Source organism: Lampris incognitus, chromosome 2, assembly GCF_029633865.1.
Source record: "Lampris incognitus isolate fLamInc1 chromosome 2, fLamInc1.hap2, whole genome shotgun sequence".
Taxonomy (NCBI): Eukaryota; Metazoa; Chordata; class Actinopteri; order Lampriformes; family Lampridae; genus Lampris; species Lampris incognitus.
The window spans coordinates 101,345,767-101,489,945 of record NC_079212.1 but is presented as its reverse complement, the minus strand read 5'-3'; the positions used below and the strand labels follow the sequence as shown (position 1 = coordinate 101,489,945).

General features: G+C 44.2%; 3 protein-coding genes across 3 annotated transcripts; all 3 read right to left on the bottom strand.

Moving 5' to 3' along the window:
* Positions 1-73,625: 73,625 nt before the first annotated feature.
* On the bottom strand, positions 73,626-110,660 carry ahcy (adenosylhomocysteinase). Its single transcript, XM_056272918.1, has 11 exons — positions 110,541-110,660; positions 105,450-105,640; positions 104,655-104,730; positions 96,760-96,912; positions 84,834-84,946; positions 83,360-83,567; positions 80,153-80,240; positions 79,900-80,017; positions 76,796-76,918; positions 76,472-76,543; positions 73,626-75,218 (listed from the first exon to the last, which is right to left on the bottom strand). Exons 1-11 carry the CDS (start codon positions 110,566-110,568, stop codon positions 75,087-75,089), a joined length of 1,302 nt encoding a protein of 433 aa, XP_056128893.1. The 5' UTR covers positions 110,569-110,660; the 3' UTR covers positions 73,626-75,086.
* Positions 110,661-114,419: 3,759 nt separating this feature from the next.
* chmp4ba (charged multivesicular body protein 4Ba) lies at positions 114,420-129,536 on the bottom strand. Its single transcript, XM_056272803.1, has 5 exons — positions 129,196-129,536; positions 121,197-121,374; positions 120,682-120,796; positions 117,971-118,097; positions 114,420-117,373 (listed from the first exon to the last, which is right to left on the bottom strand). The coding sequence occupies exons 1-5, from the start codon at positions 129,377-129,379 to the stop codon at positions 117,309-117,311; spliced, it is 669 nt and encodes a 222-aa protein (XP_056128778.1). The 5' UTR covers positions 129,380-129,536; the 3' UTR covers positions 114,420-117,308.
* A 7,241-nt stretch (positions 129,537-136,777) lies between these two features.
* Positions 136,778-143,018, bottom strand: LOC130133226 (uncharacterized protein C20orf85-like; the record flags this gene model as incomplete). The annotated part of the gene is made up of 4 exons (XM_056301957.1): positions 136,778-136,933; positions 139,089-139,190; positions 139,293-139,375; positions 142,997-143,018. Coding segments are annotated over 4 exons (363 nt in total), but the record flags the coding sequence as incomplete, so codon positions are not given.
* Between the last annotated feature and the right edge of the window lie 1,161 nt (positions 143,019-144,179).

Sequence of the window (144,179 nt, the reverse complement as noted above, 5' to 3'; positions counted from 1 at the left end):
CGATAACATTAACCAGCGGTTTTATGTAGTTCTGACGGCTAAATAATATGTTTGTCAGAGGTTGTAAAGCGTAGTTAGAACGTGTTGCCGCCGCCATTTTATGGCGGCAGGCCGGTCAGTATAATGCAACTAAACGTGGCGTAAACGGTTATTTTGGATGTATAGGAGCAGAGGTGCGGAAGAGATACCGAAAATGTGTTGCGTTTGTCTTCTGCGGGTGTGTGTTTTCCTTGTTACATTTTATCATTTCCGTTGTCTCTGTTTAGTAACCTAACCCCCGCGCTCGTTTTACTTTGCCCACCGGGTGGCACTGTTTCCTTTTTTATATTTTTCATAGTTCAATTTGAGTTTTGAAGAGTTAACGAGTTAACGCTGTTGTGGTCATGTGCGAATGAAATCAGACAGCGCGTATTGCACTGATGAGGAGCAGGGGTGCGGAAGAAATACCGAAAATGTATTCTCTTCTGCAGAGTCAATAAATGCAGAAAAAAATGTCGTTGAGAGTTGCCTCCAACTGTGCCCTATCCACATCCGTTACATTGGTGCCGTGACCCTTGGGATCTTCAGACCAGCTTGATGCTCGTCGCCGTGGATGCTGTGCTGCCGTCCAATCTCCATTTCAGTAGTATTGAGTGGTTAGAAAAAATAATTAGAAAGACTGTGGATTAGGGTATAGTATTTACGTAGATAGCTTTTCCTCTGTGAGATTATAACTGTTAACTAACTGCTAACTAATGTGTATGTTTTTTTTTCCTTGGATGCGCTGACTTGATTTTTTTTTTACTTCACGTTGATTCTCTGGAAAAAATATTAATACATAATACAAGTACATTTAATGATTTAAAGCTAATACTAAAATGGAAACGAATGAGTTTACTACTCCCATTTTGCCAAAATGTAGGGGTGATTGGCTATTACGTAAATTGCGTGAACACAACATCCATTGCACGCTGTCCGTCTTGGGAGAGAGAGATCCCTCCTCTGTTGCTCTCCCTGAGGTTTCTTCCTATTTTTTCGCCCTGTTAAAGGAGTTATTTAGGGAGTTTTTCCTTATCCGATGAGAGGGTCTAAGGACAGGATGTTGCGTTGCTGCTAAGCTCACTGAGGCAAATTTGTAATTTGTGAAATTGGGCTATACAAATAAAATTGATTTGATTTGGCTTGGTCGTAGTGCCTGCAGTAGGGATGTGAGACATTCAAGGTTCATGAATGATAACTGTACAGATACAGGGCTAAGTGAGAACTCAGGCTGTACTCCTGTTAGTGGGTTCATGAGGGAGGGTCCCCACTCTCCTACTTCTGGTATTGATGTCGATGCCACAATATTGTTTTGTCCCAGAAGTTGGAGAGTCGATCACCCGGTGCTGTACATCAGTCGTAATTGGCAGAAAGGGAGAGGGGTGTGGGTCGCTGGAGGGCAGACTGTTAGTAGGGAGGCTGGTTAGTGATCAGCCTAGACACTAGGGTGTGACTAATTAACAATCTATGCTTTATATACCGCAGGGAAGCTGGGATATGGTTGGACTGACACTGACGCAAAAACAAGCAGAACAGAGAGACAGAAGAAAGCCTCACGCGGCTCTAAATGAAAAGAGCGAGACAGCGGCTCCAGCACCTGAGCATATATGGAGCATGCTGAGAAAGAGACTTTAAATAAACCGTGTTTCTGCCTAAACTGTCTGTCTAGGTTTCCATCCCGGCAACAGTCTTGCCACAGTCTACTGTAGCACAAGTCACAGAAATTTTAATGATGGTTACAGGAGGAATGTGTCACAACACACAGTTCATCTTACCCTGCTGCGCATGGGGCTGCGTAGCTGCAAACCGGTCAGAGTAACCATGATGACTCCTGTCCACCATCGAAAGCACCTACAATGGCCATGTGAGCATCAGAACTGGACCTTGGAGCAGTGGCAGAAGGTCGCTTGGTCCGATGAGTCCCGTTGTCTTTTAGATCACACGAATTGCCGTTTACATGTGTGCCATTTACCTGGGGAAGTGATGGCACTAGGATGCACTGTGGGGACACCCCTTAATGGCAACGGTATTCCCTGATGTCTGTAGCCTCTTTCAGCAGGATAATGCACCCTGCCACACTGCACACATTGTTTGGGAATGATTTGAGGTGTTCAAGGTGTTGCCCTGGTGTCCATATTCTTCACATCTCAATCCGTTGAGCATCTGTGGGATGTGCTGGACTGATAAGTCCGATCCATGGTGGCTCCACCGCGCAACTTACAGGACTTGAGGATCTGTTGCTAATGTTTTGGTACCATATACTACAGGACACCTTTAGGGGTCTTGTAGAGTCCATGCCTTGGTGGGTTGGCACTGTTTTGGTGGCACATGGAGGACCAACAGCATATTAGTCAGGGGTCATGCTGTTTTGGCTCATCAGTGTATGCTTATTGCATTGAGTAATAGCAGCTATGTCAGATACATTTGCTCCACAGACAGTTAGCAGTAGCTACTTGAGTCTTTGTAGTGCAAAGAAAGTCAGCGATTAATATGTAAAAATTATGGAATACAAGAAATGTTACAAGCACTTTGTTTTTAAAATGAGCTATTAAATTATGAAAGCCACCATGCAGTTTGGAGTTACTGTAATGTAGCATTTTGGGTTCAGCTGACTGAGACGGGATGGATAACGGACGTTTTTACCAATAGGACACAATGAGTAAAGGTCAATGGCTTTCTATCTGACTCCTTGTGTTCTTTTACTTTCTCACCCCAACGGTGTGTTCCCCCATCCCTACTATATATTCTGTATATCAACATGTGCCAGCGAAATCACAATAGGTCCATATTGAAATTTGACGATGACTGGGTCATTGTGAGCCTGTTACATGACAGAGTCAAGCCTTATAGCTCTGTCATTTATGACTTTATTAGCTGGTGTGATGACTCTTACTTTATCTGCAATTAAACATAACCAAGACAAAGGATATGTTTATTGATAAAGAAGTCATGACCCATGATGTCACAGTGAAGTGTGTAAAAAGTTAGAGGTATCCTGGGAAAGTCATTGATTCTAAACTTGATTTTTGGAAGAATTGTGAGGCAGTGTGCAAATTGTCCCTTTTTAAGATGGATAAAACCATTCAGAAAATATTTTATTTTAATGGGCTTTCATTGAATCAGTCTTTTCCTCTTGTCTGTAATAGTCTGGCAGCCTGTCCAGGGTGTCTTCCCGCCTGCTGCCTAATGCCTGCTGGGATAGGCTCCAGCATCCCCGCAACCATTGAGTAAGGTTAAGCGATTTGGATAATGAATGAATGAATCATCGTTTGTAAATCTGTCCCTCTGAAAATAGCAAGTCCCAAAACCAAACTGTCAAGTGGGCTACTAAGCCGATTGGTGAGGCTTAACAAAATCCATCATCTCTAGCAGTTACAGCGTATGGCCAGCCACATTCTTCATGGCTGTTCCCATCCATTACACAATGAATTTCAGGCATCGGGAGCAATTGATTGTCATTTCTTCCATGTACTTGCATACACAAAAGAAACAAACGCCCACAGCAGTGCGACACAAAAGACAAAAACACATCCCAAATTTCCCAAATAATGACACCACCAAAAACATACAAAAACAGAGGAAAAACCACACACACACGGGCCCCATGGGCCCAGTCGGGCCCAGCCCGAAAAAACAACGTGGAGCCACCACCCCGTGGACCCACCACATGCAGGAATTAGCATTGAGGTAGGGTGCAATGTAGGCCGGGCAACAGGCAAAGGCGGGGACCGGGGCGTGCCAACTTCCGGCATCGCAGATTGGTCCTCAGAACGTGGAATGTCACCTCTCTGGCAGAGAAGGAGCCTGAGCTGGTGCGGGAGGTGGAGCGGTACCAACTAGATGTAGTTGGGCTCACCTCCACACATAGCATGGGCTCTGGTACCAAACACCTGGAGAGGAGCTGGACTCATTACTTTTCTGGAGTTGGCCAAGGTGACAGGCGCCGGGCGGGTGTGGGGATACTCACAAGTCCCCGGTTGAGCACTGCCGTGTTGGAGTTCTCCCTGGAGAATGAGAGTGTTGCCTCTATACGACTGTGAGTCGCTGGGGGAAAGGCTCTGACTGTTGTGTGTGCTTATGCACTGAATAGCAGTTCGGAGTATCCAGCCTTCTTGGAGTCACTGGGTGGTGTCCTAGATAGGGCTCCACCTCGGGACTCCATAGTTCTGCTGGGGGACTTCAACGCTCACGTGGGCAATGATGGAGAAACCTGGAGGGGCATGATTGGGAGGAACAGCCTCCCCGACCCAAGCAGTGCCTTGTTATTGGACTTCTGTGCAAGTCATGGATTGGCAATATCAAACACCATGTTCGAACATAAGGTAGTTCATAAGTGTACTTGGTACCAGAACACCTTAGGCTGAGGATCAATGATAGACGTTGTGGTCATATCATCAGATCTGTGGCTGTATGTTTTGGACACTCGGGTGAAGAGAGGAGCAGAGCTGTCAACTGATCACCGCTTGGTGGTGAGTTGGATCAGATGACGGGGAAGGCTGCCGGACAGACCTGGCAAACCGAAACGTGTAGTGAGGGTGAACTGGGAACGTCGGGCAGAAGCCCCTGTCTATGAGGTCTTCAACTCCCACCTCTGGAAGAAGTTCTCATGTATCCCGAGGGAGGCTGGGAACAGCCTTAGAGCCTTAGAGACAGGGTGAGGAGCTCGGATATCCGGAGGGAGCTTGAAGTAGAGCCGCTGCTCCTTCGCGTTGAAAGGAGCCAGTTGAGATGGTTCGGGCATCTGGGCATCTAATGGTTTGGGCAAAATAATGATATTTGAAAAATTGTGGAATCATGGACAGAGCCAGCCCATTTTGCTTCGATATGGGATATCAGGCAACTTCCATCACAGATCACCTGACAGCATAGAGGGAGACCTTCAATGATGTGGCACCCTTTGCTGGGCAGATCATTTATTTTTTTAAATTGCTCGGCATGACTAAGAAGGGTTGATGCAATGGTGTCTTTCAAAATGAAAAATCTAGTTCTGGTACGTATATTTGCCTCCAACCCCTTTTCGGTGTCTTTTTTTGTGGGAAAACCATCTTAAATAATATATTAAGTATTTTTAAACTTTAAACGTGTCTGGAGGGGTCCTTTATGGTTTGATTTGCACTTCGGGTAGTTGAGATTGTTGGAGGCACCACTGAGATTGGTGTCTTCAGCCCAGTGACGCTGGTCCTAAAAATTAAAAACCAACAGGCAACGTATGTGCTGAGATGGGCGTGTGTCTACAGGTCCAGTGATGTGATATGCTGTCATAAAGGGTGTTGCAGTGAGGCTGTGGGTTTGCGAGTCTACTTACCTGAATACTGGAAGGGCTGTCTTCTTGCCAAGGGACTGAGGGTGCTGTTTACTCACCAAGGGACTGACAGCACTATGGTTAGCCTGGTACAGCAAGTCTGCAAGGATCCAGTGAGAACCAGGACTGAACCATTGTTCAATCGTATCCTGGCCACTCAACTTGCCATCCTCACCAGCCAACATCAGCGGGACTGGGGCCACCACCTGCCTTTGGCCCTGTGGTCCTACCGGACTGCTGTTCAGGAGTCCAGCCAGTACATGCTCGCAGCCCTTATGTTTGGGCGGGAAAAGGGATGGACTACCTCCGGAGACTGAGGGATCACCTGCAACAGTGGTGTAGTCGGGGCCATACGCACGTATACGCCGTATACTTACCTTTTTCCCGGGGCTGTTTGCATATACTGACTTCTAAAGATCAATATTTGCGTATGCCCTTGGTATACCCTCTTTTTAACTGCTTAACAAGCCCGTAACTTACTGTCTTTTTTAGCTTTCCATACCTCTCCCAGGTCACAAAGGGTTAGACTGAGTAGAGCGTGGAACAGATGTAACTATGAGAGAATCGCAGCCTTTGAGTAGTATGGTTTCAGCCAAATGAGCCAATCAGTTGGTTGGACCCGACTCCGACGTTGAGCTCTGTCACCGCCAGGCTCTGCATCGAGCAGCTTCTCGAGGCATTCACACTTGCCAGACGCGTTATTATGGATCCCACTGCTTTTCTGGGCAAGACACGCCGGATTCTAGGAAGACCCGCCCCTACTCTATCTCTGATTGGCTAGCCCTATCCCTAACCTTCACCAACCTAACCAACGGAGGAGACAAGTACTAGCCAATCAGAGGCAGAGTTTGCGGAAAACGGGTACGAGTACTGGCCAATCAGAGACAGAGTGCCCAGAAAAGCAGTGGGTTTCATAATAACGCTTCACAAGAATATCACCCAAGTGAACCTAAATAATCGATATATTTGCTATAGCATGATAAAATTACTTAATCACTGCCATACTTGTAGAACTAAGAGGCTCCATCCGCGCTGTTCGTCGCTGCAGATACGAATGCTCGAATTGCCGTTTGCCATTTTTCTAACCTTAAGTTAATATTAGCTAGCTACCATGTCAAATGATTGTGAGCAAGGCTAACATTGCTAGCCAACTCTAAAGTGGACTGTATGCTTAATTCCCTTAGTTTATGCAGTTTTTTGGCCGGTTATTTTTTTCAGATTACCCGCCATTGGCAGATAAGCCAAAATGTCTTCATATTGTAACGTGCATGGATAAGAAGACACGCTGGCCGCTGGCTCGCGGGTCTGACCCTTTAGTCGAGCGATTAGAGATGTCTCCTGCGGTGCGGGCGATACGGGTTCGCTTCCCGGCCGCGGCAGTTCCTGTGGTTGCGTTGTCCCCCGAATTCGCTACATTGGTGTCAGAAGTGGGATGGAGCGACCGTAAGGCCATCGGAAGCGTATGCGCCCTGAGGCGTGAAGGAGCTAATATGCTTAAGCGCGGGGACGCGCTTCCCGAAGGAGGGGGGTATTGTAACGTGCATGGATAAGAAGACACGCTGGCCGCTGGCTGGCGGGTCTGACCCTTTAGTCTAGCGGTTAGCGATGTCTCCCGCGATGTCTCCCACCCCAGCTCTCTGGCTATACCCCTTTGCTACAAATCTAGCCTTGTACTTGTCGTGTCCGTCTATATCTGTCTTTATCGAATACACCCACCTTCCTCCCACTGTTTTCTTGCCCTCTGGCAATTTCGTAAGGGGGAATGTTTTGTTGTCTCTTAGAGACTCCATTTCCTCGTCCATTGCCCTGGACCACTTTTCTGATTCTGGCGATTCCATGGCCTCTTTAAAGGTCAGAGGGACACCGCACACTGCCCTGTATGCATAATCTATAGTAGTGAGTGAGCTGTCATCACTGTCGCCCTGACTATAGTCTATCAGGTATCTCGGAGGGTTGCGTTCCCTTTGGGGGTACCTCCCACTGGCTGAGGCTTGTGACGTCACCCTTGGGTGCTCCTCGTCATCATCCTCGGGTGCTGACTGTGTACCGTCAGTCTGTACATTTTTCTGTACTCTAGGCTGAGTTGCAGCTGTCTCAACAGACTTTCTCTCTCTTACCCAGTCTTCTGGGTGCAGACCTGGTGTCTGAGTCTCATTTTCACTAGTTGCCTTGTGTACAAATTTAACTAGTCTGTGTTTCTGTACTTTCTCTTGGTCAGGGTAGTAGACTAGGTAGGCCGGGCTGTTCTTGTCGTGTCCTACAAAACGCCCCCTCTCACATCTAGAATCTAACTTTCCCTTGTCCTGCTGGTAAGCATAGCATTCTGTCCCGAACTTTTGCATTCTAGCCATGTTGCACTTTTTTCCTGTCATTGCCGTGTATGGCGTAGTGCCTGTGTGCTTGTTGAAGCATCTGTTTCTGGTGTGGGCTGCCTCCTGTACAGCATAATGCCAGAGGCTCTTTGGTAGACCACTATCTATTAGCATACACCTTGCCATCTCGAATAGTGTGCGTCCTTCTCTCTCTGCAACGCCATTTTGATGGGGAGAGTATGGGCAGGACGTCTCATGTCTTATTTTGTTCCGTCTCAACAGGGTTTGAAACTCCTTGCCTGTAAACTCAGTTCTATTATCCGACCTTATGCATTTCACTGTCCCATAGGGAGCTACATCTGCCAGAAATTTCTCGGTCGCTTGCACTGTGTCACTCTTTGTTTTTAAGAAATAAACACACACTGCCCCTGTGCACACATCTGTAAATGATTGCATGTACCTCAAACCATTAATGGACTCGTTTGCCACAGGACCGGCTAAATCAGTGTTTACCAACTCCAGTGGTGTCTTGGCTTTGTCTGTAGATTTCCTGTTCCTGTTTTGGGTAAACTTCCCTTCTATGCATACTGCACACTCTTTGTCAGGTTTACACACTTTACCCTTTATATGCATACCATCAGTGATATCCTGTAGCTTTATGATATCGTCATAGTTGCAGTGGCCCATTATCTCATGCCAAGTTTCTATATCATGGCTCACATGGCACTTTTCAACAACACATTCAGTTTGCAAATAGTACATTTTCCCCTGTACAAAAATGTCAAACCTGGTACCATCCGGTGACATCAGGGCATCTCTGCCCTCTTCGAAGAACACACTGGCTCCGTGTGCTGTCGCAGACTTCACAGAGAAGAGCTCTTGGGGGTACGATGGAATATATAGTGCGTTCCGCAGTGTCACTCTACACCGTCGCCCCTCACTGTCGAGCAGACATACCGTAGCATCTCCCCTGCCCTGCACCACACCAAAGGTGCGCTTACCGTCCGCCAGCTCCATGCAGTGTTTCTCTGGCTCGAACGAGCTGTCAAAGCTCTTGAACTTCTTCTTATCATTGACTATGTGGGAAGAAGCCCCACAGTCCACAATCAATCCTGGTTTGAACTGTTGCCGTCGTCCTGGTCCTGCTGAGCTGGTCTCTCCAGCCTGCCCTCTGAAGATGTAGTTCTCTTCTTCCGCAGCATTCCCCGGTCCCTGACCTCGACCTGCTCCGTGACCACCCCCGCCGCCGCCACCTTGCTCGCGTGCACACCTGGCTCCATCAGCGCGGTCCTTCTTCTTGCACACTTTGTCCGTGTGACCCTTGACCCGGCAGAAGTTGCACCACATGCTGCGTGAACAGTCCGTTTTCCGATGGCCTTTGTCACCGCATCGCCAGCACACCGTTTGTTCATCATCTCCCTCACAGCGTTTCACTGGCTTTTTCTTAGGCGCTGCGTGGGCCTTCATCACCCTCTCGGACGTCTCGTCCGATTCTGTAGCATTAGCTACATCTTCTGCCGCCTCGAAGTTTCTCAATTTGGCCTTAAATTGTCCCAATGTCAACTCACTGTCGCCATGTGTCACCATTAGAGTGAATGGCTTATATCTCTCAGGTAACCCCCTCATCACCATGGCCATCATTAGTCCCTCACTCGGTGCTTCTCCCGCCCCTTTGAGAGCCGTAATGATTTGTTCAGCTCGGATAATGTATTCGGTTATCGTCTCATTATCAGCTTTCTTTAGCCCAGTCAATGTTACATACAGAGTGACAATCCGGGGTCTGCCCTTACCAATGCAATGTTCCCGCAACACCCATAGACTCTCTCTACCTTTGTCCTTCGTTTCTCTGAAGATCAGTCCCAAGCTTGTGTTGTCCAATAAAGGCGCCAATGCGCAGTAGGCGTCCGCGTTCCGCTCCTCGTCTAGGCCCTGCTCTTCCGCTGTCAAAGGTCCCACGGGCTCGGTAAGAATGGTGGTTTTCAGCCCCACACCATGCATGCAACAGAGCATTCGCTCTTCCCACAGTTCATACTCATCGGCCTGTCCGTTGAATGTGGGCCACCTGCTCTTCTTTCGCTCCATCTCCCTAGGTAGCGTTAGCTTAGCTTAGCGTTCCGTTAGCTTCCCGATAGCCTCTCTCGATGCTAACTAGCTTCACACTTGCTAACTTGCTACTCCGTGCTAACCTGCGCGCATCCCACCATCCGAGGTTATCACACTTCGTGTACTTCTTTTATCAAACTACTAAATAATTCAACGTTATCTGGGCCCATAACCTGTTAGAAGACTGGACTAATACTTTATGTATATCTCTGCGCAGATGAAGTGGATTATTAAACCGTTATAAAGAATCGTACTGACTACCGAACTTCTGCTGGAGGGAAAAAAATGCAGCCTTCGTTTATTCGGTAGTTTTGGGAGAAGAAGAAAATGAACAGCGTCTCAGTGACGTACAATCCACGCATGCAAGCGCAACACCGCCCACTTGTGGATAAACAAAGTCGTAAACAAAATAATAGTACACAGTAACACATAGTCATACAAATACACTGGTGTTATATCTCAACAATAACATTAACGTAACGTCATATAAAGTAATTTACCTTTTTAATATTGTGACCAGGTGGACAGCAGGGCACCAGGCACATGGGATTACATCCCAGGTGTTGATTTAATCATGACAGACATTGCTTCATTCATAATTACATACATTATTTCCTGATGATCATTTATTGTTTGAAGTTTTTTTTTCCTGAAAGCCATGAAATGTAGGCCTTGTTGTTAATGGTTACTTTATGGCATACAAATGCACAATAATAATCATCAGGTTTGTAAATGTTTAATTTGAATATATAATATCCACATATCAAGCTATTGTTACATTATTACCTTACATTGCAAAGCAGCCTTAAAAAGAGGAGAGAAGAATATTGGTTTTGTTAACATTATGTATTTATTCTAAAGTCAATATTTTCAAGGGACACTTAACTTTCAATGTTTTTATTTTATTTGTCATTATGAGCATTTTAATTTGTCTTGCCATAAGCCCTATAAAAGTATGCCTGTAATCACCTTTGGATAATAATGTAAAAGGACTTATTCAGTGGAGATATCACAGGGGAACATTTTGACAAACTGACCACTTGTTTCACATGCTGCCATCTCACATTGCATATGAACAGATTTTGTTTTCATGTAGAAACATTTCAGTGCATTTTAAAACAGCCAATTCACAGAAATTGAACTTCAATATGTAAAATGGCATATTCCCTATATGATTTTCTTACCTGGGCTTCTGACTGTTATGCTGTTAATATTTTGAACAGACTTCCTGATTGAGTTCCAGCTATATTGTCTGCAGTTCCAGGATTAATATTGTAACGTGCATGGATAAGAAGACACGCTGGCCACTGGCTGGCGGATCTGACCCTTTAGTCTAGTAGTTAGCGATGTCTCCTGCGGTGCGGGCGATACGGGTTCGCTTCCCGGCCGCGGCAGTTCTTGTGGTTGCGTTGTCCCTCGAATTCGCTACATTGGTGTCAGAAGTGGGATGGAGCGACCGTAAGGCCATCGGAAGCGTATGCGCCCTGAGGCGTGAAGGAGCTGATATGCTTAAGCGCGGGGACGCGCTTCCCGAAGGAGGGGGGTATTGTAACGTGCATGGATAAGAAGACACGCTGGCCGCTGGCTGGCGAGTCTGACCCTTTAACGATGTCTCCTGCGGTGCGGGCGATACGGGTTCGCTTCCCGGCCGCGGCAGTTCCTGTGGTTGCGTTGTCCCCCGAATTCGCTACAATAATAATCTTATTTGATTCTTGCATTCATATATCTAAACTATATTTCTAATGATTTACTATGCAATGAAGATCATAATGTGGGCTAAATATATTTCTCTCTCTCTTCTTTTTACTGTCTACAGATATGACGAGTACATCCATACCAAAGCAACTTTTGATCTTAACCAGCCTCCAATCTCCCAATTCATCGAATTGAGGAGTGTGCAACTGTACACCTGCAACCATCCCCAGCAGAAAGCTATTACAAACTCAATACTGTCTGACCTCATTATAAAGTGCAACATGCCATTGTCTATCGTTGAACATCAAAGCTTTAATCAGTTTTTGTCAATAGTGGACAACAAGTACTCTCCAGTGAGTCGAAGAACAATTACTTCACAGCTTGACAGTCTGGTGGCAGATAGGCAAATCAAGCTACAAAATGAACTAGCAATGGCAGATAATGTGTCAGTGACTGTAGACATATGGTCAGACCGCAGGATGAGAGGCTTTCTTGGAGTTACAGGACACTGGATCAACATCGAAGATGACAGCCTTATGTTGAAATCCCAGTTGCTTGCATGCAACCGCTTCAAAGGATCCCATACAGGGGAAAGAATTTGAGAAGAGTTGAGCAAATATGTGAAGAATATCAGATCAAGAAAAAGGTTGATCACATCATCTGTGACAATGCTGCAAACATGAAAAAAGCGTTCACTACATGTTTTCCAGGACAGGGAGATGAAGAAGATGACCTTGATGATTTCGACATTTGGAACGACCTGACAGTGGAAGAGGAAGAGATGGTTGAAAATGCCTTGAGTGCAAAAACCCAGACAAGACTCGATGTTTTGCACACACTCTTCAATTGGCTATAGGTGATGGCCTTAAAGAGACTAAAGTACTCAGTGCAGCTCTCGCCAAAGCTTCCAGGTTGAGCTCTTTGCTCCACACAAGCACCACTTTCAAGGACAGATTTGAGAAGGAGTTTGGGCAGCGTGGAATCCCTGCCTCTGTTACCACACGCTGGAATTCTACACTGAGGCAACTGACATCAGTGCTCAACTGTGACCACCTGAAACTGTCTATAGTTCTTGAAGAGGTGGGACACAAAGAGACAGTATTCACAGCCAGAGAGTGGAATCAGATAAAGGAACTAGTGAATGTCCTTCAACCTTTTGGAGAAGCCACGGATCTCACACAAGGAGAAAAAATTGTCACTATAAGTGCTGTGGTACCCTGTATCCTTTCTCTTAATCATCACCTGGAAAATGAAAAAGAGAAAGTGTGCTACTTGGGTGGCTTGATCCGTAGCCTGCAAGGATCACTCCAAAGAAGATTCAGAGGGATATTTGTAAGTGTGAGGATGGCAGATGACCAGAGTGATGGAGCAACCTTACCCTTCTCTGATCCTCTATACCTAAAAGCTGCTCTGCTGGATCCTGCATTTGGCACCATGTGGTTGACCCATGATGTTTTGGCCCCTGAAAACATCAAGGAGGATGTGTCTGTGATGATAAAAAGTATATTGTTTTCCGTAGTAATCCAATTTTAATGTCAGACCATAGAAGAAATGGGCTGTAAAAGAAATGTTCAGTATGCTGATATACACTCACTGAGCACTTCAGTTTTTGTTGACATTGTCAGAAAGGTGATAATTCTATTTTATATTTATTACTGAGGTTGTAGTGGGTGCTGGTGGTGTACTGGAGTGTGCTATATTGAAAAGTGTTCATTTTGCCTGCCACATTTATGTTAATGAAGTGGACAAAATATTTTAATATATTTTGATAATATTTTGTGACTATTGTTTTTCCTTGTTCATCAGACTCGATTCTAAGAGAAGTGTGCACGACCAGTCCAACCACTGATGAGCAGGACCAAATGACACCAGCAGAGCCACAGCGTCAGTCTGGGCTGTTCTTAGCATACCGCAAAACACAGAGGATGGATTCAAGTTCCAGTCCCCAAATTCAGCTGAACCACTATTTGGACATTTGTGATGGACAGAGCTGCCTTCAGTTTTGGGCCATGAACAGGCGCACCCTCCCCTCTTTGTTCAAGGTGGCGGTAAGAGTTATGGCAGTCCCTGCATCAAGTGCACCTGTTGAACGTGTGTTCAGCCATGGCGGGGTGATTATGCGACCCCATCGCTCACAACTCAGTGACAAAGTACTATCAAATTTAATTTTTTGCAAGTGCAATGCATTGCAAGTTGACTTATGTTTCAAGGCAGCAAGATCACTACCAGCTTTGAGGCTTGTGTGATTCCACTTCCTATGTGCGTGTGATATTACTTTTGAAATTTTCTTTTTTTTTATGTCCGATGCCATGTGTGGCAAATAATATTCTACAACATGTAGGGCGTTTGACTGATTGACTTAAATCAGTTTTCATCTGTTCCGTGTATACCGCCACCTAGAGGTTCTGATTGATTCTGTTAATAGTTTGCAGATCCTACTCAAGAAAACTTCAAACTTCAAGCTATTCACATTTAATGGTTTTAGTATGCCACATGCTATTCTTGTTATTTTGTCCTGTTCATATCCACACTAGCTAGCAACTTTGCCACACAGTTAAAGGGATATTTCACTTTAGTATAACTTGTCAAGTTTCAGCAGTCTTATCTCCATCTAAGTGTATCTACAAGTAAGTTAGCAACCACTGCTGTCCCTGTCATGAGGAGCCTGACACCTGGGAGGAATGGTGGTGTTGACAGCAGATGACAGGGACATGTAACCTACTTGTAGATACACTTAGATGGAGATAAGACTGCTTAAACTTGATCAGTTATACTTAAGTGAAATATTCCTTTAACCTTGTGGCAGGGATGCTAGCTAGTGCAGATATGAACAGGACAAAATAACATGAATAGCATGCGGCATACTAAAACCATTAAATGGGAATATGTTTTCATGGTTTGATGTAATGTCAGCATTGTTTACATTTCAGGCAATATTTTTTATATATACTTGTTTTTATTTTATATACACTATTCAGTTGATGATGCAATACTTTTTTGGTGCACAGAAATGTTAATGTTAAGTTAATGAGAAGCACCTTAGACAGATGCATTAACCGGCCAAGGACAAATGGCGTGACCCTCCTGAAGGGAGAAGTAAGCAGTTAAGTAAGTTAGATAATTGTAAGCAGGCTGCAATAGTTAATGTTGAAATAAAACTCAACGTGTGTACCACTGTCTTTCCTGATTTAAATGTGGAAACTGGGGTAGATCATCAGATTTTTGTATGACTTGATTTGTGATTTGCTTGACCTGAGCAATGACTTGACTTGACTTGCTTGACTTATAGCAGGGACTCGACTTGACTTGCTTGATTCTCACCACAGTGACTTGAGACTTGCTTGTGACTTGCACATGTGTGACTTACTCCCACCTCTGCTATGTATAAATGTATTATTTAATTGTATTATTTGTTTTTTAGAGAAAATTATACACTGTCATGTAATGATTCTCATAACATTATTAGTAAACAAAACAAAATAAAAATTGACTTCTCTTGTGTCCATTTTTGGGCTACCAAAAATTGTCCTCGTCTACCAGGTTTGACCTGTTTATAAGTGTGATGTATTGTTGTTATAAGTGATTATTGTTGCTCTCAAAATATGTTGAATTGCATAGATTTATATTATAGTCTTCAAACATTTCTCGGGGGGCATGCCCCCGAACCCCCCTAGTGGGGCTGGGACACATGACCCTGCAGTACACCACTTCTTTTTTTTAGGACTACACTACTGACCTGCAAGTGGTCCATGACTACACCTGCCAGATCCAGGCCAGAGAACCAAAAAAGAGCTGTAAAGATTCACAGATTGTGGTTATCCTTTCAAGTGGACAAAATTCATAGAGAAAGATATAAGTGGATAAGATTGTGTGAACCAAGCTTAACAGGAGTTCTGCCATCTTACATGTGATGGATATTATCTCTGCAAATTCACTGATGGTCTCTTTCTCCAGGACATTGTTTTGTAAGGGATCGTGATACAGTGCACAACATTTATGGCTAAAGGCAAATTTTAAAACTTCATACGTAGGTCTCTAGAGTTTTCAAATGGTCTCATGAATTTGTCAATCCAACTGAGGAAAATCATAATTCAAATTATGGTAGTGTGACAGTTCTTACTTATAGCCGGGATATTTGTTTGTTGTGGAGCATAGGCCTATTATCCTTCTCTCTTCTGAAATTAAAGAGCACATGGTAATGTTAGAGAACACAAAAACAAAGCAATTTGCTTTCATCAGTTTCTGTAATAGGTTTGAGAAACACTTGCAGATTCAGGTCCTGAAGAGGTAGATGGGCCTGTGGATTGTTATGTCACCTCATCAAATGATATTGCTCCTGGCATTCCAAATGTACAGAGTCATTTTATTAAAGGTTCAAAAAACATTATCAGACTCTATCCACATGAGGTTCAACTGTTATGGTGTAAAGGCCTGTGGGGTGTGTGTGTGTGTGAACGAACTATATTTTCCCTGGCATTCCATGTCTGGGGGACCATGTGGTTGAGTTTTAGAATGTGTGCACGCACACATACACATATGCAAAAAAGGCTGCATTTCTGATCATTCTGATAAACAGTATGCAGTTAATCAGTATGCACATGTCTATGTTTTTACGTCACTCTTTTAAATAATATTGCGTCTTTGACTATGCAAACTTATGGGTTTGAAACCCATTAAAAAACACATAACTGAAGCTTTACTGTGAATTCCTAGTTCTTAGCAACAGCTGGAGGTTCAACTATAATAGTGTGCAGGCCTATAGATTTTTATATACCATCATGAAATCTTGCCCTTTAGCTCCCAGTTGTAAAGTAGCACATGTTGAAGTTAAGCATACAAAGCAGTTTTTTTTTTACCATGTCAGCACTTTGCTGAGTTAACTTCTCAAATATGGTCTTATGCAGGGTAAGCGTTATGTCAAGCAGGTATTATTATTTATTTTATTTTTTTACATTTAGAAATATAGAGGATGTGATGTAAAAATCCATGTGCCATTTTCCAGAGTGAGCATTCACACTTGAGAACCAAGTCAGACAACTGACTAATGTAGTAAACTGTGTATCAACCCAATATACTTGTCAGTGCTTGTTACCAAAGTAGAGGATATCAAGCTACACCTCCATGAATCTGGTGGCCCATTTCACAGACTTTTTAACAAGCTCTTAAAGGGTTGAGCTCATGCATGCCAACTATATCATAGGGCTCAACAAGTGGGGACCTTCCTTCACTGATGTTTGGTGTAGTTAACCCTACATAAAGCTCAATAGTGCATTCCAGTGTTGAGGTGTCACCCTTTACAGCCAACTTGCAGCAGTTACCTACATAGAGTATCGTCGCTCTTCACATTGCGTTGTACCATGGCTTCAGCAGGTATTTATCCCAAATGATTACTTCTTGTTTTGCTGTGTTGCAATGTCGTATTAAAATGGTTTTTTTTCTTGATATTTATTTTTGTAAATACAGGTTTGTTTTTTGTTTTTTTGCTCCAATAAAATCAATTACTGATCATGTCAAAATGAAATCAAGATTTAGGATTTCAGAGAGCTCATCAGACTGACAAATTTCAGCCGGGAAACTTTGCCCGACCCAAGTCAAAAGTGCTGCAAGGTATGTAAAATGAGTTTTCCCAAGAAATTGTCAATGTATTTTCACAGGACTAGCATCCACACTGTTGACTGTGCTTGTCCCAAATGGGGATGATGGAAAGGTGCTTTTGTTTGTTGAATTGGTTTTATAATAGCTGATTTATGTAGCCTAGTGGTCTCCAAGTTATGGGATGTTGTGCATATATATTAAATCGTAAACTGAAATATAAAGGACATGAGAGAATCCATGTGTTACATGTTTAGAATAACCACATCGCATTAGTGTCTGTATAGCTCTGACTCTGTATCAGTCTCACCGAGATGAATATTACTAGATTTGTTGGACTTGAGAAATTATAGTTAATCCATTTCTTTTGTTATCGCTGTAGTCTAAGCATTTATTCAGGGAAAAAAATTACATATGGCTCACAACCATGCAAAAAAACAACTACTGAAAGCTGATCTGCATCACATCTGGACTTCAATGGGTTATGTTAAGCAAAGCTGCCCATCATTTCTCATGGGGTTGTGTCTGAGTTATTCACAATAACATCACGGTCTATTCTCACACTTGATCGAGCAGTTGAACATTTAAATCAAGACAAAAAAAATAGTTGTTTGGGTTGGTTGATTTTGCTGACCTGTGTCTGCTATTAACCCTCATTTGTTTTTTGTTTTTGTTTTTTTTTGTTATTCACCCAGTGGTCCTGCGGGTCTGGTGGAACCACGACATTTTGGAGTATTTAAAACAATACAGCCTGTTCAAATTATTTTTTTTAAAAACTTAACAGATGATTCTATTTATTTAGAGAATTTAGGCAATTTATTTATTTAAATTTATTAAATTAAAATTATTTATTTAGACAATCATTTAGGCAATTTAGAGAGCATATATCATTAAAATGTGCCATTTACCTCTGCTAGTTCATATTTATCAATAAAAGTGCCACTCGTTTTTTGTGCTAAAATTTGATTTTTGTATAAAACTCAGTTGTTATCAAGATGTGTGGAATATATGTTTCTCTTGAACAAATATAAATGAAACAGAGTTTTCATCACTTTTGATGTTTATTGCTTTCAACTGAACAAACTGAAAAGACACATTTTACATGCAGCATTTTTTTGTTTTTCTTGCAAATTATAAATGTGCCGCATTGAACACAATTCATCCTGGTTACACATCACATGAGGGAAGAATCTTACTGTGTGTGTGTGTGTGTGTGTGTGTGTGTGTGTGTGTGTGTGTGTGTGTGTGTGTGTGTGTGTGTGTGTGTGTGTGTGTGTGTGTGTGTGTGTGTGTGTGTGTGTGTGTGTGTGTGTGTGTGTGCAAATATATTTCTTGCATTTGATGCATGTATACTGTGTCTTCCTGTCCGTCTTGGGTCCACATACATCGCATTGCTTCTTCTTGTTGCTACCGGCTCCAGCCTAGAATGATGAAAACACTTAGATCAGAAATGTTACGCCTCTCTCTCTCTCTGTCTCCCTCTCTCAATTACACGTATATGTAGTTACAGCAGGCCAAGGTAGGAGAGTCAGACACTCACTTGCAACAACATAACTCACACTTACTTCAGGTGGTGGCTCTGTTGGTTGGATGGATGGGGCATCATCATCCTCCTGAATCCTTCTAAGGATGGCTAGAAGCTGGGATCCTTGGAATATGTTGTCGCTACTGGATTTGAAGTCTTACCAATGCTTTGCCCAGCTCCTTGAGAAACATCCGTCTCTCCTGGAGCTTCCCTCTGTTCCAATCTGGGTTCAGCGCCATCCAGATGACAAAAGCATTGCATGCTGAGATGTCCAAGATATTGAAGAATATCACAAGTGGCCAGTGTAGGGTTCTTCTTTTGCAGCTGTTGTTGCCAGTCACCAGCTTGTCTAAATTGTCCACCCTTCCATTTGTTCCATTATGATTTCTGGTTTTTGATGTTCCTGGTCACAGATTCTCCAATCCCTATGCAGCGTACTCATGAGTACCACATTTTTGCCTTTCTTTGGCACGTAGGACAGCAGGGACATGTCGGCCGTTAACACAAACTTTGATGAATTGATGGGCCTGTTCTGAATAGTCAACAGCTGAGGTGGAAGCTCTGCTTTGTTTGTTTGTAGCGTTCCTACCATTGTCAGCTTCCTCTTGAGGAGTTCATGTCCCAGCTTGTGTGAAGTAAAAAGTTATCGCATGTGATGTTGCGGCCACGGAGTCCCTGTGTCATGTTCAGCACAACCTGCATCCCTTGGTTCTTCTCAAGGGCTTCTCCATCTGGCTTCCCTGTATACACCTGCAAGTTCCACTTAAATGATGAAGCAGTATCACAAGTAAATCTGAGGCCACATCTTAATTTCTTAACAGGACATACCATCTAAACCTGCATTTTATTTCAAAATATTGAATGTTATGAAATAAAATTGAGGGAGTACATAGAGTCTCGTGTGAAATGTAAGAATGTTGAAACGGTGTGTGTGTGTGTGTGTGTGTGTGTGTGTGTGTGTGTGTGTGTGTGTGTGTGTGTATACATGTTTAGCTATCCTTGTGCGGACATTTGGTTAGGGTTAAGGGCTACAAAATGAATGTGGTCAATGAGGGGTCCGCACAAGGATAGTGAAACATGACTGTGTGTGTGTGTGTGTGTGTGTGTGTGTGTGTGTGTGTGCGCGCGCGCGCACGCATGTGTAGTTTCACATACTAAAGAGGGTAAAGAGTACGGGAGATGTGGCAGCAGACAGGTTCTCGGTGTATGAGGGGCCATACAAGCCATAATATAGTATTCTGGCCCTCTCACATACATACGTTCTCCTTTCAAATACACACATATATTTTAATTCTTACACCTACACATGTTTATTCTCATATTTAATTCACACATTCACACATTTTACACTTATTTTCATATGTGTTCACTCACTCTTTCACACATTTTACTTTCATATTCATATATTTTAACTATCAAATATATTAACTATTAACTATTTATTATAATATATCGCAGACATACATATATCTATATACACACACACACACACACACATATATCTATACACACACACACACATACACACACACACACATATATATATATATATATATATATATATATATATATATATGTGTGTGTGTGTGTGTGTGTGTGTGTGTCCACAGGGTGTTTCAACGAAAACTTTGATGTAGAAAAAAGAGCTCAACAATTCAGGAGCAAAGACATTTTTTTATAGCTCAGAGTTGTTAAATGGCAGAACAAGCTTGTTTCATGCACAATGCACTCATAAGCTGCCAATGTGTGTGTGTGTGTGTGTGTGTGTATGTATATATATATATATATATATATTTAAATATATACACTTAGCAAAAATAGTAAGGAAATGTGTGTTTGGCAGATTATTTCTTCGTTGTAACAATGCTTCTTGGCAATAAATTTTATACCGTTGGAAAGCCTGTTTATTTCTCTTTTAAATGGTGCCACATTTGTAAGGAACATGCATTTGTGGGATGAGCAGCAGAGCTGAGTATGTCGGTTGCGCCCATGAAAAATTTGCCAAATCTTCTCTGCCAATGCCAAACAGCTTATTTTGCTGCTGCCATTGACTCTTGTTTTGAGCTTCTGGTACCCCAAGTGCTGACAATCAGGTGCCTGATATAAGATTTATAGCCCTCCATGTCACGCCCCTAATTTTGGTGCACAGCAACCAATCAGAGCAGAAAATATCTGAACTATTACAACCAATGGGGTAGGTAGTTACGATGCACAGCAACCAATGGTGGGGTAGAAAACATTACTATATATATATATATATATATATATATATACGTATATATATAGTGGGGTGGTGTTGGGGTACAGTTGGAAGGACAGGCAGTTAAAATATTAAAAATATATTTTAAAAAAACTCTAATAAATGTCATATGTGTATCATCTAATGGGGAGGGGGGGAGAATAATCTCAACCAATCAGATGAGGATCGGTTGGACAGCAACCAATCCTCATCTGATTGACTGCTGTCCAACCGAAATTAGGGGCGTGACGCTGGGCAACGTAAACTGTATGATTCTTTGTTTAACCACATTAGCAGCTGATGAGTGCACGACACACGAAACAGGCCTGTACTGAAAAGCATTAACACTTTTTTTCCTGTATCTGTGTTGATATTCCGCTCCTCATCAGTTGAGCACTTATAACACCATTGACGGTTTCTGGAAAAAAACACTATATATATGAATATGAGTAAAATGTGTGAAAGAGTGAGTGAAAATATATGAAAGTGGGCGTAAAATGTATGAATGTGTGAGCTAAAATATATAAATATGAGAATAAAATGTGTGGGTGTAAGAATGAAAATGTGTATTTGAAAGGAGAAGGTATGTATATGAGAGGGCCAGAATATATTATGACTTGTATGGGCCCCACCAACACCCACACACACCCACACACACACACCCACACACACACACACACACACACACACACACACACACACACACACACACACACAGAGGGCCCAGGTAGGAGCAGGACTCTACACAATTTTTTTTTTACTGATATTACCCTCGGGTCCAGTGGACTCAAACATCACATCTACTACTACTACTACTTTCTGTTGCTCCCGTTAGGGGTCGCCACAGTGGATCATCCGTTTCCATTTCTTCCTGTGTTCTGCGTCTTCCTCTGTCACAGCAGCCACCTGCATGTCCTCCCTCACCACATCCATAAACCTCTTCTTTGGCCTTCCTCTTTTCCTCTTCCCTGGCAGCTCCATATTCAGCATCCTTCTCCCAATATACCCAGCATCTCTCCTCCACACATGTCCAAGCCATCTCAATCTTGCTTCTCTTGCTTTGTCTCCAAACCGTCCAACTTGAGGGGTCCCTCTTATATAATCATCCTAATCCTGTCTTTCTTCGTCACTCCCAGTGAAAATCTTAGCATCTTCAGCTCTGCCACCTCCAGCACCGCCTCCTGTCTTTTCGTCAGTGCCACTGTCTCCAAACCATATAACATAGCTGGTCTCACAGCCATCTTGTAAACCTTCCCTTTAACTCTTGCTGGTACCCTTCTGTCACAAATCACTCCTGACACTCTTCTCTACCCACTCCACCCTGCCTGCACTCTCTTCTTCACCTCTCTTCTGCACTCCCAGTTACTTTGGACAGTTGACCCCAAGTATTTAAACTCATATGTCTTCATCACCTCTACTCCTTGCATCCTCACCATTCACTGTCCTCCCTCTCATTCATGCATATGTAGTCCGTCTTTCTCCTACTGACTTTCATTCCTCTTCTCTCCAGTGCATACCTTCACCTCTCCAGGCTCTCCTCAACCTGCACCCTACTCTCACTACAGATCACAGTGTCATCCGCAAACATCATTGTCCACGGAGACTCCTGCCTGATCTCGTCCGTCAACCTGCCCATCACCATTGCAAACCATAAAGGGCTCAGAGCCGATCATCACATATGTAATATAAATGTGTGTGTGTGTGTGTGTGTGTGTGTGTGTGTGTGTGTGTGTGTGTGTGTGTGTGTGTGTGTGTGTGTGTGTGTGTGTGTGTGTGTGTGTGTGTGTGTGTGTTTGTGTGTTTGTGTGCATGCACGCGTGTGCACTAAATGAAAATGTTTTGTTTTACACATTCTTCCAAGGCCTACAACTCTCAGGCTGAAAAATGAATTCATTGTATCACTTTTCTTTTACTAAACGTTCAAAACCAGTCCCACAAATCCAAACACTAGACAGGGTTAAAACACTTGGTAGTCAACAAGGGAGTAAATGTCATGTTTTAATATCAAGACCGCTCAGTTTCCACTTTTCCTAAGTAGCCCTGGGTAGATACTAGCTAGGGACAGCTTAAAGGGTTTATTGTAGGAATGAGGATGCTGGTATTTCCAGGATTTCTCACTTTATGTGTTGGTCCTAGCCAGACTAAGTAATGTTTTTGGATAACATGAAGTAAATCTGAGCCTCAATATTCCATATATATTCAATATATTTTCTTTTCACATGGCCTTTGAATGAGGTCCAATAAGATAATGGGGATGTTGAGGACACCGGCCTGTAAATCTCCGACGTGAGAAACATTCCACCGGTAACTTCCTCCAGCCGTGTGTATGAATAAAACAGGAACATCCTGCTCTGGCCACCACAAGGCTGCTAATGTTTTCAAACTGGCAGCTGTTGCAGCACTTTTTCAAGCTTTTCTTGGGACTTAAGGCCAATATTACAGGCACAATCATGTTCACAGGCATTCAATGTAACTCACAATATTAGGGTTTTCCTGAAGTAATCATTCAGGATTGACACCCTGGCGTTTAGCAAACAGCAAAGTGGAGGTCTGCCAGGGCATGATGGGGGTGTTTATTACAAGATATCAAGAGCTGTTATTTTAGGCTTTTCAAATGTATTCTCAAGACAGCCTGTTGAAGTGAAGGAACTGGCCATCTTAAAGTAATTTTGAACCCCAATTTGTTGTACAAAGCTTCTTTTTTTTGTATTCAGCCTCAACTTAATGTTTAACAAAAGTCTGTATTCTCAGACTTGAAAGTCTGAATAGCCTATGTATTTAAAGTCAAGAGATCCCATTTATGATGAGCCGGTTTCACAGACAGGGCTTAAATCAAGCCAGGATCAGTCCTTAATCCATACTAGTTAAACTAGGACATTTAAGTAGCCTCCATGAATGTATCTTAAATTTGGTTTAGTTAGTCGAAGACTATGGAGTCCTGGAGTAAGATAAGTAAGTCTAAATGAGAGCACCTGGGTTAAACCTCATCAGGTTAAGTATGAGCACATGCTGTTCGTCTCATGGTGCTCACAAAAACCCGGAGTGGAATCGAAAACACAATTTAATGGTATGAATCCTGAGACATAACAATGGCAGAGGCAAAAAGAATTCGTTCAAAAAACTTTAGTGAGTATGAAAAAACTCTACTAAAACAAATTTTATCAAACCATCCAGGTATTGAAAGTAAAAACCATACTACTGCTACTGAGCAAAAGAAAAAGAATGCTTGGGCCGCAATTTGCAGTGAATTCAATGCAGATTAAAATGTAACCACAAGAACAGTACAACAACTTCAGGTGAGAAATCTACATTGTTATCAGTATTCCACATTTATCATATTCATATTTTTGACATTACTAATATTGAATGATATCTACCTTTAGACTCTGTGGAAGAACATTAAACTGGCTTTAAAAAGAGAAAATGCAAAGACCAGAAGAGAGAGATTTAATACTGGTGGTGGACCACCAAAAAAAGGCAAGGCTGATGAATTGAGTGACTTGCTATCTGGAATTATTGAACCCCAGCAACCTCTGAATGGTATACCAGACGATGACCATTTGGATAGTTCAGATGAAGAACTGAGCACAAATGGTAAATATACCAAAGAAAGTAAATTGGTTACTTCCTTTAGTAAATGTATTACACTGACTGTGTCAGTCTTTATTCTTCTTTCATTCTATGGACCATATGAGTTTATTTGTGCTTCTAACAGTGTTGTTTTTCCAGAGGAAAGGAATCTGAGCAGTGTGGAAGAGCCTGCAATGTCCAGTGAGTGTGGGCCGTCTACATCTACTATAACATCCTTAAGAGAAGATGCTGCTGCCACCTCTCAACAGAGAACAAAAAAGATGACTATGCATGAAAAGTTAGCCAGAGAATTTCATGAGCATAAAATGAAATATCTGAAGGAAGAACATGAAATGCAAATGAGAATTCTACAGGTTGAATTGGATATGAAGTTGGAAGAGAGAGCTATCCAAAAAAGATACAGTAATGAGACAATTGTGATTGCCAGTCATGATGAACAATATATGTAAAAATAAATAAATGTTTAGTCATTTGGATATTCATGAGTTTGAGTATTTTAATCACCACAAACTACATTTTAAACCAGCTTTGGTTTAGTCACTCATTTAATTTGCTGCACACCATGTACAGAAAAACATTATCCAAGCAAAAATAGGCCATAATGAATACATTCCATATTTAAATGCATCAAATGAAGTGCTGCAATGTGAAAGCAGCTCTGTATGCAAGTCCTCTTTGGTCATTTCCTGCCTCAGCCATGGGCACATCTGTTTGATCCTGGTCTTCCATTGGAGGATCAGGACAGCAATACTGCCTCAGGTAGTTGTGGAGCACAGCTGTAGCAATTATCACCTTGCAGCATCTTCTTCGCTGAAAACGAAGTGTATTGCGTAAACACTGGAATCGATTTTTCCATACTCCAAACATACGCTCGACCAGCCCTCTAGTGCAGATATGAGCTCCGTTGTATCTTTGCTGCTCAGCTGTTGTGGGATTTATGTATGAGATGAATAAAAAGTTACTCTGACCCTTTCCACTGTCACCAAGGAGTAGTCCACTATGTCGTCCTCTCTGAAACTGAGCACACAATGAAGAGTTGAGAAAAATCCTTGAATCGTGAGTTGCACCTTTCCAACGGGCAACAATGTTAGAAAACTCTAAATTAGGAGTGCATACACCCTGAACATTGATAGAAAACCAGTTCTTGCGGTTCCTGTACTCCTCAGCATCAGGAGTTGATGGACACTTGATGGGAACATGACATCCATCTATACAGCCAATCACTCCTGGGAAGTGCCCATATTCATAGAATTGCACTTTATAGTTGGCTTGGCCAGGAGCATCAGGAAACTTGATGTAAATATTCCTCAGTTCACAAATGGCCCTACAGACTTTGTGAACTATTCTACACACAGTTGCTTCACTGGCACCACATAAATCACCAGTTTCACGATGAAACATTCCAGAAGCCAGAAATCTCAAAGTGATCAGAACTTGGAGAGAACTGAGTAAAGGCCTTCCTCTTTGAGACAGAGAGGAAAGTCTAGGATCAAGCAAAGATATGATCTCCAGTGCATTTTCTTTATACATACAAAAGCGGTCTTGAAAAGTTATTTCATTAAGATAATTCAATAGATTACTTCTATCCACAAGTACTCGTCTGGCTGGCCTCTGTATTGCATGTTGGTCTTCTTTTAGATATTCCAAGTAGTCCATGCTCCCTCGCAAACTGCTAAGCAGAAATTAAACCTGCCTCTTTGAAGGATTAATTTAAGCTTCAGTTTAGTCCTAGAGTAACTATGATCCTCCTTCTTGCAGTCCGTTTAATTTAATCCAGAACAGGCTAAATCTAGGACTATTTTAAGATGTGTCTGTGCAAGTCACTTTGAGTTAAGACAACTCAAACAGACATTATAGTCTGGGACAAGGCTTAAGCCTTGTATGTGAAATCGGCCCTTAGGCTGTTTAAGGATAAAAATTAAAAAAAAAACAGATCTCAACACAGCCATCTACCACCAACTCCAAGATCATATAGCAGTGTTTCCCAAACTTTTTCTCTGGGGACCCACTTTTTAAAAAATGAGAAACTATCGCAACCCAATTCACAACAGGCCTTATTTGTAAATTGTGAGAGGAGCAACTTTGCGCATAAATGAACATTTCTGACTATTTTTAATGCCATTTTGGCATCACCTTATATTATCTTGACTAGGTAAACCAGCCAGTTCAGGAATCAGGAACATTTATTTGTCATTTCACTTCATGTACTTGAATGAAACGAGATATTGTTTTCCCCAGCTCACAGCAGTGCAACACAAAGACAAAAACACATATCCAAAACCTTACAAGAACCCATATATCCAAACTACCAAAACCACAAAAACACATATCCAACATGTAAAAAAAAAGTTTTTCAGAAATATACATTTGATAAATCACAACTTTGTTTTATGCACCTGTTAAACAAAACACCTTCCCCTGGATTGCCACCTTGTCGTGGTGGAGAAGCTTGTGTGTACTACTGATTAGGGATGGGTACCGATATTCGGTACTTTTTAGGTACCGACCGAATTAGGTCGGTACTACCGAGTACCTATTCAAATTAAGTGAAACGGTGTGGTGACCCACATCTATATAACTAGAGACATTCACCTAAGAGGACAGTGTACCTTTAAGGGAAGAGGTGAGGGGTGAGATAATGGACTTCCGGTACACAGTTCAGCGTCGTTGTCGAACGTATGACATGCAAAGTTGGAGCTAGTAAACTACCTCGACTACGTCTACTCTCACGTCTCGTGTCTCGTTGTTTTCTAACTCCACATTGGTGACCCCGACGTGATCGAACTACTAATACGAGTATGTCTGACAACGACGACGCCGGTGCTAACAACATGGCTATTGCTAACGCTAGCATTTACACCGCTACTGTGAAGCTACCCGACTTTTGGCAGCATAATCCACGGCCGTGGTTTCAACATGTGGAAGCCCAGTTCCAGCTGAGAGGGATAACGCAGGATGCAACGCAGTACTTCCACGTAGTGGTGGCGTTAGACGCATCGACAACGGCGCGAGCAATGACACTGTTGGAAGCTCCGCCAGCTGCTGGCAAGTACGATGCTATAAAGACATTCCTCCTGAAACTATTTGAACTGTCGGAGCTGGAGAAGGCAGACCGTTTACTGTCCCCGAATGGCCTCGGCGACGGCAAACCGTCTGAGTTAATGGAAAAAATGCTGTCTGTGCTGGGATCGGCTGATGCGGCCTTTCTTTTCACACACATTTTTCTGAGGCAGCTCCCCGCACCTGTACGCACAGCACTGGCCAGTTCTCCTCTCGCCGCCTCCAAGGACTACCGTTCTCTGGCTGCTGAAGCAGACAGAGTTTTCCTGGCCAACCGGCAACAGTTTGTGCATGCCCTGCTACCCCACCAGACCGCCCCACCACCACCTGTGTACGACTATATGGACACCGCGGCTGCGGTGACAGCCCGCCGCCAACCTGACGACGGGCTCTGTTATTACCATGCCAGGTTTGGGGCAAAAGCAAAACGGTGTCGCAAACCCTGCAGTTACAGGGTTCAGGGAAACGCCAAGGCCGGCGCTCGTTAACGGCTATGGGCGCCGGCCGTGACTGCAAGCTGTTGTTCATCAGAGACTCCTTGTCGGGCCGGCGGCTGCTGGTTGACTCTGGCGCTCAACGCAGCATACTACCAGCACAAGCTGTGGACACGATGACCGACAGTCACGGCCCCCAGATGGACGCCGCCAACGGCACGTCCATTCGGACGTACGGTATCAGACATGTGGACGTGTGTTTTGGCGACCGACGTTTCGGCTGGGACTTTGTGATGGCTGCTGTATCCACCCCGCTCCTAGGTGCGGATTTCCTCTGTGCTTTCAACCTGCTGGTGGATGTTAAAAACTGTCGCGTGATTGATGCCGTCTCTTTTGCGTCATACCCATGCACGCTTGGGGGCGCTGGTGCGCTGTGCCTCGCTAACACACTCTCCACCGGGGATCCATACCAACGTCTGCTCGCAAATTTCCCCGAGCTCACCACACCCACCTTCTCCTCGGCGGTGGCCAAGCACGGCGTGGAACATCATATCACCACAGTGGGCCCCCCAGTTTACGCCCGGGCCCGACGCCTCGACTCGGCCAAGCTCGCAATAGCCAGGGAGGAGTTTTCGACTATGGAGCGCCTCGGCATTGTCCGCCGTTCTGACAGCCCGTGGGCTTCCCCTCTTCACATGGTTACTAAGGCCAACGGGGGTTGGCGCCCGTGCGGGGACTACCGTCGCCTAAACAATGCCACGACCCCCGACCGGTACCCCATACCGCACATACAAGATTTCTCTACCCACCTGGCGGGCGCTGCCATCTATTCCAAAATCGACTTAGTGCGGAGGTATCACCAAGTGCCGGTCCACCCACTGGATGTCCCAAAAACGGCTGTCATCACACCCTTTGGGCTCTTTGAGTTTTTACATATGCCTTTCGGCCTTAAAGGGGCGGCGCAGACGTTTCAGCGCCTTATGGATTCTGTGCTCCGCGACATGCCATTTTTGTTTGTGTACTTAGACGACATCCTCGTGGCCAGCGCTTCGGCGGAGGAACACATGACGCACCTCAGACAGCTGTTTGACAGGCTCAGCGAACACGGCCTCATCATCAACCCAGCTAAGTGTCAGTTCGGGGAGTCGTCCATCACCTTCCTCGGGCACCACATCACTCCACAGGGGGCCGTTCCCCTCCCTGCCAGGGTTGAGGCTGTCACCATGTTCCCCCGCCCCCGCACTGTACAGTCGCTGCAGGAATTCCTGGGCATGGTGAACTTTTATAACCGTTTCCTGTCCCGTTTCGCCCACATCATGCGTCCCCTGTATGAGGCCCTGCGGGGTAAGAAGTCTAAGGACGAGCTGGACTGGTCTTCGGGGATGGACGAGGCTTTTGTGGCCGCCAAGACCGCGCTGGCCAACGCTGCGCTGCTAGCTCACCCGTCGCCTGCCGCCCCCATAGCCCTTACAACGGATGCCTCCGACTACGCCGTGGGCAGGCCGTGTGTGAGCAGTGGGTGGGGGGGGGGGGGCTGGCAGCCGTTGGCGTTCTTCAGTAAACAACTCCGTGAGAGCGAGCGCAAATACAGCACCTTTGATAGGGAACTACTGGGTCTCTTCCTCGCAACCAGACACTTTAGGTTCCTATTGGAGGGCCGACAGTTCACCGCTTTCGTGGACCACAAACCGCTGACGTTCTGTATGGCCAAAACCTCAGAACCGTGGTCTGGGCGTCAGCAGCGCCATCTCGCGGCGGTTTCCGAGTTTACCACGGACATACAACACGTGTCGGGCAAGGATAACTTCGTCGCCGACTGCCTTTCACGGGCGGTTGTTAACGCCGTTCACTTGGGACTCGACTACGCCGCTATGGCAGCGGACCAAGCCAAGGACGCGACCGTTCAAGACTACCGGTCAACCCCTACGGCGCTACGGCTGTAGGACGTGACGTTCGACGCGGCCAACACCACCCTCCTCTGTGACATCTCCACCGGTCAACCGCGCCCCCTGGTGCCTACTTCCTGGCGGCGCCGAGTTTTCGACACCGTCCACGGCCTTTCCCACCCGGGAGTGAAGGCCTCGACCAAGCTGGTGAGCGTCAAGTTTGTTTGGCCTGGGCTCCGTAAGGATGTTAGAGCCTGGGCCGGCTCGTGTGTGGCGTGCCAACGCGCCAAGGTGCACCGCCATACCAAGGCCCCTTTGGCGCCGTTTGTGGTTCCAGAGAGGCGGTTTGACCACGTCAATGTTGACCTGGTGGGTCCCCTGCCCCCCTCCCGTGGTTATACGTTCCTCCTCACTATTGTGGACAGGGCCACCAGGTGGCCAGAGGCTATTCCCTTGTCCTCCACGACGGCAGCAGAGGTAGCACGGGCGTTCATCGGCTGCTGGGTGGCCCGTTTCGGCACGCAGGGTGACATCACGAGCGACCGGGGCTCCCAGTTTACCTCGGATCTCTGGACGGCGGTCGCTGAGCACCTGGGGATGAAGATCCACCGCACTACGGCGTACAACCCGCAGAGCAACGGACTTTGTGAGCGGTTCCATCGGGACATGAAAGCCGCTCTGCGGGCAAGCCTCACTGGCTGCGACTGGATGGACCGGCTCCCATGGGTCATGCTCGGCCTGCGTTCGGCCCCGAAGGAAGACCTCCAGACCTCCTCCGCTGAGCTGGTGTATGGCCAGCCCCTGCGAGTTCCGGGGGAGTTTCTTCCGGATGCTACGGCTCCCTGGTCGGCCGCCTCTCACCTCAGTGCGTCCCGGAGCGCTGCCGGTGCCTTCGCTCCCGTTCCGATGTCTCAACACTGCCTCCCCCGGTCCTACGTCCTCAAGGATCTGCCATCGGCGAGGTAGGTCTTCATTAGGCACGACAGTCATCGGTCCCCGCTGCAGCCCCCATACGACGGGCCCTTCCGCGTCCTGGAGGCGGGGGATAAAAACTTTGTGGTGGACATGGGGGCAGGCCGGAGCGGGTCGCTATAGACCGTCTCAAGCCCGCTCACTTGGACATTGGGGAGCCAATGCAATTGGCCCTACCCCCGCGGCGGGGACGCCCTCCTAGGTCGGCCCCGGCACCTGCCTCTGTTCCTGCTTCGGCCCCGCCTATACGCCCATTTCACGCCGCGGCCATCTTGGGTTAAAAAAAACCAAGTGGTGGGAACTTAGCCACGCCCCCTTCTTACTCAATCGGGAATCAATGCAGCCGGGGCAGGCAGCAGCAAACATGGTTTGGACTACCAACCTCGAGCACCTACCGTCATTTACCACAATATGAAAACTAAGCTGGATCTTTTCTTTTTCCAGTACTTTCTGCCTCTCCTGTGCCAGTGAGGAGAGACACACACACAGGGCTGTATTCAAAGAAGCTGTTTAATCACAATAAAATAAAAAATACGATACATTTCATTTTTATACTGTACATTCAATATTTATACATTAGATTGTCCCATCTTCAATATTTTCATTCTTTGTCCTTTAACTTTAACAACACCGTGGTTCATTTTAAACTAAAATATGTTCGGTCAACTGTCATTCTGTTGCAGCAATAAACTGGAACTGGCTACCAACTCAAACCGTCAATTGTTTACTAAACTAAGATAGTGATAGCTCATCTCAAGGTGTGGGCTAAAAATGGGACTGTACTGAAATGAAGTTAAATATGTTTCAATCTATATAAGGTTTGTGTGCACTATTTTCTTGTCGGCTGAATTTAACAAAGGTTTAAAACAGTGGTCCCTGAAAATTTGTTAAGAGAGCACACACAGTCCACAGTTGGTTGACTGTTCAACTTAGTGAAAGGGGTATGACTCCATCAAAAATGGGGTACTCCTTTATGCGTCTTATTGACCGTTCGACGTGTATTCTCAAGCCAGCAATACTCTGTGTGTCTGTGAGCTCATCACAGCTAAACTGTCCACTTGGGCCTAAAAATGCAGGGATGACAAGTTTTACATCTATTTCATCGAGCAGGTCTTTGATAAGGAAGACCTTATCGGCCATGACCTCATCACCTGACTCTAAGAGGTCCAGAACACCTGACCTCTTAGTTACCTCCTTATCAGAAATACATCCTGTGTATAGGTTACTTACCAGGCTAACTGACCCTGAGGGAGTGATCCCAATTAGGGATTTCAGTGTAGTGTTACTTTTATAATGGGAGTATGTCATGGTGTTCAAAACCTTCAAACTAGCTGTCTCGATGCAGATTTCTGTGCAGTCTAGTATCACTCTTGTGTTTGGGTAGAATTCCCTGAATACTGGTGGCATTAGCTCGTCTACTGCTGCTCTACTAGGCCATATTGGGAGGGTCCCTAACATAAAGAGCAAATAGTTGGCCCGCGTCGTACAGTTCCTGCTGACTGTGGCCGGCGACACATTGAATCGTACAGATAAATCCAGAGCAAAAAAGCCCTGCCTCACATGGCACAAGAACAGGAAAAACTGATCAATCAGCGATAAATGCTCTGCATGGAAGCCAGACACAAATGTGTTCTAGGTTATGGCTGTTCCTTTGCATTTGAGTCCATCGCACCATGGACTCTGCAGTAGGCTGTAAAGCTAGGAAGAGTGCTTTGAGGGTGTGGTAATCCTTAAAACCAGTGTAAAACCTGATCAGATTGGGCGCACACTGGAAGCGTTCTAAACCAAAACGCTCACTTTTCAGCTTTTTATTTTCGTCCTCCAGGAAAGCGATGCGTTTCTTTACTGCGTCAAGCTGGTCTTCCACAGAAAGGGGCTTCACATCGTAGTCATGATCAGGTAGAGTCGCCCAAACCTCACTGGACGCATGAGGATATGTCATACATGTGGGAAGCAATATAAATCCACACATTTTCCTGTTATCAAGATGATGTGTCAGAACAGAGTTATCCACTATTGAAAAAAAATATATATATACACTACCGTTCAAAAGTTTGGGGTCACATTGAAATGTCCATATTTTTGAAGGAAAAGCACTGTACTTTTCAATGAAGATAACTTTAAACTAGTCTTAACTTTAAAGAAATACACTCTATACATTGCTAATGTGGTAAATGACTATTCTAGCTGCAAATGTCTGGTTTTTGGTGCGATATCTACATAGGTGTATAGAGGCCCATTTCAAGCAACTATCACTCCAGTGTTCTAATGGTACAATGTGTTTGCTCATTGGGTCAGAAGGCTAATTGATGATTAGAAAACCCTTGTGCAATCATGTTCACACATCTGAAAACAGTTTAGCTCGTTACAGAAGCTACAAAACTGACCTTCCTTTGAGCAGATTGAGTTTCTGGAGCATCACATTTGTGGGGTCAATTAAACGCTCAAAATGGCCAGAAAAAGAGAACTTTCATCTGAAACTCGACAGTCTATTCTTGTTCTTAGAAATGAAGGCTATTCCATGCGAGAAATTGCTAAGAAATTGAAGATTTCCTACACCGGTGTGTACTACTCCCTTCAGAGGACAGCACAAACAGGCTCTAACCAGAGTAGAAAAAGTAGTGGGAGGCCGCGTTGCACAACTGAGCAAGAAGATAAGTACATTAGAGTCTCTAGTTTGAGAAACAGACGCCTCACAGGTCCCCAACTGGCATCTTCATTAAATAGTACCCGCAAAACACCAGTGTCAACATCTACAGTGAAGAGGCGGCTGCGGGATTCTGGGCTTCAGGGCAGAGTGGCAAAGAAAAAGCCATATCTGAGACTGACCAATAAAAGAAAAAGATTAAGATGGGCAAAAGAACACAGACATTGGACAGAGGAAGACTGGAAAACAGTGTTGTGGACGGATGAATCCAAATTTGAGGTGTTTGGATCACAAAGAAGAACGTTTGTGAGAAGCAGAACAAATGAAAAGATGCTGGAAGAATGCCTGACGCCATCTGTTAAGCATGGTGGAGGTAATGTGATGGTCTGGGGTTGCTTTGGTGCTGGTAAGGTGGGAGATTTGTACAGGGTAAAAGGGATTCTGAATAAGGAAGGCTATCACTCCATTTTGCAACGCCATGCCATACCCAGTGGACAGCGCTTGATTGGAGCCAATTTCATCCTACAACAGGACAATGACCCTAAACACACCTCCAAATTGTGCAAGAACTATTGAGAGCAGAAGCAGGCAGCTGGTATTTTATCGGTAATGGAGTGGCCAGCGCAGTCACCAGATCTGAACCCCATTGAGCTGTTGTGGGAGCAGCTTGACCGTATGGTACGCAAGAAGTGCCCATCCAACCAATCCAACTTGTGGGAGCTGCTTCTGGAAGCGTGGGGTGCAATTTCTCCAGATTACCTCAACAAATTAACAGCTAGAATGCCAAAGGTCTGCAATGCTGTAATTGCTGCAAATGGAGGATTCTTTGACGAAAGCAAAGTTTGATGTAAAAAAAATCTTATTTCAAATACAAATCATTATTTCTAACCTTGTCAATGTCTTGACTCTATTTTCTATTCATTTCACAACATATGGTGGTGAATAAGTGTGACTTTTCATGGAAAACACAAAATTGTTTGGGTGACCCCAAACTTTTGAACGGTAGTGTATATACATATTATACAATGCAGTAATGTACATGTTTGAAAAATTGTATTGTACTGACAGTAACAACTCACCTATCTCCCTCATGTTCCTCTTCATCTTCTTCCGCTATTAAGTCACCAATGCGACTACAAACAGGAACAAACATTTTTCAACGTCAAACTTCTGTCTCCCTTCTAATGTTTTAGTCACAGTGAAACTGGTCACCCCAATATTATTTAACTGGCTGTACATGGTGCAACCTCTGCAGCTCAATGCTTACAGTAACGTTAAATGTACATGCAACCTCTGCAGCTCAATGCATACAGTAGGCCTACATGTACATAATGTCTGTTGCAATAATAGCAGGAGGAGTAAACATTTAGCCATATGGCATCTTAATGTGGAATTTAGTTGTAAACATGAGTGCACAACTGTAAACGTTACTCACTCATCTGCTGACTCGGGTGTCACCTCCCCAGCAGGTTGACCACCACGAACAGGAACCCTAAAAATACAAGCTATTAATGGCAGGTATTATGTTTCATTTCATCAACATCCTAAAATCATTTTCATGACAACATCCAGCTAACGTTATTATAGCTCTGCATGACCTACCGTGATGTCTGTCTGCTAGTAAAGTTAGTACCCTTAGCTACCTCCTCGGCGTAGGTTGCTTTGACCGTGGGAAAATGGTCGGTAGAGTTCCCGGTTTCAGTTTTGTCAGCCCAAGAAACATCTTGCGAAAACAGTCCTCGGTGAAGTGCTTTGAGCACACCCTGGTGTTGTCTGTGATCTATAATGACAAATGATATCTGACGTTACTGTCAGCAACATGTTAACTGTTATGGTTGTAGTTAGACCAGAAAGCTAGCTAACAACGTTGCTAGGTGAAGGTATTGGTAGTTACCTGAAAATGTGGCCCTGTATCCCTCTTAATTTTCACCACCCATGCCTTATGGGTGTGCAGGCGTTTGGGGAAGCGGTGAAACGTCAAGGATTTATCTCTTTCCCTTCTTTGATAGGAGTTGCAGGATGGTACACACAGCAGTACGACATGTTGCTTCCAGCAGCGTTTTCAATTAAGTAAGAAGGGGGCGTGGCTAAGTTCCCACCGCTTGGATTTTTTAAATCCAATATGGCCGCGGCGTGAAATGGGCGTATGGCCCGGATTTCGGCCCCATCTGTTTCCCCTCCTGTGAAGCGCAGCCGTTATGGCCGCAGGGTCCGCCCCCGACTCGTCACTTGTTTTCCCCGTGACTTTGCACTATGTCATTGACTGTTCTGTTGTAGAGTCTATTTTTATGTTCATGACTTGCGCTTTTGCTGTTTTGCATTGTTTTGTGTAGGTGAATTCTGGGGGGGCCTGTGTGGTGACCCACATCTATATAACTAGAGACATTCACCTAAGAGGACAGTGTACCTTTAAGGGAAGAGGTGAGGGGTGAGATAATGGACTTCCGCTTCCAGTACACAGTTCAGTGTCGTTGTCGAACGTATGACATGCAAAGTTGGAGCAAGTAAACTACCTCGACTACGTCTATTCTCACGTCTCGTGTCTCGTTGTTTTCTAACTCCACAACGGTACCTAATTTCGGTAATTGTGTAATAAAGATTTTAAAAAACCAACGATCGGGTATTATTTTGAAAATTGACCGGATACTTTCACACACAGATTAGCGATGGCGTCTCGCAAGCGGTCTAAAGTATGGCCACACTTTACTCAAATCGACCAAGACAAAGCTCGATGCAATATATGTCACCGAGCATGCAAGGCTGGCCATGGCAATACCTCGAACTTGAGGAAACACTCGGTGAAGCGCAGAATTTATTTACATGCTGAAGAGTGTACCTACATCTTTGATAAAGCTAAAGAAGCTAACGTTAGCACTAACGTTGTTACAGCTCGTCCACCCCGCACCGGCAGCCAATCAGCTCGTCAGGGCTGGGTTTAGTCGTCAGGGATGGGTTTAGTCGTCAGGGCCGGGCTTAAGTTTGCTGGTCTCCCAGCGCCCGTTGCTAGTTCGTGCCGTAACCGTCTCGGTGAGGTGGCTACTCTTCCCTCCATGTGTATTCTCTCCGAGTTTATCTCAGCCCGTGGATTTACCGTTTTCTCTGTTTGTTGGGACGACCCGCGAAGCGGATTACTGGGCTCTTTTCGTTGCCGTGTGTGTTTTTCTCGGTGGACCTTAAAGGGACATTTCGGTTCATTTTGGGTTTCCTGCTTCCTAGTTGCTCTTTGTCCTTCCGTGTTGACCTTTGTATGAACTATTATAAAGTAAGCCAGTTTTCGGCGAACTCTACCTCTGCCTGGTGTCGCGCGCTTGGGGTCTCCCACAAACCCTAACAGTACGAACTGGCCATGACGACCCCAGCCGGCACAGAGAGCGTACCGACCAGTCCAGTTCGAGCAGCTCTCATCGAACAGGTCCAACTGACCAACTCCCACACCCGGCAGCTAGAGGCGACCTCTGTCGCTGTGAGGGATCTCCAGACTCGGGTCCAGCCCTTCCAGGTCTCTATGGATAACCTAACGGGCCAGCAGCCGGCATTGGCGAGCCAACAAGCAGAGATCCTGCAGCAGTAAATGTGTTAAATTAAGAAATTTTGACTTCTTTTTTTTTTTACTAATGAAATTACAAAAAAATAAAAAGTACCGTTGCGTACCGGTACCGAATTCCAAGTACCGGTACCGTATCGGTTCAAATGTGAACGGTACCCATCCCTACTAATGATCCCAAGAGCTATGCAAGAGCTTTGCTCCTGGTAGGGTCACCCAAGGCAGATAGATCAAGGGGGAGGTTCCAGATGAAGCGCGGTCCAACAAAGGCCTCAACAGCGGAACTGGTGGAAGATATCTTCAGGTCATAATGCCAGTGAAGGTGGATGAAGGCTGCAATAGAGGGTTGTCCCCAATCATCTTGGTTCTCCATGCCATTGGACTCTGGCCACGCCCTGCCAAGGACCATGTGGTGGCTGCAGATGCATAAGCCTCTCCATGTAAAAATATGTCACCTGCAGGCATTCTCCCGCAAGGATCAACACATAAACATCCTGGGTCAAAGCCTGGTGGCGATCAGGAAGAGGTGACAGGGGCAGGACAGTGAAGTCTGGCAGCCCCTAGCCACAACCTGGCACACAGGCGGTGGGTGTATGATCAGTCGCTAAGCCCTGGGACTGAGGCAGGGGGGCTTCTTGGATGCTGCTCCCATGACTGAGCAGCCCTATTTAGGATCCACTCTGCTCAATCCCGTTGGGGAGGGAGCTAGATAAGGTGCCCTAAACATAGTCTGCCTCATACCTCCTGTCTAGACCACCGCAGCCAGAGGGATCACCAACATGTGGTCAGAAACAGAAACTCATATATTTTGGAGCCTGGAACATGCAAACCATCATGGACAATCAATCTGAATGGCCTACTGCCATCATCGCCTGAGAGTTGAGAAGATTCCAGATTGATATCGCCACACTCCTTGAAACCCGATTGGCTGACCAAGGGCAGCTGAAAGAGGAGAAGGGTTGTTACACTTTTTTTCTGGAAAGGAAAAGCAGCTGATGAGCCGAGAATCAACAGTGTGGGCTTTGCCCTCAAAAACAGCCACATTTGCCACCTTGCTGAGCTTCCTCTGGGCATCAATGAATGCCTGATGACAATGGGACTGGCACTTGTAAATAACCAAAGCATCACTGTCATCAATGCATACGCTCCAACACTTGACTCACAAGATGAAGTAAAGGAGATTTTCTATGCCAACCTGGACAATGTTCTCACTAAAGTCCCCAAGGAGGATAAGCTAATCCTGCTTGAAGATTTCAGTGACAGAGTGGGATGAAATTACAACTTGTGAAGAGGCATAATTGGCAAGAAAGGAGTTGGAAAACGAAACTTCCGTGGTATTCTACTGTTAACAAACAACATGCTCAGAACAGCCTAATCATCACCAACACACTTCCACCAGAAGAACAAATTTAAAACAACCTGGAGGCACCCCAGGTGGCACCCCCATTCTAACATCTGGCACCTCATTGAATACATTACCGTCCGTCAAAGAGACCGACGTGAGGTACTTAACACCACAGTGATGATCAGTGCAGATGACTGCCTTATCCGCTCTACACTGTCCATCCAACCTCACCAGAAAAGAAGGATGTAGAAAATGCAGAGCCGCCCAAAGCTCAACCTCGAAAGACTTACTGATACCTCTTCTCGTCAACAGTTCCAGGCCATGCTCAGTACATCAATGCCTAAATAGTATCCAGGTGATATTGAAAGCCACTGGGATATGCTCAGGACTGCAATCACTGGCACCTGTAAAACCAGTCTTGGACATAAGATGAAGAACCACCAAGTTTGGTTTGATGAGAATGACCTGGAAATCCAACGGTTAATCAACACACAAGAGGCAAGCCTTTACCATCTGGCAGAATGACATCAAGTGCCAAAATAAACAAGCTGCCCATGCACGTGCAAAGTCAGCCATCCAGAGGAACTTCTGGTATGGCGACCGATTCAAGCAGACACACAGAAAGCGACTCCTGGGTGACCTCTTGAAATTCCTATTATACACACTGTCAGTAAAGCCACTGAGGATGCACAAGCCAGTGCATTCTTAGTGCTGGTCCTAAGTCAGGATAAATGGGGAGGGTTGCATAAGGAAGGGCATCCGGCATAAAACCTTTGCCAAATCAAATATGCGGATCATAAATAAGATTTCCATACCGGATCGATTGAGGCCCGGGACCAGTACTGTTGTCCAGCAGGGTGCCGGTGGAAACTATGCTACTGTTGGGTGAAGGAGAAGGAGAGGGGGAAGGCATGTGCAGAGGCAGCGGGAGAAGAGGAAGGGTAGGATTGTCACTTTACAAATATTCGAAGGCTTCTCGTCATCATTCATACTCCGCCATCTTCTACTGAACCAGAGTTGGCTGTGTCCCTTGATGCCGAGAAGGTCTTCCACAGGGTGGAGTGGGCTTATTTATTTTCTTCCCTACGGCAGTTCAGTTTTGACACTGGCCTCATCTCTTGGATCGAACTACTTTATTCATCTCCTCACACAGCAGTATGCACGAATACTCAACGGTCCGAATTTTTCCACTTTCCCATGGGAAACGTCAGGGGTGCCCACTCTCCCCGTTATTGCTTGCTATCACTATTGAACCACTATTGATCGCTCTGAAGGTGGAGAAAGGACTGAAGGGGATTCAGAGGTGGGGCACTGAGAATAGAGTTTCACTATATGCCGATGATCGCCTTTTGTATGTGAGTGATCCTTTAGTTAGTATCCCTCATATTATCTCAATTTTGAAATCTTTCAGTGTGATTTCACGATACAAATTAAATATCCACAAAAGTGAGTGTTTTCTTGTCAACCAATTGGCTACAGAGATATCATTATCGTCCATACCCTTCAGACTGTCTAATGCAGGATTTAAATATCTAGGTATTCAAATCACACAATCCATTCACACATTACGGGAGAGAAACTTGACTACCCTCATGACCACTGTCAAGGCTGACTTACAGAGGTGGAGTCGCTTACCACTATCCGCGGCGGGAAGAGTACAGACAGTAAAAATGAACATATTTCCGTAGATATCTATACATGTTCCAGTGTCTGCTTATCTTTTTGCCCAGATCTTTTTTTAACCACTATTGACAGTATAATTTCTTCATTCATCTGGGCTGGTAAACATCCAAGAGCTGGTAGAACATTACTGCAGAGGAACAGGTTCCTGGGCGGATTTGGATTGCCCAGCGTTATAGGCTACTATTGGGCTGCTAATGCCCACGAGATCATGTTCTGGTTCACCTCACCTCAAAGCAGCTGGTGTAAGATTGAGGCAAACTCATGCTCCTCTTCTTCACTCCAAGCTCTTGCGTGTAGCGCCGTACCCCTTTCCCCTTCACAATTCACTTCTAACCCCATTGTATTAGGCACCTTGAAGCTCTGGGCACAGCTAAGGCGCCTTTTTGGTTACTTGTTTATGCCATCCAAGATGGCGCCTCAGTATTCCTTGCTAGAAAGGAGAGGTCTCAACCGCCTGGGAGATTTGTATATAGATGGTCTATTTGCCAGTTTCGATCAACTGTGTGCGGCCTTTAACTTAGATTGTTCTGATTTCTTCAGGTACCTTCAGCTATGAAATTTAGGTAGAACTCACTCCCCCCTCTTCCCTCAAATCCCCCCTCCTAGTGGCATAGACTTATTACTCAAGGTGGAAACCTTATCCAAGGGCCATGTCTCGTATTTCTTTTAGCCCCAGTGGATGAGTCGGTCATTAATAAGATCAGAGTTTGTTGGGAAAAAGAACTGCAGACCACTTTTTCAGACATTTTCTGGAAGAAGGCTCTGAAAGCTGTCAACTCCTCCGCTAGTTGTGCTACGCTCAGTCTCATACAGTTCAAAGTAGTTCATAGACTCCATTATAGCAATGCTAAGCTCGCCAAACTTTACCCAAGCAAAGTGGATGAAAATTGTGAAAGATGTTCCCTAGCCCCTTGCGATTTGGCTCACATGTTCTGGTCATGTGCCAAACTAACTTGCTCCTGGCATTCATTTTTTAACATGATTTCAGAAATGTTTAAGTTGAAAATCTGTCTGTCCCCTCACATAGCAATCTTTGGTAGACCCAAATAGAGGGGAGCAGGAAGTGGTTAAATGGGATTTGGGGATGTTAAAAAGTTCCAAAAAAAATATCACAGTCTTTCAATTGTATTGTTCAGTTCGATTTGTTTTCCTTGAAAAAAAACAAAACAAAACAAAAGATGCGAGAGTGAATTATATGTTTCAGGGGTAGTGTAGTAGGTGGTAAAGAAACATCAAGGGTAATACATTAATGGTCAAACACAAAATAAACCTTACTCAGGAAATTAAGAGACATGTTCAGGGTGAAAACTAAATCAAGGGTGTGCCCACGGTTATGTGTGGTGCCAGTGACATGCAGCACAAGGTTAAAAGAATTAGAAATGTTTAAAAAAAATCTATGACAAATGAGTTAAAAGGATTATCAACATGCACTGAAAAAATGGGAGTGGTGAGGTTGTACAATTTACAAAAATGTATTTCGTTTAAATGATGATTCATAAGTAAACATAAATAAATTCATTCATAAACACAAATAAATTATTTTTAGAAAACATAACTTTAATATGTGCAACCGATGTACATATTTTTTTATGTAAATCCAACAGACTTTTTTCCGCAGTGTGGATGTTAAAATCACCAACTATAATGGCCCTATCAAATTTAAGAACAAGAGAGGACTATACCTCAGAGCATTCATTAAGAAAACCTGTAGATGAATTGGGGGGTCGATAAATGTTTATACAGCAAACTGGGTTGTCACACACAATTTTACAAGTTAAAATTTCAAAACTATGAAAAGAACCAAAAGTAATGGTTCTTAAAAGCAGCTACTATACCCCCCCACCACAACCTGTTAACCTGGGTGCAATCCGAAAATTGTAGCTGGGTGGGCAAAGCTCCACTAGAGGGGAGCACTCCCCAGGTTTAAGTCAGGTCTCAGTAAGAAAGTCAAGGTTAAGGGAAGTAATTAAATCATTGAGAATAAAAGACTTATTTGACATGAACTGGGCATTTAAAGAGCAAAAACAATTGGAATTAAAGCCGCAAGCGGCGTTGGGAGGGGTCCAAGCATTGGCACTGTTGCGCCCCCTATGGAGCAATTTGAATGGTTTTGTCCTCATGATCATATATCTTAACTCAACGTAAATAATTAACGCTATGATACGTAGGGGCCTTTTATACACCTAGCCTGTAATAGACTACCGTTTCCACATGAAACTAAACCGCTGTTGGTAATGTAGTAAAGATTGAAGAATCTTGCTTCAGAAACAGTAGCCTACCCGAGTTTCCAACTAGATATGACAATGTCGGATTACTTGGGTCGCCTGTGTCCTAGACGATAACCGTAATTTTTTTAAATGTCGTAACACTTCCATTGCTTCAGAAACATGTGCCAAAGTTTCCAAAACTGGACCAGACGGTGTCTGATTTCTTGCGTCCTAGCCGACTGCCGTAAAAAGAAAAAGTATGTCGTTAAACCCAGGTGTCCTGGCGTGTGGTACGTAGAGCTGCAGCGCTTCCACACCAAATAAGTCAAAATAGCAGGCAAACTATATGACTGACATAGGTGGTCCCAATAGTAAAGTTGTTGAGCACATTGAGATGCATGGGTCGATTAAGTTTTGTGTTGATCTGACTTATGCTGTGGGAGTTATGGCCTTTTAAGTACGACCCTTTGTTATAGCGCCACCATCTGGCTGACATGGGTGATTTGTAGTGCCAGAGTAGTGGGGGGCCGTATGAATGCACCTACCAAATTTGGTTGGTCTAGGACTTATGGTTGCTGAGCCTCAGACATTTTTAGCTGAGAAACCGCGCCCAAACTAATACAAGTCAAAATGGCGGGCAAACTATATGGCTGACATATATGGTCCCAATAACAAAGTTGTAGAGCACATTCAGATGCATAGGTCTGTGCAGTTTTGTGTTGATCTGACTTATGGTGTGGGAATTACGCATGACCCTTTGTTATAGCGCCACCATCTGGCTGACATAGGTGATTTGTGGTACCTGAGTAGTGGGGGACCATAGGAATCCACGTACCAAAGTTGGTTGGTCTAGGACTTACGGTTGCTGAGCCTCACACACTTTTAGCGGAGAAAAATAATAATAATCCTAACAATTACAATAGGGTTCCACCAGCTTCGCTGCTTGGACCCCTAATAAGGGGCTTAGTTGGAATGGAATCACTACAGCAGACTGTAATCAAATGATCTGGCCTGACAGTTGAAGACACGTAATGCAAAGGGTAGTGGGTATTAAATTTTGGCCTCATCCTAACAGGAATATTGTAAGAGCCATGGGATGAGAGAGAACTCGCCATTAGAAGAGTTGGTTTACACAGGACAACAGGTGATAACGAACTGGAGACATCATGTTTTATGTAACAAAGGTGTTTTTTATCTATACCTATGGAACTAACCTGAGGGACTGTATGGAGTGTAAATAGTCATTCATGAATAAAGGACTGCACAGCGTAATGAAAATTGGCCGTTAACATGCAGCTATTCAGCTTGCTGGGGTGAATACCGTCTCTTCCAAAAAAGGAAAAGTGTTCCCAGAACAAATCGGAATTGTCAATGAAGCCCAAATTATAAGCTCTGCAGATGGGCTGCAGCCAAGTGTGAAGGCTGAGGATTCTGCTGAAGCGCCCTACTCCACAGGCCACCATGAGAATAGGACCGGAAATAAAAACAGATTTTCCAGAAGAACTTAATAGGTTAAAATCCTTTTTAGTTAGTTCAGATTGCTGACAAGCTGCATTGTTAGTCCTCACATGCACTATCATTCGGTTGGTAGAGGATGGGTGTAACTGCTTCACATCAGTTGAGCACAGCATTGGTTTTTGGTTCCTACCTTACCTCACATTTAGTAGGCTTTCACCGGGGCGGAACTAATCTTCATGACATGTGTTACCAGGGGATTGATTAATGTAAACACAGAGAGAAGCACGAAAAATTAGGTCATACTTCAAATAATATATCTCTTAATAAATATTAAGAGATTTATTATTTCATGATCGAATTGTAAAGAAGAAAGAACAAGATAGTTTACAAGCAAAAGAAGACCTACTAGCCCCTCTCGTGTCATAGGCAGCCTACGAGGTATGTTCATTGTTTACATTTGACAGTAATGTTGACTGTGTTAACTAGCTTAATAGCTAATGGTAGCTAGCGTTCGGCTGTATACTATTGTGTATAAAACACATGCTGTAACGTTATTCATTCACTCATTCATACCTTTTCCTTTGTACGCAGTTTTTTACGGGTTTGTCCAACCAAGACAATAAAGCCCAGTATTCTAAACCGAGAACTCATGCCTCCTTGTGTTCACTGCTAGAGGAGCTACAGTAAAAAACTCGACTGCTCTGCATGAGAAACGTCAGACGAAGACGGCACCTGTACCGACAGCAGCGTTCCACAGCATTCCACAGTTGAGCGAACTCGCAGCGCGCGCGCAGCCATCTACACAGCAGCGCCCAAGGGAAAAGGTTCTGTGTTACTATTGTGTTGCAAGCTGCAACTAAGAGACATTGTAAGGCTCTACACAAGAGACTGCCACATTTGCATACTAATATTGAAAGGTGCATTCATTTTCTTTTGTCATTTGTGATTTAAGTTAAATGGTAGTGTGCTGTAACCAAGAGACTAAGCGTTCTACTCCAGACGTTATATATTGTTGCACAATAGGTTATCATAAATGGATTTTCTTTCTTTAAAGTTTAACAGTCAGTTTTGATGGTTTAAATTGAGTAAGGCTGTTTATTCTACAAATATGTTAAAATAGCTAGATCAAAGTTATTGAAGATAGCTACTCAGCTAAACATCTATCTACTATAGACCAAGTCCCTCAGTTTAACACAAGATTAGAGCTAAAGCACATAACTAAAGCATATCAAGTACAATGGCAGAGCTTAAGTCGTACTCTGACAATAATAGAGAAGGCGCCGAGGGTGGCAGAGAGGGTGTAGGTGAAGATGTGCAGCAGCAAGACACAGACATAGAAAAGGAAGTTGAAGGCACGAGAGCTGATAACCATGATTCCGCACAAGAGCCACAAAGAAGCCAAAGAGTCCGGAAGTTAACGGAAAGGGGCCAAGAACTACACGATGTGCAAGTAAGAAGACTTGAACACCGTTTTAGTGTGAGCTATGATAAGTGGAAGGCTATCGCTAAAGATGCCAAAGAAGTGCAGATTGAACAATGCTCAAATGACCTGCTGCATGCGCACATCACAAAGATAAGTAAAGCCTCAAAGGATCTAAACGTTGTCTATGATGAGTTAAGGCGTACAGACAGGCCTGACCATGACACAGGCCACAGAATAGACAAGTGCGAAGCAGTCACAAGGATGCTCATTGAAACTGCAAGAAGCCGTCTAGACACAAGAAAGGACGAAGGACAAGAGGATGAAGGACAGGGCGTGAAAGAGGAAACGTCCGGATTCAAGGCTGCGGCTGCAAACAAATTAAGCACTAGCCCTTACCATACCGGGTCCTCCGCCCGTTCTGAAAGCAGCTCGTCTCACCGCACCAAGTCCTCGGCTAATTCTCAAAGAAACTCAAGGGCCATATCGAGACAATCAAGTTGGTCCTCTGCTAAAGCACAAGACGCTGCTACTGAGGTTGCTTCCAATAAAGCCATTTTACAAGTACTGCAAGAGCAAGAGCGTAAGATGAAAGAACTTCATGAACTCGAAGCTGAAGCCTCCCAGAGACAAAGAGCACTAGAAGCTAAGCGCACAGAAATAGAGCACCTGGAGATCATTAAGAAGCTAAGGGCTGCCCAGGCGCGACAGCAAGTATATGACCAGAGTATCTGCTCAGACAAAGAAATATCTGAGCTGCCCCATCAACGTGCCACTCTGAAGGAGAAAGTGAAAGTCAAGGACGAAACTCTGAAGGAGAAAGTGAAGGTCAAGGAGGAATGTACTCTACAGCAGTGTTTCTCAACCGGGGGTCCGCGGACCCCTAGTGGTCCGTGGTGTAATTGCAAGGGGTCCGTGAAAATAAAATATCTTTAAAAAAAAGATCCTATGACATTTATAGAAATAGGATTATTTTACTCAAATGTGACTGAGACCTTTATAAAGGGTAACAGGAATTTTTTCTCTAATTACATCTGTTTCACAAGTGTAATTTATTGTATTTTAATAAGAGATCTCGCTCCCGTTTGCATTGTTAAAAGTTACTGCATAAAAATTCTGTTGTTACATATATCTGAAAGTTGCTGAATACATATTCTGTTTTGTTACATATATCTGAAAGTTACTGGGTGTAACGTGCATGGGTAAGAAGACACGCTGGCCGCTAGCTCGCGGGTCTGACCCTTTAGTCGAGCGGTTAGCGATGCCTCCTGCGGTGCGGGCGATACGGGTTCGCTTCTCGGCCGCGGCAGTTCCTGTGGTTGCATTGTCCCCCGAATTCGCTACATTGGTGTCAGAAGTGGGATGGAGCGACCGTAAGGCCATCGGAAGCGTATGCGCCCTGAGGCGTGAAGGAGCTGATATGCTTAAGCGCGGGGACGCGCTTCCCGAAGGAGGGGGGTAGTGTAACGTGCATGGATAAGAAGACACGCTGGCCGGCGGGTCCGACCCTTTAGTCGAGCGGTTAGCGATGTCTCCTGCGGTGCGGGCGATACAGGTTCGCTTCCCGGCCGCGGCAGTTACTGTGGTTACGTTGTCCCCCGAATTCGCTACATGCATAAGAATTCTGTTTTGTTAACTATATCTAAGTTACAACTGAAAGCTCTTATTTTTGCCCCAAAGAGTGAATAAATGCTATAATGCAATTTAAAATGCAGTTTCTACTGTTTCTATCAAATTGCAACCCCCCTCCCCCAAGATCAGGTGGAGGGGTCCTCAGGGTAGATCAAAAATACGCAGGGGGTCCAGGACCCCAAAAAGGTTGAGAACCACTGCTCTACAGCACCAGTCTTCGCCACAAACTGTGACACATTCAATGCAAGCAGACAGCACAGCAGCTATTATCAGAGCGTTCGCAGAGTCCATCAGTGCGAGTCGTCTTCCCGTACCGGAACCTACAATATTCAACGGCGACCCACTTAGATTCAATGATTGGAAAGTTTCCTTTCAAACACTTATTGACAGGAAAAACCTACCAGCTGAAGAAAAGATATATTATCTACGAAAGTATGTGGGTGGACCCGCCAAGAAGGCCGTAGAGAGCTACTTCCTGCTAGACACAGAGTCAGCCTATCATGCAGCATGGACTATCCTAGAAGGGAGATACGGGAATCCATTCCTCATTGCCGAGGCCTTCGGAGACAGGCTTGATGCATGGCCCAAGATAAGTTCCAAAGGCAGTGTGGAACTTCAAGAATATTCTGATTTCCTTTGCAGTTGTGAGGCTGCCTTGTCCCAAAGGAAGAGTCTTGAAATACTCAATGACTGCAACGAGAACCAGAAAATGCTTGCTAAACTTCCAGACTGGCTGACTTCAAGATGGAACAGGGAAGTTGTACAAATGGAAGAACAAAATCAAGGGTTCCCAAGCTTCAGTCAGTTCCTCAAGTTTCTCACGCGTGAAGCCAGAATCGCTTGCAACCCACTGACATCTCTCCATGCTCTAAAACCAAGTGAAGGCGAAAAGGTTTCGAGAAACAGAGGGCCCGCAGTAAAGGCGCTGGGAACCAACTCAGATGAGAAAAATGTCGCTACCAGCTGTGTCTTCTGTAAGAAGGAAGGCCACAGTCTACACAAGTGTCGTCAGTTTATGGAGGAGACTATCTCAGAGCGAGTCAAGTTTGTTCAAGAGAGGAAATTGTGCTTTGGCTGTCTTAAACCTGGCCATCGCTCAAGGGACTGCAAAAAGAGGAAGACCTGTAAGACATGTGACAAACCACATCCGACATGCCTTCATGATGACTACACCAAGGAAGAAAGAATGGCTGCAAAACCTGATGGAGCGCAAGACGGCAACAGGTCAAAGGAAAGGAAAAAGGAGAGCCCACAAGATGAAGCAGCAAGTACAACAAGTCAGGCAACATCACACAGAGTTGTCCAAAACGTCAAAGGCACTCATACTTCTATGATCATTCCAGTGTGAGTGTCAACAACAAGTGAGCCAGATCGTGAAGTTCTCGTGTATGCACTCCTCGATACACAAAGCGACACAACCTTTATCCTTGAAGAAACAGCAAAGGCTCTCCACACGAAGAATGAACCCGTTCAGTTAAGGCTCTTCACAATGGCTTCAAGAAACACAGTAGTGTCCTGTCGGAAATGGACTGGACTACAAGTGAGAGGATTCTACTCGGATAAGATAATCCCTCTGCCAGTGACCTACTCAAGAGAATTCATCCCTGCAAACAGAGATCACATTCCCACACCAGAGACCGCAAAGGCATGGCCTCATCTTGAGCACATCGCAGAAGAGCTCGCTCCTATGCAAAGTTGTGATGTTGGCCTGCTAATTGGCTACAACTGCCCTCAAGCTCTCATCCCAAGACAAGCATTGCCTGGTGAAGAAAATCAGCCCTTTGCACAGAGAACAGACTTGGGCTGGAGTGTAGTTGGATATGGCAACCCCTGTTTCGACTATGGAGATGTGATTGGAGTAAGCCACTAAATCATCGTGAAGCAAGTGATGCCAGGTCTTCAATCCTCTGCAGACCTCACAAGTGAAGTGCGTTATGTCTGTAGAACACAAATCAGGGAAGTGGTCTTACCTGCAGATGTCATCAAGGTGCTAGAATCTGACTTCACCGAAAGAGCTTTAGAGGACGGCCACATCTCCCAAGAAGATCTCCGATTCCTGTCAGAAATGGAAAGAGGCATCAAGCTTAAGGATGATGGTCACCTGGAAATGCCACTGCCATTCAAGAAAGAATGGCCCAACTTACCAGATAACAAGAGGTGTTCTATCCAAAGTCTAAAATGCCTAGAAAGGAAGCTGAAAGGAAACCAGCAATACCACCAAGACTACAAGACCTTCATGGAGGAGACCATAGCCCGCAGAGATGCAGAGAGTTCCAGAAGGGGACATCTCCAATGGACCAGCAAGGTACATCCCACACCATGGGGTGTATCATCCACGAAAGCCTGGCAAAATACGTGTCGTCTTTGACTGCTCTGCAAAATTCAAGGACACATCCTTGAACGACCATCTCCTGACCGGTCCTGAATTGACAAACAGCTTGGTGGGAGTCCTGTGTCGTTTCCGTAGAGGTCCTGTTGCAATAATGTGCGACATTGAACGTATGTTCCACCAGTTCCATGTGAAAGCAGAAGACCGAGACTACTTAAGATTCCTGTGTTGGGAGAATGGAGATCTTGAAGCGCAACCAAACCATATCCTGACCATGAAGTCCACAATACTCTCCCCACCTCCTGGGAGGTTCGTCAAGGAAGACCTTTACCTTCGCAAGAGATGGCGCCGAGTGCAACTATTGGCCAACAACTTCTGGGCATGGTGGAAAAAAGAGTACCACCTGAACCTCCAACACAGACAGAAGTGGACCAAAGACCACAGAAACGCAAAGGTCGATGATGTCGTTCTTCTGCAAGATGATACTTTACCACGAAACCAATGGAAGTTGGCAAAGGTTATCGAAGTGTACCCAGGAAAGGATGGGAAAGTAAGAAGACCCAAGTTGCTTATCAGCGACTTAACCTTGGATGGAAAGGGAAGACGCATCTCCAAACCTGTCCACCTGGAAAGGCCAGTTCACAAGACAGTCACACTGCTGGAAGCAGACTGAAGACTCCAGTATACTCTCCCTCTCTGTCCATCAGCAAGTTAATTAGCAGTTCTATTTTAGTATTTTTGTCTTCTAAGTTGTTCTAAGAAATCACGAGTGAATTGGTGGGAGTGTAACTGCTTCACATCAGTTGAGCACAGCATTCGTTTTTGGTTCCTACCTTACCTCACATTTAGTAGACTTTCACCGGAGCGGAACTAATCTTCATGACATGTGTTACCAGGGGATTGGTTAATGTAAACACAGAGAGAAGCGTGAAAAACGAGGTCATATTTCAAGCGCTAATAAATATTAAGAGATTTATTATTTCATGATCGTATTGTAAAGAAGAAAGAACAAGATAGTTTACAAGCAAAAGAAGACCTACTAGACCCTCTGGTGTCATAGGCAGCCTACGAGGTATGTTCATTGCTTACATTTGACAGTAATGTTGACTGTGTTAACTAGCTTAATAGCTAATGGTAGCTAGCGTTCGGCTGTATACTATTGTGTATAAAACACATGCTGTAACTGTTATGTATGCACACATCGACAGTGCTGCATTTGATTTGGTGCTGTTCTATTGTGCTGGGATCGATTGGTGATGCCTGCGGGCTCTGGGTTGTTTGATCGGGTCTGCCTTTGATGCTGTGTCAGTCTAAATAAAGAATGCCACGGAGAGGTTGTGTCGAGCGACAGCGCTGTGTCCTGACGTGATTTCTAAATACAATATTGGCGACGAGGATGGCTGATATCTCTCTCCCACCACCTGCCCCCTTCCTGGCATTACCTGGCGAGCCTCCGGTACCATGGACTCGCTGGCTACATAGTTTTGAAAATTACATCATCGCCTCAGGGCTCGACGACGTGAGCCAGGCTAGGAAGACGGCTCTGTTGCTACACTGCTTGGGAGCAGAGGGTCATCGTGTGCTCGGGTCTCTGGGGAACGTCACAAGCTTTGCCGAAGCTGTGGGACTTATGAGCACCCATTTCGCTGCTCCACAGAGTGCCCTCCTTCGGCTATTTATATTCCGTCAGCGACACCAACTGTCTGGTGAGTCTGTGCGGCAGTATGTAGCTAATTTGCGAGGGCTAGCTAGCTCATGCAAGTTTGGCGCGCTTCAGGACGAGATGGTTCGCGACCAGCTAATCGAACACACCAACAACGCAAAGGTGCGTGAGACTCTCCTGCTGGAAAAAGACGATCTGCTGCTGTCCAGAGCAATTACCATCGCACTACAGGTTGAGGGAGCAGCTGAGTGTGCTGCTATGCTAAATACACAGCAAGTGGCCACCTCCAGTCAAGCTGCCAACGACTCCTCCCTCTACTCACGGCTGCCCCTCGGGACGCAACCCAACCAGAGCGAGGCGGGCGCCGACTCCACTGGGGACGTCTTGCAACTGCAACGACGGCGTTCTGGGCCCCGCCCTCAACAGTCCTGTGGTAACTGTGGGTCTCGGTCTCATGTTTCAAGGGCTCAGAACTGCCCTGCCCGTGGCCAGACATGCCGTAGCTGCGGTAAGCACAATCACTTTGCCAACGTCTGTCGATCTTCCCCGGCTGGGTCAGAGGGCCACACCCCCCAGTCTTCAACCGCCGTCATTCACAAGGTGAGCTCTGGGGCAGTGTCATTCAAATCATGCACAGTCAACATTAATGATGTGTGCATCTCCCTGCTGTTGGACACCGGTGCAAGTGTGTCTCTCCTGAATGTTGATGCCTACAGTCAATTTTTCGGTTCACTGCCACTGTCCGCACCCTCAGCTGTCCTCTGTGGGTATGGTGACTCCAAAATCGATCTGGTTGGCTCTCTCCAACTGACTGTCCGCTATGGAACCAAGCTGGTGCCCAGTGCAGTTTTTTCATGTGGCACGCCGTGGGGCCAACCTGATGGGCCTGGACCTGTTCTCCGCTCTGGGGTTCTCCCTCTTAGACACAAGGGGGGCAGCAATCCTGACTGTCGCCACACCTTGGCAGCAGAAGTGGCCATCGCTGTTTATGGGGCTGGGCTGCCTCTCCGCCTTCACCCATCAACCTCTCCTCAACCCTGCTGTGAAATCTGTCATCCAACCACTGCGCCGCATCCCGTTGGCTCTCCGTGATGGGGTCTCCGCCGAGCTGCAACAACTGCTGGAAGCTGGCATCATTGAACCGGTGGACGCGTCACCTTGGGTCTCAAACCTCGTGGTGGCTAAGAAGAAGTCGGGGGGCCTGCGTGTCTGCGTCGATCTACGTGCAGTAAATAAGGCAGTGGTCCCTGATAAGTATCCACTGCCCACCTCAGAAGAACTCACTGCTCAGTTCTATGGCTCTGAGGTGTTCTCCAAGCTCGACCTCAGACAGGGGTACTTACAGGTGCCCCTCCACCCCAGCAGCCGAAACCTCACAGCCTTTGTGACACATGCAGGAGTGTTTCGCTACACCAGGATGCCTTTCGGTCTCAGCTCCGCCCCTAGCTGCTTCCAGAAAATCATGGTCTCCGTGCTGGCTGGCATACTGGGCGTGGCCATTTATCTGGACGATATAGTGGTACACGGGCCCACCAGTGAAATCCACGACAAGCGCCTTAACATGGTCTTCGCAGCCCTGTCCAAGCACAAGCTAACTCTCAATGCTGAGAAATGTGTCCTCTCTGTGCCAGCCATCGACTTCGTGGGGTTCCGGCTGTCAGCGAGCGGTGTAACTCCACTACAATCCAACGTGGATGCCATTCAGGCCATCCCTGAGCCCAGCTCGGCCGCCCAGGTCGCCTCCTTCCTGGGTATGACAAGTTACTACCTGAGGTTTCTTCCCCAGTACTCTGCGACCACAGTCCCCCTGCGCCAGCTGCTGCGTAAGGACGAGCCATGGGTGTGGTCAAAGGCATGCAGTGACGCTGTGCGTGATCTCAAGACTCAACTGACTTCACCACCAGTGTTGGCTCACTTCGACATCTCCAGCTCCACCTTTGTGACCTGTGACGCATCAGCCACAGCGATAGGGGCCGTGCTGTCTCAAACCCAGAACGGTGTGGAGAAGCCCATTGCCTTCGCCTCCCGTGCCCTCAACCTGACCGAGCAGCGGTACTCCGTGGGTGAGCGTGAGGCATTAGCCTGTATCTGGGCTTGTGAAAGGTGGCACCTCTACCTCTATGGCCGCTCCTTCACCCTCAGGACAGATCACCAGGCCCTGACAGCGCTGCTGTCCACATCTGGGACAGGCCACAAACCCCTGAGGCTGCACCGCTGGTCTGACCGCCTCCGCCAGTACAACTTCAGCCTGCAGTTCACCCCAGGCAGAGACAATGTTGTCGCCGACCTGCTCTCTCGCTCTGTCTCCACCCCAGCTCCACAGACGGACACTGACTGTGTGGAAAAGGACATTGTCCAAATGCTACACACCCCCCTCCAGGCCACTGTCTCTCTGCAGGAGCTGAGGGCAGCCTCGGAACAGGACCCTGTCCTCTCCCAGCTCCGCACCTACATCCAGAACGGCTGGCCTCACAAGGTCCCAGAGGAGCTGGCTGCGTTCGCCCGAGTCAGACAGGAGCTCTCCTGCTGGAACGACACCTGCGTGGAACGTGGGTTTTGCACAGTGGTCCCGGCTGCTCTCCGTGCACGTGTTTTGAATACGGCGCATGAAGGCCACCTGGGCATTGTGAAACTGAAACAGCGCTGCCGAGACCTGGTGTGGTGGCCGGGAATAGACAGAGATATTGAGGCTCTGGTGAAGGACTGTTCTGCCTGCCTTGTGAGTGGCAAGACTGGCCACCAGGCTCCCCCACCCCTGCAACCTCTCGCCTGGCCCTCTCAGCCCTGGGAACACCTGCAGTTGGACATTTGTGGTGAGATCCATGGAGTTCCCCACCACCAACGCTTCATGGTGGTCGCCTACGATCTACACTCAAAATGGCCTGAACTCACCACTTCCGGCACTGTGACCTCACAGATCATCATTGACTTCCTGGACTCTCTTTTCTCTCGCTGGGGCCTCCCAAAGGCCATCACCACTGACAACGGCCCTCAGCTGGTCTCTGCTGAGTTCACTGCTTATCTCGAAAGCAAGGGCATCCGTCATATACGCACTGCGTACTACCACCCCCAGGCCAATGGCGGCGTTGAACGTTTTCACCAGTCACTGAAGAACGGCCTCAGAGCACACATGGCCCAAGGGTGCTCTTTCACGCAGGCCATCCGTCACACTCTGCTGCACTATCGGGCCACACAGCACTCGACCACAGGCGTCTCCCCAGCCTCTCTCATGCTAGGCCGGGAACTGTGCATGCCCCTTGACAGGCTCCGCCCCTCCACACCTCAGGCACCTCCCTCTGGGGTCAGAGCCTCAGTCACTCGTCAGCAACGGTTTGACCAGTCAAAACGAACCAGGGTGCCAGACATCAATGTGTCAGACTGGGTCAGGGTCCGCAGGCCCCACAGGGACAATAAAATGGCTTCATACTGGTCCTCTCCTCTCCAAGTCACCCGTCAGCTGGGCCCAGCCACTTACCTCCTCAGCGATGGCACTCGGTGGCACTCCAGTCGTCTACGGAAGGTGTCAGCTCCGCCACACACAGCTGGTGACACAACCATAGCCATTCCCTCAGCATGGCGAGACGCCCCGGGGCTTCATGCAGCTCCTACACGGGCCCCAGACATTTCTGGGCCTCAGCTTCCCCTGCCATCTCCCTCCCCACCTCGGCCTGCCCAGCCTCAGGCCGCCCCGCGACCTGTTCGCACACGTTTACGCCCTGGCCACCTAGAGGACTTTGTGTCAACCTTTCATGTTTGAAATCCTGCCGGGGGGGGGGGAATGTTATGTATGCACACATCGACAGTGCTGCATTTGATTTGGTGCTGTTCTATTGTGCTGGGATCGATTGGTGATGCCTGCGGGCTCTGGGTTGTTTGATCGGGTCTGCCTTTGATGCTGTGTCAGTCTAAATAAAGAATGCCACAGAGAGGTTGTGTCGAGCGACAGCGCTGTGTCCTGACGTGATTTCTAAATACAATAGTAACGTTATTTATTCACTCATTCATATCTTTTCCTTTGTACGCAATTTTTTACGGGTTTTCCAACCAAGACAATACGCCCATTTCATGCCGCGGCCATCTTGGATTTAAAAAAAACCAAGCGGTGGGAACTTAGCCACGCCCCCTTCTTAGTTCATTGAAAACCCTGCCGGAAGCAACATGTCGTACTGTTGTGTACCATCCTAAATTCAACTGACACATTAAGATGCCATATGGCTAAATGTTTACTCCTCCTGCTATTATTGCAACAGACATTATGTACATGTAGGCCTACTGTATGCATTGAGCTGCAGAGGTTGCATGTACATTTAACGTTACTGTATGCATTGAGCTGCAGAGGTTGCACCATGTACAGCCAGTTAAATAATATTGGGGTGACCAGTTTCACTGTGACTAAAACATTAGAAGGGAGACAGAAGTTTGACGCTGAAAAATGTTTCCTCCTTTTTGTAGTCGCATTGGTGACTTGATAGCGGAAGAAGATGAAGAGGAACATGAAGATGAACATGAGGGAGATAGGTGAGTTGTTACTATCAGTACAATACAATTTTTCAAACATGTAGATTACTGCATTGTATAATATATATATATATATATATATATATATATATATATATATATATATATATATATATATTCACTAATCTTTCAATAGTGGATAGCTCTGTTCTGACACATCATCTTGATAACAGAAAAATGTGTGGATTTATATTGCTTCCCACATGTATGACATATCCTCATGTGTCCAGTGAGGTTTGGGCGACTCTACCTGATCATGACTACGACGTGAAGCCACTTTCTGTGGAAGACCAGCTTGACGCAGTAAAGAAACGCATCGCTTTCCTGGAGGACGAAAATAAAAAACTGAAAAGTGAGCATTTTGGTCTAGAACGCTTCCAGTGTGCGCCCAATCTGATCAGGTTTTACACTGGTTTTAAGGATTACCATACCCTCAAAGCACTCTTCCTAGCTTTACAGTCTTGATACTAGACTGCACAGAGATCCACATCGAGACAGGTAGTTTGAAGGTTTTGAACACCATGACATACTCCCATTATAAAAGTAACATTACACTGAAATCCCTAATTGGGATCACTCCCTCAGGGTCAGTAAGCCTGGTAAGTAATCTATACACAGGATGTATTTCTGATAAGGAGATAACTAAGAGGTCAGGTGTTCTGGACCTCTTAGAGTCAGGTGATGAGGTCATGGCCGATAAGGGCTTCCTTATCAAAGACCTGCTCAATGAAATAGACGTAAAACTTGTCATCCCTGCATTTTTAGGCCCAAGTGGACAGTTTAGCTGTGATGAGCTCACAGACACACAGAGTATTGCTGGCTTGAGAATACACGTCGAACAGTCAATAAGACGCATAAAGGAGTACCCCATTTTTGATGGAGTCATACCCCTTTAACTAAGTGGAACAGTCAACCAACTGTGGACTGTGTGTGCTCTCCTAACAAATTTTCAGGGACCACTGATTTAAACCTTTGTTAAATTCAGCTGACAAGAAAATAGTGCACACAAACCTTAGATAGATTGAAACATATTTAACTTCATTTCAGTACAGTCCCATTTTTTAGCCCACACCTTGAGATGAGCAATCACTATCTTAGTTTAGTAAACAATTGATGATTTGAGTTGGTAGCGAGTTCCAGTTTATTGCTACAACAGAATGACAGTTGACTGAACATATTTTAGTTTAAAATGAACCAACTGTTTTGTTAAAGTTAAAGGACAAAGAATGAAAATATTGTAGATGGGACAATCTAATGTATGAATATTGAATGTACAGTATAAAAATGAAATAAATCTTATTTTTTATTTTATTGTGATTAAACAGCTTCTTTGAATACAGCCCTGTGTGTGTGTCTCTCCTCACTGGCACAGGAGAGGCAGAAAGTACTGGAAAAAGAAAAGATCCAGCTTAGTTTTCATATTGTGGTAAATGACGGTAGGTGCTCGAGGTTGGTAGTCCAAACCATGTTTGCTGCTGGCCCCGGCTGCATTGATTTCCGATTGAGTAAGAAGGGGCGTGGCTAAGTTCCCACCACTTGGTTTTTTTTTAATCCAAGATGGCCACGGCGTGAAATGGGCGTATAAAGTCCAGTATTCTAAACCGAGAACTCATGCCTCATCTTGTTCATTGCTAGGGGAGCTACAATGGGAGTGAGCTAAGAAGCCCTGGGCGCTTAGCCAGGATACGGGGACCGTGGCTCCAGGGAAACAGTGTAGCTACATTAAAGAGAAGAGGGGACGAGGAGCTGATGGCTGTGGGTTCTCAGGGCTCAGGAGAGAGCATAATCTGTTTCCGCAGGCTGTGTTAATGTCACTGGCTGTTGAAGGGGAGTCTGGACTGGCAACTCTTGTGATGAGGCAGCGATAACAGACCTGCGAGAGGGATGTCCTGCCAACTCGGGACAAGGAATACTTCCATTTCTCAGCATGGCCTCTCTCAGAGTCCTACAGAAGTCATTGACCGGGATAAGGGCTGATGATTTGGATTTGCAGTGAAGCAGCGAGCCACCTGAACATTGCCAGCTACAGGAGCTGAGGAAGCTGCGGTGTCAGTACACATCATTGTAGGAGAGGGGTATGGAACAGGAGCATCGGCTGGGTTGACCGGGTTGTCGTCAGACAGTGTTGCGTAGTGGTTGGAGAGCGTTAGGCGAGGGGGAGAGGCAGCTCTGTCCGAGTCTCTCTTACAACCGTGGAACACCGCTTCAGCCCTGGACGACTGGTGGTTAGGTGTTGAGCAGGAAGCAAGCCATGAGCTAACTGTGGCATTAGCATTGTGCTCACTGACAGGCACCTCATCCAAAATAATAAACCCGTTCTCCAGCCGATCCTCCGTTGAGACATTAGTGTTATGCTTGTTGTGTCTGACTCTTCTTTTACCCTGGACAACATTTGTCCAGAGCTCAGGATTTGACACTGCAGGGGTAGAACAGGTCTTTGGTCTTGCTCCTTGGTTTAGCCAATAGCACATATCCAGATCCAATGTGGTGTCGGTCTCACGTGGGTTCAGGCCAGACCAGGGAGTAATGTCTGCATAGTCATTGGCACAGGGCTCATTATGACTGAAAGCTGATTTCCAGCGCGTTTCATGTCCCTGGTTCTGATCATCAGCCGGTTCCAGGACATCAGCTTGGAAAGCAGCAATCAGTGTCAATAACTTTTTCATCCTCTTGAATTTGGTAGAGCATAGAGATGCACAAGCCAGTGCATCCTTAGTGCCGGTCCCAAGCCCAGACAAATGGGGAGGGTTGCGTCAGGAAGGGCATCCGGCGTAAAATCTTAGCCAAATCAAATATGCGGATCATAAATAAGACTTACATACCGGATCGGTCGAGGCCCGGGTTACCAACGACCGCCACCGGTACTGTTAACCAGCAGGGTGTCGGTGGAAACTATGCTACTGTTGGGCGAAGGAGAAGGAGAGGGGGAAAGCATGTCCAGAGGCAGCTAGAGAGGAGGAAGGGTAGGCATGTGGAGGTGAGAGTTGGAACTTTGAATGTTGGCACTATGACTGGTAAAGGGAGAGAGCTGGCTGACATGATGGAAAGAAGAAAGGTAGGCATACTGTGTGTGCAAGAGACCAGGTGGAAGGGGAGTAAGGCCAGGAGTATCGGAGGTGGGTTCAAACTCTTCTACCATGGTGTGAATGGGAGGAGACATGGGGTAGGGGTAATTCTGAAGGAAGAGTATGTCAAGAGCGTGCTGGAGGTGAAGAGAGTGTCAGACAGAGTGATGAGTATGAAGCTGGAAATTGAAGGTTTATTGCTGAATGTTATCAGCGCATATGCCTCGCAAGTTGGGTGTGAGATGGATGAAAAAGAAGAATTCTGGAGTGAGTTGGACGACATGGTGGAGAGGGTACCCAAGGAGGAGAGAGTGGTGATTGGAGCGGACTTCAATGGACATGTTGGTGAAGGGAACAGAGGTGATGAGGAGGTGATGGGAAGGTATGGAGCCAAGAAGAGAAATGTGGAAGGACAGATGGTGGTTGATTTTGCGAAAAGGATGGAAATGGCTGTGGTGAATACATACTTCAAGAAGAGGGAGGAACACAGGGTGACATACAAGAGTGGAGGAAAGTGCACACAGGTGGACTATATCTTATGTAGAAGGCGCCATCTAAAAGGGATTGGAGACTGCAAGGTGGTGACAGGGGAGAACGTAGCTAGGCAGCATCGGATGGTGGTCTGTAGGATGACTTTGGAGACCAAGAAGAGGAAGCGAGTGAAGACACAGCCAAAGATCAAATGGTGGAAGTTGAAGAAGGAAGACTGTTGTGTGGAGTTCAGGCAGGAGTTAAGACAGGCACTGGGTGCTGTCCCATTTGCCCATATGAACAGGTTGCGACTGCTGCCATATAATAATAATAATAATAATAATAATAATAATAATAATAAATTAGAATCTTTAGTAAAACTGATATGCATCTTTGTATAAATAGAAATTTAAATTTAAACTCGGATAGATAGAACTCATTATGAGCCGATTTATTCCATCTGAATAGAAAGGACTTTCTCTTAATAACATACTGCAGCGAATTCGGGGGACAACGTAACCACAGTAACTGCCGCGGCCGGGAAGCGAACCTGTATCGCCCGCACCGCAGGAGACATCGCTAACCGCTAGACTAAAGGGTCAGACCCGCCAACCAGCGGCCAACGTGTCTACTTATCCATGCACGTCACACTACCCCCCCCTCCTTCGGGAAGCGCGTCCCCGCGCTTAAGTATATCAGCTCCTTCACGCCTCAGGGCGCATTCGCTTCCGATGGCCTTACGGTCGCTCCATCCCACTTCTGACACCAATGTGGCGAACGTAGAACCAACGACAAAGGTAACTTTGCAGCCCCTTTATGGAACTCACACAGAAACAAAAACTTACGGAAATGTGACACAGTACGTGGGGGTCATCTACTCGAACAACAAAGTTGTTCAGGGTTTCAGTTCCAAGGTTACACAACACAACAGAATGATAACTATAATTACACCACAACAAATAGTAATCACATAAACACATAAAACCACATAAAACACTTACAAAACATTTAATAACAACTGACAATCTGCACGCAGTGCCTGATGGGTAAAACAGGACAATTGGCACAATTCTGATGGGGTAGCAACTTCGCTACAATACTATTACTCAAACTATCATGAAATCGCACAGCTAAACAGCACATTTGCAAGCAGTATTTTTACTCACCTGAAAAGCATCTTTGCCAGACACGGAATTCCTCAAACAGTGTAGAGTGACAATGGCCCCCAGTATAGCTGCTGAGAGTTTCAGATGTTTGCAGAAAAGTATGGCTTTCAACACACCACATCAAGCCCTCTCCAACCACAGGCAAATACGAAGGCAGAGAAAGGAATGGAAATTGTCAAAAGGACTAATGGAAAAGGCCACTGAAACCAACTCAGACCCTTACCTAGCATTGCTGACCTATCAAGCCTCGCCTCTGGCATGTGGAGCATCGCCTGCGGAGCTCCTCATGAACCATAAACTGTGCAACACACTACCATGCATGCCTGTGAAAAAGGAAAACAGGTAACTGACACAGAAACACATGCAGCTCAAGTGGGAACCGAAAAAGAACCACGACAAGGCTGCCAGGAGTCTGAAACCTCTTACAGAACATGATGTGGTCAGAATCGAAGAGCCCTCTGCATGGAACAGAAAGGTAATGGTCCTGAAAGAAGTAAGGTCATACACCATTAGGACTGAAGATGGGCAGGTACTGTGGAGAAACCACAGAAGTCTGCTTAAGACTCAGGAGACATTTCAGGAACAGGCAGGTGCTGAAGTGACACCTCTTGTTGTGCATCCTCCTGACGTGCACCCGACTGAGTTTCCTGCACCTACCCCAACGCCAGTATTAGTTGTGGTTGCTATAGTTACCAAGCCTCCCTTCCGGTCTGCCTGCGTTGCAGTCTGGGTTGTTCTTCCTGTTTCAACTAAATGGCTGCTGCCTCACGTTTCCATCTGCGTTGTGTGATTCATTGATGTCGTATCTCATTACTGGCGTGGTGGCAGCGCTTACCAGACTTACGTCCCGAGGACTGATATTTACCGAACTAATCGCGGTAGCCCTTCCAGGGGAATCACAGGGTAGTTACGTCTACCACCAGATGCAGCTGGGCTAGCTCAGACACGGTTGTGCTAACTAAGTGGGCAGCATGGCGACACACGGAGCACCAAAGCAGTGGTGCTTAACAAAGACTGAGACGGCGAGCTCTTTTGAGAACTGGCGTCAAAACCTGCTTTATATACTGTCGCTCGACGCCGGGTCTGCCCCCTTCCTGCACGATGGCATGGAGTGGGAGAAGAAGTCTAAAAGGTCCCCTGTCCGGGGATTCACAGATGACGGTGAAGATATTCCCTCGCCCCGACGTCACAATAAAGAACAGAAGGTAACCATGTTAGAGCTAATGTTGGGACAGATAGCCAGTTATTGTCCTGTAATCTCTCGTCACAGCATAGTCAGGAACTCCACATCTATTGACAGCATATGGCAAGCTATTCGTCTACATTATGGCTTTCAGTGCACCGGGGCTGTGTCTGAACTCTCCAAGTCAAAGCAATCCATCCCTGTCCGGACAAGGAAGTCATGTCCCTTTTTGTGCCGGCAGGCCTGATAATCATTTCCTCAGCAAATGTTCCTTTCTGCCCCCCCAAGATAAAATGTACATGGCAAAGTCGCACCAGGTTTTGGGAGAGCAGGGCGAGACTGATGATGAGGTAGAGAAGTGCGTTAGTGGGGAGCCAGCGCCATCTAGTGGTGTGAAACGTGTACTTATCAAACAGTCCCCGTACCTCGATGCCTTCCATGGACACTGCCCTGTGCGTCTCACCATTGATAGTGGGGCAACCGGCAACATGATGAGGGCCTCATGTGCGACCAGGCTGGGCGTCACCGTCACAGGAAGTACGCAGTCCGCATTCCAAGCAGATGGCTCGTCCCTTGTGAAAGTATTGGGAGAGACACGGACACACTTCCAGAGAGATGGCCATGACCTCTATTTTGAGGGCCTCGTCGTTGAGAATCTCGAATCTAACATCCTGGCTGGAATTCCCATTATGGAAAAGAATGACGTCTCCATCAGACCAGCCAAACATCAAATCTGCTTGGGCGAGGATATATACCGCTACGGCACCCTCCAAACACCGATGGACAGGCATGCCGTATGGCACGTGCTCCGCGCTCTGGATAAATCTACTGTGTGGCCAGGGGAGTACATCGAGCTCGAGCTGCCTCCTGAGCTGTGCAATGTGGACAGTGAGCTGGCTGTTGAACCACACGTCGATGTCTCATGTGACCAATCTGACACACAGCAGTGGCCTGTCCCAACTTTGCTACAGGGTGTGTCCGGGAAGATCCGTGTCCCAAATCTCACTGGCGAGCCGTGGCTGGTCCAGAAAAGCCATCACCTATGCCGTGTCCGTGCCACATATGTACCGTCACTCAGTGACGCCGCCGTGCCAGCTGATCCCCCCAAACTGGCCCCGACGACCATGTCAGCCTTGTCCTCTGACGTTGTCGCTCTGGACCCAGATAACATCATGCCTGCTGACATCAGAGATGAGTTCCGTGCCCTGCATAGAGAGTTTGATGTAGTGTTTGATCCCCACTTTGAAGGATATAACGGCGCTGTGGGTCCGTTCCAGGCCAGGGTGAACATGGGACCTGTCCTACCTCTGCCCTTCACCAACAGGTCGGCCTGGCTTGCCATACAGGCAGAGTGCTCTGACGTCAGACGGAGTCTCATCGACGACGAGCGCAGAGACACTCTCAGGGACGCTTTAACCCGCTTATGTGTGGGTCTGTGGCCTCTCGACGGCCCCTTTGCTGTGATCAGGACTGACCCTGCCCCTGGTTTTGCTGTATTGGCAGGGGATGGGGCCCTCGCTATGCACAGACTAGTTGTTGAGGTGGGCAACGCCAAGAATGTCAATAAGGACCCAGTGGTGGAGAAGGCTGTTCAAGAGATTCAGGGGGAGATTCTTCATCTCGAGCCTAACTGTAGGGCTGTTACTCCCCTGTTACTCTTGTCGCTACGGCCAACCTGAACAGTCGTGTTAGGTCGCGTGCATTGTCTGCCCGTGAAATGCTGCTTCAGCGTGACCAGTTCTCCCATAGGCAGTTGCCTCTGGTCGACCAGGACCTCATCTTGACACAACACTCGGAGCGTGTCACCAACCATCTGTACAGCATGAAGTCAAAGGTGCCCTCTGGTCGTGTGGCCGTGCCTCCCGCCATTCGACCTGGTAAACTGGTGTACCGGTATGGTGACCGCAATAAGTCAAAGGCCCGTGAAAGGTACCTTGTCACGAGCGTGGATGGTTCATGGTGCAATATCCAGAAGTTCACGGGGTCTCAACTCCGTCGCACCTCCTACAGGGTCAGGCTGGGTGACTGCTACAAAGTGGAAGGTCCCTCTATGGCCTCTGAACCCCTCGCGGATGATTTCGCATCTGATGAGGACTTGGACAACCCGAGCCCCCACCTGCACCTTGCCTGCCTTGTGATAACGATATGAGGCTGGGGGATGAGACTGTTCCTCCCGTCGAGGTCGAGCCTGGGGGGGAGCTCCCCTGGCGAGTGTGTGCCTGCTCTTGCACCTGATGCTGCACCTCAATGCTCGGAGTGTTGCCGGCGCTTGCCGCGGCATTTAGAGGACTTTGAACTTTAAGCCAGTTGTTTGTGTGTACTGGAGATAATGTTTTGTCTTACCTTACAGGTCTAGTTATATAGCCTGAGCTGTGATGTTGCCTGGTGTTATTGTTGTACTGTGTGAAGGGGGGGGGTCTTTCTTTTGGAAAAAAGGGGTGACGCCAGTATTGGTTGTGGTTGCTATAGTTACCAAGACTCCCTTCCGGTCTGCCTGCGTTGCAGTCTGGGTTGTTCTTCCTGTTTCAACTAAATGGCTGCTGCCGCACGTTTCCATCTGCATTGTGTGATTCATTGATGTCGTCTCTCATTACTGGCGCAATGACTGAAACACCAGTTATACGCAGGTCTAGCAGGCCTAGAAAACAGAAAGTTATAATGGACTTGTCAGATTAAAAAAAAAACAAAAAAAAGAAATAAGAGACTTTGAGTTTGGTTAGAGATATCCTACAAGACGTCGGAGTGTGGAGTTATTTGAAAACTTATCAAAAAGTTATATTGAGTTGGGATACCTGAAAAGAAATTAATATAACTTACCTGTTTGTTGTTATACAGTATACCTGTACTGAAAAGAAAAGTGTTAAATATATGATTTAATGTTTGAATGACTAGGTGTGGCAACAGCTTAATGTGCCTTACCCATTTGTTATTTTACCTGAAGAGGAAAGTGTTAAAAATGTGGTGTAAAATTTAAATGACTAAGTTTGGTTATAGCCTAACAGTCTCTAGACTTTATACTTATATTGTATTCTTATTCTTATTATTTTTTGTATTAACGTCAAAGGAAGGACGATGTAATGATATGTGCCCACCGAGCCAGTAGGTGGCAGTATTGGTATATCTTGTTTATTGTAAAGGGTTAAGGTTCATGCGCAGAACGTTCTAGGATCAGAACACGTGACCGCCATGGAGCAGAAAAGAAGTGATTAAATAGAGACAAAATTTACTTTTCAGCTTGATTTATTACATAACCGAACATTACAATGACTTATGCCATGTTTAACTTTAGTCTGTAGATAGATGCTTATAGTTCATATGTGTTATGCTCGCGCACCAGAACCTGACCCGTGTGGCGAAACCCAAGACAGACAGACACGAGATGACTTCAAAATCTACAAAGGGGGGTTTTATTGTGGGAGGGAAATGTATGGCGAAAAAAGGCGTTCTGTTAGTGGGATGTGTGAATAAACTATGTGTGGTGTCCCGTGGTTTGCGTGTATAACTATGTGTGAGTGTTTTTAGCCTATGTGTGGTGCGGTATGTAAATGACCAGGAGGTGTTGAAAAAATGTGCGTGCACCTGGCGAGAAAGTCCAGTCCGTGATCCAAGAGGGGTTGTCCGAGAAAGTCCAGGTCCGAGATCCGGGAAGTCGAGTCCGAAAGGAGGGGTCCAGATAGAGGGACAAGGGGGGAGATCGCAGGAGAGGTCCGGGGAGAAAACGAGAAGGTCGCTGGGGACGAGGGAGACGCGGGTAGCCGTGGAAATCGCGGAGGGAGAGTCTTGGGAGGAAACAGAGACACGAAGATAAGACACTGGGGAATAAACAGAATGCAAGGAACGCTGGAGGGCTTGTCAGAACTTTACCGCAGGGTTCAGTACGTCGAAGCACAGAGAGACGTTCTGGGAGGCTTCTTGTAGAAGGCTGTTTCAGTAGGCTATCTTATAAAGAATGACACACACACGAGTTGCTCAGTGCAGCCAAGTATAATCAAAGTATGTAACATGTTCTTGAGCGCGGGTCATGTGTATCTAAGGTAAACTAGTGGATAGCCGATGGCATCGATCTATCTAGACCCGTAACATCATCCTTTTCCAAGTATAAACACATACACATGAAGTTAGTGCAAAATAAAATTACTTTCATATACGAACAAACAATAACAGTGCAACAGCAGTAAATCTCTTCATATCCCATACCAGTGTAATAACCACAGTAGCGTATGATAACATTTCTCCTCTTTTCCCCCTCTCTCCCACATAGCAACCATCAACATTATTCAGATTACATAGTGAGTTTCAGTGGAGGTTTAGACAGCCGTCCAACCCTTGTGTAAGTGTGTCCATCCGAACGCGGAGCGCCAACAGGAGTAGATGGCGCCTTGGGCATGGACCTGATGGGGCTCGGCTCGAACACAGCCTGGGGGGTCTCAATGACAGTTTCTGTAGCTGGATCCCCGTCCGGTGTGTGTGCCGCAGCGGGTTCAACAGGATCGTGCGCGGATCGTGCAGCTGGCTCAGCCACTCTGAGATCGATCCTGTTACGACGGTACAGGGAGCCATCAATGTCCACAAGATAAGACCTCGGCGCAACCCTGCGGAGACAAGTTCCGACTCTCCAGCGGCCAGTGTTATCACCTGGCAGGGGCTTCATCCGTACGACTTCCCCAATTTCAAGTACCGGCAAATCACGGGCAGATCTGTCATAGAAGGATTTGGCGAGTTGCTTCCTGTGGCGCAGCTTTTCAGTGACGCCCACGACAACAGCTGGTTCAAGGAGATTGCTTGCCGCCGGGATGGACGTCTTCAACCGGCGGGACATGAGGCGTTGTGCTGGGCTGCTGCCCATGTTTTCCGTAGGTGTATTCCTCCAGTGAAGCACGGCTTTCCAGGGGTCTTCACCATCATGCGCGGCCTTACGCAGAAGATTTTTTACAATCTTCACGGCCGACTCGGCCTTGCCATTCGCTTTCGGGTGTCTGGGAGAGGAGGTCACGTGCTCAAATTCCCACTCAGAAGCGAACCGTGTGAACTGAGCTGTGAACTGAGGGCCGTTGTCTGTAATAACCTTCTCTGGCTGACCATGTCGGGCGAACTGTGCCTTACATCGCTTGATGACTGTCTCTGCAGACATGTCGGGTAGAAGCTCAATCTCCCAAAAATCGGAATAGTGGTCGACTATTAGGAGATAGTCTTTCTGTCTGAAGCTGAATAGGTCCATGCTCAAGACCTGCCATGGCCTGGTTGGTACTTCGTGAGAGAGCATGGTCTCCTTTTGCTGATTGTGGGTGTACACATTGCAGGTCGAGCAGCTGCTTACAAAGTCCTTTATCTCTGACTGCATATTGGGCCAGTACAATGTCCCTTGAGCGTGTCGGTAGCATGCATCACCCCCTATGTGACTTGAATGTATGCGCGTCAACATTTCTGGGCGGAGTGACTTTGGGATGATGACTTTTTGCCCCCGGAACAGAACTCCGTTCTGCACACTGATTTCATCCCTGAAGGGTCAGTACTCCCTAGCGATGAGGGGCGCTTCCTCCTTTACATCTGGCCAGCCCACGAGAACAGTGTTCTTCAGTGCCTGTAAGCATTCATCTCTGTCGGTGTGTCGTCTGATCTGTTCCAGCCGCTGGTTAGTCACATTCATGTACTCTGCCTGGTTCACGTGCTGTATGTCTTCCTGCTCTTGTTGCAGAGAGCAGATAGCGTGTCGCTGATATGCAGTCCCTCTGCTGGAGCATCCAGCCGTAGCTCTGCTGAGCGTGTCGCTTATGAACATCTCTGGGCCTGGTTTGTAGATTACCCTCAGGTCGTAGTTCTGCAGAGTCATGAGCATGCTCTGGAGTCTCTTGGGCGCATTGAGAAGTGGCCTGCTGAAAATAGAGATCAGAGGCTTATGGTCCGTCTCTGCTGTGATTGGGTCGCGGCCATATAGGTAATGGTGAAACCTCTGGCAGGCGAAGACGATACTGAGACACTCCTTCTCAATTTGTGCATAGTTTTTTTCGGTGGGGGTAAGAGCCCTCGAGGCAAATGCGATGGGCTGACCTTCCTGCATGAGACAACATCCGAGACCGCTCTGGCTGGCGTCGCTCTGGATTGCGATTGGCTTAGTTACATCATAGTAGCGCAGGACGGGCATGGCTGTCGCCAGCGCCTTAAGCTCATGAACCGTCGCCTCGTGCTTAGGCAGCCAGTGCCAGGGTGTGTCCTTGTCCAACAGGCGTCGCAACGGCTCGCAGACACTAGATAGATGAGGCATGAACTTGGCTAAATAGTTAGCGAAGCCAATGAGACGCTGCACGCCCGTGGCATCTGTTGGGTTCGGCATGTCAATAATGGCTCTCACCTTCTCTGGATCGGGTTTCAGTCCAGCAGATGAGAGAATGTGGCCATGAAACTGCACCTCAGCCACCTTGAACTGCAACTTCTTCAGGCCGAGGTGAAGCTTGACCTCGTGGCAGCGTTCCATCAACGCCGCAAGCTTGACGTCGTGGTCGTCCCCAGCCTCCTTGTCTGTGTCCCCGCAGCCGACGACCAGGATATCGTCTGCAATGGGCTCAACGCCCTTCAGACCGGCGAGGAGCTCGTGCTGCTTGCGCTGATATACCTCGGGCGCCACCGATACTCCAAATGGTAACTTGAGCCACCGCTTCCTCCCCCAGGGGGTCCAGAACGTGGTCATGAGGCTACTCTCATAGTCCAGTTTGCATTGCAGGAATGCATCCCGAGCGTCCACTAACGTTAAGACTCTGGCCTTGGGCAATTTATACAAAATGTCCTCCAAGGTAGGCATGATGTAGTGAGAGCGCTTTAGGGCTTTGTTAAATGGTTTAGGGTCAATGCATATTCTCAGCTTCTCCGGTTTTTTAACAATCACCATGTTGCTGATCCAATCTGTAGGATCTGTGACAGGCGCAAGGTGGCCGTCAGCCTCATACTTGTCCAGCTGGGCTTTGACTGCTGCTTTCATTGCGATTGGGACATTGCGAGGGGCACTCTGTACTGCAGCAACACTAGGATCAAGGTCAAAATGGACCTCCCCAGGCACGGATTCCACAGGGGAGTTGAACACGTCACTGTATCTGTTGATAAGCTGTTCTTTAGTTAGGGCTCCTGGTTGTGTGTGTTCCATTTTGAGCACATCCTCTGGAATTGTGAAATGTATGAGCCCTAAGCGTTCACAGGTGGAGCCTGACAGAAGAGGATGTTGGCTGGTCCTCGCTATTTCGAATGAGAGCTTGTGTGTTTGGCCTCTCACAGTACAGTCAGTCTCAAAGGTGCCCATAGAGCTCAGTGTTTCCCCCGAATACAGCTTCAGTCTGGTGTCGCGGAGAGGTGTGTTTGGGGCCAGCCTTTTCTTGTCTTGAAAGCCCATTACATTGCAGGTGGCTCCAGAGTCCAGCTGACATTGTTGTGGCTTGTCGTGGAGTTTCAGAGTCACAAACCACTTCTTTCCTTTGGTGTGCACTGCGCCGATTGACTCAAACATGTACAGATCATCTGCATCATTACTATGCTCTGGGGGTTCTTCTGTGTATTCCACACAGTTTACCTTGCCCTCAGCATGCCCCTTTTTGCTCTTTAAGCACACTTTAGAAAAGTGATTAAGTGTCCCACATGACCTACATTGTTTCCCGAAGGCCGGGCAATGCTCTCTGCCCCTTGAATGCGAGCTGCCACAATATTTGCAATTGCCTGCATCTCCTGCTGTTCTGGGTGGATTGCTCTGTTTCCATTGGTTTTGTCTGGGTTGCCTAGCAACGGCATGCACTGCCTCCGGCTGCGGTGTTGTTGCAAACTCATACGGATGTCAGTTTGCTCTGCTGCGCGACACATGTCAATAGCTGTGACCATGTTCAAATCCTTCTCTCTCAACAGCCTGCGCCTAACGGCCTCGCTTGCAACTCCCAGGACTATCTTATCACGGATCATTTCATCTTTCAACTGTCCATACTCACAGGTTGCTGCCCTCTCTCTCAGTCTCGTCACAAAGGTATCAAACGATTCTCCTTCCTCCTGCTTGCAACTCCCGAAAATGTACCTCTCGTATATTGTTTTTTTTGCTGGCTTGAAGTATTTCCCCAACTCTCTCAGTATGGCGTCAGGATCCCCTTGATCATCTTCTGAGAGGGTCAGATTGTGGCGGGCCGTAAATATGCCTGCATTCACTTCCCATCACACTCCTTAGAGTAGCCGCTTGTATTTTGTATTTTCTTGTCCTTGCCAAGTATGCCCGTGACGAGGACGTAGTCTTCATATTCGGCCCGAAAAATGTCCCAATTGACACTCCAATCGCCTGTGAAGCTCATCGGGGACGGTGGTGGAATATTCACGTTAGCTGCCATTGTATGTGATGCTATCGGCGCCGGTAATGCTAGCGTTAGCTCCTCTGTGACAACGTCTTCAGCAGAAGTACTTTGCTCTGAATCGGAATCCTCCGACATGTGACCTACTCAGGCCTACAAACTTAAACATGCGAGCTAGTAAAATAAGAAATAAGTTCTCCGACTTCTGGCACCATGTTTCAGTAGGCTATCTTATAAAGAATGACACACACACGAGTTGCTCAGTGCAGCCAAGTATAATCAAAGTGTGTAACATGTTCCTGAGCGCGGGTCATGTGTATCTAAGGTAAACTAGTGGATAGCCGATGGCATCGATCTATCTAGACCCGTAACAAAGGCTGCCTGATTGCCAAAGGTGTGCCTGACGGATGATGGCAAATACCTGGTGCAGTGCAGCGCTCGTCTGCTCGGATGTTTCCGGCACGTCCGAGCTGGGGGAGTGGCTTGAACGTGCCGGGGAGGCAGCTCGGGGCGGTGTAACCACAACACATATGTAACAGAACAAAAGTAGTGTTGGAAAGTCTCTTCTCCATGTTAACAAATAAAAGCATATTGTTAACTGTTACATGATAGCAGAGGAATGTTTGAGAAACTCACCGAGTGTAGTTTCAGTCTGTACAAAGTAACTCAAGTACCCCTGACTGCAGCCTGCAGATCGGTGACGTGTTCGATGTGGGCTGTGACGTGCGCAATGTGGGCGTCCTCAAGTTCACTGGTTTGCGATTCCCGCCGTTGCACGAACATTAGCTAGCATGACACAGCAGTCACGGATTATGTTGCTAGCTTTACAGTTATTTAGCTGTGTTTTTTACAATCCACGTTGACAAGAGTTGGTTAGTAAAGGTGCGAGGCCGAGCTGCGTCTAAGGAGCGAGGCCGTAGGCTCAGGACCCCCTGGACGAGCGAACGCGTGCAATCGGCCCAAGCTGCGTCTAACGTCAGTCTACTGTTTCCTGCTGTTCCTAAACTGAACTAGCCCTTACCCAGGCCCCTACCCAATCATAACGCGTGAAGTGGTGATGTCATCTGTAGTCGCAGGACCCCGAGCAGGGCGAGTAGATCGGGTACTGACACCGGCGTTCTCGCGTGCGTTACTGTACAAACGTTGAGCATGTCACCGATTCCGCCCACATTGTACACGTCACAGCCAACGTTGTACACGTCATCGATCTGCAGGCTGCAGTCAGGGGCTTTCAAGCAACAGGAGAAATGGCCTTGGTGGGATGTGAGCTGGAAAACATGAGATAAGGAGAAGAACAGACAACTGGCCTATAAGAGAGACTGATCGGCACGCATGTGGACGGAGAAATTGCTCTTAGATGATTGTTACCTGATCTTGCTGTATGTACTTGGCCGGATCAACTTCTTCTTTTTTCCATCTCCGATGCTGTCATACTGTTTTAAATGTTTCAGATTATCATTATAGATTATTATTACAGAGTATTCAAGTTTAAACTCCTCAACATTTGGCTGTTGAAACATCAGGTGCAAAAGTAAACAGAGAGAAATCTGAAATTATTTATAGGGGATCTAAAAATAGCAGAAAACTATCTATATAAGGTCAACAATAGCTATACCAAAATAGGTATTAATTTAGGAAATTAATTAACCCTGTGATGGCCTGGCAGCCTGTCCAGGGTGTCTCCCCGCCTGCCGCCCAATGACTGCTTGGATAGGCTCCAGCATCCCCGTGACCCTGAGAGCAGGATAAGCGGTTTGGATACTGAATGAATAGCATATTATATAGTAATCCATAGGTAATCATTTACATTCTGGTTCAGTCATTCTGGATCATAAATCATTGTAAACTCTGTATTGTTCATCTGATCTACTGTGTGGAGGTATGGTGTAACACCTACAAGACCAAACCACAACCATTATGTATACTACAAAAAAAAGAGCCATAAGGATAATTGACAATGTAGGCTATCGTGAAGGCACAACCAAGCTATTTTTCAAGTCAAGTGCCTTGAAGTTCAGGGATTTAGTAGAATTTAACACAGCACAAATAATGTTCAAAGCAAGAAACAATCTACTACCGAGTGATGTACAAAAATATTCTCAGATAGAGAAGTGGTAATATAATTTGAGCGGGAAATAAAACTTTTTAAAGAAATTATGTGTTTGTACATCGTTGAAGAGCATGAGCATTTCAATCTGTGGGGTAAAATTGTGGAACAGTCTGAGCATGAAATGCAAACAAAGTACAAAATTAGGCAGTTCAAAAAGGAGTACAAACGACTGATTATTAAGAGATATATGGATGACGAAGAGTTGTGTTAACTGTTTAAGTTTTATTTATCTCTAAATATTTCTTATTACTTTTTTATTTTTATGACTCTGAGTGGATATTTGGGTTGTGCGTAGCACTGACATCTATTTATTCTTGGTACATGAAGTTAGGATGTGTTTTTCTTTTTTCTCTTTCTCTCGTGTTTTGATGTATTTTTTTCTGTTATTGTTCACAGTGGTTGAGTTTGTATTGTGCAGCCCAACTTGCATTGAATTTGAACTATATACAGTACAGTGGGAATTGAGTTTGAAATGTACAGTAGCTGAATTAACTCGGTGAGAAGGGGTAGGAAAAAATAAGTATATACTTCTTTCCATCCCGTTTATCCTGCTCTCAGGAATGCTGGCACCTATCCCAGCAGTCATTGGGCAGCAGGCGGGGAGACACCCTGGACAGGCCGCCAGGCCATCACAGGGCCGACACACACACACACACACACACACACACACATCTAGGAACAATTTAGTATGGCCAATTCACCTGACCTACAGGTCTTTGGACTGTGGGAGGAAACCCACACAGAAACGGGGAGAACATGCAAACTCCACACAGAGGACAACCCGGGATGACCCACCAAGGTTGGACTACCCCGGGGCTCGAACCCAGAACCTTTGTGCTGTGAGGCAACCGTGCTAACCACTGCACCACCGTGCCGCCGACTTAACTAATGTGATTGTCAGAATTTTTGACACGCCCGAGACCAAACTCATTCTCTAAGTGGCTTTAAACAAAGCCAGACAGATGCCCCAGAGCACTTACCCCCCAAAACTTGTAGAGCACGGTTGCTCGGTCTAAATACCCGATAATGTTGGATTAAAAAAAAAATCCCTTTTAATTTGACATGTTTAGGAAATGTTTGGACAAATGCCTGATTTGTTTTTGTCATGATTAAGTCCATACTTTTTTCTTTTTGTTACTTGGTTGATGCTACCTACCCCAGGAAAACTGACTATTTCCTGAAGTGGAGCCCAAACAGAACTCAAATCTCAGCTGGAAGGAGAACATTGCTTACAAATGTTATCCCATTGACCTTTTTTTTCCCGGCGCTTTTATAAAATGTATTAGCACAATTATTCGGAAATTAAAGGCGTATGCTGGCTGTTTGGTTCATGTGCACAAAGAGTGGTTTTAAGTCTATTCACCCTCCGACTGAATAAATTGAATGGGCCAGTACCTACCTGAGGGTGCAGCCACCACTGAGTAGAATTTCATTCCTTGGTTTTAAGTTTTATCATTTTGTGGCTTAAACTCTGCAATGATGCCATTTGGACAAGTGGTCTAAATGCCGTTTCATGGCCTCTTCTCCCAACCTTGAAACAATATGTGGTCAAATTGTGGCCAAATGCTGTCAATTAAATGTTGTTCAATTTTAATTTGTGTAAGCTGGATGTTGTTTGAAAAGTTTTTTTTTTCTTTTTGCATTTTAACAGCCATATTCTCTTTATAAGAGACCGATAAAGCACAACCCTGGCAGCCAAAGCCAAAAATTGACCTCAATTGGCTGTTGGTTCAAGCTCCATTCCTGTTTGTATCTCAGCTGAGGCCAAACACAGCTGTCCGCATGGTGCGGACAATGAGGCTCTTTTTCCAAATGAAGCTTCAGTAATTTTCCACAGTGCCAGACTCAAGGTGCCCTGAGTAGGGATGACCTCAAGAGTCAATAAAAAAAATTTATTAAAAAAACACAGAGCACTTCCATCAACCTCTTTTAACCCATCTGCTTAATCATTTCCACTAGGTGCCATCCAAGCTTGCCTGACCTATGCAGCATGTTCACTTAGGGGAGAGGCCATTCAAGGTTGGGCCCATTCTGCAACTGTTACATTATCGAGGACGTCATAACGGAGTGTGCCAACTGTTGAGCGCTTCAGGCAAGCCATATTTGTTACAACATAATCATGTAGAAGAATAGTTCGTGCAAGAACCCAGTTCCAACATTTTTTTATTACATCATGTTTAACAGTTTTGACATTGCTGTTGTATCTGATAGCGAGTTGTTCTCATCTTAAAACATGTAACCATTAACATAACAAACCACAGCTATACCCCAACGCCATTTAAAACCTGTGGGATTGGCCAGAGATCAACTGAGGAGAACAGGGATGGAGGTCCATCTCACATATTACAGGATTTTCCTTTCAAGTCAAAATTCCATAATTACAAAATGAGAAAAAAACAAAACAAAAAAAAACAGAAAACCAAATGGGAACACAAAGTATTTTCTTTTAAGTCAGGCTTTGGTGGTTGTTTTCGCTGCAGTGGGTTTCTTTATAAGTAAAACTTTACAGTTGTCTTGATGGTCTATTAACTGTATGGTGGAAAAAGCAAGGTTTGTACGCCCTTGTGAGTGCTCTCCCATACAAACCGTGTTTGCAAAATTTTAATCAACCGCTCCTCAAAAGTTTGTTTACATTTGCAGCACTTTTTCTACCATCAAATCCAAACTGAGATGACTATACTAGGGCCGCAGAACAGAAAAAAATGATACCGTTTACCAATTGAGAGAGAGAGAGAACAAGTACTGTTGCCTTCAGCAGCACCTGGACAGCAAAAAAGGGAATTTCAACTTCAAAAGCATAAGGTTTTTATTTTCTTGAAATATTCCATATGTAGAGAAGGAATGATAGCTCAGGTTGAGAATGCCTTTAGAAGCTACAGACAGTAGCACTTAATGGCATTGCAGTAAGACTGGCGAGAGAGGGGAAGAGGAGGAGGAGGAAGGGTCTGACAGTCGAGGCAATGGGGGGTAAGGAAGTTGTGTCAGTGTGATTGTACTGTGAAACATACAGGTAGTGAGGGATTAATAAAGTAGCTAAAAAAATTGCAGAGGTCATTTTGCTGCAGACTCAAGAAAACAAACATCCTTGACAAGTGCAATGAGAAACCAATTTTTTTTGTGGATCACTTTTTACACACCAAGTAAATGATCAAATAGGTGTAAATCATCAGGAGCTTAAAAAAAGAGACAGGAAGGTAAGATGAAATAAGATGTCCCATCAAAAACCCTGACATGGTGAACAAACCTGATAATCCACATCGCTTTATATTTTCAAATGTCCACTTTCCCACCCGGAGACTTTGTTTCTTGAAGTTTGTCCACAGTAGCCACATTACTGTCCAAATCCTGCTCGATAACGCCTGCAGACTTTTAGAGCATCTGACATGTCAACATGGTGATAAAATACCATGAAAGAACTGCTGCAATCGCTTCTTGGAGCTAAAGAATGGCAACATGGCATAATTTATTAATAGACATTTTGTATAGTGACAAGTGCTCTGCTTCCTCCCTCCCAATTACCACTACCAAGAACCAAAACTCCTCACTCTCAAGCCCCGTCAGCCGAGCTAGAACCGACCCAGCCTCCTCCCATGCCAGGGCAGAGGGCTCAGTAGCGGTAGTGATCTGGCTTGAAGGGGCCCTCACGGGGGAGGCCCAGGTACTTGGCCTGCTTCTCTGTCAGCTTAGTAAGCTTCACACCAAGCTTGTCCAGATGGGCGGCTGCCACCTCTTCATCCAGCTAGAGTGAAAGAGGAAAAAGGAGTTGATGGTCATTTAGAGAGAGAAATACATACAAGTATCAGAGAAAAGGGATCGGAAGAAATGCAAAAGAGAGGAGTGAGAAAAAGAATAGGAGGGTGGAGACAGATGAGTAGGAAGGGAAAAGCAAAGAGAGGGAGAATAAGTTGAGAAGGTTGTGGAGGAAGAGAACAGAAAACTGGCCGGAAGTGAGAAGTTCATATGAAGTAAAATTAAAAGGGAAAAGAAAAAAGCGCCATGAGCAGGTAAATCCAGATAATACATCTGAACCCTTGCTGTCAAGCATCATTTACAACCTTGACATTGATGCTTAGAAAACAGTTTGATCAGTTTAAAAGCTTTGGGGCTGTGTTGTGTCAGGAATCTTCTAGTAATCAAACTAGCAATCTGGCAACATGTTGGACAATTACTACACTCGGCTGTTTGCCAACAACTACTAAATATAACTGTATGTTACAACTGGGCAAGAAAAAACACCAACTGGGGAAAACAAAAGTCAAGACACAGTCAAACTTAACATGATCAGTTGTTGTCAGAAGTTGTGGTCCACATGGCCACCAGCGAGTGCACAAACATTATCTGAAAAGCCCCCTTCACACTTTGACTTGATGGAATCGCTCCAAAACTGTTGTTACTGTGCCATCAACTTCCCATCAAACAGATAAATAGGGTAAAACTTTGTAATTAAAATCCGAAACTTATCTGCTCTGGTGTCAGAGGCAACTTAATTAGATAAAAAACCCAATTCTTGGTAAAGTAGAAGGTGAAAAAATGATATAGAATAGGGGGGGGGGGGGACAACTCAATTTTCAGTGCCGTCTCAACTTAATGACAAAAATGTATTAATTGTACTTTGGGGAAATGTTATTTTAATAAAATGTGCTCTAACCAACTAGCTAGTCATTTAGCAGACGCTTTTATCCAAAGCGATATACATTTGAGAGATAGCTGACTTGTATAGCATGAGGAGTCTAAGCTAAGGACTCTTACTGGAGACTCGTCCCAACCAGGGTTCAAACCTCTGATCTCCAGCAAGAAAGCTGGCGTTCTTACCTACTGAGCTACCCAGCTGCTTTAAACTTTGACTTGGAAACAACAAAACAATTTCACCTTTTTCCAAACAAGATTATTTTTAGTGTAAAATGACATCCAAAAAGTTTAAAGCATAAATGACAAAGAGGAAGAAGGGAAAAAAAAAGAAAAAAGCATGTTTCATTTCATGTGACCACTGACCTTCTTGGGCAGGAAATAGACTCCGAGGGGGTACTTAGCGGTGTTGGTCCAAAGCTCAATCTGAGCCAGCACCTGTAGGAGAAGAGATGTATGATGACGTGAAGTAAATAGGTGAAAATTGAGAACTTCCATGACAAAACCCATTTCATGTATTTTCAAACACAGAGACCAGGGCTGAAACAATACCAAACTTGGCTCTCGATCAAAATTAGAATCAGGGGACCAAAAAAATAAAATAAAATCACATGCTCCAACAATATAAAGGCAGTGTAGGTGCATTGACCATCATTAAGGTTGTAGGGGTGCAGTGAAGGCACACAGTACCTGGTTGGTGAAGGAATTGCTCATGACAAAGGAGGGGTGTCCCATTGCACAGCCCAGGTTGACCAACCTGCCCTCTGCCAGGACGATGATATGACGACCATTCTTCATAACATAACGGTCCACCTGAGGAAGATAGGAGGGATCAGAATAAAATGGCCTCCACATCTTTTGTCCATTTATAAGTAGCCAACAAATGTCTGTGAATGTTCTCATTCATCCAGGTCATGGTTATCCAAAGGAGTTGAATCAAGTGCAACTGGACTTGGTATATGTCCGTGAAGACGTTTCGCCTCTCATCCAAGAGGCTTCCTCAGTTCGTGCCTTTCTGACTAGATGAAGCTAGTCTGACTGGCTGGTGATGAGACTCAGAATCTTTTGATAATTCTCATTAGTCTGGATTCACATTTTATGAGATTATTTACAGCCCTAGTGCGAGATCTCATTCCCTCCACAAGGCCTTCATTACAAACACGCACACATATACATACATACATACATGTACATGCGAAGCCATTTGTGGAAAAGCTCTCAAGTTAAGCAGTTAGTTAGGTCATCCTAACTAACTCATCCTAATTATCAGGAGTTGACACCACTAATACCTGTACCCTCCAGCAAAGTTTTGAACCTCTTTATGCTGAAGGGGCACTGCGGTAGCCAACAATCTTCCAACCAACTAGAGAGCAAAATGTCCGTTTTATGTCCGGGTAGCGTCGCAGTCTATTCCGTTGCCTACCAACACGGGCTCGCCGGGTCGAATCCCCGTGTTACCTCCGGCATCCCTACAGACATAATTGGCTGTGTCTGCGGGTGGGAAGTCGGATGTGGGTATTTGTCCTGGTCGCTGCACTAGCGCCCCTCCTCTGGTCGGTCGGGGCATTCCCCAGATCGGCAGAGAAGGGGTGGAGCAGCGACTGGAATGGCTCGGGGTAATTGGCCAGATACAATTGGGGAGAAAAGGGGGGAAAATTGAAAAAAAATGTCAGTTTTCCTTTTCAGATCAATTAAATATCCAAATTCACAGTCAAATCAAAAGGCATTATTGGCTGCAGGGTGCAGATAAGTCTTCAGTTGCTACGGAGACAGTGTTACTGGTCACCAATGTATTTAGAAAAACTAGTAGTTTCCCCCGAGGATCACAGAACTACAAAAGGCTGAAACATGCTTCTGTAAATGTACTCATATTTTAGTGAATGATTTAAAAACTCATACTCATGCTCAGCATACAAAATTACATTGTAGTGTAGTTCAACACATCCGGTGCAGTTGTCGCCATTTTTCTACACCAAACACAACAGATTTGTTGACTTAGTGGTTAAATCCCCATAGCTTAAATTCGATCCATTTTTTTGTGTATACATCCCTTGTTTCAATGTCCAGATTTCCGCAGCATTTTCAGTAAACGAGACACTGTCCTCTAAGGCAGATGCAAAGCATTATGCAGGAGAAGGTAGAAGAAAGAAGTAAGCCACTTTATTTTGTCATAGTATTGTTACAACAAATTGTATTCTTATAATGAATCTGTCTTTTGCATTTAACCCATCCTATTGTATAGGAGCAGTGGGCAGCTGCAGCGCCCGGGGACCAACTCCAGTTCTTCTTTCCATTGCCTTGCTCAGGGGCACAGGCAGAAGTAGGCAAACAACTTTATACACCTGCCGGGGAAGGGAAGAAATACCCACATTAAACAGGCCCTGGTTAAGTGTGGTTATCCTAACTGGGCGTTTGTCAAAGCCAGGAAGACGCCCAAACAGTGCACCAGCTGATCAAAGCGAGGAGAAGGACAACAGCTTCCTAAACGTAAACCAGTGGTGATTCTGTATGTGGCGGGAGTGTCGGAACAGTTGTTTCCAAACACTTCGTCTCAGTTGCTTTCAAACCCCAAAACATGCTGCACCAGAAATTGGTCCACCCCAAGGATCAGGTCCCCCGGCACAAACAGAGCAATATAGTGTACACTGTTAAGTGCCAGTAGGATTGCCGTGACTTGTACATCGGGGAAACCTAACAGACGCTGGCGAAGAGGATGGCACAACACAGGAGAGCTAACACGTCAGGCCAGGACCCTGCAGTCTACACCCATCTACAGGCCAGAGAACACTCTTTCAAGGATGAGGATGTGTACATCCTTGATAGGGAGGAACACTGGTTTGAATGGGGAGTCAAAGAGGTCATCTATGTGAAGAGGGAACAACCATCCCTGAACCGGGGGGGCCTAAGAGTACATCTGTCACCATCTTACAATGCTGTGTTTACAACCATTTCCCAATCCTCTGTGAATAATAATTAAAGTTTATTTATATAGCACCTTTCACAGACACAAGTCACAAAGTGCTTCACAGTCAAATAAAACAAGGATAACTGGTAAATGGGTTTTGCAGTCAATAAATAAAACAAAGATAAACAACAGATAAAACACACCAGAGAAAACAGGGATAAACAAGTTAAAACATAAAACACCACATACTACTTAAATGCCTGTCTGAACAGATGGGTCTTTACCAGCTTTTTAAGAGTCCATAGACCTCAGACTTATTGGAAGACTATTCCAAAGTTTAGGTAATGCCGTCTGGAAAGCACGATCTCCACGAGCCTTAAAACGTGTCCAAGGGACACTTAGAAGACCCTGGTTAAAGGACATTAGAGCTAAACACACATGGCCATTGCGACTAAGTAATGGTCATGGCAATTTGCATATGAAACCGATAGTTGGTTTCGGTCGTTACGCAAATGTGCTGTGTATCAGCGTGGGGATACCTGCAGTCAGTTGAGACGGAAAAGGTCACTTAGATGAGTGATGAAACATTTCTCCCAGTAAACACTGTGTTCAGATGAACCGATTCAACTTTCTGTGATTTCCTTACCTGGATTAATGAGCATGCATCAAGACCAAAATTCAACACTTAATTCTGGCTATTCAAAATGGCTAGCATAAACTGCACTTCTTTTTGTTTATGAATTTAGCAAGATACAACAGCAGTGCTGATGCTATGATGTGCAGTGCTAGACTCTGTATGTACATGAGTATGTGTGGGTGCACAAGAGAGAGTGAGAGAGAGTGTGTGTGTGAGAGAACAAGTGTCTTGATTTGTGTACATTCTCTGTACCTGTGCCTTTACGTTGATCTTCTCCGCCGCATTGGCATTGAGCCAGGTCATGTCGATCTCGCAGTCAAAGTGTCCAATGTTACAGACAATGGCATCATCTTTCATTTGCTCGAAGTGCCTGTGGGTAGAGCAGCCAGTGTTAACGGTAATTTCCACATAAAATGACAGGCCGTTGAGCAGCAGTGGATAAATGGTTTACTTTTACAGAATGTGCATGCACTTCAATGAGAAGGAAAAAAACCAACAAACTTACTTTCCCATTATGATGTCTTCACAGCCAGTGGTGGTGACAAAGATATTGCCTTCCTTACAGGCTTCATCCATAGTGGTCACCTCATAGCCTGGATGGACAGACAGTAAGTTATACAAGAGACTTCCAGCTTTAGGGGACAGAAATGTAAATCTATAATGCTAGTGACTAAAACTGTACATACGCTTTTTGCACTTGAACCCAGACAGACAGACAGATAGATTAAAAAGAATCTCCCTATCACCCTTTTTGGGGTGGTGGCGGCCTAGGAGTTTGAGGGTTCTGCGCAGTATCATAGCTGTTCCTAGGACCTCAATCTTCTGGACAGAGATGTCAGATGTCGTTCCTGGAATCTGCTGGAGCTACCCTCCCAGTTTGGGGGTCACAGCCCCTAGGGCTCCTATTACCACTGGGACTAACACTGCGGATTTCACCTTCCACATCCAATCTAGTTCTTCCTTCAGGCCTTGGTATTTCTCTAGCTTCTCATGCTTTCTTCCTGATGTTGCCGTCACTCAAGATTGCTACGTCAACCACTGCTGCCGTCTTCTGTTTCTTGTCGACCACCACAATGTCTGGTTGGTTAGCCAGCACCTGCTTGTCAGTCTGGAACTTGAAGTCCCACATGATCTTAACTCTGCCATTCTCAACCACCTTAAGCGGTGTCTCCCATTTGAACTTGGGGACTTCCAGTCTGTATTCAGTAAAGATGTTCCTGTACACTATCTCAGCCACTTGGTGTATGCTTTCCCAGCTAGCATTTTACACCCTGCTACTAAATGCTCGACAGTTTCAGGGGCGTCTTTGCACAGCCTGCATCTTGGGCCTTTGTCTGATGTGGTAGACCCCTTCCTTAACCGATCTGGTGCTGAGTGCCTGTTCTTGTGCTGCTATGATCACAGCTGCTGTGCTGTCTTTCAGTCCAGCCTTTTCTAGCCACTGGTAGGATTTCTCGATATCAGCCACGTCTTCTATCTGTTGATGGAGGAGCTTAGTCTTCCATGATAGCCCCTCTTCTTCTTCCTCCCCACTCTGTCTCCTGCTGCCTGAGGTACTCATTTAGCAGTTCGTCCTGGGAGGCCCTCTTTCTGATACAGTTGTGGATGTTCCTTGTTTCATAATGAATAGAGGTTCTGACACTCACTAACCCTCGGCCCCCATCTTTTCGCTTATCGTGTAAGTCTCAGGCTGCTGGACTTTGGGTGGAACCCCCCCCCCCCGTGCATTGGGAGGAGTTTCTGTGTCCTGATATTTGTGGCCTATACCTCCTCCTTTGGCCAGTTTATTTTTCCAGCTGGGTATCTGATGACTGGTAGGGCATATGTGTTAATGGCTTGGATCTTAATTCTTTCCATTGAGTTGGCTCCTCAAGACCTGCCTCACTCTCTAGAGTTAAACCAATATGAACAGTAACCTTTCTAATAAATAATGCACAGCTTTTTTGAAGTCTTTCAGCTCCAAAATTAGTACAATTCATGAGCAGCTGGTCTCTGCTAAAATCATGCAGACCGACTTGCCATCAGCAAGCACCATTAAAATGTCTCCATCCACTGTCCTATGTGACTTCAGTCTTCCAACTGAAAATTACATTTTTGAATTTACTACCAAGTCCAGCACCTCAGCATGTCACCTTGTAGCGCCGCATTATGTAATAACGACGCATTATGTAATAATGTAATACATTTTCACATCATTATGTAATAACGCCATGTTTTTTTCAAATCAAGACATAAATGTTGGTGGTTTATTACATAATGCACCAAATTATTACATTTTCTTCATAAAAAAGTGTAACATCCGCATTTTGTAATAACCGGTGCAATATGTAACAACTTATTACAAAATGCGGATGTTACACTTTTTTATGAAGAAAATGTAATAATTTGGTGCATTAGGTAACCACCAAAATTTATGTCTTGATTTGAAAAAAATGTGGCATTATTACATAATGATGTGAAAATTTATTACTACATAATGCGGCGTTATTACATAATGTGGCGCTACACACCTGGATCAAATTCCCACAACCCTAGTTAAAACATGCCTGCCCTCTATCATCTCCATGATAACCTCCATCATCAACTCCTCCCTCTCTATCCACTGGTACAGTTCCCCCTTCACTGAAGGTTGCCATAATCAGACCAACTCTGAAAAAAAAAACCTGGTTTAGATTCTAATGACCAAAACAACTACCAGCCTAGTTCCAATTTACCATTCATCTCCAAAATCATTGAGAGGATAGTTGTATCTCAACTCCAGATCCACCTTGATAACAATAACCTCTGAACAATTCCAATCTGGCTTTCGCCCCAAACATGGCACAGAAACAGCCCTGGTTCGGATCACTAATGACCTCCTTCATGTAGCTGACTCTGGTCTACTCTCTATCCTCATCCTCCTTGACTTCACTGCAGCATTTGATACTATATCCCATCAGCTCCTCAAGGATTGTCTGGCTAAAATTGGAGTTGGGGGCACGGTTTATCAGTGGTTTGCTTCCTTTCTTAGAGACAGGATACATTTTGTACAGATTCAGGATTACTGGTCAGAAGGTTTGATAGTTCCTCAAGTTCCACAGGGTTCAGTGTTGGGGCCACTCCTGTTTATTATTTACCTCCTCCCTCTTGGTAACATCTTCCGGCACTATGGTATCCATTTCCACTGTTACACTGATGATACACAGCTTTATGTGTACACTAAGCCCACTTCCACTCTCCCCTCCGGTACCCTCACTGCTTGTCTCTATGATATACAGATACAGATGACCAACAACTACCTGAAATTCAACAGTAGTAAAACTGAGCTACTCCTCATTGGCACTAAATCTACACTCTCAAAAACTAATATTTGCTCACGCCCCATTACTGAAGCCACAATACGCGTCTCCTCACAGGCTAAGAGCCTTGGTGCTATCCTCGATAGTACCCTTTCCTTTTCCAGTGACTTGATTTTGTGTCATATTTTCTTACTTTGTTACAATAAAATGTATTACACTGCAGATGTAGGTGTTATCCATGTTAGGAGGTGGTTTGAAATACATTTTACAAGTAACTTTAGCTACCCCAACTATAATTCTATTGAGAGTAGCTTTGTTGTAGGTAAGCTACTTTCAGTGTGAGGTAATTGGTTCTTGGTAATTGGCCACATAGTTAAAGTATAATGTCAATGTGAGACTTTCAGGGGGGCTATGACAGAGGCATGATCACCCACCTTCCATAGCAGCCTGGAGGGCGTTGATGGGGTCAACCTCGGTCACAATGACACGAGCTCCGAATCCCCTGAGGGCCTGGACGCAGCCCTTGCCCACGTCACCGTAACCCGCCACCACAGCAACTTTACCGGCAATCATGACATCTGTGGCTCTTTTGATACCATCAATCAGGCTCTCCCTGCAGCCGTACAGGTTGTCGAACTTACTCTGGAGGAGTATGAGAAAGATTGAAAAGAACATCATGTGCTGTCTGATAAAGCCCATTTGTGGTTTCTTGCCCCCATAAGACAAAACAAAGATGACTCACACAAAACTTCTATTATGATTCACAGGTTAGCAAAAAATAATTGATTAATTGATTGATTGATTGATTAATTTAAACAAAACAAAAAAAAACCTGATGCTTTGGGGGGTATAAGAAACACATGGGAAAGACAGACAGCCTTGATATATATATATATATATATATATATATATATATATATATATATATATATATATATATATATATATATATATATATATATATATACATACATACATACATACATACATACATACATACATATATACATATATTTACATTTAAGGGATGTGCCCGATTGGTTGACTAGTCCAGTGTTTCCCAACCCAGTCCTCAAGGAACACCTATCCTGCAGATTTTCATTGTAACCACGCATAGATAGCCCTGCTTGTACTTATTCAACCAATCATCTCACAGCACTTAATTATGCAAGGTGTGCAACAGCTGACAGAATTCATTGCTGATTGGTTGAATAACTACAAACAGGTACTTATTCAGGGTTGCAAAGAAAATCTGCAGGATAGGTGCTCCTTGAGGACTGGGTTGGGAAACACTGGACTAGTCGATTAAACTTTGCTACCCTCGCTATAGTCGGCACCAGAAATACTTGTTGGTTAAACTTATTATTTTACTAATGTACACATTTAAATTACATATTGATATAATTTGCACTGAAACGTCATGCCTTCCTAGTCAAATGTTGCTTTATAAAAAATGAGCATCCGTTACCAATATTAACAACACTGGATAAAAAAAAAGGGGGGGAACACATTGGCCCGTTCACTACAGCAGTGTTTCCCAACCCAGTCCTCAAGGAACACCTAACCTGCAGATTTTCTTTGCAACCCTGAATAGGTACCCGTTTGTAGTTATTCAACCAATTAGCAATGAATTATGTCAGCTGGTGCACACCTTGTATAATTAAGTGCTGTGAGATGATTGGTTGAGTAAGTACAAGCAGGGCTACCTATGCAGGGTTACAATGAAAATCTGCAGGATAGGTGTTCCTTGAGGACTGGGTTGGGAAACACTGCACTAGAGTTGCCAATTCCACTTAGATTAGCATTAGTATTTTTATCCCCTCCATCCAAACACACCTGGCACAGGCCATTGATTGGGCTGAATACTCAATCTCACTCAGGTCAAGTCAGAGTGGGAAGTGGACTTACCTTGGTGACGGAGTCATTGACATTGATGGCTGGGATCTTCAGTTCTCCTTTCTTCAGCATCTTGTACAGGTTGTGGACGCCTGTTGTCGTCTCCTCAGATACTCCACGGATACCTACAGACAAAATATATTTCAAACAGGGGCCAGTGTCTTTGGCTCAGTGGTGAGAAGGACATTTTATCTTTCGGTTTTCTTCCGCGCAATACATTTCATAGGGCCGCCTATGAAAAAAAAGGGGCCACGTTCTGTGAATCACTCCAAGTCCCTAATATGTGGTCGGATCCCAGTGTAATCACACACTGTTGTCCTTCTGCCATCGAATGACACCACAACAACACTGACAGCAGGGCTGCAATGATTCAAAGGTGCATGGAATCAATTCAAACAAAAATACATGAAATACTTGACAAACAATGTCTCACACGCTTCATAGCACAGTAGGATCGCATTCATATGGCAACACAAACTGAGCAAATGTTGTCTCTTCCCCCTGGAAGCCAGGCTCATGAAAACACATCAATACACATGAGGAGACCACTAAAACCAATTGTATGACCTGTGGATGATCCTGACCTCAAGTTTTAGAGATACTGAACTAAGTATAGCTTGAAGACTGCTGAAGTCCAAGTAAAAAAAACCCAAAACAAAACATACCTCTTTCTAAGCAGGTCTTAAAACTCAACAAGATGACATTTATGGATTTTCTAAATTCGCCGACTTCTAAATTACCTCAGACAGACTGGATCGATCTGACTTTTTACTTGCCAATAATCTGTGAGCACGAGTTGAAATTTCACAAATCTTGCACGAACTTAAGACAATTATAATATAAATAAACACCAGAACCACATCAGAGTAATGTAAAGCAACTTAAATAGCCCAATTTTCTAAATTACCGAGTAGTTAAAAGATTATAGAAATTAAAAAATTACTTTAAAAAATGACCCATATACAGCCTGAGACTTTAGGCTTGCTAAATTACCATTACCTTCTTCTTTTTTTTTTCCCTCGAAGACAGAGCTTTTTTCTTTAACTGTGAATACAATTCCCATTTCAAGTTTTACTTTCATGGTTCTTGTTTTTCCAATAGAGCTCTTTAACGTCCCTTAATCTGTTTTTCTTCCTCACCTTTTACAAACACAAACACACACCACATTAAATAGAAGCCATTTCCTCCGATTCTAGTTAATGACCTTGTGTTAACATTCCAACCAGAAGAGACACTAAAACGGCCTAATGTCCTAATGACTGGACGTTTTAACCACATCCATAACCTTTTAATCCCAATTTAACTGAGACGCTTGTATGCTTTTCAATTAAATCATTCTGATAAAGTGTAGTACAACCTTGTTTTGTTAACTGTGGATGGAAAACTTGATCCACTGTAATTTGCTTACCGGGCAGGGGAGGTGTGGAGGATGCGAAGCTTTTTATACGTAATAACCTACATAAGTAATTAGAAAAGCCGCAAGCCCATGCCAGGCTTTTGTTTGCTTTTCACCGGAATTCAACATGATGCAGCCGCATCTTTTAATAGACAGGTTGCTATGATTTTAATTTGCCTCACCAGCTTATATTATGGGTCTTGGACCTCTTGACACAGAGAGCAGAGGGTGTCTGTAAATGGCTGTCTCTCAGACTCTAGCTATGTCCACAGGCTCGCTATAAGGACGTGTCCATTCACCCTTGCTCTTTATTTCACTAACGGATGCAGGAGCAGTCAGGAGGGCAGATATTTGGTCAGATTTTCTGATGACACTGCGTTACTGACCCTACTGCGTTGTTGACCCTTCTCCGAGGTTCAGAATCAGTCTACAGGGACGCTCTTCCTGATTTTATTTCTTGGTGTGATAACTTCTTGGATTTATGTTTCTAAAAAAAAACCCAACAAACTGATTATTGATTTTAGATGTAACAGATGCAGCCGAAGAGTGCGTCATAAATAATGAAAGTGTGGAAATGGTTAAATTATACAAATATTTGGGTACTATTATCGATGATCCCCTTACATTTGATGTGAACACTGAGGCTATTGTGAAGCAGCAGCAACAGAAAATTCACCTTCTCCACAAACAAGATTATTTTTCTGTCAGTCCCGTCATCCTCTGTCACTTTTATTAATCTTCTGTTGAGTCTTCCGAGTTTTTCTTTTATATGCTAGTTTCACAGCCTCGTGGTAAAAGACAAACAGCCTGAACAGTGTTGTTAAAATCTGTTCCAAGATCGCTGAAGTGAAACAGAGATCTGAATTATTTTTGCAACCATCCAATCCTCCAGAAAGCAGCAGGTATGTTGGCTTCTCCTGGACACGTTCTTGCAAGTAAACATTTTCTGTTGCCATCAGGGCGTCGTTGTGTTTTACCTGCTTTTGAAACTGACCATTATTCTAGATCATTCATTCCCTCTGATTTGACAACTACATGCCCCGTAGTTTTTTTTTTATGATCTGATCATTTTGTGTTTACCAAGTTTATCTAGCCTATCAACATTATTATTCAGATCTTATACATTTTATTCCACATTTAGCTCCCTGGAGTGTTATTATTCGTTTGTTTGTTTGCATGTTACTGTGTTTTGTGTACAACAAGCTGCTCCAAACAAATTGCTTTTAGCGGGATTAATAAAGTTGTTTGTATTGTATGCAAAACTGTTCAGCTGATTCAAGAACGAGACCTTTATTGAATGATTTACCTCAACAATGTTCGAGATTAAATGCAATTTAAACGCAATACTTTCCTTCTCAGCCCCGCTATAAAGAAAGACATTTGAACGAAGGGACAAGGCCAAATCAGAGTAATGCCTAATGCCGCCTCCTAGTGTACAAAACAGCTTACTACAGTTTGTCGACCTGATGACACAAGGGCGAATGCCTGATCAATTCACCAAATAGGACACATAATTTCACCTTTGAAGAAAGTGTTTTTGCTCCAAATCAGAGAGCAGAGGGTCAGCGGCAAAACAGCGCCCTGAAGCTGTGAGGATTCACTGTCATGCTTACGGACACAACAGCAAGGTAGTGAGTGTTTTATCATATGAATATAATTTACCATTGTTTCTCGGATAAAAAAAAAAAAGAAAAAAGAAAGAAAGAATAAAAAAAAAATGTGTCCTTTGCACAACCATCTAATTAAACCAAGTCACATGGGAGCTCGGGAATGTCATAAATAACACTAAAACACACAACCTATGGCCTAATGTAGCCATATTTTTTTTTGCCTCATTTTAACATCTTGGCTGACTTCAGCATCGTGGGTGATATAAATAAAGGATTTAAAACAAAATCTGATGTGGCGTGACTGCCGCCATCAATTAATGGAAAGCTAAAAACCACTGAGCGTAAACTGTTCTGATACTGTCCATAACCATTTTTGGTTCACTGTTCCAAAGTAAGCAAAGACTATTGTTAAGTTTTTATTCTTTGAGATCCTAAATCTGTGTTCTGATTTTAGTTCGTAAAATGGTAAAACTTAACTGTATACACCGTTCAAAGAAACTTCCAGAGCAAAACTAACACTTAACTAAAAGAAGACACCTCTTACCAAAGCAGAGAAGGTAACGTAGCGATGACTGCTGATTTGGCTGTGACACATCTGTGTGTGTGTGTGTGTGTGTGTGTGTGTGTGTGTGAGAGAGGCTAAATAATTGATTTTTTTAGAGTATCCCTGATATGCTTTTTATACCAAGGACCCATGTTCAACCTGCATTTCTCAACACGGATGACCCATATGACACTTTTATCGTACCAAACCTGATGACTCGCGTTAGGTCCCATGTCAAGTCGTTTACACAAGAGATGAGAATGGGACGCCGTTCAGGCATTGTCATGTTGTTGTTCACTCTGTGGTAATGTCATTAACAAGGGACGCAAACATATTTACAGCAAGCTCAACATGGAACCGACTGTGGTGGACAATTTCTTTGTTTTACTTACTTTGTTTCATGACGCTGGGTTTAAACCGCACACAGAACAGATTAGTCACGGAGTATCTGCATGTCTTCCTTTGTGTAACAATCTTCTTCTTTCAGTTTGTTCCCCGTTTCTCAGATGTCGCCACAGCGTATTTTACGGTTTCCATCAGTACCCTGTGAGGGCACAGCACCAATGGCGAGCCATTGTCAACCTGGGCCTCAGCCGATCCCGTATGGAGCCTCAACCGATCCGGTATGGTCTTGCCAATCCGCATAATGACTTGGCAGGCATAGGGTTAGTGGTTGTGTCAGGAAGGGCATCCGAGGTGAAATTTTGCCTATATGTAACAATCTGAAATAATTAAAGATGTATAGTCCATGGGCCAGACGATATTTCGGTACACTCAAGGTGGCAAAACTTACTTATAATTTTTGAAAGGATCCATGTCTGTAGATGATATTTTGGTATGATAACCATTCCTGAGTGGCAGCTGTATCACAGTTATCAGCTCATGAAGTTAACCAACCGCTAAACTAAATTGCATTTTAGACACTGGTGCATATCCTGGTTTAGCCTCATGGTCAGGACATTTTTCAATGTTCTATAATATTGTCTTTGGTATCATTTTAAAGGGGACCTTCTTAGCTTTCATTCAAGCCCTGTTGTGGATATTTCTCACAAATATAGAGGTCACTTGAGCTCTTCAACCCGTCAATAACACACATCTTTCTGCAATTTTCGCCTAAACTATATACTTTCTTTTAGCCCTGTGGCATCTAGGAATATCAGGGACACAAAACACAAAAACTGGAATACTCACAGGACTGTAAAGATTCAGGAAATGTATAATATACCCATACTATTTCATTGTGTGAGGTGATTGTGAGCCTTAAATGAGAACTAGAACAAAGCCAGTTAGGTCACAAACTGGTCTCTATAAATTTGTTTAAATACACAATCAAAATACATGATAAAAAGGAATACCATAGTGAGGTAATGAACTATTTTAATATTTTAAACAACATTGACATTTACATATACTTAGTCAATGATACATGTAATCCCATATCATTAGTGGGTATATGTAATGGTAATGGGTAGGGTAATGGGTATATGTGAATATGGTTACATTAGTGTTATCAAGCTCTGGGTAACCAAGTCCAGAATCAACATCCTGTGCATCAATAGACTACTACCACAGTAATACCATCAGAATCATCATACTGTCATTCATCAAACTGCTCGTTTCTCTCATCATCTGACTCCCCAAGTTCAAAGTCCAGTTCTGGACCATCCTGCTGTTTTTGGTTACTGCAGGTCTGTAACCTGCACATGTCTGTGCATGGAAGTCCATTTGACAGGCACATGCAGCTTGGCATTTTGCATGAATGCACACACTTGCATGTTAGCATTTCCAAGACCACATCTGGTGCAGGTGGGGAGCGCATCCAGTAAATGGCCAGCTTGCCTTCATCGTCTGTCCATCCATACTCAGTAGGGCTTGGCAGCACAGGGTTAGCCTGCAGACAGCACTTCCATATTGCTGCCTGATAGTTGGCTCGTTGAACATGCATAAAGAGACAGTCTCAACATGGTGGCAGCTGGCTGGACTCAACCTCTCCCCTTTTGGTGCAGAAGAGCTGGTAACGCAGTTTGTTCACCTCAGCAGTGCTGCTATTAGCAACATACATCCGACAGGTGAACTGCTCAATTTTCTGGAACAGCTCATCAGTCACATTCCATGTCTGTCCCAGTTGACTAAAAGTCTCTTGGCAGGAAGTGCGCTTTCTCACTATCTTCAGGGCATTCAGCTTCCCTCGACCAGCGAATGCACTGACAGTGTCGCAGCCTGTGAAGGCATGTAAGCCAATTAGGCTGTCACAGATGCTGTCTCCAAGTGAACTTGCCAGTTTGGTGATGTCGACAAACCGTGTGCGGATCTGAGTCCCACACTTCTGGTAGATGGGACAGGTGATGTCCTTCTGGAAGCCAAGACAAAGCACCATGACATCAGTGTCCTCAGCTGTGATGATAACTGACTTTGAGCCCGCATTTGTTGCATGCAATGCATGCAGGAGCAGACGGGTGTCAGCTTCTTCATGTGTGGAGTGCAGTTCTGCTGCTTCCTCACACCCATCTTCTGTCAACTTGTAGCAGGTTTCCTCACAGGTCATGTACAACACCTTGCCATGCAGCATAGCTCTGTATCGTGGGAGTTTCCACTCTTCCACCAGAAACTTGATGAGACTGGTCTTGTTGGAGGAACTGCACAGAAATTTTCTCCACTGCTGGACGTGGTGTCCCCCTGCAAGATTCTTGTACTGGAGAGTGATGTCTCCACCCCGGTTCAGTCGTTCAGCATCTTTGATCGAAGTCTGGTGATAGACATCAAAAACAACATCAATCCTCCCACTCTGTGCTCCCTCATGGAGGACCTGGGTCAAGGCTGACTCTGCCACCTGTGCAAAGGTTTTGTTGTTGCCATTCATTTTTTGGACCAGGCTCATCCCATCAATGATGGAAGTAGATGGGATTGGGATGTCTTCTGCAGGAGATACATTCTTTTCAAGCTCTCTGGCAAGTGCAGCCTTGTTTGTTTTTCGTAAGGACCCATCAGCATTTGCCAGTGCCCATGGTAGTGGGCCCAATGGGTAGGCAAGGACATCCTTCAGATTCACCTTCCTGCTTTCAGCCACCAGGATCATGTGACTGAAAAGGTTTCTATCTGCCTTCAGAACCACATCCTGTGCTTTCTTTCCATGAGCTTGTTTTGTGCTGACATTGGAGAATGTTTTCAGACTTTGCTTTGTCATCTTGTTGTGGAATTTCACAGGTGGTGGGTCTGCATCTAACCTTGTTTGCTGGAATGCTTGGTAGGCCTCTTCTCCTTTCTCAAGAGCTCTCAAGAGATCTATGGTCACATCAGGTGGAGCCATGTTGCCAGTGGAGAGGCTAACCAAATCAATCTCATCAGGGGACATAGGATTGAGCCAGTTATTCTCCATAAGGTCGAGGAGAGACTGGACATCTGCTTCATCTCTCTTGATCCTTGGACTCTGTAGATCTGGATGAGACCATTTGCACCTGCCTTGACCTGTCAGGTCTCTCAGCTGTCTGAGGTACATGCTTCTATACTCAGCTGTGAGATAATATTTGGTCACAGCTCCTGGCATCAAGCTGAATCCCTTTGTCCCTCCAGCTGTTTGGGTGTCTTTGTTCACCGTTTCTTCTATAGCCTGGTCAACAGGGATTCGGCCAAAGGGATTGGTGGAGCCCAGTTGGACTGAGAAGCCTCCTTCCATGAATTCTGTGTACACATCTGGGTGTGTGATGGGCAGCTCAGACATCTGGGCGTAGTAGTAGGGGAGGTAGCGTGCATAATTCATCCTGTCATAAGCAAAGCACCATGGGATCATTGCTCGAATGCTAGCCAAGTGTAGCATCCAGTCTCCCTCTCTGGATGCTCGGATGAGCCCCAACAAGATTTCAACCATGTCCAAATAGGACATCCAGAAGTTCGAGAGGCTGCCGTTTCCACCTGTAAGGAACTCACGGTAGACTTCAAATAGATCCATGATGCATGTACAAGAGCTGTTCTCGAGGACCTCCTTCAAAGCATGTTGTGAGACTTCTTTCCCAAGGCTGTCAATGGTCTTCAGTGTCTCATTCAGGTGAACCATGTCATTCCTGTGAGTTTCTTCCAACCAGGACAGGAAACCATTCAAGGTCAGTCGCATGAGAGCCTCATACAGGAGCTTGTGTAGTCGCACTGCCCTGTTGTACTTGCAGCCATCCATAACACCAGCAATTAAGCCTTTCTGCAATCATGCCAGACTCAATGCAGAGGTCTTTGAGTCCAGCATCTTGGAAACGCTTTCCTATTATTGCCAGCAGTGTGCAGATGGTGTGGAATACCCCAAGCCTAACGATGATATCATGGAACTTGTCATGGTGTTTCCATGTGATCTCGACAGCCTTCGCATACAGGGCTTGGTCAAAGACACAGACAATCTTCCTCAGGCCTAAGCACTGCATGATGCTCAGTGACTGGTTAAGCACCTCGTTGACAGTAGACATTTGTGTCGCTGGAGCATTGATGGTAGGCAGATAGCCTATATTGTCGGGGATGACCGTCATCTCTCCTCGAGTCAGGATGTTGAAGCCTGTCCAGCTGCTGACTGACTGTTCTTCTTGTTGTGACATGCGTGCTAGGACCCAAAGAAGGTTTTTCTCTCTGGCAAGCTTAGTATTGGCTGCAGTATCGGCATCTGACTTTTTGCTTTGTGGTGGCCCTACCCGTTGTCCAGCATTGTAAGTTGGTAACATTGGTGGGGGTCCATCAATGCTTCTCTTCTTTGTTTTGGGAACAGTGGGCATGGGTTGGACAGGAAGTGGGTTGACTGGCTTTGCTTGCACAGCAATCCCATTGACTCTGTGAGATGTTCCCTCACCACTGACAGTTTCTTCAAGACGGTCGATATTGTCCCAGGCTAAAGTTGTGAATATGCCAGGATGGATGTTAGCTGGAAGGGCAATGCCACTCCCTGATGATGAGAGTTTCTGGAGACACAGGGCAGTGTTGATCTCTTCCATCTGTGAATAGGACACACTGTGACCAAGTCGGTTGAGGATGTTTATCAACTCTACATTTCTTGTCAACGATTTGACACTGAATGGCAGAACAATGTGCTTGGAAGGCTTGGTATTTCCACATGTCACTGCATATACTATGTCATGGCCAAATGACTGCAGAAGGCACTGCACTCTCTGGGATGCATGATCAGGATCATTTGAGCCTGTGAGTAGAGAGTACAGGAAGATAATGAGCGACTCTGGAATGGTAGGACATTCTGCTTCTGGTTTGACTTCAGGCGGCCAGGTTTGAGGAACATCTTGACTTTTAATGTCTGCTCTCAATTTGATGGCTGCTTTGGCTATAACATCTTGTGCACTGACACTTTTCAGGGTCTGCAGCTCCCTTTTGAGAGACTGATTTTCTTTGGCAAGTTCCCTCATGGACAAGTTATCGGGATAGAGGAGGAATTTTCCTTTCTCATCAGGGAATATCTGCAAGGCTCCAGCAAACTCACTCTCCAGGTTTTGCCTTATGTGCTTCTTGGTTGATTCCTTGACTTGGGCAATGCCTTGGGAGTTCATTGAAGCTACCAGTCTAGAAGAGAGATCAGTCATTGTCATCACTTGAGGATTGCCAAAAAGCTCCATCCTGATGAAGAGGAACAGCTCATTGTATGCCTTATTCACAGCAGCTTCATACTGGGCTGCAGCATCATCATCTTCATTGCTGGCAACCTCTCCTTTGGAAACCTCTTCTTTGGTGTAAAGTCTATAGCATGACCTGTGGTAGTGCCCTTCAGCTGCTACAAGGTCTCTACTCACAATGGCAAGGATTCTGCTGTCCCTTTTCTTTGTGGCTGCACTCCTGATCTTTGCATCAGCTCGCAGTTCTCGACACTGCACCAGTACTTCTCTCGTATTCTGTCTCTTGGAATATTTGCTGTTTTTCTGACAAAATATGCACTCTGCATCATAAGTCCTATATGTACTTGGAGCATGTCGAGCTACTCTCTTAGATTGTTTCTCTTCAGCAGAGACACAACTTTTCTTTTCTTTTGCAAGGAGGCCATCAAGAATTTGCTTCATAGTGAAGATACTGCGACACTTTCTGTGGTAGTAGATTGCTGGAATCTGTCCCCCAGGAATGTCTTTTGCCAGTTTCAAAACTGGTGCATGATTTCGTATCTGAGCTGCCCTGAGCAGAGTTCTCCATGAGTCGACACTTTGTAGTGAAACCAGCTTATCTGTATCATCAGAACAGTGGATAATGCACTCCACCCGTGGGTGCTTTGGTATTGGGTAAAAACTTGCTTGTTCACCAGTGGCCATATTCAGTCAGTTTTCACCTGCCACATACAAACAAATACATGTAACTTAGGTGTATGAACACTACTAAAACAAAGTTTACTTTGCTTCACCAGCGTCATATTACCATTATTTATCTTACATAGCCACAAATAGATACATTACCTAGTTGCTATGCAACAGCTGTATTTTGTCCACATGAGGCCGCTAAAATCAACACAAGATGAAAGTTCCTCGTAGCCACTTTAACTAATCATATTAACATATACATTAAAAGAACATGCTAACATTATGGGAAATTAGCTTACAATCTTCTCCAGAGTGAGACAAGAAGATAGATACCAGTTTCCTCTATATGTGTTTAGTAGAAAGCTATCTGGCTGCACGTTAGCCTAGCTTAGCACAATGAATGGAAGTACACAGTACTGGTTATCCTTGGTTGTTGGCCAACTAAGAACTGTCCCAGAGTTTAAGCTAGGCTAATCAGTACCAGGGGTGTTGAAATGCTATATTTGTAAAAATCTGGGCAAATACACAATCGTGAGAGGCACAGAAACAGGTTTCCTGAAAGAAAAATGAAATAGCTGCTCATTTGGAAAGGTTATCATGTATTATTTTACTTCTGTTAGTGTACCAAATAAAATGGCACCAGTGAAGTTGTGTCACCTTGGGTGATATCGATATCTGGTCTGACCCATGGACTAACTGGCTTTGGTCGAGTTAGTTTCTTAGTAATAATGCCCTTCTAATTTAAGGTTCACAATCACCTCACACAATGAAATAGTATGGGTATATTATACATTTCCTGAATCTTTACAGTCCTGTGAGTATTCCAGTTTTTGTGTTTTGTGTCCCTGATATTCCTAGATGCCACAGGGCTAAAAGAAAGTATATAGTTTAGGCGAACATTGCAGAAAGATGTGTGTTATTGACGGGTTGAAGAGCTCAAGTGACCTCTATATTTGTGAGAAATATCCACAACAGGGCTTGAATGAAAGCTAAGAAGGTCCCCTTTAAAATGATACCAAAGACAATATTATAGAACATTGAAAAATGTCCTGACCATGAGGCTAAACCAGGATATGCACCAGCGTCTAAAATGCAATTTACTTTAGGGGGTGGTTAACTTCATGAGCTGATAACTGTGATACAGCTGCCACTCAGGAATGGTTATCATACCAAAATATCATCTACAGACATGGATCCTTTCAAAAATTATAAGCAAGTTTTGCCACCTTGAGTGTACCGAAATAGGAAATTTTGGGCTCTGGCCCATGGACTAATTTTCATTTAGATAATTCAGTGACACCAAGTGGCCACATGCACAGATCAGTACTGCATCATCCCATCTAATCTAATCATCAGCCGCTTCGCCGGGGTTGGGTCATGGTGGCAGCAAGCTAAGTAGGGCACTCTGGATGTCCCTCTCCCCAGCAACGCTCTCCAGCTCCTCCTGGGGGATCCAAAGGCATTCCCAGGCCCGACTGGACATGTAGTCCCTCCAGCAAGTTCTGGGTCTACCCCAGGGTCTCCTCCCAGTTGGACGTGCCTGGAAAACCTCCAAAGGAAGGCGGCCAGGAGGCATCCTAATCAGATGCCCGAACCACCTCAACTGGCTCCTTTTGATGCGAAGGAACAGCGGTCTACTCCGAGCTCCCTCTGGATGTCCAAGCTCCTCACCCTATCTCTAAGGCTGAGCCCAGACACCCTACAGAGGAAACTCATTTCAGCCACTTGTATCCGCGATCTCACCCTTTCAGTCACTACCCAAAGCTCACCGCCATAGGTGAGGGTTAGAACAAAGATTGACTGGCAAATTGAGAGCTTTCCCTTCGAGCTCAGCTCCTTCTTCACCAGAACGGTCCAGTACAACGTCCACATTACTGCTGATGCTGCACCAATCCGCCTGTCAATCTCCCGCTCCATCCTATCCTCTCGTGCACAAGACCCTGAGATAGTGGAACTCCTTCACTTCACTACTGCATCATTACAATCTAATAATAGAAGCTACTTGACTGTTGCTCTTTCAGTTTTGCGCATATCTGTACATCCATTTGCATATCTGAGAGATACTGTTCATGTTTTTGTCAGTATGTGTGGATATCTCTTTTATAGGTGAGAGAGGGCACCAACTAACCTGCAAGCAGTTTAGGGTTTTTCTGGTGGACCAGGTTGGTGAGGTCTCCTCCATCATCCAGGATCATGTTGAGGGGCTGACCATCTCTGAAGTACAGAGTCTGTTCAATACACCAGACGTACTCCTCGTCGGTCTCACCCTTCCATGCATAGACTGGAGAAACAGACAGGGCAGAGACATGGCTTATCAGGTGATGATTGAGGTTTATCATCTTTTTAATTTAATTTTGTTTGTTGTGAAGATAAAGAGAATCATTACACTGCTCAGCACTCCAGAACTAAAATTTGAATGTTTCATCTTTCCCCACATACACAAAAAAAGGTTAGTCTCACATGTTTAATAGCTGATTTACTCCTGATCTAGATGCAGTAATTAGAAAGGAAAGTAGGAAACCAGTGCTTGAATGAAAGAAAGAAAAAAAACGGAGAATGGACAATCTCATTTTTCAATACTGGATTTTAAGAAGCTGAACAATAAATGTCAGCATATCATTTTAATAATTTCCAACATGAATGCAAAATCTCAACAACAAAACACCCATCTCATAAAAAAAAAAAATCTCAAAATGCGTTAAGAACAGATAACTATTACAATTATGGATGGTGGCACCTACTCAGCTGTGCCTGAATGGCAGCTGTGTGTGTTTGAATCATTGGGACTTTGGATAGACACCGAGTGTAGGGGCTGGCTGACCAATGGCTAAAAAAGGAGCACTAGAAACTGATTTGATTAAACAAATGGAAGAACAGGCCTGCTTGAGATGTAAACACAGCAAACAAGCACATGATGTGAAACCGAGCCATTTTTACAGGAGAAACCTCAAGTTTTGACAAACTTTGTTAATCCCTCAAGGAAGAAAATTCCCTTTTGAGGAGCAGGCTACTGCAAGCCTTATGAAGGAGGCATAGTGTCTTACTCAATGACACTTTAACAGGTATGCAAGTGTGTGAATCAAATCTGGGCCCTCCATTTAAGGGAGAACACACTTAAACTCGGCCATCTGACCATTCAAAATGTAAATTATAAAGAGGTAAATCTTACAGGTACTTTTTTTTCCTGGTACTAAAGCTGCTGCAATATGGACCACTACATGAAATAATCCCATGTACTACTTTGAGCTTTAAAAGGCGCTTTTATTGTCTCATCATTTTTGCTACCTCACTTATTTTTACTACCTCATTTATTTATACTAAATGTTGTTCGTTCTTGTTTTTATCTTGTTTTTTAGTCATTTAACTTGTCTAGTGTTGCTGGTCTGAGAGTCACCAAATGAAATTTCATTGTGTGCGCACAATGACAATAAAGTATCTTATCTCATGCATTATTTATGTTATATTCTTTTTACTGATATTAAGCGGTATCTTCCTCCGCCCATGACACTCTAGTTTTCAGCCAGGGATAAAAAATTACTATATCCTGGGTAGGGATGCCCCCGAAACCCGGTTCTAAACGGGAACCGGTTCTAAATTAGTAAAAACCGGAGCATTTTTAAGATCCGACGTTTTCGGTTCTGCTATCAGTAGTCGGTAGGTACTCGAGAAATCATGGAGTGAGATTTATATTGTGGCAATTGTGTTTTTCGAGGAATTTAAACGTCGCGAACATAATCTTGTTTGCCGTTTTCTCCATCTCTCTGTCTCTCTCTCTTACTGCGCGAGGGGCGGGGCTGTGCTGTGCTCCACACACACGCACAAACAGCTCTGCTCAAGTGCTCATCATGGCGGAGAGAACTAAACATACAAAAGTTTGGGTATATTTTTCAAAAGTTGATGACAACAACGCTCGTTGCCACAAGTGCAACAAATCATTTGCCAGTAAGAGTGGCAATACAAGCAATCTGTCGAAACATCTTTTGTCGAAACATGGTATTAATCCGCGGAAATGCGGAGTTTTCGACTGCTTTGCTCGTAGTGTTCCATCCACGTCCCCTGCAGGTAAGCTGTATGAGCCATAGATACGGAGTTAGCTAGGCTAATAACGAATTATTACGACTAGGCCAATAAATAAAATATAATTGCTTAGCTAATTGTTTAGCTACAAACATATAAGCCATAGATACGGAGTTAGCTAGGCTAATAACGAATTATTACGAATAGGCCAATAAATAAAATATAATTGCTTAGCTAATTGTTTAGCTACAAATATATAAGCCATAGATACGGAGTTAGCTAGGCTAATAACGATTTATTACGAATAGACTAATAAATAAAATATAATTGCTTAGCTAATTGTTTAGCTGCAAATATTTGAAAGATTTCACAACTTTTTGTAGATTGTCAGGCTGAGGCTGCAGCCACCATGTCCCAGCCCACCCCTCCTCCCTCTACCACCACCGGTCCCAGCCAAGCCCAAAGTCCCTTCACGCTAGCAGCTAGTGGAAGGATGACGGAGGATAGGGTGAACGAGTGTCACAGGGCTGTGACCCAGTTTGTTGTCAAAGGCCTGCACCCCTTCTCTACAGTGGAGTCCAAGGGCTTTAGGTAACAACTAATCAGTCAGTGTATATTGAGTTTTTTTTAACACATAGTTGTCAAAAAGGGGAGCAGCTTTGTTATATGTTATTGAAGCAGCTATTCCCACCGCTCCACACAAATTTACAATAATTCAATCCTTTCTTTACTTTAGGGAGATGACCAATGCGCTCAACTGCAAATATACCCCTCCCTGCAGGAATGTCCTCAGTAACACACTGATTCCTGCCTGGTATAATGTTGAAAAGGCCAATGTTATCGCAGAGCTTAAAGATGTGCCAAAGTTAGCCATTACAACTGATGGGTGGACCAGCTTAACTCAGGACCACTACCTCACGGTTACAGCACATTACATAAGCCAAGGCAGTGTGAAACAAAAGGTGCTTAAAACCAGAGCTGTTTACCAGGCACAAACAGGAGATGTAGTGGCAGAGGAGATCACAGAAATTCTTGAAGAATTTAGCATAGAAGTTGGCAAGATTGTAGCAGTGACAGTCGACAATGCTGCTAATATGGATGTTGCCATAAGGAAACTTCATGTCCTGAAAATCGGATGCTTTGCTCACACACTGAACATAGCAGCGCACAAAATCTATCAGATCAGTGCCATTGACAGGTGGGCAGGAAGAATCAGGGCAGTGGTTGTCTGGATGAAGAGGTCATCCATGGCTAAAACAGTCCTGAAAGAAAAGCAGCAGCTCCTAGGTAAGAAGCCAGTTCAACCTATTAAAGCATTTTTAAAAAATTCCCAATCAAATTTTAATTAATTTAATTAAATATTCAAGTGTGCTGTGATGAAAATTTTGTTTGTTTCAGACCTTCCCCAACACACAATGATCCTTGATGTGAAAACAAGGTGGAATTCTCTCTTCCTTATGGTAGAAAGATTCATGGAGCAATACCCAGCAATCCAAGCTGCATCCATGGACCCACGACTCAGGAAACAAATGGAAAAGGACAAATTGGGCCGGTTGAAAGATGAGGATTTCCAGAAGGCTGAGGAGTTTGTACAACTCATGCGTGTCATGTACACATCCACCCCGTGCGTCTCCAGTGAACAAACTCCCACCTGTGGCCAAATCCTCCCGATCCTCAGGAAACTTGAAGACCATTTCACAATGCAGGAGGAAGACACACTGTTTGTGTCGAGCATTAAAGAGAAGGTTTGGGGGAATCTCTCTGGACGTTACCAGGAAGACACCATCTAGGCCTTCCTACTCGAGGCGACAGCGATGGACCCCAGGTTCAAAGGGAAGATGGAGAGTGATGCCACCTGGGACCGGTTGAGGGAGGCAGCTGTAGCAGAGGAGGAGGGCCACACAGAGGAGCAGGGCCACACAGAGGAGCAGGACCACACAGACACAGACCAGCAGCAACAGGAGTCAGAAGAAGAAGGAAAGGAGGAGACAGCCACTCCACTCTACAAACCAAGGAATGCCTTGGAGGAGCTGTTTGCTGATGAAGACATGGAGCCGCGGACCACCATGTGGCAGAACACCTTGTCCGTCAGCGAACGAGTTGATCATGAACTCCAGCTCTACAAAGGCCTGCCTTCCATCCCCATGTCAGAATCCCCTGCTTTGTGGTGGTGGGAAAAGAGAGGTACTCTGCCCTTGCTGACACAGCTTGCAACCACCTACCTCTGTGCCCAAGCCTCCTCCACCCCCAGTGAGAGGGTCTTCTCTACAGCTGGGGACACTATAAGTCAGGAGAGATCGCGACTCCTGCCAGAGAAGGCAGATATGTTGATTTTTCTGCAGAAGAACTGTTAGGATAATGTTCTAGGTTCTTGTTTGTTTGAACTTCCGTTAGCCTTTTGCTGTAAAAATTTCTTTTTAATATATTTTTTTCTTTATCTTTATCTACTTTTATTTTTTTCTTATTTGTTGTTGTTGAATGTTGGTTATAAAGTCTATAATTCAGACGCATTTAAAACATTGCTGCTGCTGTTGCTGCTGAATAAATAATATTTGTTTATATTTATATAAAGTTATATAATAGAATAATAAAGCAATGTCGATTCTGTTCTTAATTAAGTGTCTTTTTTTCTTGCATAATAATCAAAAAGAACCGATAAGAGTATCGACAAGGAACCGAACCGATAAGCAGTACCGATAAGAGTAGTAGTATCGATAAAATCCTAACGATACCTATCCCTAATCCTGGGCGTCTGGGTAGTGTGGCGGTCTATTTCGTTGCCTACCAATATGGGGATCGCCTGTTCGAATCCCCATGTTACCTCCGGCTTGGTCAGGCGTCCCTACAGACACAATTGGCCGTGTCTGCAGGTGAGAAGCATGCGCTACGTCTCCCTGGCGAAACTTCTCACTGTCAAGGGAAAAGAAGTGTCTGGCGACTCCACATGTATCGGAGGGGACATGTGGTAGTCCTAAGTAGATGGAACGCCCTGCCTGAGGACCTGAGAGAGGCCCCCACACTGGACACATTTAAAAACAGGTTTAAAAACTTACTTTTTAAAACAGCCTACAGCTAAGTTCATAGTGTGTGTGTGTGTGTGTTTTACATATTTTGCTATTTCTATATATTCTGCTCTGATTGTTGTTACTTTTAATTAATCAGTGTTTATGGCACTTTTATTTATTTTACTAACTCAGTTTTAAACTTGTCTGTACTTTCATAAAATTTGCTTGTACTCTTATTTATTTATTTTTGTGGGGGGGGGGGGGGTTATTGTTTTATTGTGTGAAGCACTTTGTGTTACATTTGTTTGTATGAAAAGTGCTATACAAATAAAATCTGATTGATTGATAGACTGCAGCCCTCCCCGGATAAGCAGAGGGGGTGGAGCAGCGATCGGGACGGCTCGGAAGAGTGGGGTAATTGGCCGAGTACAACTAGGGAGAAAAAGACGATTTTTTTTTCTTATATAACCCATCTATAAATTTGTCCATTATAGATAAAAAAAGGCTTTACACCAGGCCTTGGCCCAATTTCTGATCCTTCACAGCAAATAAAGTTGGGCAAGCACTAATTAACTAGAGGAGTAAATTGTGAGCAGATCTCCGCCAGGCGTACATACAGTGGTGCTTGAAGGTTTGTGAACCCTTGAGAATTTTCTATATTTCTGTATAAATTTGACTTAAAACATCATCAGATTTTCACACAAGTCTTAAAAGTAGATAACGAGAACCCAATTAAACAAACGAGAAAAACATATTATACTTGGTCATTTATTTATTGAGGAAAATGACCCAATATTACATATCTGTGAGTGGCAAAAGTATGTGAACCGCGAGGATCAGCAGTTGAAGGTGAAATTAGAGTCAGGTGTTTTCAATCAATGGGATGACAATCAGGTGTGAATGGATGCCCTGTTTTATTTAAAGAACGGGGATCTATCAAAGGCTGAGCTTCACAACACATGTTTGTGGAAGTGTATCGTGGCAAGAACAAAGGAAATTTCTGAGGACCTCAGAAAAAACATTGTTGAGCTAATCAGGCTGGAAAAGGTTACAAAACCATCTCTAAAGAGTTTGGACTCCACCAATCCACATTCAGATAGATTGTGTACAAATGGAGGAAATTCAAGACCATTGTTACCCTCCCCAGGAGTGGTCGACCATCAAAGATCACTCCAAGTGCAAGGCATGTAATAGTTGGCCAGGTCAATATTAATGTTCATGAATCCACCATCAGGAGAACACTGAACAACAATGGTGTGCATGGCAGGGTTGCAAGGAGAAAGCCACTGCTCTCCAGAAAGAACAATGTTGCCTGTCTGCAGTTTGCTAAAGATCACGTGGACAAGCCAGAAGGCTATTGGAAAAAAATTTGTGGATGGATGAGACCAAAATAGAACTTTTTGGTTTAAATGAGACGCGTTATGTTTGGAGAAAGGAAAACACTGCATTCCAGCATAAGAACCTTATCCCGTCTGTGAAATATGGTGGTGGTAGTATCATGGTTTGGGCCTGTTTTGCTGCATCTGGGCCAGGATGGCTTATCATCATTGATGGAACAATGAATTCTGAATTATACCAGCGAATTCTTAAGGAAAATGTCAGGACATCTGTCTGTGAACTGAATCTCAAGAGAACATGGGTCATGCAGCAAGACAACGACCCTAAGCACACAAGTCATTCTACCAAAGAATGGTTAAAGAAGAATAAAGTTAATGTTTTGGAATGGCGAAGTCAAAGTCCTGACCTTAATCCAATCGAAATATTGTGCAAGGGCCTGAAGCGAGCAGTTCATGTGAGGAAACCCACTAACATCCCAGAATTGAAGCTGTTCTGTACAGAGGAATGGTCTAAAATTCCTCCAAGCCAATGTGCAGCACTGATCAACAGTTACCAAAAACATTTAGTTGCAGTTATTGCTGCACGGGGGGGGTCACACCAGATACTGAAAGCAAAGGTTCACATACTTTTGCCACTCACAGATATGTAATATTGAATCATTTTCCTCAATAAATAAATGACCAAGCATAATATTTGTGTCTCATTTGTTTAATCGGGTTCTCTTTATCTACTTTTAAGACGTGTGAAAATCTGATGATGTTTTATGTCATATTTATAAAGGAATATAGACAATTCTAAAGGGTTCACAAATTGTCAAGCACCACTTATCTCTTCTTCTCCGCTGTTCCAACTTGACGACAAACCACCCCTTTTTTCGCCTACCTGGAGAAGGGAAATACACGCACACAGAGACAGAAAAATAAGTGTTTCCTGCCATTAAGACTTTTGCACAGCGCCCAAGTCAACAGAATGAAAAATATGGGAAAACATTTTTTTTTAATATGCAGCGTTCGAGCCAAAAAAACAAAAAACAAAAAAATAATCCACCTAATAAAAACATTTTGCCTGCCAGTCTGTGGATGCGCAGCCTCCTAGGTGGACCCTTGCACAAAAGCAACAAAGTCTGACATAAGGATCATAATTTCAAAGCCCTTATTAAAAAACTTCAAATATGTTTAACCGTCACAGTTTATGATATAAAATTAATCAAGGCTGCTCTGCTGATTGACTTTCATTCATAAAACAACAGTAATAAAGTATAGCTCAGCCACGGGAAATATTTTACTGTAGCGTATACGTGAGTCACGCATGCATACAGTTCACTTAGATCGGGCAGCAAAGGAGAACAGCATTGGTTGAGCAAGCTAGAGAGTGAATGAAGAGAGGGAGCAAGGATAGTGAGAACAAACGTTTTTCTAAGGTTTTGAATCACCGCAATCACGAGAAGTTCTTCATCATACAGTTATAACAGTGCACAAAAAATGTTTAGGCTGATGGGTCCGGCAGTGCCAGTTTAGCTGTGGAGAGATGGACACACACACACACACACACACACACACACACACACACACACACACACACACATGCGCGACCGAACGCATAATCCCCTCCAGTCTACCACCTGGCGGAGATAACATTTTACACACACTGTGTGATGTGTTACCTGGGACGCCAGCCTTTGCAATGGCAGCTGCAGCATGGTCCTGGGTGGAGAAGATGTTACAGCTAGACCATTGGACCTGGTGGACAGAGGGAAAGGTAGAGAGAAAAGACAAAAGGTTAAAGGACCAAGTTTATCCCACCCCCATTTACACACACACACACACACACAGAGTTCACTCTCATGCAGCTGAACTATAACAGGAAATAACCAGTCCTAGTCGGAGAGATAAAAGTCGGTAGAAGGATCTGATAACACCAATATGGCCTTGGGGGGGGGGGGGGGTAGAGATTAGGAGGGACAGGGGGGAGAAATGGAGAGCGCAGATCAAGGGAGAGAATTACAGCCCAGTAATCCCTTTTTCAAAAAGGGAAACTTGCTCTTCGTCAACAATGAAGGTTTGGGAGAAAAGGCTGGACTATGGGGGTGAATACCCACTCTAGGGGATGGATATTAAAAATGAATTAATTAGTTGATTGGAAACATGTTCTCGACTACAGGCTGTAATATGAAAGCGGTTGTATCAATGTGTAATTCATGTCTATACTGACAAGGTCCTTTAAGTGCAACATCACCTCTGTTTGTTTCAACAGAGCAATTAAGTCAGCAGGAGGGAATAGTTGCACTGGACAGATTTCATGGGCAACAGCAGGGCACCAGGGAAACTGGAAGCTCCCAGGTGTTAATGTATGGAATTGTGTTAGTATAAGGAAAGTTGGTGTCAATAAGGGCATATGTGGTTAGTCAACTTTACCTAGATAAATAAAAAATGAAAAGGAAAAAGAAGGAAAAGGTAACCTCAGCTCCAAGGGCAATGAGAGTCTCAATGAGCACAGCGGTCTGCAGGGTCATGTGGAGACAGCCGGCAATGCGAGCACCCTTCAGAGGCTTGGATTGCCCGTATAGCTCCCTCATCTTCATCAGACCGGGCATCTCATTCTCTGCAATGTCAATGGCTTTACGGCCCCATTCAGCCAGGCTGATGTCGGCTAGAACAAAAAGGAAAAGGGGGGGGATCATTATCAAAGCTGTGAACTCCCATTTCTCTCTGATTTCAATGACCTTCCATTCCAAGCCTGTCAATGGAATGATTGAGAGTGACAAAGTGATGGGTTCATTGTCGCAAGTCTTATGGCATCATGGTCTTTGAATGAAGGTTAGCCATCTACCAAATCAGCTGTTGTAGTAGACTAAACTAACCAGCAAATGCCACATATTTTACCTGCATGCTGCTGGCCCTTTCTCTGTCACCCTCATCTTGATGAAAGTTTTATTGGTTACCAATATATCCACAATAAATCTTACACTAACCACCAGCCTATTTTGCTGAGCCAACAAAGTGGTAACAGGCAATAAATCTTACTCCAACTTGTCAGATTTTCACCTCTACAGCCTTTACGCTAGAGCTGTATCACATTGTGATTTTTTTTCTGCGATATATATTGTGATATAAAGGGGGAGAAAAAAAAAGAATTTTCAACTGATGATTTGAATAGCTCCGTTTAGAGAGAATTGATCATTCTAGAATGATTGGGGTGATTTGTAGGGGAGTTGTTGGGAAATTGTGAAAAGTGGGCAGTGTCTTTTTATCCTGCATTGGAGCCAGGCAGACGACGCGGGACGGCCAACAATGGTCATGTGCAGACCGACTCTGACGTTATCTGAATCCGTACGCATAAATCATCCACCCGCCACCCACCTGAACCAATTTTCTCCGATTTAGAAACCCACACCCGATCACACATTGCCATTATTTCTCAGTGGGATATATTTATACGTGGTGATATGGCAACATATTACACCAGGTTTGAGGTATTTTTGTAGCCATCATATTCATACTGCGCTTCACAGCTGTTGCATATGACAACATACCCAATATTTGACACGTCATGGTTAAGTATTTCACTAAATTGCTCCCACGTGGAACCTTTCTGCCCTTTTCTTTTTTTTTTTTAATTCTCCTTTAATTTTCTCTCAGATATTCTTTGCCTCCATTGCTGCCTAAGACAAATGGACGCCACAATTGGCACAATGAGTCAACTCTGCTAATTCGTGCCCGACAAAAAAAAAAAAAAACAAAGCTTAAAATGTTTGTATTTTGCGAATGTGATTAACATTTTCCTCATTAATGGTGCATTATTTCACCCACCCGTTAACACATCCGCTATTAATGAGAACGTTAATTTTTATGACTCGGCCCACCCGAGCCACGGATTACCCGCGGATATAACTGTGAGCCGCACCTCACGAGCTGAGAAGCAGACGAACACGTTGTGTCATTTGTCCAAATGGAACGAAATCGGAGTAAATTACGTTATATCATACAGACTTGTCTTGTAGATTAGTCATGTAAAATGAAAACCGTGCGAGTTTTCCTTCTGTATCAAGCAATCAAAAAGTTGTATTTGTGTTCATTTGCCTTACTTCATGTCGCACTTCATTGCACATGCGCGTATTGCAATGACACTGCTTAAATGATATCGTGCAGCCCTACTTCACACAACTTTAACGTCAACTCTTGACTGAGTCCAAGCCAGGCAACAGTGACGTGTTAGTGCTGGGATATAAATCCAGTAACAGAACCACAGAGGTGATCTATTCAGAGGCTGTAGCTTGTTTGTCTCTACAGTTAGTTCATTCATTCACAGCCAGCTGTTGTCACAGCTGCACATATGTAATCATAGTCCACGTGGTAAAATCGTGTAATGATAGTCCACATGGTAAAATCATTGAACAGTTTCCCCAGAGATAAGTCAAATGATGATCATCAAAAGATAGTCATCATTATCAATAACAAGTGAAACAGAGAAGCTGCTAAAGAGGAGATGGTAAAGACAGATCTAAATTATTGTTGTGTAGATTCTAAGAGCAACAGCTGAAATCATCAACTCAAATGACAAAGGATTCAAATGAATGATTTTCTGTTAAAACATAGTCATGCTTCTTTTAACCTCTGGGGCTAGCATTCAATCTCATCTAAGTATCATCTCTTGAAGGCTGAAAACTCCTATTTTACAGATGTATCCCTAGTTATACTGTCAATAACAACTCAGAATGGTTGTATTTGCAAGACAATGTCGCTGTGTGGGATTTTCAGTTCGACAAGTGGACTATTTCTGGCGCCAATTGGTATCCATCTATAATCCATTTCTCCCTCAAAACTATAAATCTTGGCGATGTGAATAAGCGAGAACAAAAAGACGCCTTAGACAAGGCAGACAAGCTTTGCACCACCACAACCTTAATCTAACCACGGGGGTTAGGTGACCACATGGAAAGTTAGATTAAGTGCTTCCCCAGATGGATGAAGCAGGCTGTAATCCAATTGAATTCCAAAACAAAGACATTTTGAGTAGATAAAATGGCCATTCTTATGTCAATTCTGAAGTTCCTAAAAGGCAAATTTGATTAAAACTACCACTTTTGTACATTAACAAAAGTGGTAGTTTGTAATCATAAAACCTTTACTCCCTGCTTAGCTCAAATGGGTAGAGCATGGCACTACCACATTCCAAACTAGGGAACGATCCACAGTACAATCACAGTCTTCTATTGTTGGCCACTGATCAGCTCCACTGGAAAGGTTAGGGGACCCAGTCACATGCTGAAAGGCACCGCAGTGTTAATTGTTGAGAAAAATGAGAGACATGTCTCTGTGGTAAATATATTTTATGACAGAGCATCGTCTGTCTTGTACAAAGTTCATACATGAACCATATTTTCTTAATTTTTTTTTCTATCCAAAATCCATTCACCACCCTGAGACCATGGCTGGAACATGTTTGTCCAAAGGTCTTGTAATATTCAACCCCTCATTCTCTCTCACAGGCTGGACTCAACAGGCCTGCTTCAGCCACATCCTGTACAAACACAGCAGGCTGGCTGACTACACTGAATCAGTACTGGTTTGGACAAAAACCAGAAAGGAGGAGCTCAGGATACCAAATTCATCATGAGATCAAAACAGCTGCTTCGGGTGTCTGAAAACCATGTAAATGCATCACTACTAGACACTGGTAGAGTTGTATGAAAAGGGCTTGCACATAAGATTAGCGATTAAGTGAATCAAGCAACAAGGAGACTAAAAGCTCTCTGCAGACTGGTGGTGCTTAACAGATGGTCAGGTGTTTCCTTCTATGTAGCTCCATCTGTAGAACAACAGCACAAATATTGCCAGGGTTTGAAGTTCAATGGGTAGAGCGAGAAATTGACAGTACTGTGCTATCTTTTCTGCCTTTCAAAAAAAAAAACTCACAAGTACCTTAGTACCATCTTTTGACCTTTTTCCTATGAGCCCATTTTAAGTCAGAATGCAGACAGTACAGCCATGCTTTCCTGACTATTCAGTGTTCACCTCAACAAATGTCTATGCCCGGTGAGGAAAACATGGTACTGATTTACTGTTTGTAAGTGAGTGAGTAGCAGTTAGGGAATGCTTCAATACGGTCTGCAGCTATACTGAACTCCAACACTGATGACACAGTTAGCTAGGATTACATTGACTTTGCCCCTGGAGATATCGGTTAACATGCCAATAAGTAACACAATCTTTCCTTAGTTATGAAAACTATCTGCAATACTAGTTTGTATGAGGTTTTGCAAATGATGATACCACACAACAAAAAAAGTATGTGTAAAAAAAAAAAGTATGGGATATGTGAAATTGGATAAAATGTGAACTTATTGAGTCATTTTCAAATAGGTTGCCCTTGCCCATATGGCATTTTTTATTCATCACCTTGCGAAATAAACAAATCCAAACATCAGCGTGTGAAAACTTGATTGTCTGGAATGTTAGCGTGTCGACTTCTCTACTGGCTGAAAATACATTTCCTGTGTAATTCAATCAAATGACTGAAGTACCTACGGCAGTTCTGTTCGCTATCGAAATGTGGTTGTTTTTTTGTTGTATTTATTCGGTCTTAATCGCAGTTTCTGGGGCTTTTGTTGTATTGCTATAAATCAGCTGTTACATTACGTGGGACACTAACGCTTGATTGCTTAGCATCAACAAAGGTTAAGCTAAACGCATTTAGCTTGCAGTCAACGGCTTATTACACCATGTGCTGTTCAAACAGCAGCATCTACTGAATAGACGGGCTACAGAATAAATTATATTCTGTAATATGTTGCACCGTTTGCCTGCGCCTGTCAACTACGTAAAAACTGGGGCGTAGCGCAAAGCTTCACCGGAGTTGTAGTTTTCAAAAAAGGCTATACAGGCGGACAGCTAGGCCGTTCGCTCTCCAAAAAACTACAACAACCAACATTCTGACGTTACGACGCTCACATTCCCTGGCAATGTGGCCAAAGGGGTTCAACTAAAATAAAAATGTTGATTCATTTTCAAGTGACTGTAAAAATTGGTAATCTACGCGTACTCAACAGATTAAAAGTAAGATGTAAAGAAAACCTGCACACTCTATAAAACAAGCTTATGAATACCTTTTGCACTGTAATACTTGTGTGGGCAGCAAAAAGGCCACATGCTACTTCACCATGTGCTAGCCGGTGTTGTGTCGCTATACAGGCTACCTACCGAGACGTGCTTGCTACTTAGCGGTCCTGTGCACGGTGGTGGTGCGGTTAGTGTTAGACTCTGCTGTCGATTCGCGCTACGGTAGCATTTTCTGACACGGCAGCGCAAATCGTCTGAAGACCGGCAAGAACTAACTGTCTTACGAACCTGATGTTAACATGCAACTGACCGTTATCTATAAAACCGAGAGAACCCTCAAAGCGACAGGTGGAAGCCGGGTGGCTTGCGAACGGATCACATATCACACTGGTTCATTTTATCAGTTTGCAACCGAGGAAAACCATTAGCTTCCGTTAAATCAAATTTACCACCGAGCAATGCACATTAGAGCTAATACACTTCGTACTGACCGACTTTGAAGGGAAGTTTCTCAGACATGTTGATGTTCTTATGTTGTGATCCGGGTGGGACGTAAAAAAAAAGTCGGCGCCTGACTATGAACAGGGTGAGAGAGGGAGGAACAGAAACATGCCGAGTTGGTTTTATTTGGAAGCCGGTTTATTATAATAATTTATTCATAAATTGGCGGTACCAATCCGTCACTGACCGATTTCCATTGGCTGGCAGATAGCCTGCCCAGTGTCGAAGGGATCTGATTGGTTGAGAGAGATTAGAGGTGGGTCAGCCAATGACGGCCGAGAACAAGTGTGGGCGTGAGAGCGGCTACACGGCGTGCCTCTGTGTGTGTGCGCGTGTGCGTGTGTCTGTGTGCGTGTGTGTGCGTGTGTGTGTGTGTGAGTTTTGTAGTTCAAACAAGTAACCGACTGGCCTCTGTTAATGTTTCCCTGACAGCTACTGATTTATTGTGGAACAATACTACTATATGTTTTAAAGTGAATAGATTTTTTTTATTTTCCTAATCTGTTTGACCTTATTTTTCGGAAATAGTTACAATACGACAGCTTTTTGTATATTCACCTTGTGAAAGAAAACAATTTCTCAGCAATGATAAAGACATTTAACTTAGAAAGAGTAGTGAGATAAGCTTCCAGTTCTCTCCAGAACAAGTCAGACCAAACTAATTTGAGACAAAAATGCTGTTTGCCGTGGGGCGTGTGTGCACGTGTGTGTGTGTGTGAGTGCACGCGTGTACATCTGCATGAATGTGTATTGTTAACCATCGCAGTTTGAAAGGTAAATTACACTATAATAAAATCTTTACATATAAAATAAACCATTATCACAACCCTTTTCATTAGCAACCAAGATAAATACATTAGGGCATATCATTTACTTGTGCTGCATTTGTACACATTTTTTTTGTTGTATTCTCGTTGCACAGTATGAAGCGTTGGTATGATAGGGTGCGTAGAGTATCATTGCACATGAGTTTGTTTGTGTGAGTGTGTATGTTTGTGCAGATGCTGATAATAGCCTAGCCTTCCAAACCTTAATTCTAACCCTGGCCTTGGCTTTTGCTCCAGCATTCCCTGCAGACTGGACCTTATCTTAATCTAGCACAGGACAAAGAGCTCCGCGCAAGGCTCAACACCATGTTCATTCACCAGCCATGTGCTGCTACTGTAAGTCACAGTTGTAGTAAGACATTTTTCCACGATGCCATCTTTCATCGCTGTCTGTTGTTTTGCTTTCTAAATTCATATAGTGGACTATTAGGTAAAGATGTCATTCAGAGGAATTTATTTATCTATTATTATTGTCATTCAGAGGATCCTCAGTAATTGGGGAGTGTCTAAACTTGATTATAGGTTGACAGGATGCGGTCGGCTGTTGACGGACGCAGTGAAGTCCAAGCAGTTGTCATTCAGACAACCCCACCTTCAAGTGTTGAGAGTGCTGAGGGACTATTCTGAACTCACCCTTCTACTGGATATCCTATCCCACGTCTAAATTAAGAGCAGGTTTTCAACTTAGTTCGGTCAGTAGCATGGTGATTTGTGTTACTGGCAGGCTCAGGATGTCAGACGGGGAGGGACACACAGAGGAGCCGAGTAAGTTTTCCAGCATAAATAACACCTGAATCATGTGTTGTCACGCTTGACTGAAATACAGTAAAATGAGAGTTTGCACCATTTGCGCTGGATAATAACATCAGGTAACATGCCTGGAATGTAAGAAGCAAATATAATGGGCTTTGAACAAAGACTTTTCAATTCAAAATGGGATCCACTTCCTGAAAAAATGTCTTGGAAAAACTCACTTTTAATTATCTATTAGTGTTATTTGAGATACTTGCTAAAACAACAAACAAAAAAAACAATACAAATAAATACAAAATACATCACAATGTACTTTTTTGTAAAGACCTCACTCAGTCACCAATTCTGATTAATTTCAGTGTGAATAAGATTTTTATTTATATCTTAAAAAAATATAAAAAAGGGACTGTAGCGGGCTCTGTATGGACTCAGGCAGATAATTCACGGAAACCTGTTTTGTACACAGTGTTATGATTACTAGCACCATTCTTCATGGCCACGGCCCGTTGTTCCTTCCGGGGGGAGACAGCAGGTCTTCGACGCTGTTCACAGCCTTTCAGATCCAGGCAGGAAGCCGTCACAGAGACTGGTGGCAACTAAATTCGTCTGGCGGGGGCTTAAAAAGAACGTGTGGGATTGGCCTGATACCTGTGTGGAGTGTCAGCGCTCTTAAGGTGCACCGTCACACCAAGGCACCCTTGGAACAGTTCTTGGTGCCTGAAAGGAGGTTCGACCATGCCAACGTGGACCTGCTGGGGCCCCTGCCTTCCTCCCACAGGCTCACGCACCTCACTGCGGTGGACAGGACCACCCGGTGGCCAGAAGCCATTCCGCTGTCATCGACAACATCTGTCGAGGTGGCATGTTCATTCATCGGGATTTGGGTCGCCCGGTTCGGCATCCCATCTGATGTCTCTTCCAACCGAGGTCAACAGGCTCCTGTGGGCCATGTTGGGGCTCAGGACAGCCCCCAAGGAGGCTCGCCAATCCTCGCCCACTGAGCTGACCGATGGTCAGTTGCTGCAGGTCCCCAGGGATTTCGTCCCCCAATGCCATGGCTCCTTGATCTGCGGCCCAACAGCAGACCATGCTCCTGGCCAATCCCAGAGTCTTTGCGCCAGTCCCCACGTCACAGCACGGCCTCCCGCAGACTCACGTTCCAGCCAGCCTGCGGTCAGCGGGGTGTGTGTTCATCCACCATGACGCCCACCGTGAAAAAAGCAATTATCCAGTCAAGTTGGCATTAACTTGGCATGAACATGGCAGAAGGTCATTTCCTAGGAAATGAGATTGTATGTCCAAACAATTGTAACAGCTGAAAATAAAAAAGACCAGGTTACACCAGAAGTAATCTTATAATGATAAAAGTAAGATGCATTGAGTCGTTTGGCAAACAATTTATTTGTTCCGGCATACGGCAGTACCACTAAACGGGATTGGAGAAGCAATAGTGTCAGTAGGATGGGACAAGAACCAAAAAAATAAAAAATAAAAAATCAGGCTGCTGCAAGACACAGACCTGTAAATACAGCAACCCACATTTACCCACACACAGCATACAAGCTACTATTCAAACGTACAAGCATGAGCCCATGCACACAAATGGATATGCTCATATGCATGCAAACAGGCTCATGCATGAGCACGTACACACACACACATCAATTATGTTAGGTAAGAAAGACCCCCCCCCCAGGCTGTATAGAGATGTATGAGATGATGCTTGACCTTTAAGTACATTATCTCACTTATAGCATCTTTCCACCAATTACTTCTCACCTCAACCTTTCAACAACATTGTGGAATTTGTTTTAGAGATAGTCACCAACGCCCGTCTATACAAAATGACCACACACACACACCCACGCAAAAATGATGGCGCAACATTCATGGTTCACAAAGGGGGCAATTCATTCTAGTAATAACGGGAAATGTTTGCTTATAATTAATTATACCATAACTTTTTACAGTCCTGATAGTGTCATTTACCTTCAAGAAATGAACTGACCCCTCCCTATGTAAATATTTTCCTTTTTTTTTTTTAATGAAGGCTTAAAATGTGGTATTAGCTTGTATCACTATGTGACTGTCTTCACCACATAGGTTGAGAGGTAAGTCATCAGCAAATTCAAGCATCAAAATCCCTAAGGACAATAGATCAGATCCATTCCAACACAGTTCATCCTACATAATGTTGGGGAAAAAAATTATATTTTCAAAATAAAACATGCCTTATTAAATTAGATTGACAAAACAGGCATGGGCCATTAACACACATAGCTTCTTGGATGACTGAGCAGCAAGGTTTTAATTTGGTGAATGAATTTAAACAGAATGCACACCAAACTTGTTTTGATACAATTACCATTACAATTACTCTCTGGTCTTCCTAACAGCCATAGACAGGGTCTGACCATGTGGCAATATGACCTCTGTGTTGCTGTCTGGTGTCTGCAAAGATGTGTTGGCTGTAAATAAGGAACAATTTCCACCACAATGGCATCATACTGATTTGGCAAACAGCTGATCATCAATAAGTGTGAAATCACTAATTACTTAGCACCGGTCACAGAGGAGGACTGCCAAACTCTGTCTCAGTATGCTTTTCACACCAAACAACAGCAATTTCCAAAATATGAAAACCATCATTTCCAGACCTGCAGAACAAAAAAAAGAAAAAAAGAAAGAAAAAAATAGCCTTGAAAAGAAGAGACATATATTGTTAGCTAGTGTAATATCATTTAAGGATAAACATCTTTAAATTACGTTTTAGCAAATTGTCACTGAGCAGAAGTACGTACGTACTTGTATATATGTATAGACAACCATTTGACCCTTCATCTTGACATACATTGAAAGGACTATGACAATGTGCAATTGTCATCCTTTGTGTTATGGATGGGCTTTCCCATGTTTCACAGAGTTGGAGTGCAAAGAGCTATACAAAAATAGATGTACTAATATGTTTCTTAATGAGCACTGTTTCCAGGGTGAGAATGTCAGCCCCTACCAAATGCCCGTCCCACCATACAGAACCATAAACCCATACGTCTTTAATATGGGTGGTCCAATCCACTGGGAATAGAAACCCTTCCCCTAGCAGTGTTGATGACATGCCCTGCAGTAAAGAGGACCAAGTTCAGAACGAGAGCTGACTGTTGGATGAAAATGCAGCCCATTGCTGTATTATACAAATGCACTGATACAATACTTGTGATGAATCTAAACTTAAATAAGGTCAAATTGGCAATGAATTCTAAGTCAGCATAAACCATAGAGCAGCGTTGTGGCAACCACGGCTGCTAAACTGAAACAGCCACTGTCCAACCTCAGGCTAAAGCTCTTAACATTGGTGACTACAAGCAAATGTCTTTCTGTACAAGTAAAATGATGAAGGGGATCTGAACGGAAAGCACAGATTTGTTGGCAGGTGGAAGCCGCTTGGTAAGTTTGTTCGAAAAGTTTTAGGATTGAGTTCAAGTTCATTTTGAATTTATCGGTCAACATGGGAAAATGTTTTGGTGTGAAACGCTGCTTCATTCAAGCCTCACAGAAATGACCGAGGGCATTCTTGTGTTGTAGTCTAGTCTAATGTGCTAACAATGCATAACATGTTTGCTAAGAGTGATGGGGGAGCAGCTACAGTCAAAACCTTTGGGACAGTGAGATGAATACATATTTTGCCGTTATGGTTTTAAAGTGAAACTCAATGAAGACCCAAATCAAAAGGTTGTTTTGTTTCATATTTATCCACTAATGATACATCCATTTTACATTGTATATGTATCAACAGCACAAAAGAATAATTTTCACTCACTGTCTCCGTTCTTAGTGCTATTGTAGGTAAATTCACCAGAGGTCGCCGTGTTAAGACCGGACAGACAAAAAGCACAAAATTTGTATACAATTATCTTTAAATTCAACCCATATATGATTTTCACAAAATATATTTGTCAAAGTGATAACAGAAACCCACTGGAAATATATGTGTGACTTTAGAGATGCATCCATTATTTTCAATAGCTCATGACTTATTTCGAGGTAAAATAACTTACAAACGCCAAACAGTTTCCAAAAACTGAACAGCCATTTAGCCACTAGCATATATGCATGACATGTTCAGATGCTTAGATGAGCAGTACATGGTCTGCTGACACTTTAAACTTCATCTACATACAGGGTCACTGTCAAAACCTCAAATTAGGACTGTCCAATAATGCAGCCAGTGTGTAAGGGCCTTAATCTTTACATTTGACTATGGCAAAAAAAATGTATGGCTATTAAGTCCAGTGTATTCAAGACTGAATAGCCACAATTTTAACCATTTTTCTTAAGAAAAGAAAAAGAAATGGACAAGCTCACCCTAACAACCCTGTTGATCAGCCTCTTGTGCACCAACCTTCATGTAAGCAGTGTATCATAGAAAACCAGCTATTTGCATTCCTACATTACTGTCTACAATGAGTGATTTTTCTGTGGTGTTTTTGACGATTAAGGAGTAATGAGGATTTCTCAGTATCAAGGCTGTCAAAGATCCACCATTATCATCTTAAAGGAGTGTAGAGATGACATTACAGGAAGCAGAAAAATGACAGAGTCATGTCGTCTTCTTTTAATCTTTAGCTTTTTCGATATTTGCCCCCCCCACCCCCACCCCATCCCACGTGTCCCTTGTTTCTTCCCAATCCTCCCACAAACCAAAGCCAGGCCCACTCATCCACACTCCCTTCTCTAGAAGTATGCACTTGTACACACCTGCCTTCATTTTCATATGCTCTTGCCCCAAAGAGTGAACTCTGGTATACATGAGCACAGACTTTTAGCCTCCTTGTTAGTCGTGTCCCTTATAAGAATATAAGTGCCCCGTTGGAGCCAGAGGAGGCTAGAATAGACATCATAGTTAAAATGCTTCCTTAGTTTTCACTCGAAAGAAAAAAATAACTTCCTTTCAAGTCAGTGAACAAATGCACTGGTACCCAAATATGAGTGCACAGGTGCATACTTCAGGTTTAGAGAATGGTTGGATATTGGGATACAGGTCAAAAGAAACAGCAGCAGACCTGCCAGCTGTGCAGCCCAGAGTCCCTGTCCCGCTCCCAGATGTCTAGTTGCAGTAAAGTTGTGGAGAGACAGACAGGAGGGTGCTGGCTAGCTAACAGGCTAACATGGCAGACTAGTTTAGTTAGCAGCCCAGGCTTCTAGGTCCGCCATGTCATCCTCGTCCTCTTCCTCCTTCTTCTTGGCTAAAAGAAAGACATGCCGATATAATGCAGGGTTTAGTATGTAAAAAAACAACAGCTTTCAAGTGGATAAGAAAGTGCGTGTGTAAATGAGGCTGTAGAAATTTGGTCAAATTAATGCTAAAAAAAAAAAAAAAAAAAGAAGTCACAAGCTATGTTGAATGTGACTTTTTTTTTAAAACTTAAAATCATTGAAGTCAAGGCTTGAGATCAACATGACCTCAAGTCAAGGCGATTTCAATAGGTTTGTCTTAAAAACACCAAGAAAACAGCTGGAGGTAATACTGAAAAATATAAGCATTTGTTTGAACTGAACCAACATGTTTAGAGACTTACAGAACATGTTTGCAAAGGCCTGTAGAAAAACACCTATATTTATTTTGGGGCACTTTTACTTGATTTCTGTTTTTTAGCCCAAAACATTTAAATTCTTCACTACCCATCTGCTGTAATTTTTAGTCATTCTTTGTGAGTAAATTTCATCACAATTAATCGTATGAAATTAAACTGCAAAAATGCTTGGTGGGTTATCAAACTATCATAATTATTTGGCCTCAGTATGAAGAGACAGACTTATAGACAGAAAGATAGATAAGATACCTGGTCTTGCTGGCAGTGATGTAGAAGGTACGCTGGGCAGAGGGACGTCCTCAGCCCCTCCGATTTCCAGAAGATTCTTGTCCAGTTCCTCCTGTTCCAGCTCCTCCAGCTCTGCCATCAGCTCATCCTGACGATACACAAACAGACATACACAGAAGCAAAGAGCCATTTATTTACATCTATGAGCAACAACAAACAATAACCGACTACAAGAGAAGATCCCCCACAATTGGGAGTGCTGATAAATCCCTAGCGGATGACCTGAACTCCTTTTATGCACGTTTTGAGGCTAGCAATAACAGCGCTAGGTCGTTGGCTAGTAACGACACTGTTAGCGTAGCCGAGGTGAGTCCTACAGCTGGGGATGAACATCCACTCTCGGTGACTGAGCATAGTGTGTGGAGGGCTGTGACAAGGGTGAACACAAGGAAAGCTGCTGGTCCTGACCACATATCCGGGTGAGTATGGAAGACCTGTGCTAATCAGCTAGCTCCAGTGTTCACAATATTCAACATCTCCCTAGCTGAGTCTGTGGTCCCCGCCTGCTTCAAGAGATCCACCATTATCCCTGTGCCAAAGAATGCTTTGCCAACATGCCTGAATGACTACCGACCGGTGGCCCTCACCTCGGTGGTCATGAAGTGCTTCGAAAGGCTGACAAAAGACCACATCTGCACCTTCCTCCCCTGCTCCATGGACCCGCTGCAGTTTGCTTATCGTCCAAACAGATCCACAGATGACGCTGTCTCCCAGGTACTGCACACCACACTCTCTCATCTCGACAACCGGAAGGGGGGCTACGTGAGACTGCTGTTCACTGACTATAGTTCAGCTTTCAATACCATAGTCCTTACCAGGCTGGCTGGCAAGCTGAGTGAACTGGGACTGAACACCCCCCTGTGTGCCTGGATCTTGGACTTCCTAACCGCCAGGCCCCAGGTGGTCAGGGTGGATAGTCACGCCTCCAGCTCCCTTACTCTGAATACAGGATCCCCCCAGGGCTGCCCCCTACTGTACTCCCTGTATACACACGACTGTGTGGCCAGGTTCAGCTCCAACTCCATCATCAAGTTTGCAGACGACACAGTGGTGGTGGGTCAGATCTCCGATGACGGCGAGAAAGCCTACCGGGAGGAAGTTGCTGCTCTATCACTCTGGTGCCAGGACAACAGCCTCCTCTTGAATGTCTTCAAAACTAAGGAGATGATTGTGGACTTTAGGAGGGCACAACAACAACAGAGGACGTACTCACCATTGAGGATTAATAGGACTACTGTGGAGAGGGTGAGCAGGTATAAATACCTGGGAGTCCACATTACAGAGGACCTCACATGGCACTCACACACAAACACTCTCGTGAGCAAGGCAAGGCAGCACCTCTATCACCTCAGGCAGCTGAAGAAATTCAAAGTCTCCCGCAAGATCCTCCAGTCCTTCTACTCTGGGGCAGTGGAGAGCATCCTGACAGGATGCATCTCTGCCTGGTTTGGCAACAGCTCCACGCAGGATAGGAAGGCTCTGCATAGGGTAGTGCATTCGGCTGAGCGCACTATTGGTAACTCACTCCCCACCCTGCAGGACTTATACACCCAAGAGGTGCTGAACCAGAGCCTACAGGATTATGAAGGATCCTCACCACCCCAACAACAGACTGTTCCAGCTGCTGTGGTCAGGCAAGCGCCTCCGCAGTCATGCTGCAAATACAGAGAGACTGAGACAGAGTTTCTTTCCTCAGGCCATCAGGACTATGAACTCGGACCTTACCGGGGCCCCCTCGCTGACCCATACTGCCCCCCTCATGCTCAAGCACGCACGCACGCACGCAAACACACACACACACACACAGTAAGGTAACCGACTGCACACACCTCATATTATGTACATACATACCTCATATTTCAGTACATATACTTAAGATTTCTATTTTTAAGTGCTTTTACTGTATATATTGTGCTGTTTTCTTTTTACAGAGAGTTCTTAAATGTTGATTGTAAATTGTATATTGCAAATTGGAATGCGTGTGTACCTGTTGTACTTTGTTGTTTGCACATTTCGGAGCTCGTACCTTTTTTCATTTCACTGCACTCGGGACTTGTACTTGTGTGTACGTGACAAATAAAACTCTTGAATCTTTTGAATCTTGAAACACTGTCACAGCCCACCACAGAAAGAAAGTTGGATACCTTTGACTAGCTTTCACTACCACACTACAGAGTGCTTGTTTGCGTCTATCAGCCCCACCTCCTCCCCTTGGGCACACAGAGGGTGCGAGCATGAGAATATCATTTTCCAGGCACCAAAGGAATGTCTTGATGGCATCCTGTGATAGTTTGCCAACCACCATGAAATTACAGTGAAAAAGAACAGCTGAAAGCTTAACCAAGGATCCTAACAAACTGTTAGTGCCATCTATAAAGTTGAACACTTTTGAGCTAATGTGTCAAAAACTGATGCAACAAAATTAAAAAAAAAAAACATTAGTTCTAGCCAACAGAGAAAAAGATACGAGTAGAATTTTGCTTTGATATTTTGAGCCAATATTGTACTGTAATGTACTGTAATAGTTGTAAAACATTTAAGCCATCAATTTATGAACTGTTAAGTTTGTTTAGAAGACTGATATTTTACAAACAGCCATAATTTGGAGCCTTTAATTGCCCCTGAAGAACACTGTAAAGCCCCCCAATCCGCCATTAAAAACTGTTTCTCACCTCATCGAAGTCTTCTCCAAAACCAACTGGTTTGGAGATGGCGTCAGAGATTTCCTGGGCCAACTCCTGTTGTTCTGTAATGTCTTGCATCAGGTCATCCACCTTGTCAATGTCCCTGTGAAAAGAAAACAACATGGACAGGTTACTAAGGGCACATGCACAAATATGTCAGCAGATGTGTGTACTGACACACACAAGCACACAAACATTAGGACTGGACACACATTCACAGGAGAGGAAAGAAAAAAGAGCAGAGGTCATGGAGGGAAAGGAGGACAAGAGGGGATAAGAGAAGATACTATAGGATAGAGAAAAAGGAGGAGAGGTAAGAAGTGGAATGATGAGAGAAGAGAAGAGGATATAAGATGACTAGAAAGGAGAATAGAAGACATGAGAAAACAAGATGGCAGAATAAGGCAGACCACAAAAGAGAACAGTAGCCAGGCTGATGGATCTGACAGTAAAGGAGAGAACAACAGAGGACAGGCCAGATTTGACCAGTAAACCTCACTTACATGTTTTCGTGTGCACTCTTCATGGCTTTGGCAGCAAAGCCCATGTTCTTGAGCACCTCTGTGTTCGTGTTGGCGTTTTCTAGTGCCTCCCTCTGGAACTCAATGGTGGACAACGTGCCGTCAATCTGAGCCAGCTGCTTCTCATAGCGCTTCTTTCTCTTCAAGGCTTGCAGAGCCGCTGGAGAGGTGGGGAGGGGGCAAAAAAACCCCAAAAAAACAAGTCAATACAGGTGAGAGCTATCTTCCCTTATCAATTTCACTGGATGAGATCACTCACAAAAGACATGATGGGGGTGACGAAAAAGAGTAAAGAAAGTTTTCAAAGCCTTTGGAGCAGCTGCAGCACAAATTGTACTGTACATCACATTCCCAGTAAGGTTCTGCATTCAAGGAAGCTTACTTCCCCACAAACTGTGCAACTGCTTCAAACCCATTATGCTGAAGTAACATCAGAGCTGAGCTGTATGACAGGATGAAACGGATTAGATCCTCTGCCACCATGACTCACCAGAAAGACAGTGCTACACACTATGAACACTTCTTTACAGGCTAAGGAGTAAAGCCCACCTTTTTTAAATGCTTATCAAATGACTGAAGGAACAGTATGGAATATTTCATAGTTGCCAATAAGGCAACAGGCACTGTCCTCTAATGCTGCAACAAAATGATAAAATCATGCTGTTTTGATTCTGAGTTGGTTGTACCTAACCCCGTAGTACAGGACACAGCCTGTTTTGCGAACTTACAACAGATGGGATTGAGAGGAAGGGGACTGTGTAGTGTTGAGAAAAGCTTCAGTTTATCTTTTTTGCATGTTGACATCATTTTACTAATCGCAGCCTGCTCATCTTATGGGAGTCTTAGGCATAGACGGCGGGTGAGGCTGAGGATGGGGAAGGCTATTTGGCCAACTATCATACATGTTTTAATGACCTGTTGCATGCCGTTCAATAGCTCCCTTTCCTCTGCTGCTCACATTAACGTCGGCTCGGCAAAGCTTGAAAAATGCACGAAATTCATCCTTAGCACTTTTAGTAATGAATGTATATTCTTTACATCACTCTGGGTTGTAGTTTTTCATTTCGGCATTTAGACTGACTTTTACAGTCAGTGTTTACACATTAATGTGAGCATTTATGGGTACCCAGGTAGAGTAGTGGTCTATTCCACTGCCTACCAACACAGGGATTGCTGGTTCGAATCCACGTGTTACCTCTGGCTTGGCCGGGCGTCCCTACAGACACAATTGGCCGGGCCTGTGGGTGGGAAGCTGGATGTGGGTGGGTGTCCTGGTCACTGCACTAGCGCCTCCTCTAGTTGGTCGGGGCGCCTGCTGGGACTGGGGGGGAATAGTGTGATCCTCCCACACACTACGTCCCCCCTGGCTAAACTCCTCACTGTCAGGTATAAAGAAGCGGCTGGTGACTCCACATGTATTGAAAGAAGCATGTGGTAGTCTGCAGCGGTGACCGGGATGGCTCGGAAGAGTGGGATAATTGGCCAAGTACAATTGGGGAAAAAAGGGGGCGGGGGGGGGGGGAATCAAAAGTGAGCATTTACACATTACACATTGCTAGTTATTCCCAGGTCTCGGTTTGTCAAAGGGTGATCGGGCTTTTGCTGTTACAGCCCTCACACTATGGCGCGCTCTTCCTGTTGAACTAAGACTACCCAAGTCTCTAGCTTCTTTCAAACCTCATCTTAAAACTTTTCTTTTTATGAAAGCTTTTACAAATGGTTGATATTTGTTTTTATTTATACTCTTACTTACTTGGTCTTACTCTTATTTGTGCCTTATCTGGGGTTTTTTTAGTAACGCACTTTATAACATTGTTTTAGAAAAGTGCTATGTTAATAAAATCATTATTATTATTGAACCAATGAAATACAAGATCGATTTGACAGGTAAATCTGCCAATAACCTGCAACAATAATATTACTGACTTCGAAAATTACTGTGATTGTAAATATGCACTCTCCAAGTGCCTGCACACACCATTAGCCAATAAAAACACAGACTTCTTTCACAGTAGCCAATAAGATGCAGTTTAACAAAGTGTGCTCTAGCATGTCGGGAGTGAATTTATGAGTGCGAACTATTTTTATTCAATAGTATCAAAAGGAGGATAAATAGGCATCCGTTCAGACATTGCGTGGGACACTGGGCAGAGCTGAAAAACTAGACTGTCTGTCCAAAAGCCGGACATATGGCTGTGTAAGGTGTGCACCTTAGCCAGCAGTTAGGGAAGGCTTGGCCTTCTTCAGCCTACGATACCAACTGCCCCTGGTCTTAGGGCCCTATTTAAACGAGCTATAGTGCATGGTCTGAAGCGCATGGCACAACTGCAATTAGGGCATGTCCAAATCCAATTTCGATAGTTAAACGGCACATAATCTGGGTGCCAAGTAAGGTGCAAGGTGCAAAGGGGTTGTACTTAGCTTCTTAATTAATCAAAGTGTGATTTGGGTGTAACATAAATTAAACCAATCAGAGTGTCATCCCTCATCCCCTTTAAAAGCCAGGTGTACTTGCACCATGGCGCATTGCTATTTAAATGGTGGATGCAGCAAGTTGGAGAAACGAACCGTTTTCTGCAAAGGAAATGGATCTGCTCGTGCGCAAAGTGAAAGCACACAAGCAGACCATGTACGGGTGCAGCAGGAATCCACCAAAGCTCCCTGTTCAACTTATATGGTCTTGTATTGACGTTGCAAGAAATTCGATCTGTCTCTGATCCGTTTTTAATAGGCTCTTTCGTTTGACGGGTCTTAACAGACACCGTCAACCTGACTAGTCCATTTAAATTGCCACGATTGGTCAAATAATTAGCCAATTTCATACCACATTACTGCGATTATCTAATTCTAATATAACCATTTTGACTTTATTTTTGAATACTGTGATGTCATCATCATCATCAGACCGAGTATCCTCGGATGGATCTGACCCTTTCACGCCACTCGTCTCTATCCTGCATACCAACTGGAGGATCCTCTGATGGACATCCCGTTTCGTCGACAAGTTGATTGATGTAATTTCTTGCAGGCCTTCCCACACATGTCTTTCCACGTTTAGGTGACCAAAGCAGAGTGTCGCTTGCAAGTTCTTCCTTGCTCCTCCAGCAATGACCAGCAAATCGAACCCTTCGTTCTCAGATAGTGTTTGAGATGGCGGGTATATTGCCATAGAGACACTTCTTTGTAAGGTGCTTCTTCCAGGAAACATTTAGTGCAGCACTCAGCATTCTGGTGAAAGCCCCATCAAGTTTGGATTCAAGCCATTCCGTGAGGGTCCAAGAAGATGATCCATAAGTGAGAACAGACTCAACTGTTGCTCAAAAAAATTCCCACTTCAGTTTGTTTGGTAATGTGGACTTCCAGATGACGTTAAGTCCCTCAATGGCACCCCAGGCCTTTCCAATTCGAAGCTGTACATCTCTTTTGGTGGATTCGATGTTGCTTCCAAAGTAAATGAATTCCGAGACAGATTTGATGTTATGACCATGTGATGAGGAGATGATTCCGTCGTGGTTGAAACCAAGTACCGTGATGTACACAATGATAATCTTTCACATTGTAATGTTTTTAGTTGTAACATTTTGCATGTTTGTGCGTTGCTGTACATCCGTGTATGTGTATAACAAGCAGAGTGTACTCGCATTGTGAGCCCGCCTATGTAGGCGCATCTTACTATCTGAATAATGCACCCTTTACATAGCAGGAAAATACTGCGCCATTGACGTTTGACCAGGTTTTTGTTGGTCAATAGTGGAATCGCTTTCCGCTGTCTCAAGACAGTAATGTGCAAACAATGCGTTTAACCACACCTCATTTTAAGACCAACAAGCCCATGGGCACACAGATGGGCGCAAGTACATTTGCTATTTAACCAATCTGGGCACTGGGCGGGAAAATTACAACTGCATCGGTCGGAAACTAGCAGTGATACTTATGCTGCGCTCTGCACCGGGAGTAAGATAGGGCCCTGTGTCTTAGTGTAGAAACTATCTCAAAACTCCACCCCTGCTTGCTGTTGTAAACAAGAATGTTCTTGGTAAACATATTTGCTTAGGCTGCAAGAGGGTCTCAAAATGAATAAGAACACCTTTAAAGGCTTTTCCTTCACACAAAAAATAGGATGATGAGTAAGACCTATAGTTTAATATGACAAAGCGTTTAGGGTCAACACCCCCTGTCCGTCAGGGGGGGAAAAAAACAATGAAATTCAAGAAGTTTCCCTTTAAGCGATTGAGAGAGAGAGAGAGAGCGAGACAGAGACAGCCAGAGTGAGACAGAGAGCGAGACAGAGAAGAGGGGCGGGATACAAAAATGCTGTGTCATACCTATAAAAAAAACAGTAAGAAACTGGAGGAATGTGAGAGACAAAGGGAGGACTATCTGGGACAAGACAGATGGAACATTTTTAAAGACTGGATAGAAACGAGAGAGAGAAAGTTAGAGAGACATCCCACAGGTTCAGTGCTGCAGACCTCAAGCATACGTGTGTGTGTGGGTTGAACGCAAGGGATTCTGAGGCCAAGTTGACGCATCAACTGTTATAATGTTTACAATAAAGAGAACGAAATTTTGCAGAAAAACATAGTCAGGAAGGCAACAAACCCATTATATATATACAAGAACAGAGTGAGACAGGCAGACAGACAGAACTACAGCTCAAAAATAAAAAGATCTCTTTTAGTACTAATCCAATTACAGCAGAAGGCCCAGCCTTATTTCTGGATGGAATACATTGTTATCTAACATCACACAAAAAATGATTAGATTATCTGGCCTGGGAGGGCAGACTTTTGGGCTGGAAGGTAACACTGATTCAATAACCAAACCTCCTCTATAATCCAGCTCAGTTCTATTCTAGTGTCCATTTAATAACCCCAATGACACGCCTACTACCATCCACTATCTCTTTCCTCTAACACTGAGGCCAGGTTTTACAGAGTTCAGCCTTGTTCAGTAATATGCATCAACCTTGCTCTCATGTAATACATCAGAATTTGTTGTGCAATAATCGCAGAACAAACTTTAGGACCATATAACTCAACTTTACATGGGTATTTCTTGTGTTTCTTACTTTCACCACTTCTCTGAGCTATCATATTCTGCTTCTCATCCTCTTTTGTTTAGAATGTGTCTCCCAGTTTTATCTTGTTGGTATATTTGTACTGAGCTTTTTGCGCATGTGCTTTGTGAAGAGCTCTGCTTTTAGATGACTACTGTATAAAGTTTATAGATAGCAGACTACTTCTAAACTAGCAGTGACTGAGACAACCATAATAATCCCCTCCTGGCTGAAGATGAAGACTCACGGGCTGGACAACACAGAGCTCATACAGCAGCAATTAACTCTATCTGAGGGTTTATTTACATACATTGCTCCTAATAAAACTTGTACTGCTAGAGCTAGCCCCTGCTATTGTGAATCCAATGCAGTAAAAATGACTGGATCAGTTAAAAGGTTGACAAATACCACAAGAACTCTTCACAACTCTTTGTACTATGTTACAAATCAATTGGTAAAAAAATATAAACATTGGGCTGGCTCTCCAATTAAACCTACCGACAGTATGTGCTCTCCAAATGAGAACATGTTTGAAGTAATCATTTACTGAGGCCACTTAAAATTCGGTCTAAGTTATGTGAATGAATGTAGCCTTTAAAATGACCGCTTTAAACATAACCTGATATGAGGTTAACCAGAATGAAAGAATGATAAATAAGGCGGCACACAATGAAGGAGGTGGAAAAACTACACTAATGTGTTAAGAAAGGGGGGGGTCATATGAAATGTTTACAAAAACTTCTCAACTCAGAAGCAGAAAGAACAGATGAGGAACACTGCACCATGATTAAATAAATATATGACAAGGGAAATAAAATGGATGTCTTTGTTGTCGAATGTTTGCCTGAATTGTGAATTGGGATTCCTTAGGATGATACAAGGCTAGCCACAGCGCCAGTGTTTTGAAAGGAATGGGATAAATGATGTAGAAAATCTGGTTTTGTGCCTGAAGGTTGACTATGCACAAGAGACAAAAGGGACTTTAAAAACAGAGTTTTATAAAGTTCTCCATTGATCTAACTTTGCTATGTGATGTGTGTAATATGCCACATGCTAGTAGATTAGGGTCCCTAATGAGGCTAATATTAATGTCCTTTTGTTGCTTTGGCTCCCTGCCAACACAGAATGCTCACTTGTGTAACATGAAAATGTATTGGGTAAATGGAAAAATAGGAGAAAAAGATAAACTGGCTTTGCTTCTTCAATAACAATGTTCAACAAAAATCAACAGCGATCCATTGAACACTCACTGGCTCATTATTGGCCCCACCCTTCTTGTTAACTGTGAAAAAGTTAAGTTTTCTTTGGATATTTGTTTGATATTCAACCCATCGGTCAACGCTCTAACCATTTGACTTTATGATGTCAAATATGTTATGCAAAGATACTCTTCACGCACCATGAAGCTTGGTTTGGGGGGGATACATATTTCACTCATTTAATGTGTTTTCCAGGCTTGCGAATTACCTATGTAACTACCTGACCACCACCTTCCATGCTGTCAAACGTGGTGAAACTAAGTGTAAAGTACACAAAGGAATTTAATGCACATCCCTCAAGGCTTGTTTTAGGCAAAGTACCTTTCAGTATTTTATATTGACCTATTTAGAACTTTAATTCTATTAAACAAATTTACAATCTAAGCCAGTCTTGCCAAAACACATAATGCACAGACATGAATATTCTGCACATACCACAAAGGCATGTTTTAGCCAAAGTGGCAAATTGTTTTTTATATTGACTTTAGATCTTTAATTCTATTGAGCAATTCTTGCCAGAATACAAACTACACAAACTTGAATATTCTGCACATAACCCAAAGGATCTATTTCAAAACATGACATGACTTTAATTAACTTGTTGCATTTATTTTAACTTTTCTGTTTGCGCAACATACAGTGCCATGGCAAGTCCTATTTTGAAGGCTGTCAGAACTCTGTGTAATGCAGCAGTCATGGAACCAGTCATGGAATAGTTTAACAGAATTAAAGGTCTAAATAAGTTAATATAAAAATACGGAAAATGTCAGTGAATGTTCTCATTCATCCAGGTCATGGTTATCCAAAGGAGTTGAATCAACTCCTTTGGATAAAAATACGGAAAGGTACTTTGCCAAAAACATGCCTTGTTGTATGTGCAGAATATTTATCCCTGTGCAGCATATGTGTTTTGGCAAGACTGGCTCAGACTGTAACTTAGTTTAAGATCTGGTAGTGTGTAAAATTAATGTGTTTTCCAGACCAGGCCTGACAGCATTGAAGGCGGTGGTCAGGTAGTTACACATTTGCAAGCCTGTAAAATATATATTAAATCGGTGAAATATTATTCCAACCCAAGCTTTGTGGTGCGTTGAGGTATAAATCATACAAAACATCTGAAATTAAAAAAAAGTCAAACGATTAGAGCGTTTAATATACCAGTTTGTAGACTATCAAACGAATATCCAAAAGAAAAACTTCGACATATTGCACAACCCTGCTCATGACAGTTGTTCACCGGGACAGTAACAGGGTGACAGGGTGTCGTATTAACTGGCTAAACTAGCTCGTAGCTAGTCGGCTGCCACTTCCACGCCGGCGAACAAAGTCTTTGTCAAACCCAAACTTACCTAAGCTTCATTTACGTTAGAGAAAGGGCTTACTGGCTGAAAACTTTATCTGCTAACGATCAAACGCCTTTTTTTTTACAATCCATTTTGTACATCTCAAATCCTAAAAGAAATTCGTCCATGGTATTTTGCAATCTATTCTAGCAGCAGCGACCTGCCTTTTAAAAAACATTTAAACATGGAGCGTCAGACGGCCCCGAGTACACTTTGGCAGGCTTCTCATTTGCCAAGTTCCTTCTTCCGTAGCCCGCGGGCTAACCAACTTGTTGTCAGTTTTCTAATTAAACCATCCGGTTGCAGGTACTCCTTCTCACCTCGTTTGTTTTTCGTGCCATTTTTCTTCGCTGTCAGAAGCTCCTGTTCGATTTTCTTTTCTAGAAACACTTGTTTTTTCGTCAACATTTCCTCCGTATCTCTGAGTCGCTGGATAGCCTCCTGGGGTGTAGGCGCTTTCCCACCCTTACCCCCGGCTCCGAATAACTTTTCAAATATCGACATTTTACAACTGAATGCCTATAAAAACACCAGATGAAGGGAAAACGAGCTACCAACGCTCCGTGGTATCGATTAAAAGGCGTTGAGATGCTCTATCTTCTAACTTAACGCCGTCGCCAGGCGGATTGATTGCTGTTGTTGTTTTCGATTATTCTTCCGCGTTTCCAGACAGGCCGCATGACGTCATCCCCAAGCGTCAGTCGTACGTGTCATACGTCAAATACGTTCAGTGCGTAGAACCTCATTGGCTAGTGTCTCTGCGGCGAGCTCGTTTCATTGTTAAGGCATGTGACGTGATGCAGAGAAACAGAATGCGTACATCACAAAAAAGCTATGAATTAGGTGCAGGGTCAAAAAGAAACTAAACTGAAGATCTGAAGTAGAGCATGTAGGTCGAAACGTAACTTTATGGTTGTCTGAATAAACTGCATATTAGGGCCCTACAGTGTGCGGGCCTTCGTTGATCTTCAAGGCTTGTGACGAAGCCATTACTTTAACACACGGTAATGAAACGCTGTTTCGCTTCCACAGTGGTTAAAATTTTGTAATAATGTTTAATAAGTACAAGTCAATATATCTCCTCTCCACTCCCGGATTAATGATTTGGCTGACATTTGTTCACAATCAAGGGCAACTCTTTAATTCTGTTGAGTTTTCCAACACCTTTGTAGAATGAAGGCATCTTAACAGAAATCGTCACAGGGTAGAAATACATTATATGTACAAAAGTATTGGTACACCTGGCCATTACACCTACAGGGGCTTTTATGACATCCCATTCTAAATCCATAGGCATTAATATGGAGTCCCCACCCCCTTTGCAGCTATAACAGCTTCCACTCTTCTTGGAAGACTTTCCACAAGATTTTGGAGTCTGTCTGTGGGGATTTTTGCCCATTCATCCTGAAGAGCATTTGTGAGGTCAGGCACTGATGTTGGACGAGAAGACATGGCTCGTAATCTCCGTTCTAGTTCATCCCAAAGGTGTTCGATGGGGTTGAGGTCAGGGCTCTGTGCGGGTCAGCCAAGTTCTTCCACACCAAACTCACCCAACCATGTCCTAATGGACTTTACTTTGTGCACTGGGGCAAAGTCATGCTGGAACAGAAAAGGGCCCTCCCCAAACTGTTTCCACAAAGTTGGAAGCATAGAATTGTCCAAAATGTCTTGGTATGTTGAAGCATTAAGATTTCCCTTCACTGGAACTAAGGGGCCTAGCCCAACCCTTAAAAAACAACCCCATACCATTATCCCTCCTCCACCAAACTTTACAGTTGGCACAATGCAGTCAGGCAGGTAACGTTCTCCTAGCATCCGCCAAACCCAAACTCATCCGTCAGACTGCCAGACAGAGAAGCATGATTCGTCACTCCACAGAATACGTTTCCACTGCTCCAGAGTCCAGTGGTAGCACGCTTTACACCACTCCATCCAATGCTTGGCATTGTGCTTGGTGATGTAAGGCTTGCATGCACCTGCTCGGACATGAAAACCCATTCCATGAAGCTCCTGGCACACAGTTTTTGTGCTGATGTTAATGCCAGAGGACGTTTGGTACTCTGCAGTTATTGAGTCAACAGAGCATTGGTGACTTTTACGCACTATGTGCCTCAGCACTCGTTGACCCCGCTGTGTGACTTTATGTGGTCTGCCACTTTGTGGCTGAGTTGCTGTTGTTCCTAAACACTTCCACTTTTCAATAATACCACTTACAGTTGACCATGGACTATCTAGCAGGGAAGAAATTTGATGAACTGACTTACTGCAATGGTGGCATCCTATGAGAGTACCACGCTTGAATTCACTGAGCTGAGCTGCTCAGAATGACCCATTCTTTCACAAATGTTTGTAAATGCAGACTGCATGCTAGCTGCTTAATTTTATAAACATGCTGTGGCAATGGGTCTGAATGAAACATTTGAATTCAATGATTAAGAGGTGTGTCCCAATACTTTTGTACACATACTGTAATTGGAGGAATAACAAATTATAGATCCATTATATATTCACAGGCAACTTCTTAAATCATAAGAGTATTAAAATAGCTTGACAAACTTAATTTAAAAAAAACCTTTTTACTTTTCCACCATTATGAATGATCTTCGATACAGGGAACCCAGCCACTGAGGATGCACAAGCCAGTGCATTCTTAGTGCCGGTCTCAAGCCCAGATAAATGGGGACGGTTGTGTCAGGAAGGGCATCGGGCATAAAACCTTTGCCAAATCAAATATGCGGATCATACATCAGATTTTCATACAGGATCAGTCGAGTCCCGGGTTACAACAACCGCCACCGGTACTGTTGGCAAGCAGGGTGCTGGTGGAAACTATGCTACTGGGAAGGCATGTCTAGAGGCAGCGGGAGAGGGGGAAGGGTAGAAGTGTGGAGGTGGGAGTCAGAACTTTGAATGTTGGCACTATGACTGGTAAAGGAAGAGAGCTGGCTGATATGATGGAGACAAGGAAGGTAGATATAGATAAGAGACCAGGTAGAAGGGGAGTAAGGCCAGGAGCATCGGAGGTGGGTTCAAACTCTTCTGCCATGGTACGGATGAGAGGACAAATTGGTAGGGGTAATTCTGAAGGAAGAGTATGTCAAGAGTGTATTGGAGGTGAAGACAGTGTCAGACAGAGTGATGAGGATGAAGCTGGAAATTGAAGTTGTATTGATGGGTGGTAGTGAAGTGTGTTGATGGGTGGTAGTGAAAAGTTGCCAGATGGGCAACCACTGCAGAAATGGTGAGGGAGACAGCTAGGAAGTCACTTGGTGTGTCATCTGGATAGAGGAAGGAAGACAAGGAGACTTGGTGGTGGAATGAGGAAGTACAGCAAAGTATGCAGAGGAAGAGGTTGGCAAAGAAGAATTGGGATGGTCAGAGAGATGAAGAAAGTAGACAGGAGTACAAGAAGATGCGGTTGAAGGTGAAGAGAGAGGTGAGGTGGTGAAGGCAAAAGAAAAGGCATATGGCGAGTTGTATAAGAGGTTGGACATTAAGGAAGGAGAAAAGCACTTGTACCCATTGTCTAGACAGAGGGAATGAGCTGGAAAGGATGTGCAGCAGGTTTGGGTGATGAAGGATAGAGATGGAAATGTGCTGACAAGCGAGGAAAGTGTGTTGAGAAGGTGGAAGGAGCACTTTGCGGGGCTGATGAATGAAGAAAATGAGACCGAGAGAAGGTTGGATGATGTGGGAATAGTGAATCAGGAAGTGCAGTGAATTAGCAAGGAGGAAGTGAGGGCAGCTATGAAGAGGATGAAGAGTGGAAAGGCAGTTGGTCCAGAAGACATATGCCTGTGCAGGCATGGAGGTGTTTAGGAGAGATGGCAGTGGAGTTTTTAACTAGATTGTTTAATACAATCTTGGAAAGTGAGAGGATGCCTGAAGAGTGGAGAAGAAGAGAAGATGACGATTAGCGACTAGCAGTATGGCTTCATACCACAAAAGAGCACTACAGATGCTATATTTGTTTTGAGAATGTTGATGGAGAAGTATAGAGAAGGCCAGAAAGAGTTACATTGTTTTTGGGGATTTAGAGAAAGCATACAACAGGCTGCTGAGAGAGGAGGTGTGGTATTGTATGAGGAAGTCAGGAGTGGCAGAGAAGTATGTTGGAGTGGTGCAGGATATGTATGACAGCAGTTTGACAGTGGTGAGGTGTGCGGTTGGAATGACACATAGAATTATTCATTTCTGACCAGACATGTAGACATGCGGTCTCCAAACAACCCGGACAAATCATTTGAAAACCAGACTCTCCGGTTTCCAACCTTTACTCCTGGCAACCTTATGTCGACAATGAGACCACCTGTTGACCCCCCCCCCCCCCCCGTAATTGACCCAGAGCTTGTTTTTCACTGTCATGTGGATGACATGCTACTGTATCTGTTATGACATTGGTCCAGGTGATTCCCTTACTATATTTTAAGTATCCATTTATAGATGGGTCAAATGCTTAATTTGTAAGTTAGGAGGGCTCTGAACACAAGCTAAAACAGTGTCTTGCACTTAATGTCTTTATGCATGCTCAATAATCCAAGTAAAAAAAACACAGAAAGGTGAATAAGTTCATTTGGACACAATGTTTATTGAGAGAGAAACGTTTCATCACTCACCTAAGTGACCTCTTCAGTCTCAACTGACTGCAGGTATCCCTGCAAGTATCACAGTGTTGTTTATAAGCCCCATCCTTAGATGAGCGATGAATCGTTTCTCTCTCGGGCGTCCGGGTAGAGTAGTGATCTATTCCATTGCCTACCAACACAGGGATCACCGGGTCGAACCACCGTGTTACCTCCGGCTTGGTCGGGCGTCCCTACAGACACAATTGGCCATGTCTGTGGGTGGGAAGCCGGATGTGGGTATGTGTCCTGGTCGCTGCACTAGCGCCTCCTCTGGTCGGTCAGGGAGCCTGTTCGGGGGGAAGAGGGAACTGGGGGTAATAGCGTGATCCTCCCACGTGCTATGCCACCCTGGCGAAACTCCTCACTGTCAGGTGAAAAGAAGCGGCTGGCGACTCCACATGTATCGGAGGAGACATGTGGTAATCTGCAGCCCTCCCCGGATCGGGAGAGGTTGTGGAGCAGCGAGCAAGACGGCTCGGAAGAGTGGGATAATTGGCCAGATGCAATTGGGGAGAAAAGAGGGGGGGGGGAATCCAAATAAATAAATAAATGTACGTGCAGAAAAAACAATACATAACTTCATATCTGTTTCGTCACTTTGAGAAACTCAAATTCTTATTGCTGAAACAGGCTTCAAGGGTTCTGCAGTTTTCTTCAGGCTAGATGGTGTGGTCCCTGGAGGCTCTGCAGATCCCCTCTATAAAAGCATTTCATTATGAGACTGAGTGTAACTTGCTTTCATATATGATAAACTTGAAACAATTGCTTAATAAGCTTTGAACGAAGAACACTTTGACAGAGGTTGTTGCATTACGAGGGGGAAAAAACTAAGGAAGGTAGCAGAGGTTCATAGTATCATCACAACAGCATAACCATGAAGGAGCTCTGTATGTGAGGTTTTGGCTGTGGGCTACGTTGGTGGTTGCTGTCAAAGGAGGGAGGTGATATTCAATATCTTCTGGAAAATAAATTTTGTAAATTGCAATTTGAACATCAACTAAATATTTTTTTAAAAAAGAAGATATAATCCAGGAGAATGCCAACAGATTAAGGTTGTTTCAACTCACAGACTTGAATACAAAACATCATGCGAGTATTGACTGAGCTGATTTTATCATGGTGAGTGTGACTAAAGACTATGATAGGTAGGTACATATAGAAAACTTAAAAAAGTGAGACGTGATGTCACATTGTGTGCCTGTGTAGTGCACCTATTGTCTGCTTGCCTCCTCTCTGAAACCGGCCTCCATCTGCAAAGTTGCATTCTAAATTTCAGCTTTGTTCATTCTAAATTTTGCTCGTATTTGAAACTAGGCAATTATTATCCTCCTATTGCATGGTTTTTCTTGAATCACTATTACAGGTCAGTATACAACAGACATGCTGGGGCCTGAATAGAGGCCAGAATAGAGGAATAGAGCCAATCAGTCAATCAGAATAGAGACCAGGTCAACCTTGGGAGGTAGTAGACCCTGACCCATTGCAAAATAAGCCCTGCTCAGAACTTTGTCCTCCTGAATGAGTAAAGTAGAATAAAGTTTTAGTGATTGCATGTGTGTGTGTGTGTGTGTGTGTGTGTGTGTGTGTGTGTGTGTGTGTGTGTGTGTGTGTGTGTGTGTGTGTGTGTGTGTGTGTGTGTGTGTATGTTTATGTGTATGTGTGTGATAACTGTGCAGTTTAGCACTGCTTAGAGTGACGGCTCCATATGGCAGTTGACAGGCTCCAAGCTGCTCCATGCTTTGGTACAACTCAACACATGCTCTATTTGTAGATAAAGCAATTTTTCCCCTCGATTTGTAAAATTGTTAGCCAATACCTTGTACAAATCAAGACTTAAGGTTGAATATTCATCTTCTATCTGGAAACTTGATATTAAGGCCCAATTATTCTCCAAATTCTTATATTAATTCACTTTCCTACTTGGATTTAAACAAGATTAAACAAATGAAAAAAAATATGTATTTTATAGCAATGGTAAATTGTGGGTTTTATGTAAGCTACACAGTGTTTTCATATGTTTTGCCTTACTGGGCAAATAGAAACTGATTTTAACACCCAATTCTCACAATTAGATATCAAATAAGCGTATGTTAGCACACATAAAATACCAAATGCATACTTTTGGAAGAACAGTATGAAAGGACAAAAATTCATAATAACGAGAACATCTAATTTTTAGTATCTGAAATCCTTAAAAACCCAAAGGAAAAATAAAAAGTTTATTCTGTGAGTAGGTGTTTTTATGAATAGTTATAAAATACAGTGAGTACATTGGGGGTGGGCAGGTGTGACAGAGGAAATATGGGGGGGGGGGCAAAGGAAGCTGGATATTGAATTATATCGATTTTTAGACCCCCATACATGTCCCATCTTTAACCTGACTGCTGATATTCTGTTTTAAGAGTGAGGATCAGGCCCCCTGTGTTGGCAGGCATCTGCTTCACTCAAGTCCTTGCACAAGATGCTGAGTTCCTGAGTTCCTACCAAGGCCATTGTCTCATACTTGACTCTGCTGGGGAAAGGGGCGACAAGGGAGAAGGGATTTTCCCCACAAGGATCCAATCAAAGATCACGTTACTAATGTGTCCCTGTTTGTAAAACTGTGGATTTTTAGGAGCAAGAAACTCTTTGCAGAAAAAAAAAATCACAATTTTCAACATTATGTTGTAGGGACAACAGCTGTTAGCCAAAACACTGAACAGTCTTCTGCATGTCTCTGAATTGCCAGCAAAATCGTGTGGAAAAGTGTACGCCAGTAACATCACCAACAGACAGTGTGTGAATATGAAAGCTTTCTTCCTGGTTTGCATATCTTGTACAAGATAATGCAAATATCACAGCTACACACAGCTGTGCTAGAAAATGTACAAAACAATGCTACATTATACCGCTGTATGTCATTTGCATTTGCTTTTACAATCCAGCCTACTGACAAACCAGGAAATAAGTTTTCCCATTCATGAATGTTTTGCTTGTCACGTCACCACCGGATGACACAACTTCAGCAGCATTTCAGAGACACAGTGTTATGGCTGCTAATGGAGTGTTATTCCTACAAAATATAGAGATAATGTTGAAAATTATGATCGTTTTCCTTAAAGTACATATGAAGTAGACTGTAAAAGTTTGACTTTACTGTATTGACATGGTTAAATAATGAAACAAAGACTCTTGAAGTGCGTCAGACTTGAGTGTATATTTGGATCAACATTCAATACCAAGATACGTATTGGGCGACAACAGGAAGCTGTCTCCCGCGTGGGACTGGTTAGTACCATCAGCTACAAGTTTCCAATGACCAGCCCAGCTCCTTGAGAAAACTACATCTTCCATGATGAACCTCCCCATAGTTCGGCAGCTGACACTGCGACTGGGCAGAACGCCAGCCAATCAGGGCCTGAGTTGTCTGGGGGACTGGGGGCGACTGGCTGACCTGGAGGAAGAGTTGGGGGGGGGGGGTTATAATTGGGTTTCAGTGAGTGTTTGTGTGTCTGCTATATATAGAAGAGAGGAGAGAAACGGACTTAGAAAAAGAGAAGAAAAGCGGTTGTTTCCTCTTCAAATCCAAGGACAGACTGAGACAGGCTGACAGCCAAACAACATTTTTGTTTAACTTACTGTCACCTGGTCATTGCAGTGATGTTTGAAACAGCCAATGCTGTGTCAGTGTCTTCTCCAATGCCAGACAAAACTAACGCTGCACGATTAATCTAATCGCGATGATAGCCTGTGCAATTATGTAACCGCAAAACGCTGTAATTTAATGAACTAATAAAATGTGTGTGTGAATGTCTGTTTGTGTGCAGTCTGCATGTCTACGCCCATAATTAAGAGATGACCAATCAGTGTCTGTTTAGGCAGTGACGCATGCGCAGTCTACGGTCACATGACTATCCGGTGTGCTGTGTGAAGACCAGAATGAAGAAAAAAAATGGATACCAATAACAACTAGCCGGTTAACGCTGATGAACTGGTGGCAAAAAAAAAACAAACAAAACAAAAAGACCTCTGTTATATGGCGATGTTTTGGATTCAAGCTCAGCGATATTGAGCAGAAAGAGGCACTGTGTAAAACATGCAAAATGAAAGTCGCTACATGTCATGGCAACACAACAAATTTGTATTATATGTATATATATATATATATATATATACACATATATATATATAAATTTGTTTCGCAATCGCCATATTGCACACAATAATTGCAATATGACTTTTACACCAAATGTTGCAGCACTAACAAAAACGATGAAGAGGTACATGGTCGTACCTTCTGATGTTCTGCTGGCAAAGGTGCTTAATTCTTCTGCATTTGGCTGCCATACGTAAAACACCATGTACCATATCATTGTTGCCCGTGAAGTCCTACTCTGAAAAAACCCCAGCGTAATATGCAAGTACAAAAGTTTTCATGATATCCATGAACCTGCAACTGCATTGTCTTTCAAGTTGAAATCTGAAACTTTTCTCCCTTTATAAGTCAGTTTACTTAACACTAACTAGCACCATGGTTGGCTGGTTGGAGACAACTCTCTAGTCTCTGCAGATGAATTATTTTTGACCAGGTAGGGCGAACACTTGGTTAGCAGCAAACACGTACATGTTGGGGGGGGGGGGGGGCTCCAGCAGGAAAATAGACTGAAACATGATGCCAATGTGGCGACGCCTCTGTTGCTTACACATGTAATTAATAATGCTGTAATGCATTAGACTGCCTGTGTTGGCTTTGGTCCAATGATGCCATTTTTATAAGGATAGAAAGTGTTTCCTGCTGAGCTGATGGCACACAAGTGACAATGGAAGCAAAAACCTGGTTTGTAGCCTGAGTAAATCCATTGCAACAGGTCTATTTCTCCCTGTCTACTAAATCAAATTATATCACAGAACCGTTCTCTTATAATGTTGATCACCTGTCCAACAGACTCACCAGAGCACAATTCAAATGCCTAAATTAACGACTTATCAATGAAGAAATGTCGTAGAAGTTAGCTTTAAATATGTCAGCAGTAGACAGTATTAAAAAGACAAATTGTTTGCATGCAAATCTTAAGGATGGTAGCTTTAAAATGCTACAGTATTATGACTTTGGTTTGCCTTACCACTGCTCTTTGTGTATGCTAAACATGTTTTATACAAACCTACAGATCACATGTTGTGATGTTGTCATGCCTGTTCTAATAGATATGTTTGCACATTCTGCATATTTGCAGTTAACTCACATTTATTTACTCTCATCAATATTCACTTTTTTGGACATAACATGCTTTTAGCATTGATATGTTATGTTGGCTGTGTTCTACTTTATGTACTCCTTTTGCTCCATTTCTATTCACAACCTACTTTTACAATTCTGCTGCTATAAGAATTAAGGTTCCTAACGAAAATCATAGATAAACACACTGACTGACAATCACACTGACAGACAGACAGACAGACAGACAGACAGACAGACAGACAGACAGACAGACAGACAGACAGACAGACAGACAGACAGACAGACAGACAGACAGACAGACAGACAGACAGACAGACAGACAGACAGACACTAGGTAGACAGAAAGGCAGAGGATTATACCGTTACGTACATGGATATATTTTTCTGGAGGAGTCGGTGGCTGTGTTCTTAAGTGATGAGGAAGCTCCAGCTTGCCTGCCACCTCCTTAAGTTTGGCATTCTCCTTCTGGATCTGTAATAGACACACATGAATGTGTGTTTGTGTGTGTGTGTGTGCGTGCGTGCGTGCGTGCGTATTGGATTGAGAATATGTGTGCATGTCATGTGATTATACCTCACGATAGGTGTCTATCAGAAAGCCCCACTTGTTGGGCCAGGCTTCTGCCGACTCTCTCTCCATCTTCACATGCACCTTCCTATAAACACGTACACACACACACACACACACACACACACACACACACACACACACACACACACACACACACACAATCCATTTCTGATGACAAAGACCCACCATAGAATATTAGGATAGTGGCTACCAATGGTTATGAGGAAGAGATTAACATGTTAGAAGGCTTATACAATGCAGAAGATTGTGGTGTTACTGCTTCCCCCTACAATACAAAGCCTATAAATTATCAGCTGTGGTAGCATTTTCGAATTATGCTTGAACTTTGGGGGAGGGGCATAACTTTATCTGAAACAGATGATGTTAAAAAAGATTCACAACTGACTATATGTTATAAGGAACATGCCACCATATTGAAAGACGTGGTCTCTTTCAATATGGTGGTATGTTCCTTACAACCACTAACAAGGTCTGTTGTTTCTGCACAATGGTATTGAAAACACACACACACACACACACACACACACACACACACACACACACACACACACACACACACACACAAAGTATGATGAAAAAACAAAGAGGAATATACATGATCTCTTTTCAACGGTTGAATCGCGCAAAAACAAACATTCGAAAAAAATGAAAACAGGAATCAAGAAGAAAAAATAAACTACATGGTAGTTAACGGCAGAACAGTAACATGATCATAAAATGGTGAGGCAAATATTTAGAAAAGCTAAAAACTGAAACAGCCCTCATGCAGAAAATGAACATATGCAATATTCCCCCGTATGCCTCGAGGAATTCTTAAAAGTTTCAGTATAACAAACATAATGTAGAATAAAGTCAGCCTGAATTAGTTTATGTGTTGAACAGTTGGCCATGTTGCATTTGTGTCTCATTGTGTTTGTTATTTTCCCGTCTGTGTTTTTGTTTAGGGGTTGACAGATATGTTTTTGGGGTTTTTTCGGGGCCAATCCTGGTACCGGTTATTGGTAAGATATAGAGGCCGATAGCCGATATTTGGGGCCAATATTCAGCTGCAGTACATGTAAAAAAAAAAGAAGAAAAAAGGCTACCTTTAAATGAACATGTTTGATTGAATTTTGTATAAAACAGAAAATATTTGAAAAAAATAAAGCGCATGATGTTCAAGGCACTCGATAACAATCTGAGTGGAATGGTTTTTTTTAATTAAAAATAAATCACTTCCAAAACATGAAAATGAAATAAATTAAACTGCATGGACAGCAGGAAGTAAACTTTGATTAAACTGAATAATTACAATATTAAAATAACGCCACATAAATTGGTTAAAGTGCTCCTAGCAGGCTTTGACTGAACTGAATGGAAAAATTTACATTAAAGTCATTATTTCCCCTTTCTCTTATCTTTAAAGTGATAGTTCTGTGGGGTTGTATGAGGTACCCATTGATAGTCAGTGTATTACCTGCAGTAGATGGGAGTCTGTGGAGATTCAGCAGGAGTAGCCGGCATGGAAGTTGAGGAATGGGACGTGGATAAAACGCATTTTAGCCACTTAAGAAAAGGCTCAACTAAAAAAAATAAAATCCCTTTAAGTGTACGCTATGTTTTGATAATTTTCGCCGCTTTATTGCCCTTTCACGTGAAACTACAGTCTCTAAACCGCAGAATGTCCGTGTACCTTAGCGTTAAGTGCAACTATGCAGTGCACGTTATTACGTCGCAGATCAGCAGAATCAGATGGACGCCCCCCCGCGATGCTGGGAGCAGGATAAGCAGTTCAGTTAATGGCTGGATGGATGGATGGATAGTTCACATTCACTATTATGAATTTTACAGTAAGTTCAGTTTTTTTTCGCTTCAATATCTTATTAATGTACACATTATTTGTTTGTTGCTGTGGCACAGTGTGAGACAAGACAACGCTCAAATTTAATCTTATTGTAGCCATTATCACTATAATGAAAAGTAAGTCGTGGAACAATAAAACACAATAGATATGTTTTGAAACTTTCGATATTTTTGGCAAATTTATTGTAGCCTCAAATCAAGCATTAGTGCACTCTTTCGGCAATGTAAAATTAGAAACAAACTACACTATTTTGGCAGTGTACAAAACATTAAATTAAACAGCTGAAAAAGAATACTAACCAGCGAATATTTACACACTAATATCACACCAAAAGCATACTCTCAGTGGCTGCTACTATGGTGGTTACCTGTACGCCCCTTTCAGATATGACCGGGAGCCATTAATTTGTAAAACGCGTTCATATGACCGAGTTTGAATCACTAAACTACACAAAATAAAACAGCGAAAAGTGCGGGCGGCCGGTCTTGTTTAATGGGGCAGCGTCCATGTGACGTCACAGCATCGCTGTCGCTATGGTCTCGTCACAGGAAGTCAGACATGCGGAAAACGTTAGACAGTACAGCATGGCTGTATTTACAACACCAGTTCACGTATATACTGCCATATATCCGATAATATTAAATTACGCAAAAAACGAAGAAAATTACAACAAACCGCTTGCTTTTAATGTAGTCTAGCGCATCCGATGTCTGACTTCCGTTTGCTGCGAAGCTTCCGCTTCCGCTCGGGAAGAGCTAAAAATAGCTCATGCGCGCTGCGAACAGTGCGCTAGCCCCATTCATTTGAGTAGCGCGTTGTAACTTTTATTTAAATTACACTTCCTTCTTTTTACACCAAAATCAAGGGCTAACATGTTTGATGTATTAGTTAACTGGTGGATTTATTCGTCTTAATTGTACTTCATTCAACATCACGTCATCAAATCCACCGTCGATCTGTTAAAATACATGACAGTACAGAATAAGCACGCCTTCTTAACGCACACAAACTGTAGAAACCTAATTATAAAAATATGCGCGACGACGAAACATAAAACACGTAAATAAACATACCTCGCTGGCTGCACACAACCAAGAGGGAATGAGTCCACTTGAACAAACATAAAATCTTCAAACGGGCAATGCAATATCACTTTTATACTTGAACTTTAAAGCGGAGTATAAAAACTTCCCCCGCTTCACGCTTCTTCTTGGAGGAAATTGCAACAACTATACGTGTCCCTGTACAACCTGTACAACATAGAACGTAAACGTTCTTCCTGCGTAGTTCTAATGCAAAACGAATCAATATTCATGAAAATAAACTACATAAACAACATATGCAAACAAAACACATCAAACAATGACACAAATATTTGTGGCAGTCAAAGTTTTCCTCCCGGAGGGGAAATTGGGTAGCAATGCATTACCACCCGATGTCATCGTCTGGGATTCGAGTTCACGTCGGACCGATGCTCTTTGTTGTGTGTGGGGGAGGGGGAGAGAGACGGAGAAACTAACGTTACGGAGTGAGTTTTGTAACTAACGTTATGGCATGCTTTTCTTACCAACCGAGTAGGTTTATGGCATCTGACATGCCCCTCTTAGCTTAGAAAAGTGCTCGGACACCTCTTCTGTGTTTGTGTTGTTGGAGTGAGTGTGTGCTGTGCTTCGGGAGAGTGAAGGCTACGTCGGAAGCACGCATGTTGCGCAGCGTACTGTAGCGAATTCGGGGGCAGTCCAGGAGACCGTCGCCACAGCCGGGACGCGAACCCATGTCTCCCACTCCGAAAGCGACAACGTTAACCAGTCGACTAAAGGGTCCTGTATCATTGAGCACGCACACACTTGGTCGCCATTTCTATAACTGAACTTTATTTGCAGGTCTCTGCACATACATTCAGGCAGTAGTTGTATAGCGCCCCTACAGGCCACTATCGGTACATCTCCCTTTTTCTAAAGATTAAGATAAAGTTGATCTTAAAGAATAACAGATGATTATCTTCAATCTGTAACAGTACAATTATTACACTTCTCTTTACCTCCCCCTTTTCCCCCCACAAAATTAAACACTGCTTTGGAACCATACAGCATACATTTACAAATAACATGAGTCCAGAACCCAACATGACCCCAAGAACAGAACTCCAAGGCTGCAATAAAACACAAAATTAAAAATAAAAACCCACTCTGTGTGTGTTATTAGCACTCCTCTACAAGTCTCCTAGGTCTGACAATGGTTCTACTTGGCCTTTGAACCCGCTCCACCCCCGGGGATGGTGGCTGAACCCGCTCCCCCCCAGGTGAGGGTGACTCGACGACAGGAGGGCTGTCTGTGTCTGATTGAGTATGCCCCCCTTCTATTTGCTCTCCCGGAGCCTCCCTGTCATTGCCATTCTCTACAGGCTGTGGTTCAGAGCGTGGAATCTTCAGCAGGTGTCTCCGGTTCCTGCGGATCGTGTTGCCGCTCTTGGTAAGTACCTCATATGATCTTGGAGCAGTCTCTTTGAGGACTTGTGCGACTGCTCCCCATCTTCCATCGCATCTGACTCTCACTAGGTCCTCTCGTTCCAGAGGTCTCAAGGGCCGTGCTCTTTTGTCATAGGCATGTTTGGACCTGTGCTCTCTCTGTGTGCAGTGGTCAGCGCGCTGGAGCAGGTGCTCCGCCGACGGCAGCTTTGTCTTGAGCTTCCTGTTCATCAGCAGCTCTGCTGGCGAGCGGCCACATTCCAGTGGTGAAGCTCTGTAGTTGAGGACGGCCAGGTACGGGTCCTCACCCGCTTCCGCTGCTTTCTTTAGCAGCCGTTTGACGATTTGCACTCCCTTTTCCGCTAGACCATTTGACTGCGGGTACAGTGGGCTTGAGGTTACATGCTTGAATCCATACTGTTTAGCGAAGTCTGCGAACTCCTGACAACTAAACTGCGGCCCGTTATCACTTACTAAGGTTTCTGGAATACCATGCCTTGCGAAAATGGACTTAGAATGAGTGATCACTTGCTTTGCTGTAGTATCAACAGCGCATAT

Bases quoted from the DNA above. Each gene is read 5' to 3' on its own strand.
- ahcy (XM_056272918.1), bottom strand. From the start codon at position 110,568: ATGTCTGAGAAACTTCCCTTCAAAGTCG. The intron at 96,913-104,654 runs GTAACACATCAC...CTGTTTCTCCAG, and splicing joins TGCAAAGGCTGGCGTCCCAG to TCTATGCATGGAAGGGTGAG. The intron at 75,219-76,471 runs GTCAGTGGTCAC...CTTTCACTCTAG, and splicing joins TCTATTTCCTGCCCAAGAAG to CTGGATGAAGAGGTGGCAGC.
- chmp4ba (XM_056272803.1), bottom strand. From the start codon at position 129,379: ATGTCGATATTTGAAAAGTTATTCGGAGCCGGGGGTAAGGGTGGGAAA. The intron at 121,375-129,195 runs GTGAGAAGGAGT...CCACCTCTCCAG, and splicing joins TGGCACGAAAAACAAACGAG to CGGCTCTGCAAGCCTTGAAG. The intron at 120,797-121,196 runs GTAAGTGAGGTT...TTCTTTTCACAG, and splicing joins AAGAGTGCACACGAAAACAT to GGACATTGACAAGGTGGATG.